Source organism: Saimiri boliviensis (genome assembly GCF_048565385.1).
Source record: "Saimiri boliviensis isolate mSaiBol1 chromosome 3 unlocalized genomic scaffold, mSaiBol1.pri SUPER_3_unloc_1, whole genome shotgun sequence".
In the NCBI taxonomy this organism is placed as follows: domain Eukaryota; kingdom Metazoa; phylum Chordata; class Mammalia; order Primates; family Cebidae; genus Saimiri; species Saimiri boliviensis.
Window position 1 is genome coordinate 66,697 of NW_027412492.1, and position 110,881 is coordinate 177,577.

At 43.1% G+C, this 110,881-nt stretch overlaps 2 protein-coding genes and 5 pseudogenes across 2 annotated transcripts; 2 read left to right on the forward strand and 5 right to left on the reverse strand.

Annotated features, from left to right (window-relative positions):
* Positions 1 to 82: 82 nt before the first annotated feature.
* Positions 83 to 1,627, reverse strand: LOC120362996 (adapter SH3BGRL). The gene has a single exon (XM_039467212.2). The coding sequence runs from the start codon at positions 1,538 to 1,540 to the stop codon at positions 1,196 to 1,198; it is 345 nt and encodes a 114-aa protein (XP_039323146.1). The 5' UTR covers positions 1,541 to 1,627; the 3' UTR covers positions 83 to 1,195.
* Positions 1,628 to 27,004: 25,377 nt separating this feature from the next.
* On the reverse strand, positions 27,005 to 34,827 carry LOC141583113 (C2 domain-containing protein 2-like; annotated as a pseudogene).
* An 85-nt stretch (positions 34,828 to 34,912) lies between these two features.
* Positions 34,913 to 38,555, forward strand: LOC141583114 (ras-related protein Rap-1A-like; annotated as a pseudogene).
* A 24,244-nt stretch (positions 38,556 to 62,799) lies between these two features.
* On the reverse strand, positions 62,800 to 73,453 carry LOC101054369 (uncharacterized; annotated as a pseudogene).
* Positions 73,454 to 80,297: 6,844 nt separating this feature from the next.
* On the reverse strand, positions 80,298 to 87,744 carry LOC141583115 (C2 domain-containing protein 2 pseudogene; annotated as a pseudogene).
* Positions 87,745 to 87,829: 85 nt separating this feature from the next.
* Positions 87,830 to 91,383, forward strand: LOC141583116 (ras-related protein Rap-1A-like; annotated as a pseudogene).
* Positions 91,384 to 96,023: 4,640 nt separating this feature from the next.
* Positions 96,024 to 97,931, reverse strand: LOC120363172 (tripartite motif-containing protein 60-like). The gene is made up of 2 exons (XM_074392491.1): positions 97,887 to 97,931; positions 96,024 to 97,343 (listed from the first exon to the last, which is right to left on the reverse strand). The coding sequence occupies exons 1-2, from the start codon at positions 97,929 to 97,931 to the stop codon at positions 96,024 to 96,026; spliced, it is 1,365 nt and encodes a 454-aa protein (XP_074248592.1).
* Between the last annotated feature and the right edge of the window lie 12,950 nt (positions 97,932 to 110,881).

Genomic DNA, 110,881 nt, shown 5'->3' on the forward strand with positions numbered 1-110,881 from the left:
AAAAGTAGTTTAAAGTAAGAGGTGTTTGCTTTTAGTAATAAAGTAGTATGAAACTAAAGTACTATATAAATCTACTGTGTTCTTTATTTAGGCCATGTTTCCTGTCCTTTTAGAAGTCTTCAGACTTAATATTTTAAAAGTTGCTGTTTTTATTTGATACTTGTACTTTTTGCTGGAATAGAAGCATAGAAAAGATTCTCACTGCTTAAGGCTAATATACTCATGCAATACATCGTTAAACTGAAATAAGAAGGTAAGATATCTTAGGAATAATAGCATTTATGATTGCAAGTTTTTTTTAAAGGGGCAAAACTACTAAGATTTGTTTTAGCAAAAACTCAAGGGAAACCAATCTTGGGAAATAATCGCCAACTTATTTTATAAGAGTTTTTAAAAAATCTAATCTCTTTGCTAGAGAATGCCATTTTAAGCTTACTTGGCATCCCACTTCCATGATATGCATATGCATATTTCACTGAGACAATCAACTTGGAAATATCGTTCCATCATAGCTGTTAAACAAGGAACTTGTCCACTGAATGAATCTATTGTTTTTTTTAATGTGTAGAAAGGCATCTATTCTGATCACTGCAATATGCAATAAAGGCTACATTTAGAAGCTTGGAAAATCTGTGGCTCAATACGTAAAATTTTCATCTACAAAAGAATGGGAATGTTATAATTACCATAGGAAATTACGGCGTTTAACATATCATAAACATTACCTGCAAGTACTTTTTAAACACAATAATATAGCATCAGAAAGGTACATATTCTTGTTCACTAAAATTAATGAGGCAACGTAGGAGTAAGAGACAGGTTATTTTTCTCTCCCCTCCCCACCTTTTAACATAGGGCCAGAGATACACTTAAGCTGCCATAAAAATGGCAAAAAAGGAGGGAAGGATATTTTCTCTGTAAAAATCATTGGTGTACACAGGACGTTTTGGCAGGTAACAGCACTATGTCTATGATGTCTACTTATTCATATAATTTTATGTTAATATCCCATTCTCCTCACCATAATGCTCAAATTTTAATTTTGTATTCATTTTGAATGTTTGCATGTGAAAACACCAACTAATCTATTATTTCAACATTAAGCTTATTTATTTTGAAGCAAAGCTAATTCCGCTATTTTATAAAAGCAGTGGAGACTCATTTATCAGGACGCTTAAAGCACAGTGCTTAAGGTTCATGCTTGCTGCTTTGCTTGCACTTCTGCTTCCTTTGAACCAGGTGGGGCTGTCAGGCCTAAGAAGGCATACACTGCATTATTTTCTCTGGCTTCAAAGAAGGCATCATAGTCACCTCGGTACTGGCTTTCATTGAAAATCTGAGGCGGCAGGGGGTACCCTGTGGCTGGTCGACTATTTTCAGGTACATTTTCTCTCATCCACTTCCGATTCTCTTCGTTGGCTGCAATATCTTTTTCTTCGAATCCTATTTTGTTGGCTTCTAGGAAACCAAGCACATCCTGCTGTTTCTTCTTAATCGCCGTAGAGCCAGAGGAAGATGCGATATACACACGGATCACCATCCTGGGAACAGCGGCTGCGGTTGTTTGGGTCCTGAAAAGGGCTGTGGAGCAGCTGCAGCAATGGCTGGAATCCAGCTAGGGGCTGAACCTGAATTTAACTCTTTTAGACATCCCATACGAGTGGAAACGTACAGTATTTCTTTTTTCTGTGACTGTCTTTATTGCTCTTATTGTAATGACCTTAAGGTTCCTCCATGTTCTCACATATTTCACAGTTTTCTTCTATTTTAAGGCTGGATCTGTCACATTTTCTTTATCCATTCATCTTCAATGGAAAATTAGATTGTTCGTACATCTTAGGTACTGTGCCGTGTTGCAATACACATGAGAGTCCTAATATCTCTTCAAGATCATACATTTAGCCGGGTGAGGTGGCTCAAGCCTGTAATCGCAGCACTTTGGGAGGCTGAGGCGGGTGGATCACGAGGTCAGGAGATTGATACCATCCTGGTCAACACGGTGAAACCCCATCTCTACTAAAAATACAAAAAATTAGCTGGGCATGGTGGCGCGTGCCTGTAATCCCAGCTACTCAGGAGGCTGAGGCAGGAGAATTGCCTGAACCCAGGAGGCGGAGGTTGCGGTGAGCCGAGATCGTGCCATTGCACTCCAGCCTGGGTAACAAGAAGTTTCGAAACTCCGTCTCAAAAAAAAAAAAAAAAAAAAATCATAAATTTAATTCCTTTGAATACATATTCAGAAATGAGATTGCTAGACTATATGGTAATTGATAGCAGCTGGACCATTTTTCTTTCCCATTGAAAGTGTGCAAGGATTAAAATGTTTTCATATTATTACCAACACTTGTTGTTTTATGTTTTTTATTTGATAGTAGCCATCCTGACAAGTGTGAGGTATTATCTGACATTGTTTTGATACGCATGTTCCTGATGATTAGTGATTTTTAGCTTCTTTCATATGCCTGTTGGTCATGTGTATATTTTCGTTTGGTCAAAATGTCTATTAAAGTATTTTGCCCATTTGTAATTGTGATTTTAGGTTGTTGTTTTACTTAAACTACCAAGTTTTAGAAATGTGTTAATACATATTTTGAATATTACACGCTTTTTAAGACATATGGTTTTCAAGTATTTTCTTTGAATTCATAGATTGAATTTTCGCTCTGCTGTTTTTTCTTTTGTTGTGTAGAAATGATTTAGTTTCAGGTAGTCCCAGTTGTTTATTTGTGTTTTCATTGCCTGTGTTTCTCCCTCGCCCCCGGGGATGGAGTTTCGCTCTTGTTACCCAGGCCGGAGTGCAATGGCGCAATCTCGGCTCACGGCAACCTCCACCTCCTGGGTTCAGGCAATTCTCCTGCCTCAGCCTCCTGAGTAGCTGGGATTACAGGCATGTGCCACCATGCCCAGCTAATTTTTTGTATTTTTAGTAGAGACGGGGTTTCACCATGTTGACCGGGATGGTCTCAATCTCTTGACCTCGTGATCCACCCGCCTCGGCCTCCCAAAGTGCTGGGATTACAGGCGTGAGCCACTGCGCCCGGCTCATTACCTGTGTTTTTATCATTAAAATTATTGTCGAAACCAATATCATGAAGCTTTTCACCTTTGCCTTCTCTGGTAGGAGTTTTACAGTCTTGGGTCTTATATTTAAAGTGTTTAATCCATTTTGAGTAAATGTGTATGTAGTATAAGACAAGGGCTCAATTTCAAGCTTTTGCATGCGGATATCCTGTTTTCTCAACACCATTTATTGAAGACACAAACCTTTCCCAATTATGTAGTCACCACACCCTTGTCAAAAATCAGTTGAATATATGTGCATGAACTTATTTCTTCTAGGTTGACTATAATGTTTTATTGATCAATATGTCTGCCTGTATTCCAGTCCCATAATGTTTTGATTACTGTGGTTTTGTCTTATATTGTCATATCTGGGATTGTGATACCTCCAGCTTTGTTTTTTTCTGTTTCAAGACTGACTTGGTTATTTACAGTTTTTGTGGTTAGTTCCATGAAAATTTTGAGGGTTTTTTCTATTTTTGTAAAACTGCTATTAGGATTTTGATAGAAATTGCACTGAATCTGTATTACTTTGGGTAGTATGGACATTTTTTTTTTTTTTTTTTTTTTTTGAGACTGAATTTCGCTCTCGTTACCCAGGCTGGAGTGCAATGGCACGATCTCGGCTCACCGCAACCTCCGCCTCCTGGGTTCAGGCAATTCTCCTGCCTAAGCCTCCTGAGTAGCTGGGATTACAGGCACGCGCCACCATGCCCAGCTAATTTTTTGTATTTTTAGTAGAGACGGGGTTTCACCATGTTGACCAGGATGGTCTCGATCTCTTGACCTTGTGATCCACTCGTCTCGGCCTCCCGAAGTGCTGGGATTACAGGCTTGAGCCACCGCGCCCGGCCTGGTATGGACATTTTAACAAGAGTATTTCTTCCAATCCATCAAGATGGAATGTCTTCCCACTTTTTTGTGTTCCTTGTGTAATTTTTTTAATCAATATTTTGTAGTTTTCATTTTACAAATGTTACACCTCCTTAAGTTTATTTCTAAATATTTTATTTGTTTTGATACTTATATAAATGGAATTGTTTTTCTTTTTCTTTTTTTTTTTTTTTGAGACGGCGTTTCGCTCTTGTTACCCAGGCTAGAGTGCAATGGCACGATCTCGGCTCACCGCAGCCTCCGCCTACTGGGTTCAGGCAATTCACCTGCCTCAGCCTCCTGAGTAGCTGGGATTACAGGCACGTGCCACCATGCCCTGCTAATTTTTTGTATTTTTAGTAGAGACGGGGTTTCACTATGTTGACCGGGATGGTCTCGATCTCTTGACCTCGTGATCCACCCGCCTCGGCCTCCCAAAGTGCCGGGATTACAGGCTTGAGCCACCGCGCCCGGCCTATGGAATTGTTTTTCTAATTTTCTTTTCAGATAGTTGGTTGTATATAGAAATGCTACTAATTTTTGTATGTTGATAATGTGCCCTCAACATGACTGAATTTATTTATTAGTTCTAATAGACTTCTTAAAATATCTTCAGAGTTCTTTAATATATAATATAATCATCAAATGAGGACAATTTTTCTACTTTCTTTCTGATTTGCATGCCTTTTGCTACTTTTGTCATGCTTAATTGCACTGATTAGACCTTCCAGTACTATACAGAGCAGCAGTGGTGAATGGGCATTCTTGTCTTCCTTGGAGTCTTAGAGGAAAGTTTTCAATTTCCCATGAAAAGTGTGTTGAATTTTGTCAGATGATGATTCTTCATTCACTGAGATGATCTTTTTTTTTTTTTTTTTACTCTATGAAAACAATGTATCACATGAGTTGTCATATGTTGAATTACCTTGGGAATAAATCCCACTAAATCACAGCAGATGGTCCTTTTAATACGGTGTTAGATTTGGTTCCATAGTAATTTGTTGAGGATTTCTGCATCTGTATGTTTCAGGAATATTGGCCTGTTTTTTGATGCCTTTGTCTTGATTTGTTATAAGGGCAGCACTGACTTCATAAAAGGAGTTTGAATGTGTTGCCCTCTCTTCAATTAAAAAAAAAAAAAATTTTTTTTTTTTTGTTATGGAGCCTGGCTCTGTCTCACAGGCTGGAGTGCAAAGGCACAATCTTTGCTCACTGCAACCTCCGCCTCCCGGGTTCAAGCAATTCTCCTGCCTCAGCCTCCCTTGTACCTGGGACTAAAGGCACCTGCCACCGCACCCAGCTAATTTTTTTAAATTTTTAGTAGAGAAGCATGTTACCATCCTGGACAGACTGGTCTCAAACTCCTGACCTGATGAGCCACCTGCCTCGGCCTCCCAAAGTGCTGGGAGTACAGGTGTGAGCCACTGTGCCTGACTTCTCTTAAATTTTTTAAAAGACTGAGAAGGTTCCTGCTGACAAGTGGAGGTTAAAAAAAAAGTTAAAAAATAAAAACATGTTTTAGGGGACTCCTTCATAACAATGAAAAAAAAGAAAAAATAAAAATTAGAAAAGATTCAGAAAGATTGCAATTAATGATTCTTTAAATATTAGGCAAAATTCACCAGTGAAGACTTGTTTCTGTCTTTGTGGGGTGGTAATTTTGAGTACGGATTTCATTTCCGTCCTAGTTTTAGAACTGTTCAGACCTTCTATTTCTTTATGATTTTGTCTCAGTAAGGTTGTATGTTTGTAGGACCTTACCTATTTCCTCTTGCTTGTCCAGTTTCCTTGGAGTATAATTTTATACGAGTTTCTTATAATCCATTTTATTTATAGTTTATAAGAAACTCGTATAAAATTATGTGAGTAATCGACATCAGCTGTAATATCGTCTATTATTTCTTATTATATTTATTTGCATGCTTTCTTTTTTCTTCGTTAGTCAAGGGTTTTCATCAATTTTATCTTTTCAAAAAACCAAATCTTAGTTTCTTTTTTCTCTATTCCTTTTCTATTTCCTATTTTATTTGTTTCTCTTGTAATCTGTTATTTTCTCCCTTCTTCTAAGTTTGAGCTTAGTTGCTTTTTTCTAGTTCCTTACCATATATAGTAGATGCTTACTTAAAACCTTTGTGGTTTGTTGTTGTTGTTGTTGTTGTTGTTTGGAGACCGGGTTTCGCCCTGTTGGCCAGGATGGTTCCAGTCTCTTGACGTCTTGATTCACCCGCCTCCGTTTCGCAAAGTGTTGGGATTACAGGCGTGAGCCACCGCGCCAGGCCTGTCGTTGTTGTTTTTAATGTAGATGTTATCGCTGTCAACATCCCTCTTATAATCCCACAGGTCACCTGTGCGGAGCAATCCCAGCTCCCCGTGGAGGACTCAAAGGCAGCTTCTCGGCCACCGCGACTCTGACTGCATTCCCATTTTCCGGGGTACTCGGAGGACTCCAACCCGAGCCCGTGGGGCGGCCCCCTCGCCAGGTTCCCCCAATCCCAGCCGGGGCTGGAGCTGTCGCCTTTTGGAGTCCACCTGCGCTCCCCTTCTCCCGGGCGCTCAGGGGCCTCGCTGGGCCCCAGGAAGGTCTGCTCCCGGCGGGGAGCGGCGCTCCTGTCTGCGTGGCGGGGGCGCTCCTGTCCGCGAGGCGGCTCCTGGGGCGGACGGCCCCTCCCTCCCCTGGGAACAGAGGCGTTTTCTCAGCCATCTCAGAAGACTGGACACAGTTCACTGTTTGGGTCCCTACCTGGCCAGGGTCACCGTGAAACCCTGTAGGGAGTTTCCCTTTCAGCTGTCACCCAGGTGGTAACAGCTGCTGAATGTTGACCTTCAGCCCTAATCTTCTGGGATCTTCTCATTAATCGATCCAATCACGGCTGGGCGCCATGGCTCCCACCTGTAATCCCAGCACTTTGGGAGGCCGAGGCTGGGCAGGGGAAGCGGGGGAGGGAGAGGGGGAGAGGGCGGGACGACGGATCACCTGAAATCAGGAGTGTGAGACCAGCTTGACCAAAACGGAGAAACCTCATCTCTACCAAAAATATAAGAACTAACTGGGCTTGGTGACCGAAGCCGGTAGTCCCAGGTACTCTCGAGGCTGAGGCAGGAGAATCCCCTGAACCCGGGAGGCGGACATCGCTGTAAGCGGAGATGTGCCATTGCAGTCAAGCCTGGGCGACAGAGACACTCTGTCTAAAAATTAATTAATTAATTAATTAAATTCATTCACCTTTTAAAAACTCTTTCCTCTAGTCAGCCACTCAAGCAATTTGAAGTATTCACTTAATCAATCATTAGAATCCTACAGCACAGAGAAAATAGACGCAATATCTAAAACTGGGCATCTGGCAGGCCAGGGCAAAGAGACAGAAATAAAGAATGCTTCCGTGTGGAAGCGGTCTGTTCACTTGAGATGAGGCTTTTCTGTTCATCAAGAACGCAAATGCCTCTCTCCAGAACTGAGCCACCGAATAGTGCCTAGCACCATCTGCGGGAACCTTTGGAAAAATCAAAATGACAGAGTTAGAAAACCTCATGTTCATGAAAAATAATCTAGTGGCATCCAGTCTAGTCACCTCCAGTCCCCACGTGTCAAAGGTCAAAAACTGTGACGTTCCCAGCTGATGATATGGCGTGGAGGTGGCCTGTGTCCATTCCCTCTTTAAGCTGCAAATGAGAGCACAGTTGTTCTACAGCTGTCCCTCCTCCTTGTGTTCATTTATCATGCGGTTTTTAAAATCTTCCTTTATCAGCAGAAATATTTCACTTTTTGTGGTCAACATTCAGACTATTGTTATTTTTCTTTTTTGAGACAGAGTTTCACTCTTGTTACCCAGGCTGGAGTGCAATGGCGCAATCTCGGCTCACCACAACCTCCGCCTCCTGGGTTCAGGCAATTCTCCTGCCTCAGCCTCCTGAGTAGCTGGGATTACAGGCACGCGTCACCATGCCCAGCTAATTTTTTGTATTTTTAGTAGAGACGGGGTTTCGCCATGTTGACCGGGATGTTCTCGATCTCTTGACCTTGTGATCCACCCGCCTCGGCCTCCCAAAGTGCTGGGATTACAGGCTTGAGCCACCGTGCCTGGCCTAACATTCAGACTAAATAGTAAATGTCTATTTGTGATAAAAAAATAATAATAATAATAATATTTTTGAAGGACAAGGAGCATAACCTTCCTTCCAGTGAACTTAATTTCCAGCATTTTTTAATCCTGTCATTTTACATTAAAAACTACCACTTTCTGAGTACTTTATTAAAAACCCTGTATTTTTCGACTTAGTCAAACATTCCATTGAATCTGAAGAATTCTGTTTTGTAAAAAGAATTGTCTTCGATACACAAAAGTGAAAAGGAAGGCTTAGCAGGGCAGCTCAGCCAGGTCCACAGGGTTGCAACGTCCCTTCTCTGTGCTGCTACAACATCCTATCTCTTTCAGTGACTACACAGGGAAATCACAGTATAACCCCCTCTCATCAGGAAGCTTTTTAGAACAGTCTTATACAATATATCATTCTGCTTTCTAAGAATTTTTACAGCCCGGCACAGTGGCTCAGGCCTGTAGTTCCAGCACTTTAAGAGGCTGAGGCAGAAGGACACCTTGATCTCAGCGATGGCTGTTCATTTCCTGTGCTGTTGAAGGACACACAATCAAAAGAGAATATCCGGAGTGTTTTGAGACAGAATTGTTTCTTTTTTCTTTTCTTTCTTTTTTTTCTGAGACAGTTTAACTCTTGTCATCCGTGCTAGACCTCCATCTCCCGGGTTCAAGCAATTCTCCTGCATCAGCCTCCCAAATAGGTGTGACTACAGGTTCATGCCACCACACCCAGCTAAATTTTTTGTATTTTTAGAGAGACGTCTTTCCACCATGTTGGCCAGGATGGTCTTGATCCCTTAAACTTGTGATCCGTCAGCCGTGTCCTCCCAAAGTGCTTGGATTACTGGTGTGAGCTACTGTGCTTGGCCAGATTCAAGTTCTTTCAACAGTTCCCATCCTCTTTCTACAGCTCTTCCACAGTCTGTTACTCAAATTGCTCTTTCTCTGACTGCCTCTTAAACGTGGGTGTTTTCCAGGGTCCTGTCCTTGACTATCTATTTCTGCCAGTGGTTCTCACTGTGTTTTCTGATACCACAAGGCTGCTATGCAACTGAACAGGCTCCTGAAATAAACTCTCATTCCTCTGTTGTAATTCTTTTTTTTTTTTTTTTTTTTTTTTTACGACGAGATTTCACAATGTTGGTCAGGCTGGTCTTGAAATCCTGAACTCAGGTCATCTACCCACTTTGGCCTCCAAAGTGCTTAGATTACAGGCCTGAGCCAGCAAGCCCGGCCCCTCCGTTGTAATTGTAAACTGTGCTTTCAGATAGAGTGTTGTTGAACCAGTGCAAATTACATCACTGTAAAGAAAAATAAATCACTGTAAAAAAAAATGGAAAAGAAAAAACAGAGTGTTGGAGAGAAGGATGAAGACACAGAATTGTATGAGACAAGGGAGTTGCAAGAAAATATGGGACTCATGGAACCTGGACCTGAAGATTTGTAACAGCTCTTCTGGAGATTTGACTATGTTGAGAATCCCTCAGAAGCTTCCTTTGTGGCCCATGGGTTTTCCTAATCCTATGTGCTCATGAGTGATCCCAAATCTCCCTCTATTTTGGTTTATCCTATGAGCTCATTTAATCGTACATTGGGTCAGTGTTTATTGAATACTCACTCTTTGTGAGCTATTGTACTAGCAGCTGAGGATACAAAGATAATGTGACATTGTCTACCACAAGGCAGCTGACAGTCAAAGGGAAGAGACTTTAGTACAGTTGGCACTCTGTATCTGCAGGTTCCACGTTCTTGGACTCAACCAACTGCAAATCAAAAATTTTCAGGAAAAGAAACAAACAAACAAATACAATAATGAAATAAAGAAACAAAATAAAGCTGGGCATGATGGCTCACGTCTCTGATCCCAGCACTTTGGGAGGCTGAGTTGGGAGGATCACAAGGTTAGGAGTTCGAGACCAGCCTAGCCATCATGGTGAATCCCCATCTTCACTAAAAATACACAAATTAGCTGGTCATGGTGACCGGCACCTGTAGTCTCAGCTACATGGGAGGCTGAGGCAGGAGAATCCCTTGAATCCAGGAGGTGGAGGTTGTAGTCAGCTGAGATCCCGCCACTGCACTCCAGACTGGGTGACAGAGTGAGACTCCACCAGAAAAATTAAAAATAAAAATAAAAACATAACACAACAACCATTTACACAGCATTTAACTTGTATTATGTATTCTAAGTAATCGAGAGATGATACAAACTATACAGAAAGGGGCGGGCACGGTGGCTCATGCCTGTCATCTCAGCACTTTGGGAGGCTGAGACTGGTGATCATCTAAGGTCAAGAGTTTGAGATCATCCTGGTCGACATGGTGAAACCTTGTCTCTACTAAAAATATCAAAAATTAGCTGGTGGCACATGCCTGTATTCCCAGCTACTCAGGAGGCTGAGGCAGGAGAATCGCTTGAACCTGGGAGGTGGAGGTTACAGTGAACTGGTATTGTGCCACTGCACTCCAGCCTGGGCAACAGGGTGAGACTCCATCTTAAAAAACAAACAAACAAACAAACAAACAAACCCAAAAGCAAAACAACAACAACAAAAACACAAAAAACAACTCTACAGAAAGATATGTATAGGTTATTTGCAAATATAGCATTATTTCATACGTATAAAGGACTTGAGCACCACCCACCTGGTATCTTGAGAGTCCTGGGACCCATTCCTCTCAGATACCAAGGGTATCTGAGGCAGAATTCTATGGAGGAATGGAGTTTCAAGGGAATGTAGAGTTTGTGGAGCCTGGGGCTGTAGATTTTCAGACTTTGTGGAGATTTGACTGTGCTGAGAATCCCTCCGAAGACTCGTCCATGGTCCACGGCTTTACTCGTAGGCTTGTGAATCTATAATTTTGGCCTTCCTCTATATAAATGGTAGTTCATTAAGGGGAGAGAGTAAAAATGATCTTTAATCAGCAGCACACAACTGTATTTTATGCGTTTACAATGAAGAGCAAGTCTCTCTTTCACTCCGGACCCTATTTTTTCATGAAATCTTCTGTACAGAATTAGTATTTTCTGTTATTTGTATATAATTCCAGAAATATTTAATGCACAAGTAAAAAAATGTGTGTGTGTGTGTGTGTGTGTGTGTGTGTGTGTGTGTGTGTTGTATGTTTGGAGAAATGACAGCATACTGTGTGTACCACAGCATTTTTTTTTTCTTTTCATACGGAGTTTCGCTCTTGTTACCCAGGCTGGAGTGCAATGGTGCGATCTCGGCTCACTGCAACCTTCGCCTCCTGGGTTCAAGCAATTCTCCTGCCTCAGCCTCCTGAGTAGCTGGGATTACAGGCACGAGCCACCATGCCCAGCTAATGTTTTGTATTTTTTTTTTTTTTTTTTTTTTTTTAGTAGAGACCGGGTTTCACCATGTTGACCAGGATGGTCTCTATCTCTTGACCTTGTGATCCACCCGCCTCGGCCTCCCAAAGTGCTGGGATTACAGGCTTGAGCCACCGCGCCCGGCCCCACGGCATTTTTTAACCTAATGCTTTATCTTGGGGATTATTATATGTCAGTATACATGCATCTCATTCATTGCTTTTAAGAAGGAATGACCAAATTTAATTGAAAGCTTTAAAATCATCTCAATGATGTTTGTTTTACAATTAGTGGAGTTTGCATTCCTATAGATTCATTATTTCTAAGCTTGTCAGAGGCAACAGGCACTATAGACAACAAATATCTATTTTGTTAGGCCTTATTTCTATTTTGAAATGAAATTCATCAAAATAAAACTTATGTGCATACATATTAAAATATTAGTATTTTACCTCAAAAGGACATAAATGACAATAATAAAAATAGTGTGTAAGAAAATAAGCCTCATTGTAACATGCCAAGAGAGACTACAGATTTTCAAAATATCAAAAATGAGGAAGTATGATAGTCTGGGAAATGCACTCATTCTTTTTATTTACTCTCAAAATTATTTCCAGAGTTATGACATAGAATAGAATGTTATGAAGTATCAGGAAAGATATTGCTTCTATCTTGAACTTCACCATCTATGAATGCACAATTTTAGTCTCTAGAACTTGAAAAGAACATGCAGACCAATGCCTTTCATAGGAAATAGAGACTTGAGAATAAGTTAGATTTGAAAAATAATAATAATAATAATAATAATAAGAGACAATAGCAATGTTGGATGTAGATTTCCAGAGACAGAATCTGGGTAAGACTGAACAACAATAGATTACACCAAAGTGAATTATTAATTCCCATATATATTCACAGTAGATATGCTGCTATTATGTAGAAATACTTTAAATATGTAGGATTGAAAGGATACTAAATATTTTCAGAACAACCTTTACTCATTTCATTAAATAACTATGTTATTCCTCACCACAAAATGTGCGTGCGTGCGTGTGTGTGTGTGTGTGTGTGTGTGTGTGTACTTGATAATTTAATGTTTGTTTCTAGGTCTCATAATGCTTCAAATCCCCTCTCTTAAATATTTCCAATCGATAATGTTTTCACAGCAACTTCATTATGGAAACCAATTTCTTTTCAATTTATTATGCAGTTGTAAATGTCATAAGAACTAATTTTACTTATTTCAAAAACAGAGGATATGGCCAGGTGTGGTGATTCATACCGGTAATTCCAGCACTTCAGGAGGTCAACAAGGCAGAATCACTTGGGCACAGGAGTTCCAGATCTGCCTGGGCAATATAGTGAGATTCTGTCTCTATTAAAAATAAAATAAATATTAACTATTAACTATAATATGTTAAAGTAGATGCTCGCTCTCACCCTAGGTTGGTGGAGAAGCAGGACTTTCCGTGTTTTGTTGCCTTGGGTTCAGCCAGGGTTTAAACAGAAAAGCACATTCAAATATGGTGATTTCAGTATCATTTAATAAAGGGACTATGTGCAAAACTAGGCAGACTTTAAGGTAACTCACTGTGGAGCTAAGGTTCCCTCTGAGACCCTGTTCCTATAAGGGGCCTTTTCCAGCCCCAACCCCTATGGCATTACTACTGATTTAAACAACATCCACTGGGTCAGGAGCAGTGGCTTATGCCTGTCATCCCAGCACTTTGGGAGGTTGAGATGGGTGGACCACGTGAGGTCAGAAATTCGAGACCAGACTAGCCAACATGGTGAAACCCATTCTCTACTAAAAATACAAAAATTAGCCAGCCACCACGGTCAGTCACCTGTAATCACAGCTACTCAGGAGGCCGAGGATGGAGAATCACTTGAACCTGGGAGGCAGAGGTTGAAGTGAGCCGAGATTGCACCTTTGCACTCCACCCTGGGTGACGAGAGTGAAACTCTGTCTCAAAAAAAATTGAGGACATAGATGGAGATGGGGCATTCTGGGAACCTGGTGAAAAAGAATGTGGCTCTGAACCTCAGACATGTTGCTCAACAATTCACAGTCCAGATGGGTGACTCATGCCTGTAATCTCAACACTTTGGCTGTATAATAAAGAAAATAAAGATTTTAAATTTTAGAAAAAGAAACATTCACAGCCTGTTTTCCTGTTTGCATAGTGGGGATAATAATTGCCATTTCAAGGGGTGGTCATAATCTAATAAGTGTTTGCATAAAGCACGTATCTTAGCGTCCATCATGTGGAAAAGTAAGAGCAGCTGGCAGTAGCAGGCCAAGCACCTAACAAGTTAGTCCACATTACATACTGTAACGTAAGAACCTTATTCCCACTTTGTAGGTAATAAACCCAACACCGCATATATAGCAAAAGGAACAACTGAGACTCCTACCCAATCAGGCTGTTAAGAATATTTCCAGTCACTTTTTTGTACTCAATTATTTGTGATCACTCTTATCTAAGAAAATAAGGAGGTAGCAGTTTTCAGAATCCAATTCCAGAATGATAATACATGGTTGAATGTTTAAAATTGGGTCCTAAAAATTTCATCCAGAATTTTGAATGTTTATTTATTTGCTTATGTATGTATTTATTTATTGAGACCGAGTCTTGCTCTGCGCCCATGTTGTAGTGCAGTGGTGCCATCTCGGCTCACCGCTTCCTCCACAGGAGGATCATGAGGTCCAAAAATGGAGAACATCCAGGCCAATATGGTGAAATACCATCTCTACTGAAAATAAAAATATTAGCTGGGCACAGTAGCACATGCCTATAGTCCCAGCTACTCGGAGGCTGATGAAGGAAAATTGCCTGAATCCAGGAGGTGGAGGTTGCGGTTAGCGAAGATCATGCCATTGCATTCCGGCCTTGCAACAGAGCAAGACTCCGTCTCAACAAATAAATAAATAAGAATAGGTATTTCCGCCAGCAGTCTGTCTTCCATGTCTGAGCCTGTGGATGCGGAAAACTCTGGAATGAGTTTGGGAATCCAGAAAACAAAGGCAAGGACTGACTCTGGAAGCACAGCCTTCAAGGAACAAAAAAATTAAAACTGGCTGAGAAGGAAAAGGTCAACGCTAGCCAACAAATATTACCAATATTTAATTAACCCAGAACCTAATCACTGTTTAAGTTAGAGGAGTTTCTTTTTTTTTTTTGAGACGGAGTTTCGCTCTTGTTACCCAGGCTGGAGTGCAATGGCACGATCTCGGCTCACCGCAACCCCCGCCTCCTGGGTTCAGGCAATTCTCCTGCCTCAGCCTCCTCAGTAGCTGGGATTACAGGCACGAGCCACCATGCCCACCTAATTTTTTGTATTTTTAGTGGAGACGGGGTTTCACTATGTTGACCAGGATGGTCTCGATCTCTCGACCTCGTGATCCACCCGCCTCGGCCTCCCAAAGTGCTGGGATTACAGGCTGAGCCACCACGCCCGGCCAAGTGAGAGGAGTTTCAACGGACCAGTGAGAGACAGATAAATCCAATCTTCCACTTTTAATGTCCTCCTGTTCTCCCCACCCACCCCACGTTCCAGGCTTAAAATGCAATCAGAGAAGAAGGTGGAAAATGTCCATCGGAGCATGTCATTGGCCAAAGGCTAATTTCATCCGCATTCTGTCCAATAAGGAAACAGAAAGAAAACTCTCCACAGGTTTATAAGCCCTGAAGGCGCCAGATTCAGAACTCTCAGGTGAACAGAGAGGCTGTGCTGTGTTGCCTGTTCTGACCTGGACCAAGAAGGACACGACTGACCTGCGAAGACAGGAGCAGCCATTCTTAGTCGGCAGTGGTGCTGAGGGAACCACCCCACCCATCTGGACATTTAAAGGCAGCTCCGGAGCGCTCACAGAGCCTGGACCCAAGTGGAGATTTGGCGTCAGGAGAGCACCCCTCGAACAACAAGTGCAGGTGAGCAGGGACTCAGGGAAGGAGCAGACACCTTGGGTGGGATTAGGGTTTGGGAGAGACGTCGGAGGCTCAGGCTGCAAATGGAGTGACACTGGGAGGACTTCCCATCACAGTCTATGAGGATGAAAATTGGAGAACTCCCCTAACTGGGGTGGGAAAGGACGCTGCATTGAGGAAGTGCTTAGGAAATTTCCTTTGCAGACACCTGGCCAGTGGAGCGGATAATATAGGTGAGGTCGGAGGAGAATACAGTAGTTGGCAGTGAGGGGGAAGGGCCAGCTGTGCTTCTGATCAGTGACCCCAAATATGAGAGCCGGAAACCAAAATGCCTGGCCTTGTTCTTGCCACTAATAGATTTCAACTGAACTTGAGAGATTTGTGTGGCCCCAGAGGAGTCAGACCTGAAAGTCAGATGAAATGGGATTAAAAAGACTGTGGAGGGCAGGGCGCGGTGGCTCACGCCTGTCATCCCAGCACTTTGGGAGGCCGAGGCGGGTGGATGATGAGGTCGAGAGATCGAGACCAGCCTGGTCAACAGGGTGAAACCCCGTCTCTACTAAAAATACAAAAAATTAGCTGGGCATGGTGGTGCCTGCCTGCAGCCCCAGCTACTCAGGAGGCTGAGGCAGGAGAATTGCTTGAACTCAGTGGCGGAGGATGCGGTGAGCCGAGATTGTGCCATTGCACTCCAGCCTGGGTAACAAGAGTGAAACTCTGTCTCAAAAAACAAAAACAAAACAAAACAAAACAAAACAAAAAGAAGAAGAAGACTGTGGAGAGACTTTTGTGAAGGATGAAGAAGGGAGAGGAAGACACAGGGCATTTATTTATTTATTTATTTATTTATTTGTTTGTTTATTTATTTTTTGAGATAGAGTCTCACTTTGCTGCTTTGCTGAGTACAGTGGCACAATCTCAGCTCACTGCAGCCTCCCTCTCTTGGGTTTAAGCGATTCTCCTGCCTCAGCCTCCCAAATAGCTGGGACTATAGGCGCCCACCACAACACCCAGCTAACTTCTGTATTTTATTTATTTATTTATTTTTTTAAAAGAAAAGGAAGAAAGACAAAGAGGAAGAGGGAGAGAGAATGGGGGTATTGCTTTGTTGCCCGGGCTAGAATGCAGTCTAAATATGGGTATGCCTATAATTGTCCTTAATAATGAAGACATGAAAGAAAATGAGGGAAGAGAGTAACAAACAAGAAGCCAACCAACATTTCGTTTAAACTTCCAAGTTGATATGGTGTGGTACTGATAAGAGTGTATATTTTGTGTAAAGTGGAGAGTTCTATAAATGTTAATTACGTTTACTTGTTCCAGATCTGAGTTCAAGTCCTGGATATCATTGTTAATTTTCTGTCTCATTGATCTGTGTAATATTAATGTTGAAGTCTCCCACTATTATTGTGTGGGAGTCTAAATCTCTTTATAAGTCTTGTATGTCTGGGTATTCCTGTATTGGGTGCGTGTATATTTAGGACCTTTAACTCTTCTTGTTGTTGCATTGATTCTTTTATCATTATATAATGTCCCTCTTTGCTTCTTTTGATCTTTGTTGCTTTAAATACTATTTTATCAGAGGCAAAAATGGTAACTTCTGCTTTTTATTTATTTGTTTTTGCTCTCTGGTTGGTTGGTAAGTCTCTCTCCATCCCTTGTTTTGAGTCTTTGTGTATCCTTGAATGTGAGATGGGTCTGGATGCAGCATACAGTTTTAGTTTTTTGTCCAAATTGCCTGTCTTTGAATTGAGGAATTTAGTCAATTTAAATTTAGAATTCATAATGATATATGTGAGTTTAATGCTGTCATTTAATATTAGCTGGCTATTTTGCCCATTAGTTGATGTAAATTCTTCATTATATTAATGTTCTTTACTTTTTGGTATTTTTTAGAAAGGCTGATACTGTTTGTTCCTTTCTATGTGTAGTGGTTCTTTCAGAAGCTCTTGTAAAGCAGGCCTGGTGGTGATGAATCCTCTGAGTGCTTGCTTGTTCACAAAAAACTTTATTTTTCCTTCACTTATGAAGCTTAGTTTGGCTGGATGTGAAATTCTTGGTTGAAAGTTCTATTCTTTAAGGATGTTGAATATTGGTCCCCACTCTCTTCTGGCTTGTAGGGTTTCTGCTGAGAGATCTGCTGTGAGTCTGATAGGCTTCCCTTTGTGGGTAACCTGACCTTTCTCTCTGGCTGCCCTTAGTATTTTCTCCTTCATTTCAACCCTGGTGAATCTGACGATTATGTGCCTTGAAGTTGCTCTTCTTGAGGACTATCTTTGCGGTGTTCTCTGTATTACCTGGAGTTGAATATTATCCTGCCTTACTAAGTTGGGAAAATTTTCCTGAATAATATCCTGAAGCATATTATCCAGCTTGGATTCATTCTCTTCGTCACATTCAGGTACACCTATCAAGCGTAGATTAGGTCTTTTCACATAGTCCCATATTTCTTGGAGACTTTGCTCATTCCTTTTTATCCTTTATTCTCTAATCTTGTCTTCTTGTTTTATTTCATTGAGTTGGTCTTCGACCTCTGATATCCTTTCTTCTGCTTGATCAATTCGGCTGTTAAAACTTGTGCATACTTCACATAGTTCTCGTATTGTGTTTTTCAGTTCCATCAATTCACTTATTTTCCTCTCTAAATTTTGTAATCTTGTTGACATTTTGTCAAACCTTTTTTCAAAGTTCTTAGTTTCTTTAGCTTGTGTTAGAACAAGTTCTTTTAATTCACAGAAGTTTCTTATTATCCACGTTTTGAAGCCTGCTTCTGTAATTGGAACACACACGTTCTCCATCAAGCCTTGTTCCGTTGCTGATGAGGAACTACGATCCCCCGCTGAGGAAGAGGCCTTTTGATATTGGGTATTCTCAGCCTGTTTTGACTGTTTTCTTCCCTTCGTTGTAGATTTATCCATCTGTGGTCTTTATAATTACCGTCTTTGTAATTGGGTTTCTGAGTGGACGTCCAACTTATTGATTCTCAGCGCCAAAATCTGAGCAACCCACTGCGCCGACCAAATCAGCGGCGTTAAGAATGATGGTGCTTTTCTGACTCTGCACCAAGAACCGAAGCTCCGAGGCGCCGGCAAAACCGCCTCGCCGGTCACAAGAGTCGCGCTGGCGACCCGTGGAGCTCCTCCGCTGGGAATCTCCTGGTGGGTGAGCAACAAGAATTCATGTGAAGGTGTGGCGTCCTCTCGTTCTTTGCGTTTTCAGTGGGAGCTACAATCCCGAGCTGCTAGTGATCAGCCATCTTGGATCTCTCTCTGTATTTTTAATAGACCGTCTGTTTCCCCATGTTGACCAAGGTGGTCTCGATCTCTTGACCTTGTGTTCTGCCCGCATCTACCTCTGAAAGTGTTGGAATTACAGGAGTGAGCCACTGCACCTGGCTACAATTTATTTATTTTTGTTTATTTATTTATTTTTTATTGAGATAGAGTTTCATTCTTGTTGCCCGGGCTGGAACACAATAGCACTCTCTCAGCTCATTACAACCCCTGCTCCCTGGATTTGAGTGATCCTCCTGCCTCAGACTTCCAAGTAGCTGGGATTACAGGTGCCTGCCACCACTCCTGGTGAAGTTTTGTTGTTGTTGTTTTTTTTTTTTTGAGACGGAGTTTCGCTCTTGTTACCCAGGCTGGAGTGCAATGGCGCGATCTCAGCTCACTGCAACCTCCGCCTCCTGGGTTCAGGTAATTCTCCTGCCTCAGCCTCCTGAGTAGCTGGGATTACAGGCATGCCCCACCATGCCCAGCTAATTTTTTGTATTTTTTTTAGTAGAGACAGGGTTTTACCATGTTGGCCAGGATGGTCTCGATCTCTTTGACCTCGTGATCCACCCGCCTCGGCCTCCCAAAGTGCTGGGATTACAGGCTTGAGCCACCGCGCCCAGCAAAGTTTTGTATTTTTAGTAGAGAGTGGGTTTCACCATGTTGACCAGGCTGGTCTCAAACTTCTGACCTCAGGTGATCTGCCTACCTCTGCTTGCCAGTGTGATAGGAATACAGGGGTGAGCCACCATGCTCAACTCACAAGGGATTTTACAGCTTTGAGATGTAGCAGAAGTGGAAGATGGGCTACAAAAAAGAGTAAGGGAGAAGCTGGTCTAGCTTGGAGACAGTGACACAGAGACAAGAAAGCTCAGCTTTTCATTTAATTTTCTTTTATCTAAGACACAATCTTGCTCTGTTGCCTAGGCTCCAGTTTGTTGGTACACTAAACATCACTGCAACCTCAGCCTCACAGGCTCAATTGATCCTCTTATCTGAGCCGCCCTAGGAGTTTGGACTGCAGGTATGAGCCACTAGGCCTGGCTCACTTTTGTATTTTTTTCATAGAACTCGGTGTGGTCATGTTGTCCAGACTGTCAGCCTTTTCAATAATGTTTTCTACTGGAGAACATCTAAAGTGTATAATGTCGTAGCAAAATTACCACAACAAACACTGCGTATCCACTAAAAATTGATATCCCAATTTCTATACTTTGCAATGCTGCGTGGCAAACCCAGGATCACATGTAATCTTAAGGGTAAATATTGCACTATGAATGTCTAAAATATAGAGCCTGTTTTAAATATTAAGATTGTAATATCCTTATCAGAAATCGTAACTAAAGAATACATATGAGATTTCCTCTATCTCAATAGATTTTATTGTTAGAGGGGTTTATACAGAAATAATAAAAATTATTTAGGCATTTGTTTTCATGGATATACATGTTCTTCATTGCCTTAATAGATCTTCTTTTTTCTCCTTTTGTTGAAGACAGCTGCCTTCTGTTCCGTTGAAAGTCCCACACTCTGGAGTATTTTACGTGGTCATTAGTTTCCGCTGTCTCTTGGAACTGTGGCTTTTTCTGAGAAAGACCACGAGAGAGCCCAGCTTGAATCTGAGTAAAGGAGGATCTGGTGTCAAGAGATCAGCCGGTGCCCTGGGCCCTCCCTCCCGTGGGAGCTGCTTCTAGAGCCAAAGGGAAAGAAACAGACTCAGGCCTGTGAAGTGCTTGCGGGAGAGAACTCAGGAGGCGCCAGCTTCTCACCTTCCCTCCTTCCCGGAGGATCACACCTTCTGAAGGGAGTCTCCCCACGCAGATCCCTCCCTGCACCATGGCCTTCCAAGGGATCCTTGCTGAGCTCCAAGCAGACGCCAGCTGCCCCATCTGCCTGGGTTACCTCAAGGACCCAGTCACCACTCATTGTGGGCACAACTTCTGCCGCTCCTGCATCCACCAGCGCTGGGAAAACCTACTGGACATCTTCCCCTGCCCCGTGTGCCTCCACCACTGCCCCGAAGGGACCCTCGGGAGAAACACCCAATTTGGCCGCATGACTGATGCGGTTCAGCAGCTTCCCGACATGAGGAGGAAGAGCAAACGGCAGGAGGAGGAGCCCCTGTGTGGGAAGCACTGCCAGCGTCTGACCCTGTTCTGTGAGAAGGACCTGGAGCTGTTGTGTCCCCAGTGCAGGGTCTCCTCTGACCACCAGCACCACCCCCTGCTGCCCATTGAGCAAGCTGCAGCCAAATACAGGAGAAGGCTCAAAAGCTACATTCAGCCACTAAAGGAGGAAATTGAAGACGCCAAGATGCGACGTGAAGCGACGATTTTGAAATATTTGAATGAGAAAAGAAAAATAGAAATAAGGAGGAAGGAATTACACTCTGAATTTGAAGAAATTAAGGCTTCCTTGGTAAAGGAACAGTCTGCAATTTGTGACTCTTTATTTGTTGAAGAGAAGGATGCTTACAAAAAACTCACTGAAAACCAAAGACAAATTTCAGACCATTTATTTGTACTACAAAATCTGTTAAAAGAAGTAACGGAGAAGTGTTTTCAGGGAGACCTGGATGTGCCGACAGGTATTGAGAACATCTACAACACCTGTGAAAACCTGAAAGCCCCTGCAGTCTGCTCACATGAATTCAAGAAGAAGAGCTTGGGGCTCCTTCCGCATTATTTTGGCCTCCAAAGAATGATGAGCACATTTCAGGAAGATTTGACGCTAGACCCGGAAACAGCCCACCCTAGTCTTACTATCTCAAGAGACAGAAAGAGTGTGATATTTAGTAGGATGCATCCAGGCTTTATCGACAATCCTGAGTCATTGAGTTTTTACCCAGCTGTCCGGAGCTGTGAGGGCTTTGATGCTGGGAGACACTTTTGGCACGTGGAAGTGAGAGGCACAGGTGCATGGACCCTTGGTGTGTGTAAAGAATCATTTCCCACAGATGGTCTGAGATCGCCAACCCCACGGATGGGGTGCTGGGAAATTCGGCAATTCTGTGGTTCATGCAGTACAACGAATACAGAAGTCCAGCAAATAGGCGTTTTTCTGGACTATGAGTTGGGACAGGTTTCATTTTATAATTTAAAAACCAGATCACATGTGTACACTTTCACTGATAAGTTTACAGAAAAGCTTATGCCTTATTTCTCTGTTGACCCTTCTTCGCAAGCTGTCACAATCAGTATTGTCATAGACCAGTGATGGGCTCCTTAGAGAGCCCATTGCCTGTGGCTGTCTTTTCTTCCTGTGTTGTTGGAGGGCATTTGTAATAAAGCCTCTGATTCCATGTTTATGTTTGACTCTAGATATTTTGGGGGGACTCACTTTTCTCTCTTCCCTTCTGCGCACCTGAAGAAGCCGATGAGAAAGTCTGGGTGCATCCTCTGTTGCTGCAGGTGACAGGCTCATCCCCAGGTAGTGGAGAACCCTTTCAGCAGCCCCACCCCTGAGCACCGTCACAGCCCCAAACTAGTCTCCTGTTTCTGCTCTCTCAAGTCATTTTTGGATCAACTCTGTAGATCCGCTGCTCTCCCCATAAACCTCACTACAGGAAGGAGAGCCCATTTCTCACAATCCTGGAGTGTGTGGCATTAGCGGTCTCAACACTAAAACAAATTGTCAGGGAGGGTCCACCCTATCTATGCAAACTGAGCCCTAGAGAGGCCATTGTGAGCAGGATTACCCAGACGTTGGCCACCACTGTCAGGGAATTTCTGTTCTTGCTCTGCTCTGCTCACTGGCTCTGTGCCCCATCACAAGCCTGCACCTTCAGCTCCGCTGCTTTGTGCTGCTTTTACTGACTTCAGCTGAGGCTCTTTCAGAGATTTATATGACTTAGTCAGTAATTTAGAAATATTTTGGTATTTAAGAGCAGGAATATGCATTCAGGCCCCTTTTTATATCTCCCAGAGTCATGAATTTCAGTCCAGACATATCGCTGTGTATTTTATAATGTAAAAAACACACCCTGCGGATATACTTTCACTGACACCTTTACAGAAATGCATGCCTTATTTCTCTGTTGAACCTTCTTCACAACCTGCTACAATTAGTATTGTCATAGACAATCATCACCTCAAATGACTACTATGTCTTGTCAAACATAGTCACCTTAAAAGAAACAACCTGTAAAGTGTACTGAATGTCTAAACAAAGAAAAAAGAAAAAAATAATGGACAGGAAAGTCAAATAAATGCAGAATAAAAAGCAAGAAAAATGCAACCAAATTCAAGGTATAAGGAGAGGACAAAAAACAAACAACCTCGTAAGAGAAGTTCCTAAGTTTCAACTTCTGTTGAAAATACAAAATTTACCGAAAGAATCTACACAAAAGATTAAAAGGTGATGGTTGACTTTTCTTTCCCTGTAACTTGGATGATAATTGAACATGAACATCTGTTAAAATGCACCAATTGGAAAACTTTCATATATTTAATCTTTTGCCTTTAGTTAGTTAACCAAGTATCCCTCTGATTTTAAATGATGAATCTGGCCAGCTACAGTGGCTCAAGCCCAGCTAATTTTGTGTTTTTAGTAGTGACGGGGTTTCTCCATCCCAGCACTTGGGGAGGCTGAAACGGGTGGCTCACCTGAGGTCAGGAGTTTGAGACCAACCTGGCCAACATAGGGAAATCCCATCTCTACTAAAAATACAAAATTAGCTGGGCTTGCTGGCACATGCTGGTTGTCCCACATACTTGGGAGGTTGAGGCAAGATAATACCTTGAACCCAGGAGGCAGAGTTACTGCGAGCTGAGAACGCGCCATTGTACTCCAGCCTGGGCAACAAGAGAGAAACTCCATTACAAAAATAAATAAATAAATAAAAAGAAAAAGAAATGATGAATTCTCCATTACCTTAATGATGTTACTAAACATAAAATGGAGGTAAAAGAGTTATCCTTTGTCTTAACCATGAGAATCACTGGTTTCCCTAAATGTTCCAAGATGAGAGCACACACTGGAATGATATATAGAGAGAAAATAAACAGATACAGTAAGTAATGTGCAATTAAATTCAGTCTTTTGCATTTTTAATAGCTTCACAAAATGGGATTCAATGGATGTTCCTGACCCCAGTGAAAAAAGATGATATGACTAAATATTAGTTAAAATAGGATATTCAAATTTTTTTTTTTTTTTTTTTTTTTTTTGAGACGGAGTTTCGCTCTTGTTACCCAGGCTGGAGTGCAATGGCACGATCTTGGCTCACCGCAACCTCTGCCTCCTGGGTTCAGGCAATTCTCCTGCCTCAGCCTCCTGAGTAGCTGGGATTACAGGCACGTGCCACCATGCCCAGCTAATTTTTTGTGTTTTTAGTAGAGACGGGATTTCACCATGTTGACCAGGATGGTCTCGATCTCTTGACCTTGTGATCCACCCGCCTCGGCCTCCCAAAGTGCTGGGATTACAGGCTTGAGCCACCACGCCCGGCGCGGATATTCAAATATTGAAACCCATGATGCAAGACCTAGGAGTGATTATCCCACTGTTTCTGGATTCAACTGCAATTTTCTATGCTCTTCTATTTTGAAAGAAGTATGACATCTCAGAGTGAATTGATGCCAGCTTTAATGGGGTGATCTCTCGCAATGTTACTGACGTGGCTTACTCCATCCAGTCAGCAAATGGTAAATATCAGGCTACTACAGATTTGGCTAGGTTTTTTCAGGCTTATTTCAACAGCTTCCTGGCCATGCTTTCCCTTTACCTCAAAGGAATTTTATGCACCTCAACCCACCAACCGTGGGCACCTCGGCAGTCTTGCCTTTGCACACAAACTTTGCAGGGAAGATCTCAACTTCCTTCAATGTCTTCCAGAACTGCAGGTATGATTTACGCTGATGACATTCTCCTCCGTGGTAATCCATTTGAAACACTCATTCAGGCAGGCCACGAAAATACTCACAAAGTAGTTTATACAAAGGAAATGGGTCATTACCCCCACACAGTGCAAGCCCCTTATTTGATTAAATGGTTGAAAATTATTTTTTATATGAAAGCCACTCCATCTCTGACACTGTGGGGAAATCACTATTAAACCTCTCAATACCCGCAACGTAAAAATAAGCCAAAACCTTTAACCCTTTTGGATTTTGGAGGACACATATTGATCATTTATAAATTTGGCTTAAGGTCACTTACGCTGTTAGTTCCAAATCCACCCATCTTCAGTGGTGCCCCCTCCACAAAAGGCTTACAGGCTCTAACTTGCAGTACATCAGGCTCTCACAGGCACTGAGCCTGTGACTGTCCGTACTCAGTTGCTCAGCATGCCTTGGATTCTAGAAGCAGCACCCCGCTAGCTCAGCACAGGTGTAGGAGGAATCCTTGTGACATCATGGAGCCAGATGCAGGCGCTCTGCTGTATTTGTTCTGCAGGAATGTGTAGCCTGCCTGTCTCGTTCTTAGTCTCTGCTTTATGTCACACGTTTAGGAGATCACTGCCCTCTTAGCCCGTCAGCTACCGAGAGAACCTCCTTCCTACCCCCTACCCCAGGATCAAATGAGAAACAGCAGAGGAGGGCTCTACACTGTAAGGATGACATAACCATTGTCATGTGTGATGAGCTCAGTAGGGATTTACGAGTTTTTATTAACTAATCAGGACATCCGTAATAAGCAACAGGACTCCAGGGTCAGTCAAAGGATGAAACTTCTCAGAACTGGAGCCCCTGACCAACAGTCTGCCCAATATGCACAGTTTTACTAACTATGGGGCCATGACCTCAGTGACCTGCTTCAGAGTGAATAATTCTTGCCTCACAAATATCCAAAATCTAACTCGAGGTCATTTATATCTTCATATACGCTAAGGCCACAATACAAAGCTGCAGCAGGATTTGAAACTCCTTTGTAGTTCCAGCCATTATGGAGAGGGACCAAGGACCCGTTTCACTTCACAGAACACGCAATGCTGGGTTCCTAAAGAAGGCATTCAATGGAGCTATACTTCCCTTACTAGATTAAGCTGTTGGCTTCATTGAGCACCATAAAGGCTTACTCAAACAAGTTCAAATTTCAGAAAATAAAACATGGTGCATCTAATCAACTGTTAAACATTGGGGTGGGGAGGATCCTAAAACATAGTTGAAATCTGTTTGTAGAGTTTTTCACTCTTGATAACTTTTAATCCTCACTCCTTCATTCTTTTCCTTGGCCTCACATCGGGGCAATCTGCTGAGAAAGCCCAGGTACTCCCTCCTGCAGTGCAGGACAGATATTCAAACCACACAATGTCATCCTGAGCAAGTGATCCTTCACCCTGACCAGATCTTAACCTCAAGAAAACATCCAGCCTGTCTTCTTTCTCTGCTCTCATAGCCCATTTCTACATCACATACAGGCCTCTGTGCTCTCTTGCAACACCACGGCATGTGAGAAACACACCTGTCTCTATCATTCTAGTGTGTGTATGGGTGTGCGGCATCATTAGTCTTTATATCTGGACTAAATTTGATCAGTGTTCAACTTTTCCCATGCAGGATTGACACAATAATTCATAGGATGCTATATAATCTCAGTTTAATTTTTGAGATATTATGGAAAAGTCCCAACATGCACAAAGAGAGACATAATTGTGGAATAGATTCCTGTAAGCCCCAGAGATCCATTACACAGTTTCAATAATTATTATGGTCAATTTTATTTTATCAAGATCATGCTCTTTCTACTTTCCCCAAATCATTTTAAGGCAGTAATCATACATCTTATCATTGTATCTATATCTTAAACTAAATCACTAAAGGAACCATTTCAAAGTATAGATACAGGGTAAGTATCACCGTAAATAGATAAATATAGGTCCATTCCCTCTCTGGGTTGTCCATCTCCTGGCACTTCAAAGTGTTCGCAAATCTCCACTCCTGCTATGACATTCTTCAAGAGTTTGTATAAAGTTTATTTTCCAGGTGCCCCCACCATTCTGCTGCAAGTACTAATCACTTGGTCTTCTGCTGAGCAGCCCTATCCTCAGGCTACCCCAGGGCCCCAACTTAACCCACCTCATTAACATACATCCAGTGGATCCAAAGGGGCTCATTATGAATAACAAAAGACTGGCTGGGAGCCATGGCTGCCATCCCAGCACTTTGGGAGGTCAAAGAAGGAGGATAAAACCAGGAGTTTCAAACAAGCCTGGACTCTACAGTGAGACACAAGACACCATTTCTACAAAAAGAATAATTTAAAAAATTAACTGGGCCTGGTGACGTGTGTCTGCAGTCCTAGATATTTGGAAGGCTGAGGCTGGAGGATCTCTTGAGCCCAGGACTTCCAGGTTACAGAGAATCATGATTGTACCATTGTACTACAGGGTGACAGAGCAACATCCTGTGCCCCCCACCAAAAAAAAAAAAATGTTAAAACCCAGCATTTGCCCTCATGCTCCACTCGGTGCATGATGGGTTACTGCTGCAGCTCTTACCCCATCATGACCAATCCTCCGGTCCGTATCGCTGTCCCCTTCACCAAAGTGGACCCTGGAAGATCAATCAGAGAACAAGATACAATTGCCCTCTGAGACCTGTCACTTCCCTTACGCTGACTGTATAAAGAAAGAAAACTCCCTGCAGGGTGTAAGAGTGAATTGTTCTGAGGTCATCGTATTGGTGAACAAGAAGTGGGAACCACATATATACATATATATGCGCATATATATGTATATGTACACACACGTTTATATGTATATATATGGTTCACTCTTTACTCTGACATCTTACACGAAAAAGTTCTTTTGTATGTTGTATGAGAATCACAGATTTGGACTTCTCATAAGGGGCTTCACACTGGTTTTGCCCTAATTACATCGAAATATGTCTGAGGTGTTCTGCATAATCAGCCTATCTACCATTAAACAGTCAACAGAAGTACGAGAAACACAAACCATTCTTGGAATATCTTGAGTTCTGTGCCACATCAAATTCTATATTTTAAAAAATGTTTTCCAGGCTGAGCTCCAGGGCTCAAGACTGTCATCCCAGCAGTGTGGGAGGTCCAGGCAGGAAGATTGCTTGAAGTCCGGAGATTGAGGCTGCGGTGAGCTATGATCTTGCCACTGCACTCCAGCCTGGGTCACAGAGTGAGTCTCAGTCTCAAAGAAAAAAAAAAAAAAAAAGTTTTCCAGAAGATATGTCTTTATTGGTGTTTACCTTTTTTTTTTTTTTTCCATGTGCACATTTATTTATTTCAAAGATTGTTTGTGTTCCAGCCTCATCTTCTCCAAAGGAACCCACCCAGCCTGTGCACAGGTGAGGTGCGGAGCTGTCTTCGGTGTCTAAAGTGCTACTGAGGAATACAATCATTGGCATGAAAGTTCATCACTGCACTCCAGTGTCAGGCCAAACCTTTCTGCAGACCTGGAAAACTTGCCATTTCCTTCTTTTTAAAATGCAGTTTTGACATAACATTGTTAGAGTAAACAACAAACCAGAAGCCTAATGATGAGTGGTGCATTACTGCCCAGCTGCTCGCTGAGGGAACAGGGCAGTGGACTGTGTTTCGAATGCAGACAGTCATGGGCCCAAGGTAACCCGAGTTTGCCCTGCAGGATTCCGCAGAGGCCTTGCCCTGTGTAGGATGCTTTGGTCATCGTGTCTGGGTCCGTTCGGGGCAGTGGGGAGAGGGCCTGGCAGCAGGGTTTCTGCCAGTCCAGAGGTCTGTTTCCATCTGACAGAGAGAAATGTCCTGATTTCCACCATCCACCAATTTGTACTTGGAAGTTTCCAGATTAAGAGTCGTGAGACTATTACCCAGCAAACACCCACCTTTGGTGGCCACCAATGTAAATTGATCTTTCTCTCTCTGCCCAAAGAAACTTTGCAACTCTCATCCATAGATGTGGCAAGCAAAACCCAAGAAACATTCTAAATGGGCACCAATTTGTCATTGAGTGGCAGTTGGTAGCGTAGCTGTCATAAGGGATCAGGGCTGGTTTTGAACTCAGACTTGAAACTTGGTTAAAATAAAATGCTCTGTCAAAATTCCCACAGAAGATTTTCACCTGGAACAAGGAGATGGCTGATTTTGTTATGGCTACAATAACGCATATGTGTGTGCAGACACACACACCACACACAGATACTTAAAGCTCCATTTCATTCCTCCACAAAGAACAGAGACACCTCCTTAAACAAAGCAAACTGGGAAGGCTTGCTAGCACATTAAAACCAACATGAGCACCCAGGTCCAGGGATACAGACGCAATTAATCTTAGTGTTCACAAGGAATCACTTTTAAAACCCCACTCGACAAAACTTTCATACAAACACCAAAAACAAAAGCCCCCAAGATACAGAAGCTTGTAGAAGAGGTGAGGTGATAAAGGTGATTTACACGTCAGCATTTTTAGTATTTGGTGGATCATCTTAAGTGATCTTTAACCTTCACAACATTTTCTTTATCATAAATACCCTACACTGTGGAAAAACAAACCTGTATAAAATAGCTTGAAAGGCCGGGCACGGTGGCTCAAGCCTGTAATCCCAGCACTTTGGGAGGCCGAGGCGAGTGGATCACTAGGTCGAGAGATCGAGACCATCCTGATAAACATGGTGAAACCCCGTCTCTACCAAAAATACAAAAAATTAGCTGGGCATCGTGACACGTGCCTGTAATCCCAGCTACTCAGGAGGCTGAGGCAGTAGAATTGCCTGAACCCAGGAGGCAGAGGTTTCGGTGAGCCGAGATCGCGCCATTGCACTCTAGCCTGGGTAACAAGAGCGAAACTCCATCTCAAAAAAAAAAAAAAAAAGCTCGAAAAAGAAACATTCACGATATCAACAGAGCCCATTTTCTCGAGGTGCTTCCCTGAAGCTAGCCTAGGTGATTTTTTGGTCATTGCTTCATCAACTCCCTCCTACATTGGTGGTTCCTGTGACATCAGAGAAGGCCACTGGATGGAGACAATGTGAGCATGGAGACCACCTGAGCGTGTCTGTGGGAAGCAGAGCCCCAGACCTAGGTATTCAACAGTAAGCAGCGCTCATGGGATTCATCTGGAAATAGGATGGATAAAAACTTTTTTGCGGGGGAGCAAGAAGGCTTAATCTAATATTCTGGGCCTGGCGTAGTGGCTCATGCCTATAATTCCAGCACTTTTGGAGGCCGAAGTGGGTAGATCACCTGAGGTCAGGAGTTCAAGACCAGCCTAACCAACTTGGTGACACTCCATCTCTACTAAATACAAATAAATTAGCCAGGTGTGGTGGTGCAGGCCTGTAAACCCAGCTACTTAGGAGGCTGAGGCAGGAGAATCGCTTAAACCTGGAAGGTTGCAGTAAGCCACCACTGCACTGAAGCCTGGGCAACAGAGTGAAACCCCGTCTCTAAAATTTTTTTTTTTTTTTAAAGCTTCTGATATCCTCACAATTGAGTAGAGTGTACCTGAATTCCAAAATAAAACAAAAGAACAATTAAAAACTTCTCATCAGTGTCTGAAATTCTGACACATAATCATAATATCCTCTTGGAATTCTTCTGTATCTCAGGCTCTTTTTACCACATGGCCAAGAGCAGTAAAACCTCAAGTAAAACATTCAAGTGAACATCTGCCTCAAAAGACTAGCTGCAGTGCCTGACTCTGGGGACAGAAACTGGGTAGTATTCATATATTTTGCAACTCCAAGTGCTTTTTTCAAAAACAATGATTAGCCGGGCACGGTGGCTCACGCCTGTAATTCCAGCACTTTGGGAGGCCGAGGCGGGTAGATCACAAGGTCAAGAGATCGAGACCATCCTGGTCAACATGGTGAAACGCCGTCTCTACTAAAAATACAAAAAATTAGCTGGGCATGGTGGCACGTGCCTGTAATCCCAGCTACTCAGGAGGCTGAGGCAGGAGAATTGCCTGAACCCAGGAGGTGGGGGTTGCCATGAGCCGAGATCGCGCCATTGCACTCCAGCCTGGGTAACAAGAGCGAAACTCCGTCTCAAAAATAAAATAAAATAAAAAATAAAAACAATGATTAAAATTGGAATAAAATTTTTAAAAACATAGCAGGTTTTAAAAGTCAGTTTAAATCATTCCATAATTCCTGGAACACTTAAGAAGTATGTAATGTGTATCTTAAAGTGAAATTCCTAAGGTAGTGTTTTAATCTCTCCCCCTAAAAAACAAGGAAAAAAATCCTGTAATTTTGGCCTTTACATAGGTTTCTACTCACCAGCGGCTCTATGACCTCTGAAATATTTAATATTTAAGGATTAAAGAATGCCTGTGGAAGGAAGCTCGCCCATCTCCATCTCCAGGCCTGAAGCCAAGTGTTCATAACAGCCTTTTACATCTCTTTGGAGAAAAGTGAATCACATTAAACTGTCAAAAACACTTCACGCCAGGGATGACTGCTCGTTCACCAGCATGTCTACTGGAACTGGCACATTTGGAAGGAGCAGACCAAAGTGAAAATTGTGAATCAATTAAAGTAGAAAGGCAGCTGATGAGGAAAGCGACTGGAATGATACTTAGGGATATTAAAACGGTGTGCCCGGTTCATCACGTTTTCCACTAAAACAAACCCAAACAAGGGCACCCCAAACTGTGTCCAAGAATGCTGTTGACAGTGAAATTCTGTAGTGCTCATAAAAGGAAAGTCCTGCAAGTTTGGCCTATTTCAACTTCCATTCCTAAGACTGACACCTGAGACACAAGACGATTTTCTCTACTGCCCTAAAAGGACTTTGTTTTGGCTACTGGCAGTATTTGGCAAAATCCATGTCTCTGTTTGGTTACCATGTTCTACCAGCAGTCACGTACGGCTCCCGACTTCATTCAACAGACCTGCTGTACTCATTTAGCAAGTATAACAGGGAGGAAGAAGAAGAAAAAAAACAAACCTGGCTGGCTGTCAACTGCTCCACTAGTATTATTAGAGCTTTTAACACGATAGAGAAAAATGTAAAAACCATGTGAGAATATATATATCTTCCACTTGCAAGTAGGCTTAAAAGAAACTTAGAAAAGTGTGCAACATACCATGCATAGGATATAGAGTTCAAGTTCTAGGGCTAATACCGCAGGCAGATGTCTTTCTACATTTGCAACTGCATTCCCATTCCCATCGTAATTTCTCTATTTATAAAAATCCTGCCTATGTTCCACTTCCCTGTACTCAGGGCCAGCTGCGTGTTTTAGTCCAAGCAGCAGACGAGGAGAGGTGACCCACGCATTCCATTCACAGTGACGGCACAGCAGGGCACCTCCTCTTTGTGACATGATGCAGGCATGGGCCCAAAAGAACACTTGTTAGTGTGTAGAATAGGTAAACTGAGTCCCTCAAACCTGCCCTCCACAATCCCCTAGAGTATATTATTTCTTTTATAATGTTAATCTCCTTCTAATATTTAGCCCTGACTCTTAGCTTTGAGCACAGCCCAAGCTCTGGAGCTGTCAAGTCTCATTTGGCATCTGGTGGCAAGTTAGGCTTTTTCGCCCTCTTGGGGAAAGCCTCCTGGCTGGAGACTCAGATTTTGTTTTCCCTTTAAAAGACTAGATGGTTGGAAGAAACCCAGCAAGAGAAGCGGGGCATCTGGACATCTGGCGGAGACTCTCGCTGTGTCCTGGTGAGGGTGGTAACACGGGTGCAGGTCTCCTGGCTTGGTGGTGACCTCAGCCCCTACCTGCAAGGCTCCACGGTGTTCTTGTTTCTGTGCCTGGAGAGCAGCTTCTTGTTCAGGATCTTGGTGATGGTGACCCCTTTCCTCCGGGAACCCTCTGGCTGCTCCAGGAACACGAGGTCATTGTGTGACTGACTCATGCCCGGGTCTTTCTGTTGATGCCGCTGGCGGAAGAACAGCTTTGCACCTTTCCTTAGAATTCCTCCTTTATGCTTTTTGGCGGCACCCGGCTCCGGGACACTTACGGAGCTCTCTGACAGCTCATCGGGGTCCAGCAGGGCCGGGCTGCTCCAGGCCATGGCCTGGGGCTCCTTTTCTAAGTCCCAGGAGTCTAGCTCGTCCTCCAGGGGATTAGGGGCAGAGAATGCCTGGGCTGACTCGGCTTCCTCCGGTGGGGCAGAGGCTGCGGCCACCTCTGGATGAGACGGGGCATCCTCCTGGTGGGCACTGTTCATGGAGGCTGCATAGTCCTGCATCAGGGCAGCATCGTGGTCCTGGGCTAGTGAGGTCTTGGAGATCCCTGACATGATAACAGTGCTTTTCTTCCGTGGCGACTTGAGTTTCAGCTTTGAAGATTCGCTGAGTTGTCGAATGGCAACTTCGGCCACTGGATCTAAACCATTCAACACCAACAATTCTGTGTCTGAAGAAGAGAGTGTTTTGTTGACGGGCGCACTGCTGCAGGAGATGGCCTCGACAGAGATGTCCTTCTTGATCACCTTCACCTTGACGGAAGTCTTCACCGGAGGCTCAGAGCTCAGCGGGGACACCTCCCCATGTCGACTCTAGGCTTGGTCTTCACAGCGGTGACAGTAGTGACCACAGTCCCACAGGGCATCACCGTGCGATCCTTTTCTATTTTTGCAGCAGGAACAGAGGGAGGGATGGGCGAAGACTTCAATTCACCAGGTTCCACCTAAGTAAACTCTGCCGTGGTGGAACTCAGCACCGAGCAGCAGCAGGCAGACCCGCTGGTCAGCATGAAACTCTGTGGTCCAGAAGGCTGCTTCTTTTTGTTGTTGCTGTTGTTGTTGTTTGTTTGTTTGTTTGTTTGTTTGTTTGTTTTGAGACGGAGTTTTGCTCTTGTTACCCAGGCTGGAGTGCAATGGCGCGATCTCGGCTTGCCGCAACCTCCTGGGTTCAGGCAATTCTCCTGCCTCAGCCTCCTGAGTAGCTGGGATTACAGGCACGCGCCACCATGTCCAGCTAATTTTTTGTATTTTTAGTAGAGATGGGTTTTCGCTATGTTGACCAGAATGGTCTTGATCTCTTGACCGCATGATCCACCCGACTCGGCCTCCCAAAGTGCTGGGATTACAGGCGTGAGCCACCGCGCCCTGCCTGAAGGGCAGGATTAATAAATCCAAAAGGACTGTCGCAGTTGCCAGCAGACCTTCTGAGAATCGCCCAGCCTCTGAAATCTGCAGGAGTGACTCCTTTGACTTGGCATTCAACTTGAATGTGAGTTCCTCTTCCACGTGAGGTTCGTAGTGTTTTTGGTTAGGGTGATGGAGAACCTCTGAAGAGGATCGTTCAGCTGCACGGCGCACACTGTGTTAATGTGGCCTGAAGCGTCGGGCTCGCTGAGCAGGAAGGCGCGGATACTCCTCACCCGCAGCTTTAGCTCGTGAGCCCTCGGAGGTTTGGGAGGACAGGATTCCTGAGCAGTAGACGGAGCACACTCTAAGTTCTGAGCTTCCTGTACATTCGTGGGCTTGGTGATCAGAAGCACGGATGGAGAGGCAGAACCAACCAAATGCTTCAAGAGCTCCTTCGGAGTGTCCGACACTGTGCGCGTCTCGGCCACCTGGTCCTCCCCCAGTGCTTTGGGCTGGACAGTAATGGCCATTTCCGGCACACGTATGAAGGACCAGCTAATCTGGAGGAGCTCTCTCTTCTCTTTCAGGTGGAACTCCAGCTGAGCACACTGGAGACAGCCTCCACCGCCAGCTCCAGGGGCTACTGCCGTGGGTCCTCCTCGAAGGACAGGAAAGGCGGGCCCCCTTTCCTCTGGCTTCGTCGTTCAGGGCGGTCACCCAGGCCGCCTACCACTGGCTCCTGCAGCTGCCCAGCGTCAGGATCCAGGAGAGCAGCGCGACGGACCCAGCGCGCGGCCCCTCGCCAGGCTCCAGCGCCCCCCGCCGGGGCTAGGGTCGCGCCCTGGCCAGCGCTCACTGCGCCAGATACAGACCCACCTTGGCCAGGGCCGCGACGAAGAGGGACACCAGCGCGAGCCACTGCACCTCCTCGAACCACGAGGCCAGCCAGGCCGAGGCTTTGGCGCATCCCCGGCCCGCCTCTCCCCAACTTCCCCGACAGCGCCGGGCGCGGGCAGCTAGCTTAGGATACGCGCTGGCTGCGGCCCGGCGCGCGGGGCACGTGGAAGGGGAGCGGCTGGGCCGGAGCCCCGCGAGGAGCGCGCCACGGGACTTCGGGCTGGGCGGAAACGCGCGGCGGCCGGGGCTGGGCGCAAGCCCCCGCACACCTGCGGAACAGGGGCGCGAACGGACCCCGCGGCCGGCGCTCCCGACTCGGAGTCTGGGAAGTTCCGGGGCTGCGGCCGGGCGCCCTACCTCCTGTGCGCGCCGCCCTGGGAGTCTGGCCTGTGGCCCAGCGGTGGCCTGAGGAGGCATGGGCCGGGGGACAGGCCATTGGTGTTTATCTTTACACAAAACTTAAAGAGAAATTGAGGTTGATTTTTCTTGGTTTCATGTGACCATGAAAGAGTGCGGGGCGGGGGGATCAAGGAACCAGCCCCAGACGACTCAGGTAATCTGAGAGCAGGCCTGGGATCCACACACAGGTCACACACCCAGACGGAACCACAATGCCTGGCCTTCCTCTTTCCTCAATCCCTATTTAAATTAATCTGGAAGATTTATGAGATTAAAAAGAGTGGTGACAGGAAAGGAGAGAGTATTGGTGGAGGAAGGAAAGTCCATTAAGATTAGGGACAGTTGTAAGGGAGAAGAGAAAAAAGAGACAGAATCTGAGAGCCCTGAGATGCATTGAAAGGGGAGCAGCAGCTCAAAGAAAAGAGAAGGGATCATCAGTATTTAAACAGAACACATCCTGTGTGAGTACAAGCTAGTGATCCTTAGTTCAGGAGGCATTGGGCAGTCTGCTCTGACAGTTCAGTTTGTTCAGGGCATTTTTTAAAAAATATGACCCAATGATAGAAATTTCCTAAAGAATGAAAGTTGGCCCTGTAGCCGCAGCTCCGGGTCTCGTTTCCACTGCTCTGTGTCCTGTTCGCCTAGACGCCTGGCTTGTGTGGCCCTGTGACCTGCAGGTATTGGAGATCTACGGCTACGACGCCAGGATCTCCTGGAAGCCTAGAAATGGAACCATTGACATTTAGGGATGTGGCGATAGAATTCTCTCTGGAGGAGTGGCAATGCCTGGACCCTGCACAGTGGAATTTATCTAGGAATGTGATGTTAGAGAACTACAGAAACCTGGCCTTCCTGGGCAGACAAGCAACCTCATCAAGCAGCTCCCTGACACCACAGCCAGGTAAATCCACAAAGACGGGGAAAAAACCAGCACAAAAAAGATGAAACCGTCATCAAAGACCAGAACACCTCTTCTCCTTCAAGGCATCACAACTCCTCAACAGCGCAGAACCACAACTTGACCGAGGAGTGCGACAAATTGACAGAAAAAGGCTTCAGAAGGTGGCTAGTGAGAAACATTTCTGAGCTAAAGGAACATGTTCTAACTCAAAGCAAAGCAATCAAAAACCTTGAAAAAAAGTTAGACAAAATACTAATTGGAATAACCAGCATAGAGAAGAACAGAGACGACTTGATGGAGTTGAAAAACACAGCACAAGAACTACGTGAAGTAAACACAAGTTCTAATAGCCAGATCGATCAAGGGGAAGAAAGGATATCAGAGATTGAAGATCAACTCAATGAAATAAAAAGAGAAGGCAGGACAAGAGAAAAAAGAGTGAAAAGAAATGAACAAAGCCTCCAGGTAATATGGGATTATGTGAAAAGACCTAATCTACGCTCGATCGGTATACCTGAATATGACGGGGAGAATGAATCCAAGCTGGAAAACATGTTCCAGGATATTATCCAGGAGAACTTCCCAAGTCTAGCAAGGCAGTCCAAATTTCAAATTCAAGAAATACAGAGAACTCCCCAAAGATATTCCTCAAGAAGAGCAACCCCAAGGCACATAATCGTCAGATTCACCGGGGTTGAAATGAAGGAAAAAATGCTAAGGGCAGCCAGAGAGAAAGGCCAGGTCACCCACAGAGGGAAGCCCATCAGACTCACAGCAGATCTCTCTGCAGAAACCCTACAAGCCAGAAGAGAGTGGAGGCCGATATTCAACATCCTTAAAGAAAAGAACTTTCAACCCAGAATCTCATATCCAGCCAAACTAAGCTTTGTAAGTGAAGGAGAAATAAAATCCTTTACGGACAAGGAATTATTGAGAGATTTTGTCACCACCAGACCTGCCCTAGGAGAGCTCCTGAGAGAAACACTAAGCATGGAAAGGAACAAGTACCAGTCACTGCAAAAGCAAACCAGTTGGCAAAGACCAAAAATGCAATGAAGAGAATGAGGCAACTAATGGGAAAGAAAACCAATCAGTAACAAAATGGCAGAATCAAATCACATATAGCAATATTAACATTGAAAGTAAATGGCCTAAATGCTCCAATCAAAAGACACAGACTGGCAAACTGGATAAAAGTCAGAACCCATCGGTGTGCTGTATTCAGGAAACCCATCTCACATACAAAGACACACATCGACTCAAAATAAAGGGATAGAAGAAGATTTACGAAGCAAATGGAGAACAAAAAAAAAGCAGGGGTTGTAATCCTAGTCTCTGATAAAATGGACTTCAACAAAGATCAAAAGAGACAAAGAAGGACACTACATTATGGTCAAAGAATCAATCCAACAGGAAGAGTTAAGTACCCTAAATACATACGTCCCCAACACAGGAGCACCCAGATACATGAAGCAAGTTCTTAATGACCTAAAACAAGATTTAGACTCCCACACAATAATAGTGGGAGACTCCAACACTCCACTGTCAATATTCGATAAATGAGCAGAAAATTAGCAAGGATATCCAGGACTTGAATGCAGAGCTGGACCAACTGGACCTAATACACATATATAGAACACTCCACCCCAAATCCACACAATATACATTTTTCTCAGCACCAAATTGCACATACTCTAAAATTGACCATATCATTGGAAGCAAATCACCCCTCAGCAAACGCAAAAGAACAGAAATCATAACAAACAGTCTATCAGACCACAGCACAGTCAGAATAGGACTCAGGATCAAGAAACACACACAAACCCACATAACCACTTGGAAACTGAATAACCTGTTTCTGAGTGTCAACTGGAAACTGTCTCAAAAAAATAAAAAAGAAAAAGAAATACTAGACTGCCATAGAATCAACCCAAATACCCATAAATGATAGATTGGACAAAGAAAATGTGGTACATGTATACCATGGAATACTACGCAGCCATAAAAAACAAGTTTGTGTCCTTTGTAGGGACTTGGATGAATCTGGAAACCATCATTCTCAGCGAACTAATATAAGAACAGAAAGCCAAACACCGTATGTTCTTATTCATAGGTAGGTGTTGAACAACGAGAACATGTGGACTCAGGGAGAGGAGCATCACACACTGGGGGCAGTTGAGGGGGGTAGGGAGAGACAGCAGGGGATGGGAAGGGAGAGGAGGATGGTGAGGGCTAACATGGGGAGAAATACCAGATATAGTGTGCACCTGAAGTAAATAAATTAATTTTAAAAAATAGCCGGAAGAAAGAAAAAGAAAGCAAGTTGAAGTGGATTAACAACAGTGTATGCTAGAAATCCTGGATACTGCAGGGACAGAGCAATTTACAGCGATTAGGAATTTGTATATGAAGAATGGACAAGGTTTAACGCTAGTATATTCTATTATAGCTCAATCCACATTTAATGACTTACAGGACTTGAGGGAACAGATTTTATGGGTTAAGGGCACAGAAGACGTTCCAATGATTTTGGTTGACAATAAATGTGACCCGGAAGATGAGCGAGTAGTTAGCAAAGAACAGGGCCGGAATTAGGCAAGACAGTGGTGTAACTGTGCCTTTGTAGAAACTTCTGCAAAGTGAAAGATCAATGCTAATGAGATGTTTCATGACCTGGTCAGACAGATAAATAGAACACCACCAGTGGAAAAGAAGAATCCTAAAAAGAAATTAGGTCTGCTACTCTAAGCCTGTAGTCAACAGCAGCTCTGAGCCAGATTACAGGAATGAAGAACTGTTGCCTGATTCGAAAGTGCCAGCATTTCAGACTTCAAAAAATAAATCTGAAGAGGCTTCTCGCACTGTATACATTATGTGAAGAATTTAGATCTTATATTAGTTTGCACAAGTTCCCTGTGTATGTATATCTCTTGGAAAATAAGACAATAGTGTTTCTCCTTTGCAATAGCAGTTATAACAGGTGCAAAAATACACTTGACTCTCTTATGATTATACAAAAGAGCATGGATGCATTTCAAATGTTAGATATTGGTACTATGATCAAATGATTTTGTATTGACATTTTGATCATGATTCCTCCCTATCAAGCCCTAAACAGTTGAACTTTTCTATTTCATATGTGTAATATTATGAAATGCCCCCCAACCTCATTGCAGCAGATAATGTTCTTGAGTCATTGACTTCATTTTATATTTTTAAAAATATGGAATATCATTTGTCATTATATTCTAATTAAAATCCTTGTGCAGCCAGGCGCGTTGGTTCACGCCTGTAATCCCAGTACTTTGGGAGGCCGAGGCGGGTGGATCACGAGGTCAAAAGATCGAGACCATCCTGGTCAACACGGTGAAACCCCGTCTCTACTAAAAATACAAAAAATTAGCTGGGCATGGTGGCGCTTGCCTGTAGTCCCAGCTACTCAGGAGGCTGAGGCAGGAGAATTGCTTGAATCCAGGAGCCGGAGGCTGCGGTGAGCCGAGATCGCGCCATTGCACTCCAGCCTGGGTAACAAGAGCGAAACTCCATCTCAAAAAAAAAAAAAAAAGAAAAAAAAAAGTGAGATTAAACAATTTAGAAAAGAAAAATTGTTTGTGCATAATGCTTTGGAAAATGGGTCTATTTTCCTATAGAAGAAAAAAAACGAAAATAGCTGAATTCTATGGTTTTCAAAGTTAAAATACATAACATACTAAACCAACTCTAATATTGCTTTTTGTGTTTTACTGTTAGATTAAATTACAGCTTTTATGGATGATTAAATTTTAGTACCAAAAAAAAAAAAAAACCTAAGTGAAATGAGCTTGCCTAGAATGAAGGATTGATATACTGAAAACTGATTAACCTTTTGAAAGGAAATTTTTTTTATTTAATCTTTTTTGAGACAGGATCTCGTTCTGTCATCTAGGCTGAGGTTGCTAGTCCACAGGTTCAAGGCATTCTCCCACCTCAGCCTCTGGAGTAGCTGAGACTACCCACCATGCCCAGCTAGTTTTTGAATATTTGGTAGAGACTGGGTTTCACCATATTGGCTTAGCTGTTCTCAAACTCCAGAGCTCATGTGATCTTCCCACCTCAGCCTACTGATCAATAACAGATCAGGTGTGGTGGCTCAAGCCTGTAATCCCAGTACTTTGGGAGGCTGGCAAGTAAACCATGAAGTCAGGAGCTCGAGATCAGCCTGGCCAACATGGTGAAACCCCATCTCTACTAAAAATACAAAAATTAACTCAGTGCAGTGGCGGGTGCCAGTAACCTCAGCTACTCGGAAAGCTGAGGCAGGAGAATCGCTGGAACCTGGGAGAAGGAGGTTGCAGTGAACCAAGATTGTGCCACTGCAATCTAGCCTGGGCAACAGAGCAACATTCCATCAAAAATTACAAGATAATAAATAAATAAAAATTTCACGAGCTTTTCCATTTTAACTAAGGAATGGTAATTCTAGACTTCTGCCACAACATTATGGTTCACAAAACATTCTTAATTCAATTTAAATAGATCTGACTTTAGATCCTGAAACAGCAAGTCATAATCTTGTATCTCTGATAATAGACTGCAGTGAGATTTGGAAAGACACCCCAAAGACTCATGATCCAAAAAAGACTAATGCTGGTATTCCTAGAAGGTGTCATTACGGTGGGTAGAGTGTCAAGAGTTCTTCTGCTAAAAGTAAAACCCAGTAATAGTAGGATTTTTCTGGACAATGAAGTGGGTGAGGTTTAATCTTATAACTTGAATGCCAGGTCTCATATCTTTTCTTCAAGCGATATTTTTATGAAACTGTTTAGGCTGTGTTCCCCACTGGGTGTGATTTATAACCACATATATTTGGTATAGTGCTAGATTATGAAGGATGAAAGATTAAAAACTATTTTCTATTTTATTTAGGAGAGAAGCTCTACAATTCTGAATTCGGTATCACTTATAAGCAAAAAAAAAAAAAAAAAAAAAGGCTTTTTATTGCATTATTTTACCTTTAATAAAATATTATTTAAAACGGCCTACTCTTCAGATATGTAATGGGAATAAATTGTAAAGTACTTACGATATTCTAAGACGATAGTGTACTTAGTCAATATTTAAATGGTTTCCACATAATGAATTTTATCAACATTACATAGTTATTCGGTCAGTCCAGCAACAAAACAGGCTTATATAAAAACAAAAATCTCCTGGATCATGCCATCCTTTGCCAAAATCAACATATGAAAATCAGTTGCATTTCTATACACGAACAATCAACTATCTGAAAAGTAAATTAAGAAAACAATCCCGGCCGGGCGCGGTGGCTCAAGACTGTAATACCAGCACTTTGGGAGGCCAAAGCGGGTGGCTCACAAGGCCAATAGATCGAGACCATCCTGGTCAACGTGGTGAAACCCCGTCTCTACTAAAAATACAAAAAAAAAAATTAGCTGGGCATGGTGGTGTGTGCCTATAATCCCAGCTACTCAGGAGGTTGAGGCAGAAGAATTGCCTGAACCCAGGAGGAGGAGGTTGCGGTGAACCGAGATCTTGCCATTGCACTCCAGCCTGGGTAACAAGAGTGAAACTACGTCTCAAAAAAAAAAAAAAAGAAAAGAAAACAATCCCATTTGCAATAGTACCAAAATGAATAAAATATTTAAGAATAAACCTAATTAAGGAAGTGAAAGACTTGTAAAGTGAAAACTATAAAACATTGATTAAAAATTTAATTAAGACACAAAAATTGGAAAGACATTCCATATTTATGGATTGGAAGAATTACTATTAATAAAATGTCCAAACCACATGAAATGATTTACAGATTCAGTGCAATCCCTATCACAATTTCAATAAAACTTTTTACAAAATTAAAAAAATATTCAGAAGTTTATTGTTTATAAATACTCTTTTTTGAATAGTTTATAATTTGAATAATAGTTCAAATTATTATTTATTCTCTTTTGTGACTAGTTTATAATTTGAATAATATAATATTGAATGAGATAATTATATAATTATATATATTATATATATTTATGTATATCATATATTATATATAAAAATTATATTATAAAGCCAGGCGCGGTGGCTCAAGCCTGTAATCCCAGCACTTTGGGAGGCCGAGACGGGTGGATCACGAGGTCAAGAGATCCAGACCATCTTGATCAACATGGTGAAACCCCGTCTCTACTAAAAATACAAAAAAAGTTAGCTGGGCATGGTGGTGCGTGCCTGTAACCCCAGCTACTCAGGAGGCTGAGGCAGGGGAATTGCCTGAACCCAGGAGGCAGAGGTTGCGGTGCGCCGAGATCGCGCCATTGCACTCCAGCCTGGGTAAGAAGAGAGCGAAACTCTGTCTCAAAAACAAAAAACAAAAAACAAAAACAAAACCAAAAAAAAAAAAAAAAAAAAAAAGAGCGAAACTCCGTCTCAAAAAAAAAAAATTATATTATATAATAATTATATTATTCAAGTTATAAACTATTCACAGAAGAGCATAAATAACCAAGTCAATCTGGAGAAAAATAAACAAAACCGGAGGTATCACAATTCCAGATGTGAAAACATATTACAAAACCCCAAAACAAAACATTATGGTACCAGAATAAAGACAGACACGTAGACCAGTGAAGCCACATAGTAAGCCCAGAAATAAATGCATGCATATATATGCAACTAACTTTTCACAAGGGTATAAAGAACACATAATGGTGAAAGGTTAATAGTTTATCAAATGGTGCTGGAAAAACTGGATAACTACATGCAAAAGAGTGAAACTGAGCCCTTATCTTATACCACATGCAAAACTCACTCAAAATAGATTAAACATTTAAACATAAGACCCAAGACTTTAATTTTTTTTTTCCCTACCTCTCAATACATCCCTCAAGACTTCAAATATCTATGACAGAAAACAGGTAAGAATCTTCCTGATATTGGTCTTGACAATGACTTCAAAAATAAAATCACAGTAAACAAAATAAGCAAGTGGGACTCTGTTGAACTAAAATGTTTGTACACAATCAAGCAAAAATTACAGCAAAAAACCAGCCTATGGATTGAGAGAAAATATTTGCAAACCATACATTGTAAAAAGGGGGTAATCACTAAAATAATTTTTCTTGTAAAAAACTTCTATACCTCAATAGTAAAAACAAACAAACAAAAACCCAGATATAAAACTCAATTAAAAATGAGCAAAAGAGTTTAATACACATTTTTCCCTAAGGAGGATATTCACATGGCCAACATGCATATGCAAAAATGCAAAACATTACTAATGATCGGGAAAAGGCATATGAAAACCTTGAGATATCCTCTCACACCTGTCCGGATGGCGATAGACAAATATAAAACAAAAGACTGTTGGTGACAATGTGGAGAAATTGTAACCCTTGGACACTTTTAATGGGACAGAGAAATGGTGCAGCTGCTATGAAAACACAATAAAAGTTTCTCAAAAAATAAAAAATGGGATTACCATAGAATCCAGCAATTTCATTCTTTTTTTCTTTTTTTTGAGACAGAGTCTCTCTATGTAACCCAGGCTAGAGTGCAGTGGCATGACCTTGTCTCACTGCAACTTACGTCTCTTTGGTTCAAGCGATTCTCCTGCCTCAGCCTCTTGAGTAGCTGCGACAACAGGCGTGTGCCACCATGCCCAGCTATTTATTTTTATTTTATTTTTAGTAGAGACAGGGTTTCACCTTGTTAGCCAGGATGCTCTCAATCTCCTGACCTTGTGATTCACCAGCCTCAGCCTCCAAAAGAGCTAGAATTACAGGTGTGAGATGCTGCACCCAGCAGCAATCTCATTTCTGAATATTATTTCAAAATAATTAAAATTAGGATTTTTTTTTTTTTTTTCAACACGGAGTCTCGTTCTGTTGCCCAGGCTCACTGCAAACTTCACCTCTCAGGTTCAAGTGATTCCCATGCCTAAGCCTCCAGAGTAGCTGGGATTTGAAGAGGTATTAGGACTCTCATGTTTATTTCAACACTTGTCACAATACCTAAGATGAATGAACAACCTAAATTTCCATTGACAGATGACTGGATAAAGAAAATGTGACTCATGCATACAATGGAACACTTTTCAGCCTTAAAATAGGAGAAATTCTGCAATATATAAAAACTTGGATGAACTTTAAGGTCATTATGCAAAGTAAAGTAAGCCATCAGAGAAAAAATCCTGCATGTTTCCACTTGTATGAGCTATCTAAAATAGCCAGATTCACAGAACCTGAAAGGAATAGTGTTTGCCAAGGGCTTGGGGAAATGGAAAGTTACTAATCTTCAGGCCGTCCACTTTAGTTACACATGACATTGTACGTGTGCTCAACAATGGTGTGATATACACTTAAAACATGTTTGAGCCGGGCGCGGTGGCTCAAGCCTGTAATCCCAGCACTTTGGGAGGCCGAGGCGGGTGGATCACGAGGTCAGGAGATCGAGACCATCCTGGTCAACATGGCGAAACCCCGTCTCTACTAAAAATACAAAACATTAGCTGGGCGTGGTGGCGCGTGCCTGTAATCCCAGCTACTCAGGAGGCTGAGACAGGAGAATTGCCTGAACCCAGGAGGCGGAGGTTGCGGTGAGCCGAGATCACGCCATTGCACTCCAGCCTGGGTAGCAAGAGCGAAACTCCGTCTCAAAAAAAAAAAAAAAAAAAAAAAACAAAACCATGTTTGAGTCGGTAGATCTCATGATAAGTGCTCTTACCACTAAAAACGTTTCTTAAAAATACATACGTGCCATCTATTTCACCAAAATGTTATCTACAATAGCAAAACATTATAAACTTGTTACTAATATAATAAATGAAGTTATTTACTGTACAACCACTTTTAGAATAACGGTATAATCTCTTCACACTCTCAAACTAGTGTCATAGAGAACAAAATCTTTCTTTTTTTTTGAGACGGAGTCCTGCTCTATCGCCCAGGCTGGAGTACAGTGGCATGATATCTGCTCACTACAATCTCTGCCTCTGAGTTCAAGCAATTCTCCTGTCTCAGCCTCTAGATTTGCTGGGATTACAGGCACACGTGACCACACCTAGTTAATTTATTTGTATTTTTAGTAGAGGCAGGGTGTATCCATGTTGCTCTGGCTGGTCTCGAACTCCTGTCCTGACCTCAGGTGACCCACCCGGCTTGGCCTCCCACAGTTCTGGGATTACAAGTGTGAGCCACTGTGCCTGGCCCAGAATAAAATCTTTCTAATCACCACTACAAGTTCCTGAAATCCTTGAGACTACCCTCAGGTTTAATAATTCACTAGAAAAGTTCACACAATTCAGCAAAGCTGATCTATTTAAGATTTCATCTGCTTGGGTAACCATAATTAAATACAATAAACTGTGCAGCTTAAACAATATAAATTGATTTCTTCATAGTTGTGGAAGCTGGGAAGTCTGAGATCAAATGGCCAGCAAGATAGGTTTCAATCTGAGGCCTTTTCTCTTGGCTTGTAGGCAGCCACCACATCACTGTGTTCACACGCCCTCTTACTTCTGTGCACAGTGAGACTTTTTTTTTTTTTTTTTTTTTTTTTAATAGATGTAGTCTCACCCTGCTGCCCACGTAGGAGTGCAACAGTGCAATCTTGACTCACTGTAACCTCCACCTTCTGGGTTCAAGCAATTCTCCTGCCTTAGCATCCTGAGTTTAGAGGTGTGTGCCAGAACACCAGGCTAATTTTTTTTTTTTTTTTTTTTTTTTGTATTTTTAGTAGAGATGGGGTTTCCCCTTGTTGGTCAGCCTGGTCTCAAACTCCTGACCTTGTGATCTGCCCACCTCAGCCTCCCAAGGTGCTGGAATTGTAGGCGTGAGCCACCTTCCTGGCCGAAACCTCTCCTTATAAAGCCACTAATCTCATTATAGGGAAGCCACCCTCATGAACTCATCTAAACCTAATTACCTCCCGCAGGCCTCACCTTCAAATATAGTAAACGTTGAGGGTTAGGGCTTAAACTAATGAATTTGTGGGCAAAACAGGCATTCAGTACATAACAACTCAGGAGCACAGTTTAACAGAACGAAGGAACACATGTTGAATCAGTAACAGGGAAGAATTCTGGAAAGAGAAATAGGACCCAACAATTGACTAGAAAGTAATTGCAGCAAAATTTAGTGAAACTATTTTGCAATTCTGGAGGCTTGCAATTCCAGGGGAAGTCTTGCAGGGTCAAGGGTCACTAATGTCAGTCAACTTTAGCTTTTAGTTTAGCATCAGATATGCATGAGAAAATGAGACAAAAATGCTCCAAGACATGTAGAAGACAAATTGCAAAATGACAAAAGTAAGTCCTTCTTTATCAGTTCTCTTTATTTTTGTTTTTTATTTTTTATACAGTCTTGCTGTTTTGCCCAGGCAGGAGTGTGGTGGTGGGATCTCATTGCAACCTCCACCTCCCAGTTTAAAGCAGTTCTCCTGCCTCAGCCTCGAAATAGTTGGGACTACAAGCATGCATCACCACACCTGGCTAATTTTATTTTTATTTTTTATTTATTTATTTATTTTTTTTTGAGACGGAGTTTCGCTCTTTTTACCCAGGCTGGAGTGCAATGGTGCGATCTCGGCTCACCGCAACCTCCGCCTCCTGGGTTCAGGCAATTCTCCTGCCTCAGCCTCCGGAGTAGCTGGGATTACAGGCACGCGCCACCATGCTCAGCTAATTTTTTGCACCATTAGTAGAGACGGGGTTTCACCATGTTGACCAGGATGGTCTCGATCTCTTGACCTCGCGATCCACCCGCCTTGGCCTCCCAAAGTGCTGGGATTACAGGCTTGAGCCACCGCGCCCGGCCTAATTTTTGTATTTTTAATAGAGATGGGGTTTTGCCCTATTGGCCAGGCTGGTCTTGAACACCCGAGCTTAAGCAATGGGCTTGACCAGGTCTCTGAACGTGCTGGGATTACAGGCGTTGAGCCACTGTTCCCAGTCAATCACCTATCCTTTTAATGTAAATAGATTAAGTTGTTTATTTAGATACAGATTGAAAGAATGAATTTTAAAATAATTCACATATAGTGTGTTCTACAGGAGGTTCACAGATTGAACTTGAATGGATGATAGATTACATACGTCTTTTCCAGAACATAAAAGAAACAAGTGAATAGATGAAAAAAGTTATTCCCTGCAAACAGTAACCAAAAGAAAGAAGAGAGTCATCATACTTTTTTTTTTTTTTTTTTTTTTTTTTTTGAGACAGAGTCTCACTCTGTTGCCCAGGCTGGAGTGAAGTGGCTCAATCTCGGCTCCCTGCAAACTCTGACTCCCAGGTTCAAATAATTCTCCTGCCTCAGCCTCCCAAGTAGCTGGAATTACAGGCACCTGCCACCTCATCCAGCTAATTTTTGTAGTTTTAGTAGAGACCAGGTTTCACCATGTTGGCCAGGAAAGTTTCTTTAAGAGAACAATTGTATGCCAAGGAAGTAAGGTGAAATAGACAAATTTCTTGAAACAAAGCAGGAGGGTAGAGCTCAGGATGTCACCTCAGGCTCCTGCTCACAGGAAAGAGGTGCTCCCAGAGAGCCCCACCACTGAGCTCTTCGTTGCCTGAATGGGACTCAGGATACACTGTGGCTGCAATTTTTGGGAACCGAGTAAGATTTGGGAGGGTTGCAGTCTCACTCTCCGACTCTTCATATCTCTGGCTCTCTGGCTGGGTGTGGTGGCTCATGCCTGTAATCCCTGCACTTTGGGAGGGTGAGGTGGATGGATCACCTGAGATCAAGACCAGCCTGACCAACGTGAAGAAACGCCGTCTCTACTAAAAATACAAAATTAACTGGGCTTGGTTGGGAATGCCTGTAATCCCAGCTACTCAGGAAGCTGAGACAGGAGAATCGCTTGAACTTGGCAGGTGGATTTTGCGGTGAGCCGAGATCACACTATTGCACTCCTGCCCCGGCAATAAGAGCGAAACTCTGTCTCAGAAAAAACAGACAAACAAAAAACCTGGCTCTTAATTTTCTCATTTCTGAATTGGAACCAAAACTGCTATGAGGGTGCATCAGATGAAGAAGCATGTGTAATTCTGTGCAGGGTACAGATCTCATTAATTCCATGCACTGAATGAGCCTCCCCAGCACCATCGACTCCCAGAAAAGGTTTTTCCCCTGCCTCTCACTCACTGTCCACTATGAGGAAGAACAGTCACTGTGTGGCGAAACCCCTAAGATTCCATGTACTTTAGGTTTGGCTGCTTCCATCCACCACTTGTCAAGATCTGTAACCTGAGGGACTTCTCCTCCCCAGGTATCGGCGACACAGACATATTTCTTCTTGGCTAGGGGGTGCCAAGTAGAAGAGCTGGACCTCAGAAGGCAGCACCAGACAAAGTAAGGATGTGGTTTATTAAGTCCCTGATGCTTGACTTTGCTCATGTAGGGCTTTACAGACATGACTGAAGGGCCTGGCTCTCTGGCTGTGGCAGCACTTAGGAAGAAACCAAGTTCAGCAATGTGGGCTTCCACCTGACAGGCTCAGCCATGTGAGTGTCTCAGGAAGCTGCAGACCTGCAACCTTCTCTCTCCAGAATGCTCCATAGTCAGCCCAAAATAGCTTTAAAAGTGGACAAGTGCGGTGGCTCAGGCCTGTATCCCAACACTTTGGGAGGTTGAGGCAGGAGGCTCTCTTGATGTCAAGAATTCAAGACTAGCCTCATCAACATGGCAAAAATCTGTCTCTACTAAAGCACAAAACTTAGCCAGGTTTGGTGGTACATGCTTGTAGTCCCAGCTACTCGAGAGGCTGAGGCAGGAGAAACGCTTGAACCTGGGAGACGGAGGTTGCAGTGAGCTGAGATCATGCCACTTTACTCCAGCCTGGACAACAAGAGTGAAACTCCGTCTCAAACAAAACAGACAAACAAACAAACAAAAATACCTTCAAAAGCATTTGCTTTTGAAAATAGGGATCGAAAGTGGACCCCTTTATAGATTCCAGTGAGGCCATTTTTTTTTTTTTTTTTTTTTTTTACCAAAATTTACCTTCCATATAATTTGCAAACCATTTTCCACCTACAGTGACAGTTCAAAGCAGAGGGTTCATGAAAACGCCATAAAACGCTGGAGATATTTACAAAGTTGTCAAACTCAACACATGTTACTCAGTCAATTCTCATAATCTGCCCACCTTGAGGCAGGAGAATAGCAGAGGAAGTTGGGTCTGAATGGGACCCTGCTGGACATAAGCTATTTTTTTTTTTTTTTTTGAGACAGAGTTTCGCTCTTGTTACCCAGGCTGGAGTGCCATGGCGTGATCTTGGCTCACCGCAACCTCCGCCTCCTGGGTTCAGGCAATTCTCCTGCCTCAGCCTCCTTAGTAGTTGGGATTACAGACACGCGCCACCATGCCCAGCTAATAGTTTTTGTATTTTTAGTAGAGACGGGGTTTCACCATGTTGACCAGGATGGTCTCGATTGGACGTAAACTATTTAAACAGAACATGCATGATAACTAAAGCAGAACATACAGGGTGCAAACAAAGTCAGCAATAAGGCACAAGAAGGAAAAGGCAAGGAAGAGCAATTCGCTTATGAGAGAGAAAGTTGAGTGAGTGAGAAAAAGAGGGAGAATTGCTTGAGCCTGAGAGGTGGCGACTGTGCTACTTACTATACTCCTGCCTGGGCAATAGAGCGAGACTCAGTATCAAAAAACAAAACAAAAAGCAAACAACAATGAGATTATTCTTCTAAAATAGAAATGTAGGAATTTCAGGTTGTCAATGGCTGATATTGTAAAGTCTAAGGATCTTGGTGTTGCAAATAAATAATCGGATGTGACACACACAAATAGCAAAACTGCAAAAGACTTATTAAGCGCAGTCCAATTCTGTGAAGGTTCAGGTTATTCTCCTGCGTCAGCCTCAAAAACACTTGGGAATATAGGCACCCACCACCACACCAGGCTAATTTTTATATTTTTGGTAGAGACAGGTTTCACCATTTTGGCCAGGCTGGTCTCAACTCTTGGTCCCAAATAATCTGCCTGCCTTGGCCTTCCAAAATTCTGGGATTACAGGCATGAGCCATCATGCCTGGCTGAATAATCTGTTATTGATTTGTAGTATACAACAAAATATTTTTTTTTCACAAAGGTGCATGAATGATTACTAAATCATTGCAAATGCCACCATCTATGAATTCAAAATCACTTAAGAAAAATCTGTTAGGAATAAATATAAGGTGTCACAGAATTTCAGAGTTCAGACAATGCTTTCTAGAGAAAGTAAGATTAGGTAGACATCTGAATAAAGAGTGGTTGGAAATCAGGGAGTAAACAATGTGCTACAGCATGAAAATCTCGACGGACAAAAGCCATCTTTGCGAAGGTTCCCTGTCAAAGGAATTCCCTGTGCTGAGTGTGGATTAGAGGTGAAGGTTGAGAAGGAGATTAGGTGGGACCCAGACTGGCCCTTTGGGAACATCATAAGGAGCTTGCTTCTTTTCCAGAGTTGTAAAAGTGGCTCTAGTGTATGAAGGAGCATGATTAAAATTGCAATTTGAAAAATTATCACATGCAGAGAATGTAAAGGCGTGAGGTAGAGTGAAGTGGAGCAAATCACTGAAGGGGCCATGAAGTGCAGGCTGGTGGAGACTGTCACGTGGAAAATCCACTCAGGTAGGACCTGGGATCTGCCTTTGGGTGGGGGTGGGCTGAAGCATGGGAGAAAGTGGGGTGTATTCCAATGGCTGCTGCACTTAACCCGTGGGGTCTAAACAGGAAAAAGCGTCAGCAGGTGCTGAGAGGCCAGGACCCCCCACTGGGCCCTGCTGCCTCCTGGCCTTGGGGCTTCCTGTTTCACTGGGCGGGCCCGGGTTCTCTTTCCCTCCCAAGGCTTTCTTGTGCTCAGGTCATCTCTTGGACACAATGATTCCTGGAACGTGAACCATCAAACAGCTGCACAACTTCTCCTTGACTTTAGACTTTTCAGTTTTTCTTCCTGGGTTCGGGCTGGCCCGGAGTTGTTCTCTACCAACCTCAATCTGCTGGTGGGGAATTCTGCAGCCACTGAAATAGGATCCACTTGTTGTGAGGGGCAGGGAGCAGGAGGTGGACTCTATCCAGGCCTCTACAACCGAAGGGTAAAGTCCATCCTTTTCCTGCAGTGCTAGAAATGGCATCGGGGCTGGTCGGTGCGATGGTTCACTCCTGTAATCCCAGCATTTTGGGAGCCAGAGGTGGGCAGATCACGTAAGTTACGAGTTCTAGACTAGCCTGACCAACAAGGAGAATCCCTGTTTCTACTAAAAAATACAACATTAGCTGGACATGGTGCCACATTCCCATAATCCCAGTTACTTGGGTGGCTGCGGCAGAAGAAAAGCTTGAACCTGGGAGGTGGAGGTTGCAGTGAGCCAAGATTGTTCCACTGCACTCCAAGCTGGGCAACAAGAGCAAACCTCCATCTCAAAGAAAAGAAAAGAAGGAGAGAAAGAGAGAGAAGGAAGGAAGGAAGGAAAGAAGGAAGGAAAGAAGGAAGGAAAGGAGGGAGGTAAGGAGGGAGGGAGGGAGGGAAGAAAGAAAGAAAGGAAGAAAGAAAGAGAAAGAAAGAAAGAACAAACAGAAAAAAAGAAAGAGAGAAAGAAAGAAAATTGCATAGGAAAAGAGAGTGAAACTGGTGGGCTCCAGAACACACACAGCTGGGTGAGACCTGAAGAGGCACCATGGAGCCTTTCACATTGTGGGCATTGAGAGGTTTAATAGCTGTTTCTCCACAGTGTCAGAGAGGGAGTTGCTTTCATTTAAAAATAATTTTCAAGCATTTAATCAAATAAGGGGCTTGCACTGTGTGGAGATAATGACACATTCCCTTTGTGCAAACTACTTTGTGAGTATTTTCATGGCCTGCCTGAATGAGTGTTTCAAATGGATTACCACGGAGGAGAATGTCATCAGTGTAAATCATACCTGCAGTTCTGGAAGATGTTGAATGAAGTTGAGATCCCTACAAAGTTTGTGTGCAAAGGCAAGACTGCCGAGGTGCCCACGGTTGGTGGGTTGAGGTGCATAAAATTCCTTTGAGGTAAAGGGAAAGCATGGCCAGGAAGCTGTTGAAATAAGCCTGAAAAAAACAACCAAATCTGTAGAAGCCTGATATTTACCATTTGCTGATTGGGTGGAGTAAGCCACGTCAGTAACATTGCTAGAGATCACCCCATTAAAGCTGGCATCAGTTCACTCTGAGATGCCATACTTCTTTCAAAGCGGGAGAACACAGAAAATGGGGGTTGAATCCAGAAACAGTGGGATAATCACTCCTAGGTCTTGCATCATGGGTTTCAATACTTGAGTATCCCATTTTAACTAATATTTAGTCATATTATCTTTTTTCACTGGGGTCAGGAACATCCATTGAATCCCATTTTGTGAAGCTATTAACAAATGCAAAAGACTTAATTTAATTGCATATTACTTATTGTATCTCTTTGTTTTCTCTTTATGTATCATCCCAGTGTGTTCTCTCTCCATGGAAAACTTAAGGAAACCTGTGATTCTCATGATTTAGACAAAGAATAACTCTTTTATCTCCATTTTATGTTTAGTAACATCATTAAGGTAATAGAGGATTCATCATTTATTTTTATTTTTATTTATTTATTTATTTATTTTTGAAATGGAGTTTCTCTCTTGTGGCCCAGGCTGGAGTGCAATGGTGTGTACTCAGCTCACCAAACCTCCACCTCCTTGGTTCAAGGGATTCTCCTTCCTCAGCCTCCCAAGTAGCTGGGACTACAGGCATATGCCATCAGGCCAGGATAATTTTGTATTTTTAGTAGAGATGGGGTTTCTCCATGTTGGTCATATTGTTCTCAAACTCCTGACCTCAGGTGATCCACCTGCCTCAGCCTCTCGAAGTGCTGAGGTAACAGGCATGAGCCACCATGCCTGGCCGGATTCATCATTTAAAATCAGAGGGATCCGGTTACCTAATTAAAGGCAAAAAAGTTTTCCAATTGATGCATTTTAATTTTTTTTTTTTTTTTTTTTTTTTTTTTTTTTTTTTTTTAGACAGAGTTTCACTCTTGTTACCCAGGCTGGAGTGCAATGGCACGATCTTGGCTCACTGCAACCTCCGCCTCCTGGGTTCAGGCAATTCTCCTGCCTCCGCCTCCTGAGTAGCTGGGATTACAGGCACGCACCACCATGCCCAGCTAATTTTTTGTATTTTTAGTAGAGACGGGGTTTCACCATGTTGACCCGGAAGGTCTCGATCTCTCGACGTCGTGATCCACCCTCCTCGGCCTCCCAAAGTGCTGGGATTACAGGCTTGAGCCACCGCGCCCGGCCTTATTTTTTTTTTTTTTTAATTTTTTTTTTTTTTCCAACTGATGCCTTTTAACAGATGGTTACGTTCAATCATCATCTAAGTTACAGAGAAAGAAAGGTCAACCATTACCTTTTAACTTTTTGTGTAGATTCTTTTGGTAAATTTTGTATTTTTAACTGGAAGTTGCAAATTAGAAACTTCTGTTCCAATTTTTTTTTTTTTTTTTTTTTTTTTGGTCTTCTCCTTGAATCTATAGTTTAACTTTTCTTTGTCTTTTTATAAATTTCCCTGACTTTTTATGTCCATTTTTTTCATTATCTAGATTGATCAGCAGGAGTTTATTATTTTTTCTCTTTTTTTTTTTTTGTAGACACTTAATACATTGAAGGAGGTGTTCCTTTTAAGGTGATTATATTTTGAAGTTTCTTACTCCAAACAGCTGTATCTCAGTACCATCACAATTCTATGGGCACTGGAGGGTTACAGAGTTTAGGAATCCTGGTTGTATGTTTGATTGAAATTGCCTACTTCGATGAGCCACATGCTTCACTGGCTTCTCCCCATAATTCTTTTTCTTTTTTTTCTTTGTTTTCCTTTTTTATGTTTTTATGTTTCATTTTTTTCCTTTTGAGACAAGGTCACACTATGTTGCCCAGGTTGGTCTCAAAGACCTGGGCTCAAGTGATCATTACAGGTAGGAGACACGGTTCCCAGCCATCTCCTCTCCATAATTCTGAATATCAGAATATTTGCTGTAACACAGGCATAGACAGCAGCAGAAGCAGCAAAGATATTTCTAGGGTTTTAATTAGCCATCTGCTCTTATGAATATGAGTCTCAAATGCTATTACTTGTGTGTCTCCACAAACCTCATGTGTTATAAACAATCACCCATGCAACAGTGCTGAGAGGTGGAACCTAATGGGAGGTGTTTAGGTGGCAAGTCCTCCCCCAATGAAAGGATTCGTGCCAGGCTAAGAAAGAGCTTTTGAGAGTATATGTCCCCACACTGCTCTCTATTTCTTTTCTTTGAGACAGAATCTTGTTTGTCACCCAGGTTGGAGTGCAACGACACAATCTTGACTCACTGCCATCTCTGCCTCTGGGGCTCAAGTGATCCTTTCACTGCAGTCTCCCAAGCAACTGGGACTACAGCTACATGCCACCATGCCCTGCTAATATTTGTGCTTTTGGTGTAGACAGGATTTTGCCATGTTGGTCAAGTTGATCTTTAACTACTGGCCTCAAGGGATCTGCCTGCTTAGGCCTTCCAAAGTGCTGGCATTACAGGCATGAGCCACTGCACTTGGCAGCTCCGCCTCTGCTCTTTAGCCAAGTGAGAAACGGTGTTTAGCCTTCCAGAGGCTGCAGCATAAAAGCACCATCTTGGAAGCAGAGACAAACCCCGCCTCCAAGACACTAAACGTGTCACTGCCTTGATCTTGAATTTTCCGACTTCTCAAACTGTGAGAAATTAATTTCTCTTTATAAGTTACCAAATCTCAGGTATTCTCTCCAATCAGAACAAAATGGATTAACACATAAGTGATTGTAAATTTCAAGTAATAATTGAAATTGCAACCATTACCTTTTAATCTTTTGTCTAGATTCTTTTGGTAAATTTTGTATTTTTAACTGGAAATTGCAAATTAGGAACTTCTGTGAGAGGGTTTTGTTTGTTTTCTGTCCTCTCCTTGTACCTCGAATTTGGTTACATTTTTATTGCTTTTTATTCTTCATTTATCTGACTTTCCTGTCCATTATTCTTTGTTCTTTTTTTTTTTTTTTTTTCAGACATTCAGTACACTTTACAGGTTGTTTCTTTTTTTTTTTTTTGAGACGGAATTTTGCTCTTGTTACCCAGGCTGGAGTGCAACGGCGCGATCTCGGCTCACTGCAACCTCCACCTCCTGGGTTCAGTCAATTCTCCTGCCTCAGCCTCCTGAGTAGCTGGGATTACAGGCACGTGCCACCATGGCCAGCTAATTTTGTATTTTTAGTAGAGACGGGGTTTCACCATGTTGACCAGGATGGTCTCGATCTCTCGACCTAGTGATCCACCCGCCTCGGCCTCCCAAAGTGCTGGGATTACAAGCTTGAGCCACCGCGCCCGGCCGTACAGGTTGTTTCTTTTAAGGTGACTATGTTTGACAAGACATAGTAGTCATTTAAGGTAATTATTGTCTATGACAATACTAATTGTAGCAGGTTGTGAAGAAGGTTCAACAGAGAAATAAGGCATGCATTTCTGTAATGGTGTCAGTGAAAGTATACCCGCAGGATGTGTTTTTTAAATTATAAAAGAGATAGCAATAGGTCTGGACTGAAATGCATGACTCAGGGAGACATTAAAAGGGACCTGAGTGTATATTCCTGCTCTTAAACACCAAAATATTTCTTCATTACTGACTAAGTCATATAAATCTCTGAAAGAGCCTCAGCTGAAGTCTGCACAAAGCAGCGGAGTTGAAGGTGCAGGCTTGTCATGGGGCGCAGAGCAGTGAGCAGAGCAGAGCAAGAACAGAAATTCCCTGACAGTGGTGGCCAACATCTGGGTGATCCTGCTCACAATGGCCTCTCTAGGGCTCAGTTTGCATAGATAGGGTGGACCCTCCCTGACAATTTGTTTTAGTGTTGAGACCGCTAATGCCACACACTCCAAGATTGTGAGAAATGGGCTCTCCTTCCTGTAGTGAGGTTTATGGGGAGAGCAGCGGATCTACAGAGTTGATCCAAAAATGACTTGAGAGAGCAAGGACAGGAGACTAGTTTGCGGCTGTGATGGTGCTCAGGGGTGGGGCTGCTGAAAGGGTTCTCCACTACCTGGGGCTGAGCCTGTCACCTGCAGCAACAGAGGACGCACCCAGACTTTCTCATCGGCTTCTCCAGGTGCGCAGAAGGGAAGAGAGGAGAGTGAGTCCCCCCAAAATATCTAGAGTCCAACATAAACATGGAATCAGAGGCTTTATTACAAATGCCCTCCAACAACACAGGAAGAAAAGACAGCCACAGGCAAAGGGCTCTCTAAGGAGCCCATCACTGGTCTATGACAATACTGATTGTGACAGCTTGCGAAGAAGAGTGAACAGAGAAATAAGGCATAAGCTTTTCTGTAAACTTATCAGTGAAAGTGTACACATGTGATCTGGTTTTTAAATTATAAAATGAAACCTGTCCCAACTCATAGTCCAGAAAAACGCCTATTTGCTGGACTTCAGTATTCCATGTACTGCATGAACCACAGAATTGCCGAATTTCCCAGCACCCCATCCGTGGGGTTGGCGATGTCAGACAATCTCTCAGAAACGATTCTTCACACACACCAAGGGTCCATGCACCTGTGCCTCTCACTTCCACGTGCCAAAAGTGTCTCCCAGCATCAAAGCCCTCACAGCTCCGGACAGCTAGGTAAAAACTCAATGAGTGAGGATTGTCGATAAAGCCTGGATGCATCCTACTAAATATCACACTCTTTCTGTCTCTTGAGATAGTAAGACTAGGGTGGGCTGTTTCCGGGTCTAGCGTCAAATCTTCCTGAAATGTGCTCATCATTCTTTGGAGGCCAAAATAATGCGGAGGGAGCCGAAAGCTCTTCTTCTTGAATTCATGTGAGCAGACTGCAGGGGCTTTCAGGTTTTCACAGGTGTTGTAGATGTTCTCAATACCTGTCAGCACATCCAGGTCTCCCTGAAAACACTTCTCCGTTACTTCATTTAACAGATTTTGTAGTACAAATAAATGGTCTGAAATTTGTCTTTGGTTTTCAGTGAGTTTTTCCTCAGCATCGTTCTCTTCAACAAGTAAAGAGTCACAAATTACATCATGTTTCTTTACCAAGGAAACCTTAATTTCTTCAAATTCAGAGTGTAATTCCTTCCTCCATATTTCCATCTTCCTTTTCTCATTGAAAGATTTCAAAATCGTGGCTTCACGTCGCATCTTGGCGTCTTCAATTTTCTCCTTTAGTGGCTGAATGCAGCTTTTGAGCCTTCTCCTGTATCTGGCTGCAGCTTGCTCAATGGGCAGCAGGGGGTGGTGCTGGTGGTCAGAGGAGACCCTGCACTGGGGACACAACAGCTCCAGGTCCTTCTCACAGAACAGGGACAGACGCTGCCAGTGCTTCCCACTCAGGGGCTCCTCCTGCTGCCGTTTCCTCTTCCTCCTCATGGCGGGAAGCTGCTGAACCATATCAGTCATGTGGCGAAATTGGGTGTTGCTCCTGAGGGTCTCTTGGGGGCAGTGGTGGAGGCACACGGGGCAGGGGAAGATGTCCCATAGGTCTTCCCAGCGCTGGTGGATGCAGGAGCGGCAGAAGTTGTGCCCACAATGAGTGGTGACTGGGTCCTTGAGGTAACCCAGGCAGATGGGGCAGCTGGCCTCTGCTTGGAGCTCAGCTAGGATCGCTGCGAAGGCCATGGTGCAGAGAGGGATCTGCGTGGGGAGACTCCCTTCAGAAGGTGTGATCCTCCGGGAAGGAGGGAAGGTGAGAAGCTGGTGCCTCCTCTGAGTTCTCTCCCGTAAGCACTTCACAGGCCTGAGTCTGTTTCTTTCCCTTTGGCTCTAGAAGCAGCTCCCGCGGGAGGGAGGGCCCAGGGCACCGGCTGATCCCTTGGCACCAGATCCTCCTTTACTCAAATTCAAGCTGGGCTCTTTCGTGGTCTTTCTCAGAAAAAGCCACAGTTCCAAGAGGCAGTGGAAACTAATTACCGCGGAAAGTACTCCAGAGTTTGAGACTTTCAACAGAACAGAAGGCAGTTGTCTTCAACAAAAGGAGAGAAAAGAATAAGATCTATTAAGGCAATGAAGGACATGTATATCCATGAAAACAAATGCCTAAATAATTTTTCTTATTTCTGTATAAACCCTTCTAACACTAAAGTCTATTGAGATAGAGGAAATCTCATATGTATTCTTTAGTTACGATTTCTGATAAAGATATTATGATCTTAATATTTAAAACAGACTCTATATTTTAGACATTCATAGTGCAATATTTACCCTTAAGATTATATGTGATCCTGGATTTGCCACACAGCATTGCAAGGTATAGGAATTGAGATATCAATTTTTAGTGGATACACAGTGTTTGTTGTGGTAATTTTACTACTACATTATACACTTTAGATGTTCTCCAGTAGAAAACATTACTGAAAAGGCTCACAGCCCTGACAACACAGTGACAATGCATTCTATCAAAAAAATACACAAATGAGCTAGGCTTAGTGGTTCACCTGTACTTCAAGCTACTAGGAAGTTCAGGTAGGAGGATCAATTGAGCCTGTAAGGTGAGGCTGCAGTGAGCGGTCATTGTGTCACTGGAATCTAGCCTAGGGATCAGAGCATGATCCCGTCTCAAATAAAATAAAATAAAAGCTGAGCCTTATTGTCTCTGTGTCACTGTCTCCAAGCCAGACCAGCTCCTCTCTTACTCTCTTTTATAAGCCTCACCTTTCACTTTTGCTACATCTTGGATTTCTAAAATCTCTTGTGGGCCATGCATGGTGGCTCACATAATGCCTGGCCTTGCTCACGTGTAATCATTCTTTTCAGGCCCAGGTGGGCGTATCACCTGAGGTCAGAAGTTTGAGACCAGCCTGGTCAACATATAGATGAGGTTTCATCCCATCTATACTAAAAATACAAAAAATAGCTGGATATGTTGGTGGGTGCCTGTAATCCCAGCACTTGGGAGTCTGAGGCAGGAGGATTACTTGAACCCAGGAAGCAGAGGTTGCAGTGAGCACAACAGCACCATTCCACTCTGGCCTGGGCAACAAGAGTGAAACTCTGTCTCAAAAGTAAAAATAAAAATACATAGCCGGGCACGGTGGCTCAAGCCTGTAATCCCAGCACTTTGGGAGGCTGAGGCGGGTGGATCACAAGGTCAAGAGATCGAGCCCATCCTGATCAACATGGTGAAACCCCGTCTCTACTAAAAATACAAAAAATTAGCTGGGCATGGTGGTGCGTGCCTGTAATCCCAGCTACTCAGGAGGCTGAGGCATGAGAATTGCCTGAACCCAGGAGGCGGAGGCTGCGGTGAGCCGAGATCTTGCCATTGCACTCCAGCCTGGGTAACAAGAGCGAAACTCCGTCTCAAAAATAAAATAAAATAAAATAAAATAAAATAAAAAATAAAAATAAAAATACATAAATATCCCTGTGTCTTCCTCTCTTCTTGACATTTCACACAAATCTCTCCACATTCTCTTTCTACTCCAACTTCGTCTGGCTTCCAGGTCCGACTCCTCTATGGCCACGCCAATCTCCCAAGTTCAGATGAACCAAATTAGTGGCAAGAGCAAGGCCAGGCATTATGGTTTTGTGTTCTCATATTTTGGGGTCGGCGAGCACAAGCACAACTGCCCCCCACCCCCACCACTGCCAACTACTGCATTCTCCTCTGACCTCACCTACATTATCCGCTCCACTGGGCAGGGGCCTGCAGAGTGAATTTCCTAATCTCTTCCTCAGTGCAGTGTCCTATTCCACCCTGGTTAGGGGAGTTTATTCAGTTTCATCCTCACACGGACTGAGTGGAAGCCCTCGCAGAATTGCTCCATGCACAGGCTGAGCGTCCGAGGTCTCCCTAAACCTCTAACCTCTCCTAAGGCGCCTGCTCCTTCCCTGAGTTCCTGCTCACCTGCACTTGTGATCTGAAGGGCACTCTTCCGATGCAAATCTCCACTTGGATCCAGGCTCTGTGAATATTCTGTAACTGCCCTCAAATTTCCTGATGTGGGGGTGGTTCCCTCAGCGCCACTGCCTACTAAGAATGGCTGCTTACGCCTTTCTTTCTTTTTCTAGCTCAGAACAGGCAACACAGCATAGCCTCTCTGTTCACCTGAGAGTTCTGAATCCGGTGCCTTCAGAGTTTATAAGCCTGTGGAAAGCTTCCCTTCTGTTTCCTTATTGGACAGACTCCAGATGTAATTAGCATCTGGCCAATGACAGGCTCTGATGACCATTTCCCACCTTCTCTGATTGCATTTTCTACCTAGGATGGGGGTCGGTGGGCATTAAAAGTGGAAAATTGGATTTCACTGTCTCAACAGTCCACTGAATCTCCTCTAACCTAATCAGGGATTCTGTTCTGAGTTAATTCAAAATTGGGAATATTTTCATCCTGTTTTTCTCACGAAGGCAGATATAGAACTTTTTAGCTAGTGTTGGCCTGATTCCTCTCAGGCAGTTTCAATTGTTTTTGACCCTTCATGGAAGAGTTTCCAGTCAGCCCTTTACTGTTTTCTGGATCCTCAAACTCATTGCAGAGTTTTTAGCCTCCAAAAACCAGTGATCTCTGTGTCACTGTCTCCAAGCCAGACCAGCTTCTCTCCTAACTTTTGTTTTTTTTTTTTTGTTGTTGTTTGAGACAGAGTCTTGCTCTGTTGCCCCAGGCTGGAGTGCAGTGGCACGATCTTGGCTCACGGTAACTTCCACCTCCTGGTTTCAAGCAATTCTCCTGCCTCAGCCTCCCAAGTAGCTGGGACTATCCGCGAATACCACCGTGCCGGGCTTTTCTTTTCTTTTTTCTTTATTTTTTATTTTTTATTTTTATTTATTTATTTACTATTATTATTATTATTATTGTATTTTTAGTAGAGATGGGGTTTCACTATATTGGCCAGGGCTTTTGATCGGCCTGACCTTGTGATCAGCCTGCCTCACTTACCCTCTTTTTGAGCCTCATCTGTCACTTCTGCCACATCTCAAAGCTCTGAAATCCTCTCTGCCTTCCTACCCCTTCTTCACAGTTCACACAAATTTCTCTACATTCTTTTTCTACTCCAACTCTATCTGGCTTCCAGGCCTGACTCCTCCAGGGTCACACAAATCTTCCAAGTTCAGAAAAATCGAATAAACGGCAAGAGCAAGGCAGGCGCTACGGTTTCGAGCTCTCATATCTTGGGGTCACTGACGCAAGCACAGCTGCCCCTTCTCCCTTGCTCCCATCTGCTCCATCCCGCTCTGACCTTGCCTGCATTATCCACTCCACTGGCCAGGTGTTTGCCAAGGGAATTTCCTAAGCGATTCCTCAAAGTAGCCTCCTACTCCACCCTGGTTAGGGGAGTATTCGTATTTTCGTCCTCACGGACTGTGAGCAGAAGCCCTCACGGGGCCGCTCCATTTGCAGCCTGAGCCTCCGAGGTCTCCCCCAACCGCTAAATCCACCCAAGGCGCCTGCTCCTTCCCTCAGTCCCTGCTCACCGGCACTCGTGGTTGGAGGGGTGCTCTCCTAACGCCAAATCTCCACTTGTGTCCAGGATCTGTGAGTATTCCGGAGCTGCCCTTAAATTTCCTGATGTGAGGGGTGGTTCCCTCAGCAGCACTGCCGAGGTGGTAAGAAGGGCTTCTCCTGCCCTGGCAGGTCAGTGGCGACCTTCTTGATCCAGGTGAGAACAGGCAACACAGCACAACCTCCCTGTTCACCTGAGATTTCTGAATCTGGCGCCTCCAGAGCTTCTAAGCCTGTGGAGACTTTCCTTTCTGTTTTCCTATTGGACAGACTACTGATACGATTAGCGTCTGGTCAATGACAGGCTATGATTGGTATTTTTCCAACTTCTCAGATTTTATTTTCAGGCTAAGAGGTGGGGTGGGTGGGGCGAACAGGAGATTAAAGGTGGATGATTGGATTTCTCTTTCTCACTAGTCCACTCAAACTCCTCTAACTTAAGCAGTGATTTGTTCCTGGGTTAATTGAAATTTGAGAATATTTTCATCGGATTTTTCTCAGGCAGAAAGATGTAGGATTTTTTGGCTAGTGTTGGCCTCCTCTTTCTCTGACAGTTTTAATTATTTTGTCCCTTAATGGAAGTGTTTCCAGAGTCAGTCCTCACCTGCTTTCTGAATTCCCAAACTCATTCCAGAGTTTTCAGGCTCCAAAAGCCAGTGGTCTCTGTGTCACTGTCTCCAAGCCAGACCAGCTTCTCTCTTACTTTCTGTTTTGAGCCTCATCTTTCACTTCTGCTACAATTCAAAGCTCTAAAATTGCCTTTCTCTCCCTTTTTCAGAGTTCACAAAAATCTCCCCACCTTTTTTTTTTTTTTTTTTTTTTTGCATTTCAATCGTGCATTTATTCAACACAATTCTTCTACTCTACACAACGAAGTACAAAAACAATGCCATCTAAAACGCTACAAAGTTATAAAACTCTAACAGAGGTTTTATAGTACTGGCAACACAATAAATGAAAAAAAGAAAAAAAAATTGGTGTACATGTTGCCAAGGTATCCTGAAAGACCCTCATGAAGGGCAGGCAGAACCGGGGCTGCCGGATGAACCCGCAGAGCTGACTCTCAACTCACTGGCCAGTTTCCGAGTAGGGTGGTGGGGTAGGGTGTGTGCATGGGTGCACAGACAGACAGAACCGTGCACAGCAGCTACCATGGGTAAGAGGCTCTTAGGGGATGTCTGACCCTTGAAATCAGAAGAGGCTTTAAGAGGCCGGGCCTAACAGGGTTGGCAGGCAGCTGCTCTAAAGCCCAGGATGCTTCCTTTCCAAAAGGACACTGCCCAGCAACAGCAAGGGCATGGCCTGGCCACCATCCCAGGTCACCAGGGAAAGGAAAAGTGTTCTTCAACACAGGCAAGGTCACATCACCCCCACAGCCTCACTTGTCCCTGTTGGCTCTGCCACTGGACTGACTCTTAAAAATGGTTAAGCTTTCTAGACAGAAAACCGGAGGGCATCTTGACAGACACAACACAAACCCATAGCACTTCCACAACCAGACCTCAACCAGTAGAGGGGTGCTGACCGCTGCCTACAATGTCTGCCTGAGTGAGGGGTTTGCTTTCCTACTGATCTCCCTTTGGCTAGAAAAGTGAGAAAACTGAGCTGGGTGGGGTATAAATTACAGGGGTGAGAGCTTCGGTGGTCTGCTTATCTATTGGGAGGAGGTGGAGCTGGAGCCGCTCCTGTGACGGTGTTGGCCTGGGGATAGTGATCACCAGCACAGAGGGGACCTGGGCCTTGGGGAGCAGGACCTTCTCCTCATCTGTGAGGGAGACCTGTGCATTCTCCTGGGAGGGCAGACTCACCTTGGGGATGGCTTAGACCCGGGGGGCCAGCACAGCTGTGTCAGTAATCTCTCCTGGCCATCTGTTTGTCCTCTGTCCATGTGCTCCAGCGCCTTCTCAACTTCATCTAGATTCTCAAACTCTATGTATACAGAGCCTTTTGACAGATGGGGATGTACCCTATCTATGAGCATGTCAATCGTTTTAATTTTCCTGTAGATGGAAAATATCTCCCTGATGTGATTCTTGGTCACATTCCTGGTGAGTCTCCCAGTGTGCACTTTGGTGGGCTTAGGGGATGGGCTTCGCCTTTTCCTCTCCTTTCACCTCTTTTAGGTGGTTTGGACTTGGTGTGGAATCGCCTCCTGTAGTTGTGTCTGCCTCAAGAATAACTTGGAGAGCCAGAGGAGATGCTGGAGCTGTGGGATGCTGGAGCTTCCTGAGTGGCTGGATGCTGAGGAATTGCTGGAGCCACTGCTGGATCTTGAGCTGGAAGTCGAGCTGGATTGAGACCTGGTACTGCTGTTACCACTAGCATATCATTATTTTGCAAACATTGATCTTTTGTGTGGCACAGACCAGCATCAGTGACCATGACTTGGGAACCTAGTACAAATTTTGTCACCAATTTGCCCCCTTGTTTATGTGAATTTGTGCAGTAAACCACCTGCCAAACCACATATGATGTCTTGAGCTCTGGGGAGAACTTCATTTCTTAGAGATAACTAAGTTCATATGTAATAGGCTGTCCAGATCTCCAAAGCAACTGATTGTGGCTTATCTTGTATGTGCAGAGAATATGTTCTGTGGGTGAAGGGCAGGCTATAACCCTCAGTTTCAGTCTGTGCACATCTACAAGAAGTGGGTAAAATTCAATAGAAATAGAGATATTCTTTAGGTACTCTAAATACTTTATCAACTTCAAAAGGGATTCATAAAATTATTTGCTGCCAGAAGTCACATCTCAATGTAACTTGCCATTTCTGTTTTCTAGAAAACATTTCCATCTATGCTATTTTAATTCATCCTACCATTCCTCTTTCCTGAATTGTACAGTCACTTGTTTATAAGGTACTGTCCTATGCAGGCTTTGAAGAGAATGTTGATGACAGTATTGCACACTTATGCTTTAAGCATAAGACTACAAAAATCACTGATCACCACCCCACCCAGTTGCATAGATGTTTGATTTATATGCAAAGATCACTTACAAAATTAACAAAAAAAATTTATAAAATTAGAAAAAAAGCATATAAAGAAAGTAAATCACATTTTTAAAAACCCTTACAGATGGCCTTTGACTTACAGTTCTGCTTAACAATTTTTCAACTTTGTGACAGCTTTATCAGGACATAACCACAATGAAAGTCGAGGAGCTTCTTAAGACTTCTGATGTGGTTACAGTTTCTACTGAATTCATATGCCTTTGCACCATTGTAAAGTCAAAAAATTATAACTTGAAGCTTATAATTCAGGGACCACATGCTGTGTTGTCATGCGTTTTTGACTTAAAATTTTCCACTGGCCAGGCCCGGTGCCTCACACCTCTAATCCCAGCACTTTGGAAGGCCGAAGGGGTAGATCACCAGGTCAGGAGTTCTCAACCAGTCTGACCAACATGTTGAAACCCCATCTCTACCAAAAATAGAACAATTAGCTGCATGTGGTGGTGCACATCTATAATCCCAGCTACTCAGGAGGCTGAGGCAGGAGACTTGCTTGTACCTGGGAGGTGGAGGTTGTAGTGAGCTGTGACTGGGTCACAACACTTCAGCTTGGGTGATAGAAGGAGACTCTGTCTCAAAAAAAAAAAAATCCACTATACTATAAGTTTATTGAAATAAAACCTCATTGTAACTAGAGAATCACCTGTAATAAATGAAATAATGAGTGGCATTTGATCTGTTATTCTCTCGCACTTTAAAGAAAGATCTCGACATAAATCTGTATATATATATACTTTGTTCTACTTCTATACATTTAGTTGTCTCTTCTTTTGGGTTTTGTGTGTGTATTCATTTTGCTTTACTATTTCTTATCTCTTTAATTGAGCAAAATACCATATGAAAGTGCTTTTTAGTGAAATTTAACTATCCTACACTGCTGTCGCAAGTAAACTCTGACATCTCAATGGCTTTAGAAACACAGAATTTATGCTTTTTTCTTTCCCTTTCCAATACTGGATCTTCAGCTCTGTTGAATGACTCTGAGACCCGTGTACTGTGACCTTGTGACACACCATCACAGGCTTTGTAGCAGAGGTAGAGAGAGCACTGTGATATGCTCCCAAAGAGTTTAGTCACTTGCTCCCTGCAAACATTCCCTTATTTAGGTTATCAAGGCTCATGTCAACAGTGATATGTCATGTTGATAACAGGTACCCTTAATGTGAGGTGATAAGGATAACACTGCCCCTCTGGAGTCTTCTTTTCTATGTGGGTAACCTTAGTCTAACCATCACGATAACATGACAAACTAAAACGAAGGTACATTTTACAAAAATGCCTCCTCTGTATTCCTCAAAACTGTTAGGATCATCAGAATAGAAGTCTGAGAAACTGACACAGACCAGAGGAAGCTAAGGCTGCATGATGACTTAATGCAATGTGGCATAGTAGATGACATCCTGGCACAGGAAGAGGACATTAGGGAAACATTAATATTATCCGAATGAAAAATGCAGTTTATAGTTAATTATGTACCAGGATGGGATAACTGGTTGTGACAATGTGCTAAAGTCATGGAAGATGCTAACAACAGAAAAGCCTGGGTACAGGATACATGGGAACTCTGTAGTACTGTTGCAATTTTGCTCTAAATCTAAAAGTATGAAAAAATAAAAAGATTATGGAAATATATGGAAGAGAGTGAGAGAAAATTGTGTTGGTCTGGTCCAACATGCCAGGCAGGAAATAACACACATTGTGTCTGCGTTAATTTTGCTGCTAGAACTGGTAACACAGCTTCAACTATGTTTGAGTTAGCTGTGATCTTTGGGGGCTGTCTTGGCACCAGGCTATCTTAACCTGCAAAGGAAATGAAAGAGAGAAACAGTAAAGCAGAGAAAATGAATAGAAGAAGGCAGCCTGTGGAGAGTCCTATGTATGGAGGACCCGAAGTCTCCAAAACCAAATGCCAGCCCGTGAGTGAGCCACCCTGGAAGTGAATCTTCCAGCCGCAGCCAGCCTTTAGATAAGCGCAGCCCCAGACAACAAGTTGATTGCAACCTTATGAGAGACCCTGAGCCAGAACGGACCAGCTAAGCCACTCTTCAATATCTGACTCATGACATGGTCGCTGGGTTCCCCCAGAGTAATCCATCCAATAGAAAGTAAAGTGGAAGCTGCAGTGACCGTTTTGAAAGTTCTACACTGTCATACCTGCAACGTCTCATTGTTTTCAAAAATGAACCCTATTCAGCCAAGGTGCTGCCTGGCTGCTTCATGTTACTTAAAGCAAAATGGGAGCAGGGACAGAGAGGCTAATGAAGCCAGGACTTGCTGATTTTGCAGGTTCTTAGCGTTTTCAGATTGCAAATGACTCTAAAGTTAAAACAGCTTCTAGGCGAATCTCAATATTAGGGCACTGCCAGGTAGGTATAATCTAAAAATCAAGCTGAGGGCCTGGCTCTAAAATCTTTTGTTTCATTCTCAGGAAGATCTCAGAACATGTCTCAGAATGGCTCGATTAAACAATCAGGCATCTAAGATGCTTATGTAGTTGAAATATATATATATATATTTTTTTTTTTGAGGCTCAGTCTGGCTCTGTCACTCAGGCTGGGGTTCAGTAGTACCATCTTGGCTCACTGCAACCTCTGTCTCCCAGGTTGAAGTGATTCTCCTGCCTCAGCTTCCAGAGTACCTGGGATTACAGGCAGCTGCCACCACAGCAGGCTAATTTTTGTATTTTTAATAGAAGTCGGGTTGCACCATGCTGTCTAGGCTGATCTAGAATTCCTGACCTCAGGTGATCCCCACATTTTGGCCTCCCAAAGTGCTGGGATTACAGGCGTGAGCCACCACACCTGGCCAAAAAAAATTCTGAAGTAAAGAAGAGCTTGTTTTGCAGAGACTTGTAAGTGCGGCTTTTGTTTAATGCCAATAGATTTTATATTTAATCCCAATAGATTTTATGTACCAGCTCAGCAACACTGAAAAAAATACATCCTTGAATACTGGTTTCATGTATAACATGAGCAATAACATTTAACTAGGAATGCAAGTAAACTGTTTCCTAAATACACAAATATTTGTTAATATTATCAGGTGGGTACAAAGGTAATTGCAGTTTCTGCCATTACTTTAATGACAAAAACCATCATTACTTTTGCACCAAGCTAATACTATAAATTTTTTGTTACATGATGATTAGGCAAATACTTTAAAATACATAAATTACTCATGAATAAAAGTATATCATTCATAATTACCTCATCCAGAGTTATTTTTGTGTCTATACATATGTGATAAGCATAAATTACATATAGCTGGTTCTTTCAAAAAAAAAAAAAAACACATGAATGGATAATTCTATATCTTAGGGTCTTTTTCCCCAAAATATTCATGTCTCTTTCTTATACAAATGCACACTGGTTTAAATATATATATACATGGTGTATATATATACACATATATATATATATATGGTGTATATATATATGGTTTATATATATATGGTTTCTCTTTCTTATACTAATGCACACTGGTTTAAATAAATATATATATATGGGCAATCTTGGCTCACCATTACCAATGCCTCTCGAGGTCAAGAGAAGAGATTCTCCTGCCTTAGCCTCCCGAGTAGCTGAGAATACAGGCAAGTGCCACCACATCCAGCTAAGTTTTACATATTAAGTAGAGACAGGGTTTCATCATGTTGATCAGACTGGTCTTGAACTCCTGACCTCATGATCTGCCCACCTCAGCCTCCCAAAGTGCTAGGATTACAGGTGTGAGCCACAGTGCCTTGCAGATATATTTTCAAATTGAGAACTGTGTTGAAGTAGAAAGTGAAACAATCCTGCCTCCACCCTCTAGGACATCCATCCACAGTCACTAAGTTGATCTGTGCATTTTCACCATATCATACTGAACACAACACACTCTCTATATATTTACATGTACATATATATAATACAAATACAACTGGAGTACAAATAATTCACATTTCAGTCAAATGCTAAGTGGCTGAATGTTATAGTTAACATTTGGCTAAAGCTGAACACAAAGCCAAATATTAACATAATAGAAGGAATTCCTGTGATGCAAGAATACATCATAAATTTTAACCACAAAATTATAAATAAATAATAAGATTTTGCAAGGATGGCATGCTACTGCTATTGCCCATTGCACATTATCTGCTAGACTCCTCCTGTGGCCACTCTATTACCTACACTATATTAAGTAGATGCTCGCTCTCGCCCTAGATTGGTGCAGAAGCAGGACTTTCCGTGATTCTTTGCCTTGGGTTCAGCCAGGGTTTAAACAGAAAAGCACATTCAAATATGGTGATTTCAGTATCGTTTAACAAATGGACTATTTGCAAAATTAGGCAGACTTTAGGGTAACACAATGTGGACCTAAGATTTCCTCTGAGACCCTGTTCCTATAAGGGGCCTTTTCCAGCCCCAACCTCTATGGCATTACTACTGATTAAAACCACAACCATTCGGTCAGGAGCAGTGGCTCATGCCTGTCATCCCAGCACTTTGGGAGGTTGAGATGGGTGGATCACATGAGGTCAGGAATTCAAGACCAGCCTGGCCAACATGGTGAAACCCCTTCTATGCTAAAAATACAAAAATTAGCCAGCCACCATGGTCAGTCACCTGTAATCACAGCTACTCAGGAGGCTGAGGATGGAGAATCACTTGAATCTGGGAGGCAGAGGTTGAAGTGAGCCGAGATTGCACCTTTGCACTCCACCTGGGTGACAAGAGTGAAACTCTATCTCAAAAAAAATTGAAGACATAGATGGAGATGGGGCATTCTGGGAACCTGGTGAAAAAGAATGTGGCTCTGAACCTCAGACATGTTGCTGAACAATTCACAGTCCAGACGGGTGACTCATGCCTGTAATCTGAACACATTGGCTATATAATAAAGAAAATAAAGATTTTAAATTTTAGAAATAGAAACATTCACAGCTTGATTTTCTGTTTGCATACTGGGGACAATAATTGCCATTTGAAGGGGTGGTTATAATTTAATAAGTGTTTGCATAAAGCACGTATCTTAGCGTCCATCATGTGGAAAAGTAAGAGCAGCTGGCAGTAGCAGGCCAAGCACCTAACAAGTTAGTCCACATTACATACTGTAACGTAAGAACCTTATTCCCACTTTGTAGATAATAAACCCAACATCGCATATATAGCAAAAGGAACAACTGAGACTCCTACCCAATCAGGCTGTTAAGAATATTTCCAGTCACTTTTTTGTACTCAATTATTTTGTGATCACTCTTATCTAAGGAAATAAGGAGGTAGCAGTTTTCAGAATCCAATTCCAGAATGATAGTACATAGTTGAATGTTTAAAATTGGGTCCTAAAAATTTCATCCAGAATTTTGAATGTTTATTTATTTGCTTATGTATGTATTTATTTATTGAGACCGAGTCTTGCTCTGCGCCCATGTTGTAGTGCAGTGGTGCCATCTCGGCTCACCGCTACCTCCACAGGAGGATCATGAGGTCAAAAGGTGGAGAACATCCAGGCCAATATGGTGAAATACCATCTCTACTAAAAATAAAAATATTAGCTGGGCACAGTGGCACATGCCTATAGTCCCAGCTACTTGGAGGCTGATGAAGGAAAATTGCCCGAATCCAGGAGGTGGAGGTTGCAGTAAGCGAAGATCATGCCGTTGCATTCCGGCCTTGCAACAGAGAAAGACTCCGTCTCAACAAATAAATAAATAAGAATAGGTATTTCCACCAGCAGTCTGTCTTCCATGTCTGAGCCTGTGGATGCGGAAAACTCTGGAATGAGTTTGGGAATCCAGAAAACAAAGGCAAGGACTGACTCTGGAAGCACAGCCTTCAAGGCACAAAAAAATTAAAACTGCCTGAGAAGGAAAAGGTCAACGCTAGCCAACAAATATTACCAATATTTAATTAACCCAGAACCTAATCACTGATTAAGTTAGAGGAGTTTCAACCGACTAGTGAGAGACAGATAAATCCAATCTTCCACTTTTAATGTCCTCCTGTTCTCCCCACCCACCCCACGTTCCAGGCTTAAAATGCAATCAGACAAGAAGGTGGAAAATGTTCATCGGAGCATGTCATTGGCCAAAGGCTAATTTCATCCGCATTCTGTCCAATAGGGAAACAGAAAGGAAACTCTCCACAGGTTTACAAACTCTGAAGGCGCCAGATTCAGAACTCTCAGGGGAACAGAGAGGCTGTGCTGTGTTGCCTGTTCTGACCTAGACCAAGAAGGACACGACTGACCTGCGAAGACAGGAGCAGCCATTCTTAGTCGGCAGTGGTGCTGAGGGAACCACCCCTCCCATCTGGACATTTAAAGGCAGCTCCGGAGCGCTCACAGAGCCTGGACCCAAGTGGAGATTTGGCGTCAGGAGAGCACCCCTCGAACAACAAGTGCAGGTGAGCAGGGACTCAGGGAAGGAGCAGACACCTTGGGTGGGGTTAGGGTTTGGGAGAGACGTCGGAGGCTCAGGCTGCAAATGGAGTGACACTGGGAGGACTTCCCATCACAGTCTATGAGGATGAAAATTGGAGAACTCCCCTAACTGGGGTGGGAAAGGACGCTGCATTGAGGAAGTGCTTAGGAAATTTCCTTTGCAGACACCTGGCCAGTGGAGCGGATAATATAGGTGAGGTCGGAGGAGAATACGATAGTTGGCAGTGAGGGGGAAGGGCCAGTCGTGCTTCTGATCAGTGACCCCAAATATGAGAACCGGAAACCAAAATGCCTGGCCTTGCTCTTGCCACTAATATATTTCATCTGTGTGAAATATATTAGAGATTTGTGTGGCCCTAGAGGAGTCAGACCTGAAAGTCAGATGAAATGGGATTAGAAAAAGACTGTGTAGGGCCGGGCGCGGTGGCTGACGCCTGTAATCCCAGCACTTTGGGAGGCTGAGGTGGGTGGATCAGGAGGTCGAGAGATCGAGACCAGCCTGGTCAACAGGGTGAAACCCTGTCTCTACTAAAAATACAAAAATTAGCTGGGCATGGTGGGGCCTGCCTGCAGCCCCAGCTACTCAGGAGGCTGAGGCAGGAGAATTGCTTAAACTCAGGTGGCGGAGGCTGCGGTGAGCCGAGATCCTGCCATTGCACTCCAGCCTGGGTAACAAGAGTGAAACTCTGTATCAAAAACAAACAAGCAAACAAAAGACTGTGGAGAGACTTTTGTAAAGGATGAAGAAGGGAGAGGAAGACACAGGGCTTTTATTTATTTATTTATTTATTTTTTGAGATAGGGTCTCACTTTGCTGCTTTGCTGAGTACAGTGGCACAATCTCAGCTCACTGCAGCCTCCCTCTCTTGAGCTTAAGCGATTCTCCTGCCTCAGCCTCCCAAATAGCTGGGACTATAGGCTCCCACCACAACACCCAGCTAACTTCTGTATTTTTAATAGACACTCTGTTTCCCCATGTTGACCAAGGTGGTCTCGATCTCTTGACCTTGTGATCTGCCCGCATCTGCCTCTGTAAGTGTTGGAATTACAGGAGTGAGCCACTGCACCTGGCTACAATTTATTTATTTTTGTTTATTTATTCATTTTTTATTGAGATAGAGTTTCATTCTTGCTGCCCGGGCTGGAACACAATAGCACTCTCTCAGCTCATTACAACCACCGCTCCCTGGATTTAAGTGATTCTCCTGCCTCAGACATCCAAGTAGCTGGGCCGCCACCACTCCCAGTGAAGTTTTTTTTTTTTTTTTTTTTTTTTTTGAGACGGAGTTTCGCTCTTGTTACCCAGGCTGGAGTGCAATGGCGCGATCTCGGCTCACCGCAACCTCTGCCTCCTGGGTTCAAGCAATTCTCCTGCCTCAGCCTCCTGAGTACCTGGGATTGCAGGCATGCCCCATCATGCCCAGCTAATTTTTTGTATTTTTAGTAGAGACAGGGTTTCACCATGTTGACCAGGATGGTCTCGATCTCTCGACCTCGTGATCCACCTGCCTCGGCCCCCCAAAGTGCTGGGATTACAGGCTTGAGCCACCGTGCCCGGCAAAGTTTTGTATTTTTAGTAGAGAGGGGGTTTCACCATGTTGACCAGGCTGGTCTCAAACTTCTGACCTCCGGTGATCTGCCTACCTTTGCTTGCCAGTGTGATAGGATTACAAGGGTGAGCCACCATGCCCAACTCACAAGGGATTTTACAGCTTTGAGATGTAGCAGAAGTGGAAGATGGGCTTCAAAAAAGAGAGTAAGGGAGAAGCTGGTCTAACTTGGAGACAGTGACACAGAGACAAGAAAGCTCAGCTTTTCATTTAATTTTCTTTTATCTAAGACACAATCTTGCTCTGTTGCCTAGGCTCCAGTCTGGTGGTACACTAAGCATCACTGCAACGTCAACCTCACAGGCTCAAATGATCCTCTTATCTGAGCCTCCCTAGAAGTTTGGACTGCAGGTATGGGCCACTAGGACTGGCTAATTTTTGTATTTTTTTCATAGAATTCGGTGTGGTCATGTTGTCCAGACTGTCAGCCTTTTCAATAATGTTTTCTACTGGAGAACATCTAAAGTGTATAATGTAGTAGCAAAATTACCACAACAAACACTGTGTATCCACTAAAAATTGATATCCCAATTTCTATACTTTGTAATGTTGTGTGGCAAACCTAGGATCACATATAATCTTAAGGTTAAATATTGCACTATGAATGTCTAAAATATAGAGTCTGTTTTAAATATTAAGATTGTAATATCCTTATCAGAAATCGTAACTAAAGAATATATATGAGATTTCCTCTATCTCAATAGATTTTATTGTATAAAAAAATGTCTGTATAATAGAAGGGTTTACACAGAAATAAGAAAAAATTATTTAGACATTTGTTTTCATGGATATACATGTCCTTCATTGCCTTAATAGATCTTATTCTTTTTTCTCCTTTTGTTGAAGACAACTGCCTTCTGTTCTGTTGAAAGTCTCAAACTCTGGAGTACTTTCCGTGGTAATTAGTTTCCATTGCCTCTTGGAACTGTGGCTTTTTCTGAGAAAGACCACGAAAGAGCCCAGCTTGAATTTGAGTAAAGGAGGATCTGGTGCCAAGGGATCAGCCGGTGCCCTGGGTTCTCCCTCCCGTGGGAGCTGCTTCTAGAGCCAAAGGGAGAGAAACAGACTCAGGCCTGTGAAGTGCTTGCGGGAGAGAACTCAGAGGAGGCGCCAGCTTCTCACCTTCCCTCCTTCCCAGAGGATCACACCTTCTGAAGGGAGTCTCCCCACGCAGATCCCTCTCTGCACCATGGCCTTCGCAGCGATCCTAGCTGAGCTCCAAGCAGAGGCCAGCTGCCCCATCTGCCTGGGTTACCTCAAGGACCCAGTCACCACTCATTGTGGGCACAACTTCTGCCGCTCCTGCATCCACCAGCGCTGGGAAGACCTACGGGACATCTTCCCCTGCCCCGTGTGCCTCCACCACTGCCCCGAAGGGACCCTCAGGAGCAACACCCAATTTCGCCACATGACTGATATGGTTCAGCAGCTTCCCGACATGACGAGGAAGAGCAAACGGCAGGAGGAGGAGCCCCTGTGTGGGAAGCACTGGCAGCGTCTGTCCCTGTTCTGTGAGAAGGACCTGGAGCTGTTGTGTCCCCAGTGCAGGGTCTCCTCTGACCACCAGCACCACTCCCTGCTGCCCATTGAGCAAGCTGCAGCCAGAAACAGGAGAAGGCTCAAAAGCTGCATTCAGCCACTAAAGGAGAAAATTGAAGACGCCAAGATGCGACGTGAAGCCACGATTTTGAAATCTTTCAATGAGAAAAGGAAGATGGAAATATGGAGGAAGGAATTACACTCTGAATTTGAAGAAATTAAGGTTTCCTTGGTAAAGGAACATGATGTAATTTGTGACTCTTTACTTGTTGAAGAGAACGATGCTGAGGAAAAACTCACTGAAAACCAAAGACAAATTTCAGACCATTTATTTGTACTACAAAATCTGTTAAATGAAGTAACGGAGAAGTGTTTTCAGGGAGACCTGGATGTGCTGACAGGTATTGAGAACATCTACAACACCTGTGAAAACCTGAAAGCCCCTGCAGTCTGCTCACATGAATTCAAGAAGAAGAGCTTTCGGCTCCCTCCGCATTATTTTGGCCTCCAAAGAATGATGAGCACATTTCAGGAAGATTTGACGCTAGACCCGGAAACAGCCCACCCTAGTCTTACTATCTCAAGAGACAGAAAGAGTGTGATATTTAGTAGGATGCATCCAGGCTTTATCGACAATCCTGAGTCATTGAGTTTTTACCCAGCTGTCCGGAGCTGTGAGGGCTTTGATGCTGGGAGACACTTTTGGCACGTGGAAGTGAGAGGCACAGGTGCATCGTCCCTTGGTGTGTGTGAAGAATCGTTTCCCACAGATGGTCTGAGATCGCCAACCCCACGGATGGGGTGCTGGGAAATTCGGCAATTCTGTGGTTCATGCAGTACAACGAATACAGAAGTCCAGCAAATAGGCGTTTTTCTGGACTATGAGTTGGGACAGGTTTCATTTTATAATTTAAAAACCAGATCACATGTGTACACTTTCACTGATAAGTTTACAGAAAAGCTTATGCCTTATTTCTCTGTTCACTCTTCTTCCCAAGCTGTCACAATCAGTATTGTCATAGACCAGTGATGGGCTCCTCAGAGAACCCTTTGCATGTGGCTGTCTTTTCCTCCTGTGTTGTTGGAGGACATTTGTAATAAAGCCTCTGATTCCATGTTTATGATTGACTCTAGATATTTTGGGGGGACTCTCTTTTCTCTCTTCCCTTCTGCGCACCTGAAGAAGCCGATGAGAAAGTCTGGGTGTGTCCTCTGTTGCTGCAGGTGACAGGCTCTGCCCCAGGTAGTGGAGAACCCTTTCAGCAGCCCCACCCATGACCACCGTCACAGCCCCAAACTAGTGTCCTGTCCCTGCTCTCTCAAGTCATTTTTGGATCAACTCTGTAGATCCGCTGCTCTCCCCATAAACCTCACTACAGGAAGGAGAGCCCAGTTCTCACAATCTTGGAGTGTGTGGCATTAGCGGTCTCAACACTAAAACAAATTGTCAGGGAGGGTCCACCCTATCTATGCAAACTGAGCCCTAGAGAGGCCATTGTGAGCAGGATTACCCAGACGTTGGCCACCACTGTCAGGGAATTTCTGTTCTTGCTCTGCTCTGCTCACTGGCTCTGCGCCCCATCACAAGCCTGCACCTTCAGCTCCGCTGCTTTGTGCTGCTTTTACTGACTTCAGCTGAGGCTCTTTCAGAGATTTATATGACTTAGTCAGTAATTTAGAAATATTTTGGTATTTAAGAGCAGGAATATGCATTCAGGTCACTTTTTATATCTCCCAGAGTCATGAATTTCAGTCCAGACATATCGCTGTGTATTTTATAATGTAAAAAACACATCCTGCGGGTATACTTTCACTGACACTTTTACATAAATGCATGCCTCATTTCTCTGTTGAACCTTCTTCACAACCTGCTACAATTAGTATTGTCATAGACAATCATCACCTCAAATGACTACTATGTCTTGTCAAACATAGTCACCTTAAAAGAAACAACCTGTAAAGTGTACTGAATGTCTAAACAAAGAAAAAAGAAAAAAATAATGGACAGGAAAGTCAAATAAATGCAGAATAAAAAGCAAGAAAAATGCAACCAAATTCAAGGTATAAGGAGAGGACAAAAAACAAACAAAAAAACTCGTAAGAGAAGTTCCTAAGTTTCAACTTCTGTTGAAAACACAAAATTTACCGAAAGAATCTACACAAAAGATTAAAAGGTGATGGTTGACTTTTCTTTCCCTGTAACTTGGATGATAATTGAACATGAACATCTGTTAAAATGCACCAATTGGAAAACTTTCATATATTTAATCTTTTGCCTTCAGTTAGTTAACCAAGGATCCCTCTGATTTTAAATGATGAATCTGGCCAGCTACAGTGGCTCAAGCCCAGCTAATTTTGTATTTTTAGTAGTGACGGGGTTTCTCCATCCCAGCACTTGGGGAGGCTGAAACGGGTGGCTCACCTGAGGTCAGGAGTTTGAGACCAACCTGACCAACACAGGGAAATCCCATCTCTACTAAAAATACAAAATTAGCTGAGCTGGCTGGCACATGCTTGTTGTTCCACATACTTGGGAGGTTGAGGCACGATAATACCTTGAACCCAGGAGGCAGAGTTACTGCGAGCTGAGAACGCGCCATTGTACTCCAGCCTGGGCAACAAGAGAGAAACTCCATTACAAAAATAAAGAAATAAATAAAAAGAAAAACAAATGATGAATCCTCTATTACCTTAATGATGTTACTAAACATAAAATGGAGGTAAAAGAGTTATCCTTTGTCTTAACCATGAGAATCACTGGTTTCCCTAAATGTTCCAAGATGAGAGCACACACTGGAATGATATATACAGAGAAAATAAACAGATACAGTAAGTAATGTGCAATTAAATTCAGTCTTTTGCATTTTTAATAGCTTCACAAAACGGGATTCAATGGATGTTCCTGACCCCAGTGAAAAAAGATAATATGACTAAATATTAGTTAAAATAGGATATTCAAATATTGAAATCCATGATGCAAGACCTAGGAGTGATTATCCCACTGTTTCTGGATTCAACTGCAATTTTCTCTGCTCTTCTATTTTGAAAGAATTATGACATCTCAGAGTGAATTGATGCCAGCTTTAATGGGGTGATCTCTCGCAATGTTACTGACGTGGCTTACTCCATCCAGTCAGCAAATGGTAAATATCAGGCCACTACAGATTTGGCTAGGTTTTTTCAGGCTTATTTCAACAGCTTCCTGGCCATGCTTTCCCTTTACCTCAAAGGAATTTTATGCACCTCAACCCACCAACCGTGGGCACCTCGGCAGTCTTGCCTTTGCACACAAACTTTGCAGGGAAGATCTCAACTTCCTTCAATGTCTTCCAGAACTGCAGGTATGATTTACGCTGATGACATTCTCCTCCGTGGTAATCCATTTGAAACACTCATTCAGGCAGGCCACGAAAATACTCACAAAGTAGTTTGCACAAAGGGAATGGGTCATTACCCCTACACGGTGCAAGTCCCTTATTTGATTAAATGACTGAAAATTATTTTTTAAATGAAAGCCACTCCATCTCTGACACTGTGGGGAAACCGCTATTAAACCTCTCAATGCCCGCAATGTAAAAGTAAGCCAAAACCTTTAACCCTTTTGGATTTTGGAGGAAACACATTGATCATTTATAAATTTTGCTTAAGGTCACTTACGCTGTTAGTTCCAAATCCACCCATCTTCAGTGGTGCCCCCTCCACAAAAGGCTTACAGGCTCTAACTTGCAGTACATCAGGCTCTCACAGGCACTGAGCCTGTGACTGTCCGTACTCAGTTGCTCAGCATGCCTTGGATTCTAGAAGCAGCACCCCGCTAGCTCAGCACAGGTGTAGGAGGAATCCTTGTGACATCATGGAGCCAGATGCAGGCCCTCTGCTGTATTTGTTCTGCAGGAATGTGTAGCCTGCCTGTCTCGTTCTTAGTCTCTGCTTTATGTCACACGTTTAGGAGATCACTGCCCTCTTAGCCCGTCAGCTACCGAGAGAACCTCCTTCCTACCCCCTGCCTCAGGATCAAATGAGAAACAGCAGAGGAGGGCTATACACTGTAAGGATGACATAACCATTGTCATGTGTGATGAGCTCAGTAGGGATTTACGAGTTTTTATTAACTAATCAGGACATCCGTAATAAGCAACAGGACTCCAGGGTCAGTCAAAGGATGAAACTTCTCAGAATTGGAGCCCCTGACCAACAGTTTGCCCAATATGCACAGTTTTACTAACTATGGGGCCATGACCTCAGTGACCTGCTTCAGAGTGAATAATTCTTGCCTCACAAATATCCAAAATCTAACTCGAGGTCATTTATATCTTCATATACGCTAAGGCCACAATACAAAGCTGCAGCAGAATTTGGAATTCGTTTGTAGTTCCAGCCATTATTGAGAGGGACCAAGGACTCATTTCACTTCACAGAACACGCAATGCTGGGTTCCTAAAGAAGGCATTCAATGGAGCTATACTTCCCTTACTAGATTAAGCTGTCGGCTTCATTGAGCACCATAAAGGCTTACTCAAACAAGTTCAAATTTAAGAAAATAAAACATAGTGCATATAATCAACTGTTAAACCTTGGGATGGGGAGGATCCTAAAACATAGTTGAAATCTGTTTGTAGGCCGGGCGCGGTGGCTCAAGCCTGTAATCTCAGCACTTTGGGAGGCCGAGGCGGGTGGATCACGAGATCGAGAGATCAAGACCATCCTGGTCAACATGGTGAAACCCCGTCTCTTCTAAAAATACAAAAAAAATTAGCTGGGCATGGTGCCGTGTGCCTGTAATCCCAGCTACTCAGGAGGCTGAGGCAGGAGAATTGCCTGAGTCCAGGAGGCGGAGGTTGCGGTGAGCCGAGATCACGCCATTGCACTCCAGCCTGCGTAACAAGAGCGAAACTCCGTCTCAAAAAAAGCCGGGCGCGGTGGCTCAAGCCTGTAATCCCAGCACTTTGGGAGGCCGAGGCGGGTGGATCAAGAGGTCAAGAGATCGAGACCACCCTGGTCAACATGGTGAAACCTCGTCTCTACTAAAATTACAAAAAATTAGCTGGGCATGGTGGTGTGTGCCTGTAATCCCAGCTACTCAGGAGGCTGAGGCTGGAGAATTGCCTGAACCCAGGAGGCGGAGGTTGCGGTGAGCTGAGATCGCGCCATTGCACTCCAGCCTGGGTAACAAGAGTGAAACTCCGTCTCAAAAAAAAAAAAAAAAAAAAAAGAAATCTGTTTGTATAGTTTTTCACCCTTGATAACTTTTAATCTTCACTCCTTCATTCTTTTCTTGGGCCTCACATCGGGGCAATCTGCTGAGAAAGCCCAGGTACTCCCTCCTGCAGTGCAGGACAGATATTCAAACCACACAATGTCATCCTGAGCAAGTGATCCTTCACCCTGACCAGATCTTAACCTCAAGAAAACATCCAACCTGTCTTCTTTCTCTGCTCTCATAGCCCATTTCTACATCACATACAGGCCTCTGTGCTCTCTTGCAACACCCCGGCATGTGAGAAACACACCTGTCTCTATCATTCTAGTGTGTGTATGGGTGTGCGGCATCATTAGGCTTTATATCTGGACTAAATTTGATCAGTGTTGAATTTTTCCCATGCAGGATTGACACAATAATTCATAGGATGCTATATAATCTCAGTTTAATTTTTGAGATATTATGGAAAAGTCCCCACATGCAGAAAGAGAGACATAATTGTGTAATAGATTCCTGCAACCCCCAGAGATCCATTACACAGTTTCAATAATTATTATAGTCAATTTTATTTTATCAAGATCATGCTCTTTCTACTTTCCCCAAATCATCTTAATGCAGGAATCATACATCTTATCATTGTATCTATATCTTAAACTAAATCACTAAAGGAACCATTTCAAAGTATAGATACAGGGTAAGTATCACCTTAAATAGATAAATATAGGTCCATTCCCTCTCTGGGTTGTCCATCTCCTGGCACTTCAAAGTGTTCACGAATCTCCACTCCTGCTATGACATTCTTCAAGAGTTTGTATAAAGTTTATTTTCCAGGTGCCCCCACCATTCTGCTGCAAGTACTAATCACTTGGTCTTCTGCTGAGCAGCCCTATCCTCAGGCTACCCCAGGGCCCCAACTTAACCCACCTCATTAACATACATCCAGTGGATCCAAAGGGGCTCATTATGAATAATAAAAGACTGGCTGGGAGCTATGGCTGCCATCCCAGCACTTTGGGAGGTCAAAGAAGGAGGATAAAACCAGGAGTTTCAAACAAGCCTGGACTCTATAGTGAGACACAAGACACCATTTCTACAAAAAGAATAATTTAAAAAATTAACTGGGCCTGGTAACGTGTGTCTGCAGTCCTAGATATTTGGAAGGCTGAGGCTGGAGGATCTCTTGAGCCCAGGACTTCCAGGTTACAGAGAATCATGATTGTACCATTGTACTACAGGGTGACAGAGCAACATCCTGTGCCCCCCACCAAAAAAAATGTTAAAACCCAGCATTTGCCCTCATGCTCCACTCAGTGCATGATGGGTTACTGCTGCAGCTCTCACCCCATCATGACCAATCCTCAGGTCCGTATCGCTGTCCCCTTCACCAAAGCGGACCCTGGAAGATCAATCAGAGAACAAGATACAATTGCCCTCTGAGACCTGTCACTTCCCTTACGCTGACTGTATAAAGAAAGAAAACTCCCTGCAGGGTGTAAGAGTGAATTGTTCTGAGGTCATCGTATTGGTGAACAAGAAGTGGGAACCACAGATATACATATATATGCGCATATATATGTATATGTACACACACGTTTATATGTATATTTATGGTTCACTCTTTACTCTGACATCTTACACGAAAAAGTTCTTTTGTATGTTGTATGAAAATCACAGATTTGGACTTCTCATAACGGGCTTCACACTGGTTTTGCCCTAATTACATCGAATTATGTCTGAGGTGTTCTGCATAATCAGTGTATCTACCATTAAACAGTCAACAGAAGTACGAGAAACACAAACCATTCTTGGAATATCTTGAGTTCTGTGCCACATCAAATTCTATATTTTGAAAAATGTTTTCTAGGCTGAGCTCCAGGGCTCAAGACTGTAATCCCAGCAGTGTGGGAGGTCCAGACAGGAAGATTGCTTGAGGTCTGGAGATTGAGGCTGCGGTGAGCTATGATCTTGCCATTGCACTCCAGCCTGGGTCACAGAGTGAGACTCAGTCTCAAAGAAAAAAAAAATAGTTTTCCAGAAGATATGTCTTTATTGATGTTTATCTTTTTTTTTTTTCCATGTGCACATTTATTTATTTCAAAGATTGTTTGTGTTCCAGCCTCATCTTCTCCAAAGGAACCCACCCAGCCTGTGCACAGGTGAGGTGCGGAGCTGTCTTCGGTGTCTAAAGTGCTACTGAGGAATACAATCATTGGCATGAAAGTTCATCACTGCACTCCAGTGTCAGGCCAAACCTTTCTGCAGACCTGGAAAACTTGCCATTTCCTTCTTTTTAAAATGCAGTTTTGACATAACATTGTTAGAGTAAACAACAAACCAGAAGCCTAATGATGAGTGGTGCATTACTGCCCAGCTGCTCGCTGAGGGAACAGGGCAGTGGACTGTGTTTCGAATGCAGACAGTCATGGGCCCAAGGTAACCCGAGTTTGCCCTGCAGGATTCCGCAGAGGCCTTGCCCTGTGCAGGATGCTTTGGTCATCGTGTCTGGGTCCGTTCGGGGCAGTGGGGAGAGGGCCTGGCAGCAGGGTTTATGCCAGTCCAGAGGTCTGTTTCCATCTGACAGAGAGAAATGTCCTGATTTCCACCATCCACCACTTTGTACTTGGAAGTTTCCAGATTAAGAGTCGTGAGACTATTTACCCAGCAAACACCCACCTTTGGTGGCCAGCAATGTAAATTGATCTTTCTCTCTCTGCCCAAAGAAACTTTGCAACTCTCATCTATAGATGTGGCAAGCAAAACCCAAGAAAAATTCTAAATGGGCACCAATTTGTCATTGAGTGGCAGTTGGTAGAGTAGCTGTCATAAGGGATCAGGGCTGGTTTTGAACTCAGACTTGAAACTTGGTTAAAATAAAATGCTCTGTCAAAACTCTCACAGAAGATTTTCACCTGGAACAAGGAGATGGCTGATTTTGTTATGGCTACAATAACGCATATGTGTGTGCAGACACACACACCACACACAGATACTTAAAGCTCCATTTCATTCCTCCACAAAGAACAGAGACACCTTCTTAAACAAAGCAAACTGGGAAGGCTTGCTAGCACATTAAAACCAACATGAGCACCCAGGTCCAGGGATACAGACGCAATTAATCTTAGTGTTCACAAGGAATCACTTTTAAAACCCCACTCGACAAAACTTTCATACAAACAGCAAAAACAAAAGCCCCCAATATACAGAAGCTTGTAGAAGAGGTGAGGCGATAAAGGTGATTTACACGTCAGCATTTTTAGTATTTGGTGGATCATCTTAAGTGATCTTTAACCTTCACAACATTTTCTTTCTCATAAATACCCTACACTGTGGAAAAACAAACCTGTATAAAATAGCTTGAAAGGCCGGGCGCGGTGGCTCAAGCCTGTAATCCCAGCACTTTGGGAGGCCGAGGCGAGTGGATCACTAGGTCGAGAGATTGAGACCATCCTGGTAAACATGATGAAACTCCGTCTCTACCAAAAATACAAAAAATTAGCTGGGCATGGTGACACGTGCCTGTAATCCCAGCTACTCAGGAGGCTGAGGCAGTAGAATTGCCTGAACCCAGGAGGCAGAGGTTTCGGTGAGCTGAGAATGTGCCATTGCACTCCAGCCTGGGTAACAAGAGCGAAACTCCATCTCAAAAAAAAAAAAAAAAAATAGCTTGATAAAGAAACATTCACGATATCAACAGAGCCCATTTTCTCGAGGTGCTTCCCTGAAGCTAGCCTAGGTGATTTTTTGGTCATTGCTTCATCAACTCCCTACTACATTGGTGGTTCCTGTGACTTCAGAGAAGGCCACTGGATGGAGACCATGTGAGCATGGAGACCACCTGAGCGTGTCTGTGGGAAGCAGAGCCCCAGACCTAGGTATTCAGCAGTAAGCAACGCTCATGGGATTCATCTGGAAATAGGATGGTTAAAAACTTTTTTGCGGGGGAGCAAGAAGGCTTAATCTAATATTCTGGGCCTGGCATAGTGGCTCATGCCTATAATTCCAGCACTTTTGGAGGCCGAAGTGGGTAGATCACCTGAGGTCAGGAGTTCAAGACCAGCCTAACCAACTTGGTGACACTCCATCTCTACTAAATACAAATAAATTAGCCAGGTGTGGTGGTGCAGGCCTGTAAACCCAGCTACTTGGGAGGCTGAGGCAGGAGAATCGCTTAAACCTGGAAGGTTGCAGTAAGCCACCACTGCACTGAAGCCTGGGCAACAGAGTGAAACATTGTCTCTAAAAATTTTTTTTTTTTTTAAAGCTTCTGATATCCTCACAATTGAGTAGAGTGTACTTGAATTCCAAAATAAAACAAAAAACAATTAAAAACTTCTCATCGGTGTCTGAAATTCTGACACATAATCATAATATCCTCTTGGAATTCTTCTGTGTCTCAGGCTCTTTTTACCACATGGCCAAAAGCAGTGAAACCTCAAGTAAAACATTCAAGTGAACATCTGCCCCAGAAGACTAGCTGTGGTGCCTTACTCTGGGGACAGAAACTGGGTAGTTTTCATATATTTTGCAACTCCAAGTGCTTTCTTTTAAAAACAATGATTAGCCGGGCACGGTGGCTCACGCCTGTAATTCCAGCACTTTGGGAGGCCGAGGAGGGTAGATCACGAGGTCAAGAGATCGAGACCATCCTGGTCAACATGGTGAAACGCCGTCTCTACTAAAAATACAAAAAATTAGCTGGGCATGGTGGCGCGTGCCTATAATCCCAGCTACTGAGGAGGCTGAGGCAGGAGAATTGCCTGAACCCAGGAGACGGGGGTTGCCATGAGCCGAGATCGCGCCATTGCACTCCAGCCTGGGTAACAAGAGCGAAACTCCATCTCAAAAATAAAATAAAATAAAAAATAAAAACAATGATTAAAATGGGAATATAATTTTTAAAAACATAGCAGGTTGTAAAAGTCAGTTTAAATTCATTCCATAATTCCTGGAACACTTAAGAAGTATGTAATGTGCATCTTAAAGTGAAATTCCTAAGGTAGTGTTTTAATCTCTCCCCCTAAAAAACAAGAAAAAAATCCTGTAATTTTGGCCTTTATATAAGTTTCTACTCACCAGCGGCTCTATGACCTCTGAAATATTTAATATTTAAGGATTAAGGAATGCCTGTGGAAGGAAGCTCGCCCATCTCCATCTCCAGGACTGAAGCCAAGTGTTCATAACAGCCTTTTACATCTCTTTGGAGAAAAGTGAATCACATTAAACTGTCAAAAACACTTCACACCAGTGATGACTGCTCATTCACCAGCATGTCTACTGGAACTGGCACATTCGGAAGGAGCAGACCAAAGTGAAAATTGTGAATCAATTAAAGTAGAAAGGCAGCTGATGAGGAAAGCGACTGGAATGATACTTAGGGATATTAAAATGGTGTGCCCGGTTCATCACGTTTTCCACTAAAACAAACCCAAACAAGGGCACCCCAAACTGTGTCCAAGAATGCTGTTGACAGTGAAATTCTGTAGTGCTCATAAAAGGAAATTCCTGCAAGTTTGGCCTATTTCAACTTCCATTCCTAAGACTGACACCCGAGACACAAGACGATTTTCTCTACTGCCCTAAAAGGACTTTGTTTTGGCTACTGGCAGCATTTGGCAAAATCCATATCTCTGTTTCATTACCATGTTCTACCAGCGGTCACGTATGGCTCCCGACTTCATTCGACAGGCCTGCTGTACTCATTTAGCAAGTATAACAGGGAGGAAAAAAAAAAAAAAACCTAGCTGGCTGTCAACTGCTCCACTCAAACCTGCCCTCCACAATCCACTAGAGTATATTATTTCTCTTATAATGTTAATCTCCTTCTAATATTTAGCCCTGACTCTTAGCTTTGAGCACGGCCCAAGCTCTGGAGCTGTCAAGTCTCATTTGGCATCTGGTGGCAAGTTAAGCTTTTTCGCCCTCTTTGGGGAAAGCCTCCTGGCTGGAGACTCAGATTTTGTTTTCCCTTTAAAAGACTAGATGGTTGGAAGAAACCCAGCAAGACAAGCGGGGCATCTGGACATCTGGCGGAGACTCTCGCTGTGTCCTGGTGAGGGTGGTAACACGGGTGCAGGTCTCCTGGCTTGGCGGTGGTGACCTCAGCCCCTACCTGCAAGGCTCCACGGTGTTCTTGTTTCTGTGCCTGGAGAGCAGCTTCTTGTTCAGGATCTTGGTGATGGTGACCCCTTTCCTCCGGGAACCCTCTGGCTGCTCCAGGAACACGAGGTCATTGTGTGACTGACTCATGCCCGGGTCTTTCTGTTGATGCCGCTGGCGGAAGAACAGCTTTGCACCTTTCCTTAGAATTCCTCCTTTATGCTTTTTGGCGGCACCCGGCTCCGGGACACTTACGGAGCTCTCTGACAGCTCATCGGGGTCCAGGAGGGCCGGGCCGCTCCAGGCCATGGCCTGGGGCTCCTTTTCTAAGTCCCAGGAGTCTAGCTCGTCCTCCAGGGGATTAGGGGCAGAGGGTGCCTGGACTGACTCAGCTTCCTCCGGTGGGGCAGAGGCTGCGGCCACCTCTGGATGAGACAGGGCATCCTCCTGGTGGGCACTGTTCATGGAGGCTGCATAGTCCTGCATCAGGGCAGCATCATGGTCCTGGGCTAGTGAGGTCTTGGAGATCCCTGACATGATAATAGTGCTTTTCTTTCGTGGCGACTTGAGTTTCAGCTTTGAAGATTCGCTGAGTTGTCGAATGGCAACTTCAGCCACTGGATCTAAACCATGCAACACCAACAATTCTGTGTCTGAAGAAGAGAGTGTTTTGTTGACGGGCGCACTGCTGCAGGAGATGGCCTGGACAGAGATGTCCTTCTTGATCACCTTCACCTTGACGGAAGTCTTCACCGGAGGCTCAGAGCTCAGCGGAGACGCCCTCCCCATGTCGACGCGAGGCGTGGTCTTCACAGCGGTGACAGTAGTGACCACAGTCCCACGGGGCATCACCGTGCGATCCTTTTCGATTTTTGCAGGAGGAACAAAGGGAGGGATGGGCGAAGACTTCAATTCACCAGGTTCCACATAAGTAAACTCTGCCCTGGCGGAACTCAGCACCGAGCAGCAGCAGGCAGACCCGCTGGTCAGCATGAAACTCTGTGGTCCAGAAGGCTGCTTCTTTTTGTTGTTGCTATTGTTGTTGTTTGTTTGTTTGTTTGTTTGTTTGTTTTGAGACCGAGTTTTGCTTTTGTTACCCAGGATGGAGTGCAATGGCGTGATCTCGGCTTGCCGCAACCTCCGCCTCCTGGGTTCAGGCAATTCTCCTGCCTCAGCCTCCTGAGTAGCTGGGATTACAGGCACGCGCCACCATGCCCAGCTAATTTTTTGTATTTTTAGTAGAGATGGGTTTTCGCTATGTTGACCAGGATGGTCTCGATCTCTTGACCTCATGATCCACCCGACTCGGCCTCCCAAAGTGCTGGGATTACAGGCGTGAGCCACCGCGCCCTGCCTGAAGGGCAGGATTAATAAATCCAAAAGGACTGTCGCAGTTGCCAGCAGACCTTCTGAGAATCGCCCAGCCTCTGAAATCTGCAGGTGTAACTCCTTTGACTTGGCATTCAACTTGAATGTGAGTTCCTCTTCCACGTGAGGTTCGTAGTGTTTTTGGTTAGGGTGATGGAGAACCTCTGAAGAGGATCGTTCAGCTGCACGGCGCACACTGTGTTAATGTGGCCTGAAGCATCGGGCTCGCTGAGCAGGAAGGCGCGGGTACTCCTCACCCACAGCTTTAGCTCGTGAGCCCTCGGAGGTTTGGGAGGACAGGATTCCTGAGCAGTAGACGGAGCACACTCTAAGTTCTGAGCTTCCTGTACATTTCGTGGGCTTGGTGATCAGAAGCACAGATGGAGAGGCAGAACCAACCAAATGCTTCAAGAGCTCCTTCGGAGTGTCCGACACTGTGCGCGTCTCGGCCACCTGGTCCTCCCCCAGTGCTTTGGGCTGGACAGTAATGGCCATTTCCGGCACACGTATGAAGGACCAGCTGATCTGGAGGATCTCTCTCTTCTCTTTCAGGTGGAACTCCAGCTGAGCACACTGGAGACCGCCTCCACCGCCAGCTCCAGGGGCTACTGCCGTGGGTCCTCCTCGAAGGACAGGAAAGGCGGGCCCCCTTTCCTCTGGCTTCGTCGTTCAGGGCGGTCACCCAGGCCGCCTACCACTGGCTCCTGCAGCTGCCCAGCGTCAGGATCCAGGAGAGCAGCGCGACCGACCCAGCGCGCGGCCCCTCGCCAGGCTCCAGCGCCCCCCGCCGGGGCTGGGGTCGCGCCCTGGCCAGCGCTCACTGCGCCAGATACAGGCCCACCTTGGCCAGGGCCGCGACGAAAAGGGACACCAGCGCGAGCCACTGCACCTCCTCGAACCACGAGGCCAGCCAGGCCGAGGCTTTGGCGCATCCCCGGCCTGCCTCGCCCCAACTTCCCCGGCAGCGCCGGGCGCAGGCAGCTAGCTTAGGATAGGCGCTGGCTGCGACCCGGCGCGCGGGGCACGTGGAAGGGGAGCGGCTGGGCCAGAGCCCCGCGAGGAGCGCGCCACGGGACTTCGGGCTGGGCGGAAACGCGCGGCGGCCGGGGCTGGGCGCAAGCCCCCGCACACCTGCGGAACAGGGGCGCGAAGGGACCCCGCGGCCGGCGCTCCCGACTCGGAGTCTGGGAAGTTCCGGGGCTGCGGCCGGGCGCCCTACCTCCTGTGCGCGCCGCCCTGGGAGTCTGGCCTGTGGCCCAGCGGTGGCCTGAGGAGGCATGGGCCGGGGGACAGGCCATTGGTGTTTATCTTTACACAAAACTTAAAGAGAAATTGAGGTTGATTTTTCTTGGTTTCATGTGACCATGAAAGAGTGGGGGGCGGGGGGATCAAGGAACCAGCCCCAGACGACTCAGGTAATCTGAGAGCAGGCCTGGGATCCACACACAGGTCACACACCCAGACGGAACCACAATGCCTGGCCTTCCTCTTTCCTCAATCCCTATTTAAATTAATCTGGAAGATTTATGAGATTAAAAAGAGTGGTGACAGGAAAGGAGAGAGTATTGGTAGAGGAAGGAAAGTCCATTAAGATTAGGGACAGTTGTAAGGGAGAAGAGAAAAAAGAGACAGAATCTGAGAGCCCTGAGATGGATTGAAAGGGGAGCAGTAGCTCAAAGAAAAGAGAAGGGATCATCAGTATTTAAACAGAACACATCCTGTGTGAGTACAAGCTAGTGATCCTTAGTTCAGGAGAAATTGGGAAGTCTGCTCTGACAGTTCAGTTTATTCAGGGCATTTTTTAAAAAATATGACCCAATGATAGAAATTTCCTAAAGAATGTAAGTTGGCCCTGTAGCCGCAGCTCCGGATCTCGTTTCCACTGCTCTGTGTCCTGTTCGCCTAGACGCCTGGCTTGTGTGGCCCTGTGACCTGCAGGTATTGGAGATGTACAGCTACGACGCCAGGATCCCCTAGAAGCCTAGAAATGGAACCATTGACATTTAGGGATGTGGCCATAGAATTCTCTCTGGGGGAGTGGCAATGCCTGGACCCTGCACAGTGGAATTTATCTAGGAATGTGATGTTAGAGAACTACAGAAACCTGGCCTTCCTGGGCAGACAAGCAACCTCATCAAGCAGCTCCCTGACACCACAGCCAGGTAAATCCACAAAGATGGGGAAAAAACCAGCACAAAAAAGATGAAACCGTCATCAAAGACCAGAACACCTCTTCTCCTTCAAGGCATCACAACTCCTCAACAGCGCAGAACCACAACTTGACCGAGGAGTGTGACAAATTGACAGAAAAAGGCTTCAGAAGGTGGCTAGTGAGAAACATTTCTGAGCTAAAGGAACATGTTCTAACTCAAAGCAAAGCAATCAAAAACCTTGAAAAAAGTTAGACAAAATGCTAATTGGAATAACCAGCATAGAGAATAACATAGACAACTTGATGGAGTTGAAAAACACAGCACAAGAACTATCTGAAGTAAACACAAGTTCTAATAGCCAGATCGATCAAGGGGAAGAAAGGATATCAGAGATTGAAGATCAACTCAATGAAATAAAAAGAGAAGGCAAGACAAGAGAAAAAGGAGTGAAAAGAAATGAACAAAGCCTCCAAGTAATATGGGATTATGTGAAAAGACCTAATCTACGCTCGATCGGTATACCTGAATATGATGGGGAGAATGAATCCAAGCTGGAAAACATGTTCCAGGATATTATCCAGGAGAACTTCCCAAGTCTAGCAAGGCAGTCCAAATTTCAAATTCAAGAAATACAGAGAACTCCCCAAAGATATTCCTCAAGAAGAGCAACCCCAAGGCACATAATCGTCAGATTCACCGGGGTTGAAATGAAGGAAAAAATGCTAAGGGCAGCCAGAGAGAAAGGCCAGGTCACCCACAGAGGGAAGCTCATCAGACTCACAGCAGATCTCTCTGCAGAAACCCTACAAGCCAGAAGAGAGTGGAGGCCGATATTCAACATCCTAAAAGAAAAGAACTTTCAACCCAGAATCTCATATCCAGCCAAACTAAGCTTTGTAAGTGAAGGAGAAATAAAATCCTTTATGGACAAGGAATTATTGAGAGATTTTGTCACCACCAGACCTGCCCTACGAGAGCTCCTGAGAGAAACACTAAGCATGGAAAGGAACAAGTGCCAGTCACTGCAAAAGCAAACCAGTTGGCAAAGACCAAAAATGCAATGAAGAAAATGAGGCAACTAATGGGAAAGAAAACCAGTCAGTAACAAAATGGCAGCATCAAATCACATATAGCAATATTAACATTGAAAGTAAATGGCCTAAATGCTCCAATCAAAAGACACAGACTGGCAAACTGGATAAAAAGTCAGAACCCATGGGTGCACTGTATTCAGGAAACCCATCTCACATACAAAGACACACATAGACTCAAAATAAAGGGATAGAAGAAGATTTACGAAGCAAATGGAGAACAAAAAAAAAGCAGGGGTTGTAATCCTAGTCTCTGATAAAATGGACTTCAACAAAGATCAAAAGAGACAAAGAAGGACACTACATTATGGTCAAAGAATCAATCCAACAGGAAGAGTTAAGTACCCTAAATACATACGTCCCCAACACAGGAGCACCCAGATACATGAAGCAAGTTCTTAATGACCTAAAACAAGATTTAGACTCCCACACAATAATAGTGGGAGACTTCAACACTCCACTGTCAATATTCGATAAATGAGCAGAAAATTAGCAAGGATATCCAGGACTTGAATGCAGAGCTGGACCAAGTGGACCTAATACACATATATAGAACACTCCACCCCAAATCCACACAATATACATTTTTCTCAGCACCAAATTGCACATACTCTAAAATTGACCATATCATTGGAAGCAAATCACCCCTCAGCAAATGCAAAAGAACAGAAATCATAACAAACAGTCTATCAGACCACAGCGCAGTCAGAATAGGACTCAGGATCAAGAAACACACACAAACCCGCATAACCACTTGGAAACTGAATAACCTGTTTCTGAGTGTCAACTGGAAACTGTCTCAAAAAAAAAAGAAAGAAAGAAATACTAGACTGCCATAGAATCAACCCAAACGTCCATAAATGATAGATTGGACAAAGAAAATGTGGTACATGTACACCATGGAATACTACGCAGCCATAAAAAACAGGTTTGTGTCCTTTGTAGGGACTTGGATGAATCTGGAAACCATCATTCTCAGCGAACTAATATAAGAACAGAAAGCCAAACACCGTATGTTCTCATTCATAGGTAGGTGTTGAACAACGAGAACATGTGGACTCAGGGAGAGGAGCATCACACACTGGGGGCAGTTGAGGGGGGTAGGGAGAGACAGCAGGGGATGGGAAGGGAGAGGAGGATGGTGAGGGCTAACATGGGGAGAAATACCACATATAGTATGCACCTAAAGTAAATAAATTAATTTTAAAAAATAGCCCGAAGGAAAAAAAAAAAAAAGAAAGAAAGCAAGTTGAAGTGGATTAACAACAGTGTATGCTAGAAATCTTGGATACTGCAGGGACAGAGCAATTTACAGCGATTAGGAATTTGTATATGAAGAATGGACAAGGTTTAACGCTAGTATATTCTATTATAGCTCAATCCACATTTAATGACTTACAGGACCTGAGGGAACAGATTTTATGGGTTAAGGGCACAGAAGACGTTCCAATGATTTTGGTTGACAATAAATGTGACCCGGAAGATGAGCGAGTAGTTGGCAAAGAACAGGGCCGGAATTAGGCAAGACAGTGGTGTAACTGTGCCTTTGTAGAAACTTCTGCAAAGTGAAAGATCAATGCTAATGAGATGTTTCATGACCTGGTCAGACAGATAAATAGAACACCACCAGTGGAAAAGAAGAATCCTAAAAAGAAATTAGGTCTGCTACTCTAAGCCTGTAGTCAACAGCAGCTCTGAGCTAGATTACAGGAATGAAGAACTGTTGCCTGATTCGAAAGTGCCAGCATTTCAGACTTCAAAAAATAAATCTGAAGAGGCTTCTCGCACTGTATACATTATGTGAAGAATTTAGATCTTATATTAGTTTGCACAAGTTCCCTGGAGAAAAAAAATTGCTGTGTATGTATATCTCTTGGAAAATAAGACAATAGTGTTTCTCCTTTGCAATAGCAGTTATAACAGGTGCAAAAATATACTTGACTCTCTTATGATTATACAAAAGAGCATGGATACATTTCAAATGTTAGATATTGGTACTATGATCAAATGATTTTGTATTGACCTTTTGATCATGATTCCTCCCTATCAAGCCCTAAACAGTTGAACCGTTCTATTTCATATGTGTAATATTATGAAATGCCCCCCAACCTCATTGCAGCAGATAATGTTCTTGAGTCATTGACTTCATTTTATATTTTTAAAAATATGGAATATCATTTATCATTATATTCTGATTAAAATCCTTGTGCAGCCAGGCGCGGTGGCTCACGCCTGTAATCCCAGCACTTTGGGAGGCTGAGGCGGGTGGATCATGAGGTCAAGAGATCGAGACCATCCTGGTCAACGTGGTGAAACCCCTTCTTTACTAATAATACAAAAAACTAGCTGGGAATGGTAGTGCATGCCTGTAATCTCAGCTACTCAGGAGGCTGAGGCAGGAGAATTGCCTGAACCCAGGAGGCGGAGGTTGCGGTGAGCTGAGATCGCGCCATTGCACTCCAGCCTGGGTAACAAGAGCGAAATTCCGTCTCAAAAAAAAAGAACCAGCTATATGTAATTTATGCTAACCACACATGTATAGATACAAAAATATCTCTGGATGAGGGAACTGTGAATGATTTAATTTTATTCATGACTAATTTATATATTTTAAAGTGTTTGCCTAACGGTCATGTAACAAAAAAAATTTGTAGTATTTGTTTGGTGCAAAAGTAATCACGGTTCTTTTCATTAAATTAATGGCAGAAACTTCCATTGCCTTTGCACTCACCTAATAATATTAACAAATATTTGTGTGTTTAGGAAACACTTTCCTTGCATTCTTAGTTAAAGGTTGTTATAGCTCGTGTTATACATGAAACCAGTATTCAAGGATGTAGGTTTTTCAGTGTTGCTGAGCTAGTACATAAAATCTGTTGGGATTAAATATAAAATCTATTGGCATTAAACAAAAGCCACACGTACAAGTCTCTGCAAGACAAGCTCTTCTCTACTTTAGAATTTTTTGGGGCCAGGTGTGGTGGCTCATGCCTGCAATCCCAGCACTTTGGGAGGCCAAAATGGGTGGATTGCCTGAGATCACGAATTCAAGACCAGCCCAGACAACATGGTGAAACCAGGTTAGTATTAAAAATACAAAAATTCGGCCGGGTGTGGTGGCGCACGCCTGTAGTCCCAGCTACTCGGGAGGCTGAGGCAGGAGAATAGCTTGTAAACGCAGCACTTTGGGAGGCCAAGGCGGATGGATCACGAGGTCAAGAGATCGAGACCATTCTGGTCAATATGGTGAAACCCCATCTCTACTAAAAATACAAAAATTAGCTGGGCATGGTGGCGCATGCCTGTAGTCCCACCTACTCGGGAGGCTGAGGCAGGAGAATAGCTTGAACCAGGAGGCAGAAGTTGCAGTGAGCGGAGATCGTGCTATTGCACTCCAGCCTGGGTAACAAGAGCGAAACTCCGTCTCAAAAAAAAGAGATATTTGTAATTTAAATAAATGTTGTAAATAATAATTGAAACTTTAAATCCAGATTTTAAAAAATTGTCGTTTTGGGCTGGGCACAGTGGCTCGTCTGTAATCCCAGCACTTTGGTCAGGCAGGCAGAACACTTGAGGTCAGGAGTTTGAGACCACACTGGCCAACATGGTGAAACTCCATCTCTACTAAGAACACAAAAATTAGCCAGGTGTAGTGGTGAGTACCTGTAATCCCAGGTACACGGGAGACTGAGGCCAGATAATCCTTTGAACCCGAGAAGTGGAGGCTGCAATGATCCAAGATTGCACCATTAAACTCCAACCTGGGTGACAGAGTGGAATGGAGACAGAGACATTTAAAAAAGAGAGAGAGAGAGAGAGAGAAGGAAAGAAAGAAGGAAGGAAGAAGGAAGGAAGGACGACCAAGGTTACACAAGAAGTACAGATGTCTTTCCTTACTCATGACATGATTACCTATCTAGAAAATCCAATGGAATCTACATAGGAGCTCCTAGAAATGCGTTTAACAAGCTTATAGGAAATAACACACAAAAATCAGTTTTCTATATACTAGTAGTAAACAATTAGAATTGAAATAATCGACATAAAAATATCAAATACTTGCCAGGCGCGGTGGTTCAACCCTGTAATCCCAGCACTTTGGGAGGCTCAGGCAGGTGGATCACAAGGTCAAGAGATCAAGACTATCCTGGTGAACAGGGTGACACCCCGTCTCTATTAAAAATATAAAAAATTAGCTGGGCATGGTAGTGCGTGCCTGTAATCCCAGCTACTCAGGAGGCTTAGGCAGGAGAATTGCCTGAACCCAGGACACGGAGGTTGCGGTGAGCCGAGATCGTGCCACTGCACTCCAGCCTGGGTAACAAGAGCGAAACTCTGTCTCAAAAAAAATAATAATAAAATTAAAAAAATAAAAAAAATAAATACTTAAGGACAAATTTGACAAAAGATGTTAAACACATGTACACTAAAAGTTACAAATTTTAGACAATTAGATAAAAATTCATGGAATAGACTAGACTCACTCTCAGTTATGTCTACTAGCTGATACGTTAAGATGTTAATTTTCTCCATACTAATATAAAAAGATATAACACATAATCCCATCAAAATCACACCATCTTTTTTTTTAACACAAGTTTTTCCAAAAGTTACCTATTTTTCATCAATTGAAAGATATTAATCCCTGAATTAACCGAATAAACCTAAGGAGGAAAATATGGAACTAAGTTAATACAGATTCTGAGCCTAGAGATCAGTTCCCAAAGAGAAGTGAAGGACAGTAGCTGACTACACTAGAGAGTACTCTGTCCAGTGGAACAGAACAGATGTTCTACTGATTGTGTGTGTACAGTAAGTAAGTGTGTGTGTGGCAGAGGAGGATGTAAGAGTGCCATCTCTTTATTTTTTTTTTTTCAGACGGAGTTTCACTCGTTTCCCAGGCTGGATTGCAAATCATGGCACAATTCAGCTCACTGCAATCTCTGCCTTCTGGGTTCAAGCAATTCTCCTGCCTCAGCCCAATGAATAGCTGGGATCACAGGCATGTGCCACCATGCACGGCTAATGTGTTTGTATTTTTAGTAGAGATGGGGTTTTACCATTTTGGCCAGTCTGGTTTCAACCTCCTGATCTCAGGTGATCCGCCCACTTCACCCTCCCAAGTGCTAGGATTAAGGGCATGAGCTACCATTTCATTTTCTAGAAAACTAAGGTAGTCCTGACAAAGACATACTGAATAAAAAATAGGTACTTAGAAATATTGAGGTAGACAGATGAAAGGGAAAAGTGGCATTGGGCATTGAGGTTCATGCTGGTAATCCCAGTGCTTTAGGAGGCTGAGGCATGAGAAATGCTTGAGGTCACACGTTCAAGACCAGCCTGGGCAAAATAGAAATTAAAAAAAAAATTAATTAGCCAGGCTCGGTGGCTAAAGCCTGTAATCCCAGCACTTTGGGAGGCTGAGGAGGGTGTATCACGAAGTCAAGAGATCGAGACCAACGTGGTCAACATGGTGAAACCCCATCTCTACTAAAAATACAAAAAATCAGCTGGGCATGGTGGCGCATGCCTGTAATCCCAGCTACTCAGGAGGCTGAAGCAGGAGAATTGCCTGAACCCAGGAGGCGGAGGTTGCGGTGAGCCGAGATCGTGCCATTGCACTCCAGCCTGGGTAACAAGAGCAAAACTCCAGCTCAAAAAAAAAAAAAAAAATTATTTAAAAAAAAAAGTTGGTCAGGTGCAGTGGCTTACACCTCTAATCCCAGCACTTTGGGAGGCTGAGGCAGGCATATCACAATGTCAGGAGTTGAAGACCAGCCTGATCAACATGGTGAAACCACAACTCTACTAAAAATACAAAAATTAGCCAGGTGTGGTGGTGCGTGCCTGTAATCCCAGCTACTCAGGAGGCTGAGACAGGAGACTCGCTGGAACCCAGGAGGCAGAGGTTGCAGTGAGCTGAGATTGCGCCATTGCACTACAGCCTGGACGACACAATCATTAATAAAGACTTAATCATTCTTAAAGGAAAAAAAATAAGCAATACTGAAGAAACATTATAGGGCTTCTATTGGCAATAACTGGAGTAATAATTTTTTTTACATAATACATTTCTTTAGTATATATTTTTAGTATTTTATTTCAGGATTTCTAAAGTAGTTTGTCTTTGACCCATAATTTGTTATTAAGTAGGTCCTATCATCACATTTTTTAGTGCTGAAACTGACATATAAACAATTCTGCGGTTTCTTTGGTGGGAAAAATAGCAGAAAATACAGAATTAGCAAAACTAGATTCACTGGCTCTATCATGTTTGCTAGGTGTAAAAAAAATGACAGTTTTCAAACAGTTATTTATTCACAATCTTTTACTCTAGAAATTTTAAGAGGTTTTGAGTCCATTCCAGTATAAAAATAAGGCCAAAGTGACCCTGTAAAATCATCATTAAAAGTATACAGTAGAGAGCTATCATTCACATTATAAAAGGAAATCTCACTCATTTCATAGTCTAAAAAAATGCCAATCTTACTAGGTGCTACTTTTGGCAGCGGATTAATTTCCTCATGACCCAATACAATATAATTATCCCGACCAGATCGCCGAATTCCCCACAATCCATTCTGTACTAATGTTGGTGAGCGCTTCCTCCTTCTGGGAAGAGAGTCATCACAGACACCAAGGATCCATTCAGGCTTGTCTTTCACTTCTACTTCCCAGTACTGCCGGCCACTACTATAGCCCTTAGAACCCACAACAGCTGGGAGGCGATAAAATCTTCTTGGGTTTGAAGGTAAGATTTGCACTGTATTTCCATAGCGCACAGTTTTCCTATCTGCTGAGACTATAAGTTTATGATGTGCTGTTTCAGGATCTAGAATTACATCTACTTGAAATCGCTTGATAATTTTGTATAGGCCAGAATATTGTGGAGGCAGACGGTAACCGTATTCTTTTAATCTGAATGGAAAAGGTTCAGGGAATTTGAAATTTTTGTACCTGTGATAGATATCCTTAACATTTGCCAGTAATTCCAGTCCTGGCTTTACATATGTGCTCTCTATCTCCTTTAGTAGATATTTTAATGAGGAGGTATGATCTGAGAATTTTCTTAGGCTTTCATTTAGTTGTGCTAAAATATCCGTCTCTTCAGCTTGTAATTGCCCAAGAACAGTCTCTTGCTCCTTTTGGAGAAATAACCTAAGTTGCTCAAATTCAGACCTGACTTCTTCTTCCTTATGTTTTACCTTTTTCTTCAGTTCTAACGATTTTCTGGTTTGTACAGTTATGATTTTTTCAGTTAGTTCCACTCCCTCCTTCCATGGAGCATTGTATTCCTCCAATTTTTTCCTGTGATGGGAGGCAGCCTTCTTTCTGGGCCGAACACAGTGAAGCTGGTGATCAGTGGAGAAACGGCACCTTGGACATAAAAGCTCTAGGTCTTCCCGACAGAAAAAGGTCAAAACCTGATTATGCTTCTTACATACATGCTTCTCTTCCTGCCGCTTTCTCTTGCTTCTTATCTGGAGTTGCTTAGCAATTTCAGTCAAATGACCCAGTTGAGGATTGCTTGTCAATTTCCTTTCGGGACAGCAAAAGTGGCAAAAAGGGCAGGGAAAGCAAGTAATCCAGACAGACGGGACAGCTAGCCACTGCTTGAAGGTCAGCCATTGAGCCTTGAACAAAGATGGTAGGTAAAGTAATTATTTTAATAAGGCCTAGCTCTCTAGACTTAAGTCCCAGTAAGCAGTACATATCTTCCCCCAGACTTTGAAATTTGAATTGGCTTTCAGTTTTACTGCTTTGGCATGTAGATGGCAGCTTCTAGAAACTTCTCAGCTCCTTAGCTTCAGAGTCTACGGCCATGAATACTTCACAGCCTGCGGCCTATTGTACATTTCAACGTATTAGCTGGGTTGCTGCTCTTCCCTCTTAATGAAATAAAGTCAAGTTTTCCTCAAGAAAGTAGACTCAGGTCTAAGATAAGGAATCCTCCCTATGAGTGAGAAAAGACAAAACATTACAAATCTGATTACATAATCACAAATGTATTAAACATTCACACAGGAATCATCAAAGAATGCTGAAATCACTGGGTGGATGTTCTTGGAAAAACAAGATATTAATATCGCAGAGATTCGCACCATACATTACTTACACACACACACACACACACACACACACACACACACAATGTTAAAAATGTGGAACAAACTTACGTGCTTCTTGGTAGAATGCAATGGCAACTTTACAGCATTGCTCATATCATAGTCTTTCCAAAAATATTGACTTTCAAGCTAACCATGAGAAAATTAATTCAGATTGTGGAGCAATCCTACTAGACAACTGGTATGTATTCTATAAAATTGTCAATTATACGAAAAACAATCATAAAAAAGATTTCCAGATTTAAGGAGAGGAAAGAAACGTGAAAAATACAACATGTGATATCTGATTGGATCTGAAATCTTGAAATTTAACAGCAACAACAACAAAGAACTAAAAAAATGCTGGAAACAGGCCCGGAATGGTGGCTAACACCTGGAATCACAACACTGAGGGGCCAAGATGTATGACTCCCTTGCAGCCAGGGGTTCAAGACCAGCTTGATCAACATGGTGAAACTCCATCTCTACTAAAAATACAAAACATTAGCTGGGCAAGGTGGCATGTGCATGTAATCCCAGCTGCCTGAGAGGCTGAGACAGGAGAATCACTTCGCTGGACCCTCGGAGATACAGGTTGCAGTGAGCCGAGATTGTAGGACAACACTAAACCGTGGGCACTAGAATGAAACCATATATTAAAAAAAAGAAAGAAAGAAAGAAGAGAAAGAAAGAAATAAAGAAAGAAGGAAGGAAAGAAAGATAAAGAGAGAATTGGGAAGAAATAAATGTAAGAATCTTAGTATGGACTCCATCTCACATAATGTTCTACCAGTGTTAAATTAGGTACAATAAAATTATAGTAAAAAATAAATGGCTTCGCCGGGCGCGGTGGCTCAAGCCTGTAATCCCAGCACTTTGGGAGGCCGAGGCGGGTGGATCATGAGGTCAAGAGATCGAGACCATCCTGGTCAACATGGTGAAACCCCGTCTCTACTAAAAATATAAAAAATTAGCTGGGCATGGTGGTGCGTGCCTGTAATCCCAGCTACTCAGGAGGCTGAGGCAGGAGAATTGCCTGAACCCAGGAGGCAGAGGTTGCGGTGAGCCGAGATCGCGCCGTTGCACTCCAGCCTGGGTAACAAGAGCGACTCTCCATCTCAAAAAATAAATAAATAAATAAATGGCTTCATTGTTAGGAGATACATATTAATACACAGCAGGAAGCCATCTGGAAATCTGAAACTTTCAGAAATTTCCACAATTTAACAAAATATATAGCCAAGCATGGTAGCTCACACCTTTAATCCCAGCACTTTTTAAGGCCAAGGTGGGCAGATCACCTGAGGTCGGGTGTTTGAGATCAGCCTGACAAACAGAGATACCCCGTCTCCACTAAAAATAAAAAGTTAGCCAGGTGTGGTGGTGCATGCCTGTAATTCCAGCTACCCAGGAGGCTGAGGCAGGAGAATTGCTTGAACCTGGGAGGTGGAGGTTGCAGTGGGCTGAGATGACACCATTGCACTCCAGCCTGGGTGACACAGAGAGACTATGTCTCAAACAAACAAAAACATAAATAAGCAGAGAAAACATGAATGTAACAAACAGTTAACAATGGGGTGAATCCAGGGAAAATGTATAAGGATACCCACCCTTTCAAACTTTCTTTAGGTCTGACGCTTTCAAAATAAAAGTGAGGGATCAAGACTTCCTGGTTTGCTTTCAAGACACCTACAGGTACTTGATTTTAAGCAAGTCAGATTCCTCCATCAAACCTTGCAAGCTACCTAACCCAGCCTGACTAACATGGAGAAACTCCATCTCCACTAAAAATACAAAATTAGCCCAGTGTGGTGGTGCATGCCTGTAATCCCAGCTACCCGAGACACTGAGGCAGGAGAATCACTTGAACCTAGGAGTCAGAGGTTTAGTGAGCTAAGATCATGCCATTGCACTCTAGCCTGGGCAACAAGGGTGAAACTCTGCTCTCTCTCTGTCTCTCTGTCTCTCTGTCTCTCTCTGTCTCTCTCTCTCTCTCTCTCTAGATATATATATATATATATATATATAGCCAGGCTGGTCTTGAACTCCTGACCTCAGGTGATCCACCCACCTCGGCCTCCCAAAGTGCTAGGATTACAGGCATGAGCCACCGTGCCCGGCCGGCCAAAGGAACTTTCTGCTAGATCTCTTGTCATCTGAAACCAAACAAGAGCCGTGAATTGCATTTGCTTATTAGTTCTTTTAAATCTTTTTCAATCTAGAAAAATGTTCTCTGTCTCCACCTATGTCCTAGACTACCCCACATTCAAGATTTGCCAATGGCTTTACTGGTTCTTTTTTTCTTTTCACGAGGTAGAGCCTTGTTCTGTTGCCCAGTTGCAGGATCTTGGTTCATTGCAGTCTCTACCTCCTGGGTTCAAGTGATTCTCCTGCTTCAGCCTCCTGAGTAGCTGGGACAACAGGTATACACCACCACACCCAATTAATTTTTGTATATTTTGTGGAGATGGGTTTTCGCCATGTTGTCCAGGCTGGTCTTGAACTCTGGACTGCAGGTGATCTGCATGCCTCGGCCTCCTAAAGTGCTGGGATTACAGACATGAGCCACTGCTCCCAACATGCCTATTGCTTGTTGACGTCAATGAATTTGTACCTCAGTCCTTCACTCTTTAACCATTCTGCCAATCTGCCTTTGGAGAAAGAATGTAAGCCATTTACATTTAAAATAATAACTGATAAGAGGGGATTTACTTTTGTCATTTTACTGTTTGTTTTCTAAAGGCTGTGTAACTTTTTTTTTTGTTGTTTTTTTGTTTGTTTGTTTGTTTGTTTGTTTTCTCATTATTTCCATGCATAGCTGATGCTAAGATAAAAGCTAAAATTGACTGACTTTAATGGCAATTTATCCTCCAAGACTTCCCCTGGAATTTGCAAGCCTTAAAAAGACTGCAAAGTCCAGGCGTGGAGTCTCATGCCTGTAATCCCAGCACTTCGGGAGGCTGAAGCTGGAGGATCACAAGGTCAGGTGTTCAAGACAGTCTGGTCAACATGATGAAATCATGTTTCTACTGAAAATACAAACAAAAATTAGTTGGGTGTGGTGGTGCATGCCTGTAAAACCAGCTACTCTGCAGGCTGAGGCAGGAGAATTGCTTGAACCTGGTAAGTGGAGGTAGCAATTAGCTGAGATAGGGTCACTGCACTCAATCTGGGTGACAGAGGGAGCCCCCGTCTCACACACACACACACACACACACACACACACACACACACAATACTCCGGAGTTCCAAAACAGTTTTATCAGTGAGATTTTGTTAGTGCAACTGATGTCTAAGTAGGGAAAAATGATTCTTGGTTTTCCTATTTCTGTATCTTCCAAGAATTCTTCCCTGTTGCTTATTTCAATGTGTTCTTTTCTTCTATTAAACTGTATTCATGAGTTGTTATGGTGAAATCCCATCTCTACTAAAAATACAAAAATTAGCCAGGCATGGTGACAGGCACCAAATAATGTGTCACCCCAAAATAATGTATTTTTGAAAATTCATACGTTTAAGGCCTCATTCTTAGGGCTTACATTCTTACATTTAAAAAAATTTTTTTTCATTCTATATTTTCTTAAATTCAAATTATCTTTACATTCTTAAATACAAAATTCATGTGTTTAAGCCCTAATCTGAACTTAATGACTTCTCAATGGTGCCACCTTTATATTTTGCACAGTGAAAAAATATGAAGGTGGTGCCTTTGTGGAGGTTGTTAGGTTTAGATGAGTTCATGAGGGTGGGGTCCCCATGATGGGATTAGTGGCCTTATCAGAAGAGGAAGAGAGACCTGAGCTCTTTCTGTGCACACAAGTAAGAGAGAAAAGGCATCAGAGTGAAACCTATCTTGCTGGCACATTGATCTTGGACTTCCTAGTGTCCATAATATGGAGAAACAAATGTCTGTTTTTAGGCCACCCAATGATGGTGTCTTGTTATGGTAGCCAAAACAACTTAAATCATGATATATCAAGTTTGCAGAATTTTGTAAGCTTTTATCGTGAATTATTAAACTGAAGGTGGTCTTGAGGACCTCCTGAACTTGTAGTGGTGATTAGAAAGATTTTGCTTCAGTTGGGTGTGGTGGCTCAGGCCTATAATCCCAGCACTTTGGGAAGTCAAGGCAGATGGATCACCTGAGGGCAGGAGTTTGAGAGCAGCCTGACCAACATGGTGAGACCCTGTCTCTAATAAAAATACAAAAATTAGCCAGTCGTGGTGGCAAGCACCTGTAATTCCAGCTACTCAGGAGGCTGAGGTGGGAGAATTGCTTGAACCTGAGAGGCAGAGGTTGCAGTGAGCCAAGATCACACCACTTCACTCCAGCCAGGGCAACAGAGGGAGATTCTGTCTCAAAAAAAAAAAAAAAACAAAGATTTTGTTCTCTACAATGCTAGTCTGAGAGTGTGCAGAAGAGATTATACAGTTTGTGTAATATTCTAAGTGTGGATGTACAGTGAATTACTTCAGTTGTTGGACTGTTAAAAAAATTTACAAGTTTTTTACTATTGTATGTAATATTATGGTGAAATGTGACACATATGCATTTTTAAATTACATTTTTCATAACAACACTTATCATGAGACCTACCCACTCAACTAGGCTTCAAGTGTATAATATCCTATACTTGCTCATAAGTACAATGTTCTACAGCAGGTCTGTAGAGATTACTTATCTTGTTTATCTAAAATGGAATGCTTCTTGATTCGTAACTTTCCATTTCTACTACTCCCAACCCTTGGCAAACACCATTCCCCTCAGATTTTATGAATTTAACTCTTTTAGACATCCCATACGAGTGGAAACGTACAGTATTTCTTTTTTCTGTGACTGCCTTTATTGCTCTTATTGTAATGACCTTAAGGTTCCTCCATGTTCTCACATATTTCACAGTTTTCTTCTATTTTAAGGCTGGATCTGTCACATTTTCTTTATCCATTCATCTTCAATGGAAAATTAGATTGTTCGTACATCTTAGGTACTGTGCCGTGTTGCAATACACATGAGAGTCCTAATATCTCTTCAAGATCATACATTTAGCCGGGTGCGGTGGCTCAAGCCTGTAATCGCAGCACTTTGGGAGGCTGAGGCGGGTGGATCACGAGGTCAGGAGATTGATACCATCCTGGTCAACACGGTGAAACCCCATCTCTACTAAAAATACAAAAAATTAGCTGGGCATGGTGGCGCGTGCCTATAATCCCAGCTACTCAGGAGGCTGAGGCAGGAGAATTGCCTGAACCCAGGAGGCGGAGGTTGCGGTGAGCCGAGATCGTGCCATTGCACTCCAGCCTGGGTAACAAGAAGTTTCGAAACTCCGTCTCAAAAAAAAAAAAAAAAAAAAAAAATCATAAATTTAATTCCTTTGAATACATATTCAGAAATGAGATTGCTAGATTATATGGTAATTGATAGCAGCTGGACCATTTTTCTTCCCCATTGAAAGTGTGCAAGGATTAAAATGTTTTCATATTATTACCAACACTTGTTGTTTTATGTTTTTTATTTGATAGTAGCCATCCTGACAAGTGTGAGGTATTATCTGACATTGTTTTGATACGCATGTTCCTGATGATTAGTGATTTTTAGCTTCTTTCATATGCCTGTTGGTCATGCGTATATTTTCGTTTGGTCAAAATGTCTATTAAAATATTTTGCTCATTTGCAATTGTGATTTTAGGTTGTTGTTTTACTTAAACTACCAAGTTTTAGAAATGTGTTTATACATATTTTGGATATTACACGCTTTTTAAGACATATGGTTTTCAAGTATTTTCTTTGAATTCATAGATTGAATTTTCGCTGTGCTGTTTTTTCCTTTGTTGTGTAGAAATGATTTAGTTTCAGGTAGTCCCAGTTGTTTATTTGTGTTTTCATTGCCTGTGTTTCTCCCTCGCCCCCGGAGATGGAGTTTCGCTCTTGTTACCCAGGCAGGAGTGCAATGGCGCCATCTCGGCTCACCGCAACCTCCACCTCCTGGGTTCAGGCAATTCTCCTGCCTCAGCCTCCTGAGTAGCTGGGATTACAGGCATGTGCCACCATGCCCAGCTAATTTTTTGTATTTTTAGTAGAGACGGGGTTTCCCCATGTTGACCGGGATGGTCCCAATCTCTTGACCTCGTGATCCACCCACCTCGGCCTCCCAAAGTGCTGGGATTACAGGCGTGAGCCACTGCGCCCGGCTCATTACCTGTGCTTTTATCATTAAAATTATTGTCGAAACCAATATCATGAAGCTTTTCACCTTTGCCTTCTCTGGAGGACTGGAGTTTTACAGTCTTAGGTCTTATATTTAAAGTGTTTAATCCATTGTGAGTAAATGTGTATGTAGTATAAGACAAGGGCTCAATTTCAAGCTTTTGCATGCGGATATCCTGTTTTCTCAACACCATTTATTGAAGACACAAACCTTTCCCAATTATGTAGTCACCACACCCTTGTCAAAAATCAGTTGAGTATATGTGCATGAACTTATTTCTTCTAGGTTGACTATAATGTTTTATTGATCAACATGTCTGCCTGTATTCCAGTCCCATAATGTTTTGATTACTGTGGTTTTGTCTTATATTGTCATATCTGGGATTGTGATACTTCCAGCTTTGTTTTTTTCTGTTTCAAGACTGACTTGGTTATTTACAGTTTTTGTGGTTAGTTCTATGTAAATTTTGAGGGTTTTTTCTATTTTTGTAAAACTGCTATTAGGATTTTGATAGAAATTGCACTGAATCTGTAGATTATTTTGGGTAGTATGGACATTTTTTTTTTTTTTTCTTTTTTTTGAGACTGAGTTTCGCTCTCGTTACCCAGGCTGGAGTGCAATGGCGCGATCTCGGCTCACCGCAACCTCCGCCTCCTGGGTTCAGGCAATTCTCCTGCCTAAGCCTCCTGAGTAGCTGGGATTACAGGCACGCACCACCATGCCCAGCTAATTTTTTGTATTTTTAGTAGAGACGGGGTTTCACCATGTTGACCAGGATGGTCTCGATCTCCTGACCTTGTGATCCACCCGTCTCGGCCTCCCGAAGTGCTGGGATTACAGGCTTGAGCCACCGCGCCCGGCCTAGTATGGACATTTTAACAAGAGTATTTCTTCCAATCCATCAAGATGGAATGTCTTCCCACTTTTTTGTGTTCCTTGTGTAAATTTTTTAATCAATATTTTGTAGTTTTCATTTTACAAATGTTTCACCTCCTTAAGTTTATTTCTAAATATTTTATTTGTTTTTATACTTATATAAATGGAATTGTTTTTCTAATTTTCTTTTCAGATAGTTGGTTGTATATAGAAATGCTACTAATTTTTGTATGTTGATAATGTGCCCTCAACATGACTGAATTTATTTATTAGTTCTAATAGACTTCTTAAAATATCTTCAGAGTTCTTTAATATATAATATAATCATCAAATGAGGACAATTTTTCTACTTTCTTTCTGATTTGCATGCCTTTTGCTACTTTTGTCTTGCTTAATTGTACTGATTAGACCTTCCAGTACTATACTGAACAGCAGTGGTGAATGGGCATTCTTGTCTTCCTTGGAGTCTTAGAGAAAAGTTTTCAATTTCCCATGAAAAGTGTGTTGAATTTTGTCAGATGGTGATTCTTCATTCATTGAGATGATCTTTTTTTTTTTTTTTCTTCAGTTTTTTACTCTATGAAAACAATGTATCACACGAGTTGTCATATGTTGAATTACCTTGGGAATAAATCCCACTAAATCACAGCAGATGGTCCTTTGAATACGGTGTTAGATTTGGTTCCATAGTAATTTGTTGAGGATTTTTGCATGTGTATGTTTCAGGAATATTGGCCTGTTTTTTGATGCCTTTGTCTTGATTTGTTATAAAGGCAGCACTGACTTCATAAAAGGAGTTTGAATGCGTTGCCCTCTCTTCAATTAAAAAAAAAAAAAATTTTTTTTTTTTTTTTGTTATGGAGCCTGGCTCTGTCTCACAGGCTGGAGTGCAAAGGCACAATCTTTGCTCACTGCAACCTCCGCCTCCCGGGTTCAAGCAATTCTCCTGCATCAGCCTCCCAAATAGGTGTGACTACAGGTTCATGCCACCACACCCAGCTAAATTTTTTGTATTTTTAGAGAGACGTATTTCCACCATGTTGGCCAGGATGGTCTTGATCCCTTAAACTTGTGATCCGTCAGCCGTGTCCTCCCAAAGTGCTTGGATTACTGTTGTGAGCTACTGTGCTTGGCCAGATTCAAGTTCTTTCAACAGTTCCCATCCTCTTTCTAAAGCTCTTCCACAGTCTGTTACTCAAATTGCTCTTTCTCTGACTACCTCTTAAACGTGGGTGTTTTCCAGGGTCCTGTCCTTGACTATCTATTTCTGCCAGTGGTTCTCACTGTGTTTTCTGATACCACAAGGCTGCTATGCAACTGAACAGGCTCCTGAAATAAACTCTCATTCCTCTGTTGTAATTCTTTTTTTTTTTTTTTTTTTTTTTTACGACGAGATTTCACAATGTTGGTCAGGCTGGTCTTGAAATCCTGAACTCAGGTCATCTACCCGCTTTGGCCTCCAAAGTGCTTAGATTACAGGCCTGAGCCAGCAAGCCCGGCCCCTCCGTTGTAATTGTAAACTGTGCTTTCAGATAGAGTGTTGTTGAACCAGTGCAAATTACATCACTGTAAAGAAAAATAAATCACTGTAAAAAAAATGGAAAAGAAAAAACAGAGTGTTGGAGAGAAGGATGAAGACACAGAATTCTATGAGACAAGGGAGTTGCAAGAAAATATGGGACTCGTGGAACCTGGACCTGAAGATTTGTAACAGCTCTTCTGGAGATTTGACTATGTTGAGAATCCCTCAGAAGCTTCCTTTGTGGCCCATGGGTTTTCCTAATCCTATGTGCTCATGAGTGATCCCAAATCTCCCTCTATTTTGGTTTATCCTATGAGCTCATTTAATCGTACATTGGGTCAGTGTTTATTGAATACTCACTCTTTGTGAGCTATTGTACTAGCAGCTGAGGATACAAAAATAATGTGACATTGTCTACCACAAGGCAGCTGACAGTCAAAGGGAAGAGACTTTAGTACAGTTGGCACTCTGTATCTGCAGGTTCCACATTCTTGGACTCAACCAACTGCAAATCAAAAATTTTCAGGAAAAGAAACAAACAAACAAATACAATAATGAAATAAAGAAACAAAATAAAGCTGGGCATGATGGCTCACGTCTCTGATCCCAGCACTTTGGGAGGCTGAGTTGGGAGGATCACAAGGTTAGGAGTTCGAGACCAGCCTAGCCATCATGGTGAATCCCCATCTTCACTAAAAATACACAAATTAGCTGGTCATGGTGACCGGCACCTGTAGTCTCAGCTACATGGGAGGCTGAGGCAGGAGAATCCCTTGAATCCAGGAGGTGGAGGTTGTAGTCAGCTGAGATCCCGCCACTGCACTCCAGACTGGGTGACAGAGTGAGACTCCACCAGAAAAATTAAAAATAAAAATCAAAAACATAACACAACAACCATTTACACAGCATTTAAATTGTATTATGTATTCTAAGTAATCGAGGGATGATACAAACTATACAGAAAGGGGCGGGCACGGTGGCTCATGCCTGTCATCTCAGCACTTTGGGAGGCTGAGACTGGTGATCATCTAAGGTCAAGAGTTTGAGATCATCCTGGTCGACATGGTGAAACCTTGTCTCTACTAAAAATATCAAAAATTAGCTGGTGGCACATGCCTGTATTCCCAGCTACTCAGGAGGCTGAGGCAGGAGAATCGCTTGAACCTGGGAGGTGGAGGTTACAGTGAACTGGTATTGTGCCACTGCACTCCAGCCTGGGCAACAGGGTGAGACTCCATCTTAAAAAACAAACAAACAAACAAACAAACAAACCCAAAAGCAAAACAACAACAACAAAAACACAAAAAACAACTCTACAGAAAGATATGTATAGGTTATTTGCAAATATAGCATTATTTCATACGTATAAAGGACTTGAGCACCACCCACCTGGTATCTTGAGAGTCCTGGGACCCATTCCTCTCAGATACCAAGGGTATCTGAGGCAGAATTCTATGGAGGAATGGAGTTTCAAGGGAATGTAGAGTTTGTGGAGCCTGGGGCTGTAGATTTTCAGACTTTGTGGAGATTTGACTGTGCTGAGAATCCCTCCGAAGACTCGTCCGTGGTCCACGGCTTTACTCGTAGGCTTGTGAATCTATAATTTTGGCCTTCCTCTATATAAATGGTAGTTCATTAAGGGGAGAGAGTAAAAATGATCTTTAATCAGCAGCACACAACTGTATTTTATGCGTTTACAATGAAGAGCAAGTCTCTCTTTCACTCCGGACCCTATTTTTTCATGAAATCTTCTGTACAGAATTAGTATTTTCTGTTATTTGTATATAATTCCAGAAATATTTAATGCACAAGTAAAAAAATGTGTGTGTGTGTGTGTGTGTGTGTGTGTGTGTGTTGTATGTTTGGAGAAATGACAGCATACTGTGTGTACCACAGCATTTTTTTTTTTCTTTTCATACGGAGTTTCGCTCTTGTTACCCAGGCTGGAGTGCAATGGTGCGATCTCGGCTCACTGCAACCTCCGCCTCCTGGGTTCAAGCAATTCTCCTGCCTCAGCCTCCTGAGTAGCTGGGATTACAGGCACGAGCCACCATGCCCAGCTAATGTTTTGTATTATTATTTTTTTTTTTTTTTTTTTTAGTAGAGACCGGGTTTCACCATGTTGACCAGGATGGTCTCTATCTCTTGACCTTGTGATCCACCCGCCTCGGCCTCCCAAAGTGCTGGGATTACAGGCTTGAGCCACCGCGCCCGGCCCCACGGCATTTTTTAACCTAGTGCTTTATCTTGGGGATTATTATATGTCAGTATACATGCATCTCATTCATTGCTTTTAAGAAGGAATGACCAAATTTAATTGAAAGCTTTAAAATCATCTCAATGATGTTTGTTTTACAATTAGTGGAGTTTGCATTCCTATAGATTCATTATTTCTAAGCTTGTCAGAGGCAACAGGCACTATAGACAACAAATATCTATTTTGTTAGGCCTTATTTCTATTTTGAAATGAAATTCATCAAAATAAAACTTATGTGCATACATATTAAAATATTAGTATTTTACCTCAAAAGGACATAAACGACAATAATAAAAATAGTGTGTAACAAAATAAGCCTCATTGTAACATGCCAAGAGAGACTACAGATTTTCAAAATATCAAAAATGAGGAAGTATGATAGTCTGGGAAATGCACTCATTCTTTTTATTTACTCTCAAAATTATTTCCAGAGTTATGACATAGACTAGAATGTTATGAAGTATCAGGAAAGATATTGCTTCTATCTTGAACTTCACCATCTATGAATGCACAATTTTAGTCTCTAGAACTTGAAAAGAACATGCAGACCAATGCCTTTCATAGGAAATAAAGACTTGAGAATAAGTTAGATTTGAAAAATAATAATAATAATAATAATAATAATAATAATAGACAATAGCAATGTTGGGTGTAGATTTCCAGAGACAGAATCCGGGTAAGACTGAACAACAATAGATTACACCAAAGTGAATTATTAATTCCCATATATATTCACAGTAGATATGCTGCTATTTATGTAGAAATACTTTAAATATGTAGGATTGAAAGGATACTAAATATTTTCAGAACAACCTTTACTCATTTCATTAAATAACTATGTTATTCCTCACCACAAAATGTGCGTGCGTGTGTGTGTGTGTGTGTGTGTGTGTGTGTGTGTATGTACTTGATAATTTAATATTTGTTTCTAGGTCTCATAATGCTTCAAATCCCCTCTCTTAAATATTTCCAATCGATAATGTTTTCACAGCAACTTCATTATGGAAACCAATTTCTTTTCAATTTATTATGCAGTTGTAAATGTCATAAGAACTAATTTTACTTATTTCAAAAACAGAGGATATGGCCAGGTGTGGTGATTCATACCGGTAATTCCAGCACTTCAGGAGGTCAACAAGGCAGAATCACTTGGGCACAGGAGTTCCAGATCTGCCTGGGCAATATAGTGAGATTCTGTCTCTATTAAAAATAAAATAAATATTAACTATTAACTATAATATGTTAAAGTAGATGCTCGCTCTCACCCTAGGTTGGTGGAGAAGCAGGACTTTCCGTGTTTTGTTGCCTTGGGTTCAGCCAGGGTTTAAACAGAAAAGCACATTCAAATATGGTGATTTCAGTATCATTTAATAAAGGGACTATGTGCAAAACGAGGCAGACTTTAAGGTAACTCACTGTGGAGCTAAGGTTCCCTCTGAGACCCTGTTCCTATAAGGGGCCTTTTCCAGCCCCAACCCCTATGGCATTACTACTGATTTAAACAGCATCCACTGGGTCAGGAGCAGTGGCTTATGCCTGTCATCCCAGCACTTTGGGAGGTTGAGATGGGTGGACCACGTGAGGTCAGAAATTCGAGACCAGACTAGCCAACATGGTGAAACCCATTCTCTACTAAAAATACAAAAATTAGCCAGCCACCACGGTCAGTCACCTGTAATCACAGCTACTCAGGAGGCCGAGGATGGAGAATCACTTGAACCTGGGAGGCAGAGGTTGAAGTGAGCCGAGATTGCACCTTTGCACTCCACCCTGGGTGACGAGAGTGAAACTCTGTCTCAAAAAAAAATTGAAGACATAGATGGAGATGGGGCATTCTGGGAACCTGGTGAAAAAGAATGTGGCTCTGAACCTCAGACATGTTGCTCAACAATTCACAGTCCAGATGGGTGACTCATGCCTGTAATCTCAACACTTTGGCTGTATAATAAAGAAAATAAAGATTTTAAATTTTAGAAAAAGAAACATTCACAGCCTGTTTTCCTGTTTGCATAGTGGGGATAATAATTGCCATTTCAAGGGGTGGTCATAATCTAATAAGTGTTTGCATAAAGCACGTATCTTAGCGTCCATCATGTGGAAAAGTAAGAGCAGCTGGCAGTAGCAGGCCAAGCACCTAACAAGTTAGTCCACATTACATACTGTAACGTAAGAACCTTATTCCCACTTTGTAGGTAATAAACCCAAC

Coding starts and splice junctions, on each gene's coding strand:
- LOC120362996 (XM_039467212.2), bottom strand. CDS start 1,540: ATGGTGATCCGTGTGTATATCGCATCTTCCTCTGGCTCTACGGCGATT.
- LOC120363172 (XM_074392491.1), bottom strand. CDS start 97,931: ATGAGCAATGCTGTAAAGTTGCCATTGCATTCTACCAAGAAGCAC. Junction 97,344..97,886: donor TGCATTCTACCAAGAAGCAC/GTAAGTTTGTTC, acceptor TCTTTGTTCAAG/GCTCAATGGCTGACCTTCAA.